The following is a 136,404-nucleotide window of genomic DNA, read 5'->3' as shown; positions in this document are numbered from 1 at the left end:
ATTCTAACCCACGACCTTAAGTGCGAGTCGAGTCCTCAACGTTTGGTGTTAATTAGGGCGCAGTTAATTAATGTGCAGTTAATTAAGTTATAGTAAATAAGGCACTCCAACCCATGACCTCTGATGGTAAAAAATAACTGGAAATAACACATTCGAATAAGAATGTCAAGTAATTTATTGAATGGCTCCGAGCCCGCAGGCTTTCGCCTTCATCATCTTTCGCGTCTGCTAAAGTTACTTGACTCAACTTTTTATTGTAATATCATCTGTCCTGGCAGCCGCGACGCCATAATCTAGGACGTTGTGTTTGGACACGTAGTGCTCAAGGTGACGTCACCAATCGCCTTTGGCCTTCCAGAGATACGCACCGTACTCTTTGTTAACGCACGTGCGACAGGGTGCCGAATTCTCCCTAATCGAGATCTCCCGATACAAATTCGTCCTTTCGAAGCTCGTTCCCTGGAGGTTGCTTGGACCAGGAATAGTTGTACATAAACGACTGACATTCATTGTAAATGTAAACAAATACGCGAACGCTTCAAGAAAGCTACCCGCTTGACTAAGGAAATGATACGGTTGAGGCGGTATTTTTTGCTGCAGTGAGGATATTAGGTACCGTTTGTTATTTCATAGCCAAGTTAAGTAGATAATAGAGCCCTTAAACAGCACATATGTGATTATAATCCCAGTCTTCATATGTATACATGTTGTCTCCAGCGGTGCGCACGCTGGCGTCGAAGGCGACTGCCCTCCTCCTCTACTGCCGGCCAAGCCCTCTCTCACAACCGCCGCAGGGGAAAGGGCGACGGGAGAACAGTAGCCTGTACTCCCCGACCGCTTCGCCCTAGCATCTAAACTATCTAAGCATTCACACTTCCAAACGTTCTCGCGCGACAGCATGCATTTCGCAAACTATGGCGTTCGCCGATCATCGCGTACCGCAACTTGACTGCATGGAAGCCCGTGCCCTTTGCAGGGGCGCCTGTGTATCGATTGTGAAAGTACGGCAAACAGCGGACCATCGCCGACCACCACGAAACGGGCGAGATAGCCGAAGAAAGCCATTGCTTTATTAAATCGGCTATGTCGAAAACTGCGAAGTACAAGAAAATTACTCATTTATCTATGCAGGCGTTGAGTGCCGGCCTTAGGTCGAGGAATCGAATATCGAATCCCGGCCCCGGCGGCCGCATTTCGATGGAGGCGAAATGAGAAAATGCCCTTGTGCTTGCGTTGTAGTGCACGTTAAAGAACGCCAGGTGGTCGCAATTATTCCGGAACCCTCCACTACGGCGTGCCTCATAATCAGAACTTCTTTTGGCACGTAAAACACCAGAAAGAAGAAAGAGGAGCGCTGGCCTTGTTGGTACGACATCTTTTCTAGTGTGTAGCGCGAAAACTTGAAAAAAAACAAAAAACGGACAGGAAACGAGACGCACACAAAAGCTTGTCTGTGTCCCGTATTCTGTCCATTTTTCTTAAGTTTCTACACAAACATTAGAAAATATTTCCAGTTATCATTCTTTCGCCTGTTATAGTAGAGCGCGCGTTTAGGCATTGACTATTAGTTTTTTTTTAGAAATAGATTAAGGAGAACAAACTTAAGAGAAATATAATTTTTGCTCCCCAAGCTTTACAGCAGTGGTGGATCAAACTAAATGCAGGAGTCACCAACACAATTTACGAATGAGACCTGTATTGAACTTTTTGTTAATGGCGGTATAGGGGGTATGTCACAACTGCATAATTAAGTTGGGCTCTTCTTCAGTGGCGTCACTATAGGGTAGGCGGCACACACGCCAGTGACCCGCCGCAACTTTTAGCGTATAGTGTGTGTTCTGAATAGCTAATGGCTAACTATATCTCTTTTTCAAATTTCGAAAGTAGCGATTGTACAACACAACTCCCGATTCAGCACGACAACACATCTAAAGCGCATATTTAGGTGTTTATTTTGCAATTAACTGGCAGAAAAACAGGACTGTGCAATTTTTATGTGTGTTTCAAAAAACACTTCTCAAGAAAAATAGACAGAGCGAATAGTTTTTGATTGGATCAATGAATGTCGAGATTAACATTATAAAAATAAACGCGCTCATAAAGCACAATAAATGCAAACATTGAGCGTGTAGAAAGACCTCTAGCGATATGTCCATTCCTGTGTACGCACAGTGTATGCACAGTGCATGCACAGCCGCATGCGGTGCACATTGCATGCGTAACAGTGTAAGCAGTCTGAATAGCAGCGTCACCTGCCAGCCTCAGCACACAGCCAGCCCCGAAGGCAAGCCTAGGCGTGAGAACTGTGCGCGAGGGTGCGGTGCGCGCGTTGGCTTTCGTCGCGTTTTTGGAGGCGCAGTCGACCCCGAACCATGCATGAAACATCGCCTCTCGCCCGCCTCGTGAAGTGACTCGCCAGTCAACGCTTCTTCCTTTGTGCAGCTTCTGCCGCCCGACGCAGCCTCTCGCCCGCTTCGTCCTAGCCATTTCGCGCCTTCGCCCTTTGTGTTTTGCCGACCGTCGTGTTGATGCTGACGCCTGCCCGTCCGATAAAGTAGCTTGCCTACAGTGCCCAAACGGTTCGCCCTACTCGCCCTATCGTTTCTCGTGACTCTTGTGCTGCTTTGTCAACCACCATGCCACTCGTGAATTGGAGTGAGGCGACGCCGGCGGATCTCGCTGGCTTTACAGCGGATTACCTCCGTGAAGAGTTGGCTCGCCGAAACCTCGACGCTACCGGGTCGAAGGAAGAAGTAATAAGTCGCCTTATCGCCGACATCGCCCAATACCGCCCAACGACGCCTCCTTTGCCTTCCCCAGACTCCGCCGCCCAGCGTTGTAACGTTACGCCGCTCCCGCCAAGCCTCGATGCAGCCCAAACTACCGAGTTGCTGACGGGTTTACTTCAGCAGCTCCTTCACGTGTCGCAACGCGCTGCAGCCCCAGTTTCAAGTCACTACTCTTCCAGACCTCTCCGCGTCGCTTCCTACATACAGTGGAGACGGCAGCGTTTCACCGTCCGAACTCGAAACATGGCTCGAAACGAAACGAACATGACTCGAAACGAACTCGAAACATGGCTTCGTGGGAACCTTCAACCCTACTCGCCGTCGCCCTGGGAAAACTTCGTGGAGCAGCCGCTGATTGGAAAGCCGTCTTCGGCCGTCAATGTACAACGTGGGAAACCTTCAGACAAGCTTTCCTAGATCAATTCCGTGCCAAGCAAACCTTGCTACAGTGGCAACAAGCAGTCACTTGTCGCGTGCAGGCGCACGGAGAAAACCTTGTCAGCTACACTCTGGCGAAGTTTAAGCTAATCTCTGGATGCCCAGTTACCCTCACCGATCACCAGCGCATAGAGTACGCCCTTCAGGGCATCGCCGATGCGAACCTGGCCACTACTATTGCAGCGCAGCGCCCAGAGACAGTCGCAGCGTATATGGACATCGTAACTCAGCTTGATCAAACATTAAGTCATTCGTCCTTTCGAGCCTCACGCACAGGGTATCACTATCCAAGCGGCAAATTAACAACGCCAAGCCCACAAGCACCTCAACGTAGCACAGAGTACACGAACCCCCAGGCTGTGTCAGACAAAACCGGCCGGCCACAGCGCATTTCAGCCCTACCACCAGACCAATAAGAGGTTCGATACCTCACTATCTTGGCTAGGAATGGGGCCTCTGCCTACCGTTCTGGCCAGAACTTGGCCGAAGCTGTGTGTTTTTAGTGCCATCAAAAGGGACATCTCGCATACAAGTGCCTGTCTAGATCTACGGCTCCAACGTCTACAACACATCTTTCGCCAGCTCTCCACAGCAGCCCTTCCGAGACCCTTGATGGATTCACTGGTTCAATGTGCGCTTGTCGACGCCAGCTGGGATTGGCCAAGTGGATGCATTTCCAGACAGTGGGTCTAAAGTGACACTTGTTTCACGTCGCCTGGTCAGCTCTTTGCCCCTCCTACCCTGGACTAGACCTCCTTTAGTCGTCGTAGGAGGAACATCAGTAACCCCAGCTGGCGCCATCTGTTTGAAGATTTCTGTTGGACCTATCACCGATTTAGTCGAAGGAGCCGCCCTCGATAACGATGATGTGCCACTTATATTGGGTGAAGACTGGTTTTCTTCAGACCAAGCACAGTTGGTGTTTCAGCCGCCCCTGCCAACTGAAATTCACCATTCTCCAACAGCCACAGGTGTGCCATGCCATGAACGACTGCTGCCACGGATGTCGAATGCTGTTTTGATCCAAGGGTCATCTTTCAGTCACTGTGTGCCTGGACCCCACAGCTCAGCAGGTCTAGAGCGGTCGCCACTGCCAGGACCACACGAGTCCCCGTGGTTGGCACTATCTTGTCACAATGATGTTTCAAACACCTACAGCCTGTCTTCTGCGTCCAACCCAGCTGCTTCCTCAACAATTGAGGCTCGCATTGACCCATCCCTGCCTGCTGCACAGCTAGGTAGCCACTTGCCAGTGCCTCAACAACAGGAACTTACGAGCATTTTGTCAAAACACGCTGAAGTATTCGCTCACGGAGATGATGACTTGGGCTTGTACGAAGGTGTCGAACATGCAACTGACCTTCTTCCTGACGCCGTGCCATACAGTCGATCTCCCTACCGGTACTCGGCTGCAGACTGTCGTTTTCTTGACGCCCAGACAAGCCCGCTCCTTTGCCAAGGCATCATTCTTCCAGCCTTAGGACCTTGGGCATTCCCCGCAGTAGTTGTTAGCAGAGGCAGTAAGAAGCGCCTTTGTGTCAACTATGTGCCCCTAAATAAGATGACTGCGAGTGTTGTGCAGCCACTTCCTCATGCAGATGACATCATGGATGATATTGCTGGTTCACGGTACTTTGCCTGCCTGGACGTAAAGGTTGCTTACTGGCAGGTTCGTGTGCGTGAAGAAGACCAAGCAAAAACTGCTTTCACTTTGCACCCACCACAGCTCAGCAGACCTACAGCGATCGCCACTCCCAGGACGTCCACCTGAGCGCTTAAAGGACTATTCTCACAGTGAAGACATCAAGCAGTGCCCTTTCCTAGACCAAAGGGGCTTGGTCAAACAAAGAGGGGCCGGATGTAAGCAGTCTGACTAGTAGCGCCACCTACCAGCCTCAGCACACAGCCAGCCCCGTGGCCAAGCCTAGGCGTGAGAAGTGCGCGCGAGGGTGCGGTGAGCGCGTTGGCTTTCGTCGCGTTTTTGGAAGCGCCATGCCTTTAATAAAGTTCGTTATTATTCGAGCTCGGGCCTTAATTACGTTTCGGCCAGCAGCCGGCCCTCGCCGCCCCTCACAACAGTGTACGTATATACAAGAATAGATTATATGCATTTTTAAGTGAAGTTATTTGAAAGAAGCACCTAGGAAACTTGCAATGAAAGGGAACTGAAGACGAGCCATAAATAGTAGTGGACTAGGCGAAGAAGAAGCTTAAGGAGTTTTCTTTAAATAAATAAAGCACAAATTTAGGCCAATATCACACTATCTGCAAGTGCAGTGGGCACCGATGGGGAAGCGTTTTTACAACAGCTACAACGAGCCCTGCGCGGTTGTATCTGCGAAACAATATTGTATGTACCATTCAGAGGTGACGTCTCAAACATGTACTTCATTTTAACTTCACGTTCTTTCAGTAAGCATTGGGCATCCTCCTACAGATATGCATTCTTTCTGAATTTCCGTAGCCAGAGCATAGTGCCATGGCCAAGCACCTTCTTGCTTCTTTGACAAATAATTATTTGCCATTTCACACATCCCGCCCCCCTTCCCTGCCCAGTTGCACCCCCTGAGCGCTGCACCGGATGCAGTTTGGGTATAGTTTCGTTCTTGAATTTTAGCAATGTCCAACAATTTCCAACAATATGTGCTAAGTACACGAGAGCACCATGCCATGGCGCAAGGAATCTGGTCACCAAAGGTGACGCGGACTCCGACCTAAGTGAACGCGCCAAAATTACGTCGATGTGACACGAACTGCAGTCGGTGGAAACTAAAGTATGCGCAATTAGTTCGCCCTAAATTGACGCGTTTCATTCCGTGAGCACCGTATACATATCTCTCGCTACGGTACGAAGCCGACAGCGCGTGCGCTATTAACGCAAGTGCTTAAAGGTAGCCGCCTGCGTAGCTAACCTGCTTCCTTCATGGCTGCCGCTGAACTTGCCCTCCTTTTCGCGGCGCTCGTCCAAGGGCCAGGACGGACTGCGGGTACTGGTGGCGTGGGTCAGCGAGACGTGGGTGCTGGACGGAGGGCAGGTGGAGCGAGTATTCCGGACTCATGCCGACTGAAACCACGGTGCAGAGTGCAGAGGAAAAAATAGGAACCGCTGTTCGCCGATCGCAACCGGGCAGCACCGCAAAACGTTTTCTTCTCCTCGATCGCGTGTCGCCCGGTGGAGCCTCGTCGCGAGCTCTAGATCGCGGAGTGATGATGATGATCATGGTGATGCGCCTTCAAAACATGGCACTTACCGATGCACTATGTGGAATGGGCCAAGAACTGAGTTACGCACAATGACTTCAGAAAGATGGTGTTTAAAAACTAAAACTGCGAATAAAAAAGCAGTGCAATATTGAGAAGTGAGACCACGCTGGCGAGCGATCTTCGTTCTTTTCCCGTGGCCGAGTTGACTTTTACAGACCAATATCGCGGGCAGTTGTGGTGCAGCTGAGCAACTGCAATGCGTTAGCATAAGGCATTGCCATCATTTGAAGGCTGAAATACGCATAAGCTTCTCTTCTATCCCTGGCTACCCGAGAACTTCTCGCCTCTCTCTGTCTCCATTGTCTATCTCTCGGATGAAGTTTCTCTATCTGTATCTCTGTTTCTTGCTATTTTTACTTATGACTATGTATCTATTTCGCTCTGTCCTGTCTGTTTTCAACGTCTTTTTCATGTGATGATATAATGTGTGTTGGTTCTATACCATGTCATTAGTCCGCCACTAAGAATAAAACATGACCATTGCCCACGGCGGCCGCATTTCGATGGGGGCGAAATGCGAAAACACCCGTGTACTTAGATTTAGGTGCACGTTAAAGAACCCCAGGTGGTCCAAATTTCCGGAGTCCCCCACTACGGCGTGCCTCATAATCAGATCGTGGTTTTGGCACGTAAAACCCCATAATTAATTTTTTTAAACATGACCATTGCGTTAGGCGCAGCCACTGCATAATTAAAGAGCCGCTTTCCTGGCTACTCGTGTGGTCGAACGTGCCTGACACCAGGCGCGTCGCGTTGATGAAGCTACTGTGATGCTTCGTGGTGCTGACTGCCTCTGCAATGGTGACTGTTCTTCGGTGCACGCTCCTCCTATCTCACGTGACTTCTGACGCTCCTATCTCACTCGTCCGCTGCTGCGGGCTCACATCAGCTCCCAGTCCAGGCTGCAACTCTCCCTCTCCAACAAGAAAAATGGGGGCTGTCCGTTACAGAGTTATCGAAATAAAAAGGAAAATGGGCAGTTTGGTCCGAAGGCGAAGCATTGAAAGCAATAGCTAGCTCTAGCGTTGCGTGGAAGGCGTCCCAGAAGGCTGGCGTGATGAGAAGCGCTGGCAACGGTGTTGGCACCTCGACAATGCACGAGCTTACACCGAATAACAACCATCGGCTTTGGACGCCATAGCGTTAAGGGCCCCGTGTCTGAGGAAATCTGGTGTCGGTGTCGGCGTCGTTGTTCGTTAGAGAAATATCATCCTGAATCACACAGGCCCACCGCGTGGCGCATAGGCGTTACTGAACCAATTGAATTTCGCAAAGTAAAATGCGTCAGAAAATTTGTAAAGTACGACTTACACACAACCTACAGGCATGATGGCATCCGATTCTCATTTGAATATACGAGAAAACATAATTCTCTTACGCGGAAACTCAAGCACAAACCCCTTTTTCAGCTGCCGTTTGAAGTCTGTCTTAGTGGGAGCGGCGCACCCCGCTCGGTGTCTCGCCACATCCAGATGGCGCTGCGCTCCGCGCCTCCACTCCAGATCCCGCCTTACGGGGGAAAGAAAAAAAAAGAACCATAAAGATCGTACACCACAGGTGGTCTTCGTACAAACATTGATCAATCCCTTAAATGTACGTATCTGGGAGGTGCCGCCTATTTGTGATGTGCGAGAGAACTTACAAATCATATATGATGACATCTATCCAAACAACGCAAAACTTCTCTCTTAATATATTAAACGGCCTATTACAAGACCATTTATTGAGTTTATAAGTACGGTCATTGCGACAGACGCCTCACAGTGTGAAGAAAAATCTGGAATTGGCATTTTCTCTCCTGCTCTAGACTGGTCATTCGCAATCAGGATTCCGGACTTCTTTTCCGTATTTCTGGCTTAATTTCTAGCTGTAGTTCTAGCCCTACGCAAACTAAATTCATCAATATCGGCGGTAGTAATAATAACAGATTCGTTATCTTTATGTTCCTCGCTCACAGCAAATAGTGTCACTAACCTTTTACGTACATTTCATTTTCTAGTGCCTGCCCACATAAATTTAATTAGATTGCTTTGGGTGCCTGGACATAAAGGATTAGACATGAACGAAATGGCTGACAGTCTCGCGAGAGCGGCCTTCAGTGGCCCTGTATTACCATTACTTCCTACAATAGCTTACCTAACGACTACTAGATTCAGGAGATATTCAATTATTCAAGACTTTTTGAACCCAGCTGTAGCTAATTTCTCAGAATACTGACACCTCCTACTCCCTTGGCCCAAAAATTCCTTTCACCCCAGAAAACTGAAGTCATCTTTACCCGATTGCGTTGTCGAGTACCAATATTAAACTTCTATCGTCACAGGGCTGGTCTGGTGCCCTCCCCTCTGTGCCCATTCTGTGGAGAAGATGAAACAATAGATCATTTTTTTCCTATTCTGCCGCCGTTTTTCTTCTTTAAGGAGAAATATTCTAGAATTAAGATTTACACAGCTTGGTTTAAGCTTTTCTATTCTAAATATCCTTTCTTTAGGAGCCTCCTCTCTTGGAAAGTGCCACAGGGATATTTGCTCAGCCGTGGAAGTATTTATAAGTGCTTCAAAGAGATTTTCTTGAAATCTTAAAAATTTTATTTTTGTTTATTTCTCCAGTTAGCTCTACCAATTTTAGTATTAACAAAGGTTGCCTAATTCCATCCAAATCTTGGCCAATCCCCCACAGTGGGTATGCTCCATCAGATAAGGCATACCATACCATATCATCGCCTTCGTGCATAGCGTTCGCCGCCAGCGTTTCCAGGTGAACATTACGGTCACATAAGCTGCAATTGCCGGAAAGCATGAAAAGCAGTCAGGGATCTTTGAATGCTATCGCGTTCCACTCTTAAAGGCGAAGCTGAAGCGTCCTCCGAGCGCGAAATGAAAGGATGACCGACTTGTCGTTTACTCTTCGTTCCGCTCAGGCCAGTGTATGCACCAGGCGTGGCATGCACAGAGCTGCTCGTCAGGAACGTTAATCTGTGTGCGAACAACACTAGTGCCGGCAGCGGAAGCGCCGATAGGGCGAAGAAGGTTGACGGTGCGTTCTCTTGGATTCGTCGCTTCTGCATTCAAACGCATTGCGCACCTAAGGAGGCCTTCTAACCCCCTACGCCTGGTTCCACATGCGCTGTCGATAATAGGGCAACACAATGGCGCCGACGGTCACGGCGCGAATTCGCCTCGGGAGTCCTTATCATCGCTATCTCAATAAAATTGCGGAGGACCACTCGCAGGATTGCCTTTAGACTCACACAAAAACGGCAATAGCTGGTCACGAGATGGATACATTCCGGTTCTCACCTTCAGTGAAGGCGGTCTACTGTAACGACTAAGACGTCTACAAGTCAAAGTACAGCTCGTTTCCACACCGGACGCCCGACAGCAAAATAAAGCTAGAAGCTGCTCTTTGTTGAGCCGCGACTTCCTCGCTGTAGTATTACCAGCTTCACACGAGCATTTCAAAGTCCTTCGAACGGCCACTTTATCCAGCCTATGGCGAATTAGGCTTACCCGCTGCGGTGGCTCAGTCAGCTAAGGCGTTGCGCTGCTGAGCACGAGATCGCGGGATCGAATCCCGGTCGCGGCGGCCGCATTTTGATGGCTGCGAAATGCAAAAACGCCCATGAGCTTGCGTTGTAGGGCACGTTAAAGAACTCCAGGTGGTCAAAATTAATACGGAGCCCTCCTCTACGGTGTGCCTCATAATCAGAACTGATTTTGGCACGTAAAACACCAGAAAGAAGAAGCGAAGTAGGCTCTGCTACACGATCAGCTTCAACGGTGGTCGAGTCAACAGTCTCTGGAGCCGTTAGCCTGCACAGGCTGTGCCACTGATATAGACTGGGCATATACTATGGAATCCTCTGGATTGCGCGGCCAACTTAACGTGGCCTATAATGGCCGTTCGGTAGACCGGCTACGGAAAGGGCGAACATGGGCATCGGGATGTCACGCAACAATAACGTGAGCTCATACAGGAGAAAATGAAGGCAAGCACAGTTTTACTTTGTTATAAGGGATAGCGTGGGGCAGGAAGAGAAACATGGCCAACGCCGAATAAACAACGCGTTCGAAGGAAGAGAATATCAAGAATATATGTCATCATCATCATCAGCCTATATTCATGTCGTCTGCATGACGAAGGCCTCTCCCTGCGATCTCCATTTATCCCTGTCGTGCGCTAACTGATTTCAACGTGCGCCTGCAAATTTCCTAACTTATCACCCCACCTAGTTTTCTGCCGTCCTCGACTGCGCGTCCCTTCTCTTGGTATCCATTCTGTAACTCTAATGGTCCACTGGTTATCCATCCTACGCGTGGCCTGCCCAGCAGCATTTTTTTCTCTTAATGTCATTTAGAATATTGGCTATCCCCGTTTGCACTCTGATCTACACCACTCTCTTCCTGTCTCTAAACGTTAGGCCTAACATGTTTCGTTCCATCGCTCTTTGTGTGGTCCTTAACTTTATCGAGCTTCTTTGTTAACCTCCAAGTTTCTGCCCCATATGTTAGCACAGGTAGAATGCAATGATTGTACACTTTTCTTTTCAGCGACAGTGCTAAGCTCCCAGTCAGGATTTAGCAATGCCTATAGTATGCACTCCAACCTAATTTTATTCTTCTGTAAATTTTCTTCGCATCATCATGGTCCCCTGTCAGTAATTGATCTAGATAAACGTACTCCTTTACAGACTCTGGAGGCTGACTGGAAATCCTGAATTTTTGTTCCCTTGCCAAGCTATTGGACATTATCTTTGTCATCTGGCATAATAATCTTCAACCCCAATCTTACAATTTCATCATTTTACAATCGTTTGTTGTAATTCGTCCATATTGTTGCTGAACAGGACAATGTCATCTGCAAACCGAAGGTTGATGAGATAGTCGCGGTTGATCCACACTCCTAAGCCTTCCCAGTCTAAGAGCTTGAATACTTCTACACATGCTGTGAGTAGCACTGGAGAGATTGTGTCTTCTTGCCTGACTCCTTTCTTGATAGGTAACTTTCTACTTTTCTTGTGGAGAACCACGCTAGCTGTGGAATCCTGGTAGATATTTGCCAAGATATTCACGTATGCCGTCCTGTACTCCTTGATTACGCAATGCCTCTATGACTGCTGGTATCTCTGCTGAATCGAATCCCTTTTCATAATCTATGGAGGCCATAAAGAGATGTTTATTGTACTCCGCTAATTTCTCGATTACCTCATTGATGACGTGGATGTGATCCATTCTAGAATATCCCTTTCTGAAGCCAGCCTGTTCTCTTGGTTGAGTGCAGTCAAGTGTTGCCCTGATTCTATCGGAAATTATCTTGGTGAATAGTTTATACAGGACTGAAAGCAAGCTAATTGGCCTATATTTTTTCAGTTCTCTAACGTCTCCCTTCTTATGGATTAGTATAATGTTAGGATTCTTCCAGTTCTCTGATGCACTTGAAGTCATGAGGCATTGCGTGTAAAGGGCCGCAATCTTTTCAAGCATTATATATTCTCCGTCTTTAATTAAATCGAGTGTTATTCTATCTTCTCCAGCAGCTTTTCCCCTCGTGATCTCTTGCAAGGCCCTTCTAACTTCATCGCTACGTTATAGAAGGAGCCTCTGTATCCTGTTCATCACTACGTCGAATGAAAGTAGTTCGGCTGCTTCTAGGCACTGTACAAGTCAGTATAGAATTCTTCCGCTGCTTTTACAATGTCATCGAAATTGCTGATGATATTACCATGCTTATCTTTCAGTGCATGCATCTTGCCTTGTCCTATGCCAAGCTTTCTTCTTACTGGTTTAATGCTGCGTTCATATTTTATGGCTTCCTGAATCTTTCCCTCGTATATTCAAATGACCTTTTTCTCAATGACCAAGCAGGAGCTTTTCTTTCTTTTTTGTAAGCGATGCTGTTCAATGCGACTACGAGCGCTCAACACGCTAGCGTTATTTGCCTGTTTTCACGGTTTTATGGGAAAAACTACATCACTGACGAAGTTTATATTATGAAGAAATGGGGGGAGGGGGTGTTATGGGCTATATGCAGGAAACATTAAGCATGCTTGCTAGTTAGGGATTAAATGAAAATATGCAGAACCTCATATTCGGTTTTATATAAAGCTCTTACAAACATTCCCAGCTTCATTGGGAGGAACAAGTATGGTAGAGGTTGTGTTAGTTCGTGGAAATAGGCTAAGTTCTATGGGTGAGGTGTACAGAATGTTTGAAGTGTGTAGTTTATTTGGTGCTTTGGAAATAGTTACTGAATACTCATCTGCTCCTAATTTTCATGTGTTATACTAGGCTTTTTTTTCGGTCTCCTCGGCGAACAATGAGAGGCACATTGTTTATATTTCATTCAAGTAGGAAGCATGCTGTGAGTGACGAATAATAAACGTTTAGTGATGGCAGCCTTAGAAAATGACTTATTCAAGCGTTCCTGTGTACCATACCACCATTATCCGCAATGTTTCCAAGAGTCCTGAAACAACAATAGAGGACACCAAGTTCAAATTCAAGGAAAATGGGGGCAATATTATGTGTACTGTGTGGCGAGACTTTCGAGTACCTGGATTAATCAATTTAGTCAACGTTCAATTTGTTTAATTAGTCAATTTGGTCAATCAGCCGGAAGCCACAGAAAAAGTTCAAAGTGTGTGGCCTAATTAAGGTCTTAGCAGTAAATTACGTATGCAAAGCGAGTCGGAGCATTATAAGTATGTTTTACGAACAACGAACAATTTATCCCACTCCCCTGGGAGAAGTATAAACGCATCCGAGATTAAATTTAGCAAAATTTGCTAGGGGGGAGGGGATTAGAGCCAAAGTTTTGGTGAAATAAAATGTGGTTGGATGATTTGTTGCCTGTTGTAAAATTCCTCAAAAAGTGCTGGAAAGCTCTAAATGCGGGCAAGACTTCAAATGGATCAGTCACAAACATGCAACGTATTAAAGTATGTGATTTAATTACAGGCAGATGAAATTCTTATTTCAACTTCAAGAAAGAAACAGCTTCGCTGGAAATTGGGTTGTGTTTCTGGAAGGTTGGATAAGTCTGCTGTCTCTTTTCTTCCTTTTTTTTTCGAGAGCAAAGTGGTGGCTTATCGCACACAGCGATCAATGTACAACTGGCAATGGCTCTGCCCAAGTTTATCATAGCGTTTTGGGAAGATAGCGGACAAAATGTAATCCACTCTATGAGCGAAGTGGTTTAGTGGTTTCGCACATTGCATGCGAGGTTTTCCTTTAATTATTTGCGTTAGATCTTCATGCAAACCAGGTGCCGCTGTCGTGCACTCATCTGTACTTCCTTATCGCTTTCTTTCCCTCCCCCTCCTTCACGTCCCTTTCCTTTCTTGGCTAAGTGCTTATGCACACCTCTACCAGTAATAAACGTTTCTTCTTGCTTGCCCCTTGCTGGAAGTATATGGTTGCTTCAGTTTGTGTGTCGTTACAAAGAAAATGATGCACACGGGCACAGTGGACGCAGTGCTCCTACCTATCTGTTATGCAAATCTACAAACTGTGGTCGCCCAGGAAATGACGTTTTGTAGCGAGTAATAAAGACGCCTCTGAAATGTACAATTAAAACTGACGTTTACAGATTGCCTACTAATATGCGGGCAGTAAGACCATGGCTAAATCAGAGAGGAATTTACGTACCATGCACTGCGTGCATCATAAGCTGATTGTGGTGCAAGTGGCCTAAGTCCTCTATTTTCGTCAACCGTTTGTTAGTTTCATTCCACTTTAAAAATATTGTTTGTTGTTCAGTTGTATGTCGAGTGAAACTATATTAAATGCATCAAAACGTCCACTGAATTACAACAAAAGTTATGTTACTTTTTTAGCTTCACGTTCATGGCACTAACTTAATAAATAATGAAGTTGTTCATTTGTCCGCCATATTTTTTGTTAAACAGCAGGCTTTTAATCAGATAATTAGAATACCTTCTCGCAAACTTAATATTGCAGTAAGTTATATGTCAAATAAAGAAAGAAAGCACGGCTCTTTTCATGCGAATTGGTATGAATGGAAGAAAAGAGCTACGAAAATGGTGAGAACGAGGTGGAGACTGCCATACGGAGATTTAATTCAATATTTTGAAACATCCAGTCAAACTATCGCCGGGAAGAGGATACATTACCTACTTCATAACTGAAAGCCACGCATTTTCGCAATTGTCGGGGAAAACTTGCCGTGTCAAAGTTTTTGTCATGATGCCCGTTCCTCTTCTATATTTCATGAAAGCCGGCGCTATCCATTGTTCGAAAGGTTCAAGTGAGGATTGGAACGCGAAATGTCAGAATATGACGAACATAAACTTACTTTACAATATACCATATGCTGTTTTAGTCAGGTAATTAGAATAACTTCTCGCAAACTTAATATTGCTGTAAGTTAAATCTCAAATAAAGAAAGAGAGCATGGTTATTTTCATGTGAATTCATTTGCAGGCGCAAGTTGGAATCAGCTAGCGCAAGACAGGGCTAATTGGAGATCGCAGGGAGAGGCCTTCGTCCTGCAATGGACATAAATGTAGGCTGATGATGATGACGACATATCACAGTCAATAATATACAAATGATGTAGAGCCCAAGTGAACAAAAATTGCATTATTCAACACGTGATAAACGTTGCCCGAGAACTAATCAATGTTCCGTTTCCTATTTTCGCTGTATTGCTGGCGCATTTACATCTCCATATCGGCCTGAGAAGAAATAGGTACTAGAATAGTAAGTAGGTTCAACGCAGCTAACAGTGTCATACGTCTCTCTGTATCAAAATATCGTCTAGACAGGTTGTCAGCAACCAGACGCAATAAAAAAAAAAAAGCCAGAAATATAAGAAGGACGAGCGATATTCGCACGGTCAAGCGTGCACTTACGTGAACTTTCCAGGAAGGTCATCGACTCTCGCCGTCCGTTCAAGCTCCCACAACAGAAATTCGAGGGCCGGTCACAGGGAATCAGTGGGCACACGCGTCCACAAAACGTGTGTTCTTCCGGGTCTAACAAAAAAAAAGAAAAGGAAACACTAACGCGGTCGCAAACAGACAACCACCAGCCCTCGCCACCTCGCCGTCAGAAAAAGAACACGGAAGGTGAAAATAATAAATGTTAGAATAAACCTAAACAGCGGAGCATGCGGAAGCCGCCCTCTTCGTCGACCATCAAACGACCTATCGACAGTGTGATAAACGGTTCGGAAGGTGCAGAGGGACTACAAAGAAAGGCACAACGAAGCAAAAAAAAAATTTTTTTTTCGATGCCGATGTGTGGTCCGGCATGGTCTCCGGTCAGACCACCGCCCGATCAGTGCGGTCACTGACCTCTTCGCGCAGCGCACGCAGCGGGCTCCCAAAACCCTAAACACGGGTTTGCCGTCGCCGAATTGTTCGGGCGTCTGCCCTGGGCGCCGCAACAAGTACCTATAAGTAAACACTCTCCGTCTACAGGAGAGGAGCAAGGCGGGAACTAGGAAGGTGGCGCGGAGCCATTGGCAAAGGGAAGGAAGGGAACGGAAAGGGGGCCAATCCCTTTGGGTCCCGCCTCCCCGCACGCGAGAACGGCGGCGCCCAGGAAGCGCTCGTCGGGCACCGGCGGGTCGGGTGACGACCTTGACTGTGCTGCCGGGGTCGATGAACGGTCGCCGGCCTTGTTCCCGCCTCTCTTGCTCCCGGCCCGCCCCTCGATCTCTGTTTGTATGAAGGTTCTTGGCGGGAGGCACAAGGGCTGGCCGCCTACGGAGGGGTTCATTCAAAAATCAAATATGACAAAAAATATTTCGTGGTTTCACCTTGCATTACAAGGAAAAGGGGGAAGAAGAAAAATGGTCAAGTACTGTGTTTGGCAGAAGGGGAAACTGACCGCTTAGTCGATGGGAAAAAAGAAAAAAAATGAAGGCAAGGAATGCGAGGGATTAGGTTTTAAAGAAAGGTCAGCCGAAGCGTCTGTCAGAAGGGGAAACGGAAGAGAGCTTGAAGGGGAAAAAATTGAGGCAAAGTTTTCAGCTCTCCATGTGGTCCGGCTTTCGGAAAGACCGGGATTGGCAAAGGCTGGCGAAAAAATAAATTACAAGCGGACCGTTTGAAGGGGACGTCGGGAAGGGAGACGTGAACCCGTTGTTCATGACCTGGCAGCAGGGAGGGTCAGAGGTCAGGACGCTTCGGGATGAGTAATGGTAGCGGCGGCAATGCGTGCCGAACCGGTAGAGATTTGCGCTTTGACTGCGTATTGCGCCCTGGCCCTGGTAGGAAGGGGAGCAGGCTGGCCACTTGCCGGCTATTCGGATCGCTGGGCAGACTGCCTCCGGTCAACGAACGGACGGGGCATGCATCCTCATACCGCGCCATTTCTCATGGGTGCCGAATGACACTCTCCTTTGTCGCGCCGACACGATCCTGCGAATGCTGGCAGGTGCCACAGGGCGTGCGGCCCCTGCATAACTCTAACACTTGTTGCAGTCACATATAGGGACAAGAGCTGACTCGGATAAGTGCGCTTGACACACCTACTCTGTCAGACGCTGATGACGATGATGTGACACCAAAGTCGAGTTGGGAAGTATGTGTTAGTTGGTTGTGTGCATCTTTAACTGGAAAAGCGTGAAAGTGGAACGGAACAAAACTAATTGGACTGGAGATAGCCTTTCGTCCCATTAATGCGCTCTTAGAGATAAAAAAACAACAATGAATATTTAGATTGTTACGAAGTCAGGCCTTTCATTTCGCAGTCCCTTCAGAGGGCTAATCACCACAGTCAGCAGTGTGTCTTAGCGCAATATACCCGCCAAAGGCCGCCAGCAACCGCAGCAGAAGATAAACGTTCACTTTGCCCAGCTGCCATGCTAATGCACCAAGCTCCAAGACCTTCTATCGAACGCCTTTTTTTTCCATTTAATTGACAACACCAGCTTCATCCGAAGCGTAGGTAGGGCTTCGTGCACGGGCCGAGAATGTGCCGCAGCTCCAAGCTCGAGTCGCTCTGCAAGTTCAGTGCCGCCTTCAAAGACTGCCTCGCTGACAAGTAGCGGTACCAGTCCCGCTGAACATGTTGCAAGTCCTCAGCAGTGAGGGTCATTTATATGTCGCCTACAGGTCATGAGCAGGCTATGCGTTCCCCGTAGTTATACGCCTGACGAACGCTACAGTGAGCGCCACTCCTATATAATTATGTATCAACGTTTATTACCATAATACGAAGTGAAGCCGTTTCTTTCGAGCAGTTCTATATTGTATTTATAATTAATTTCACGTAATAAAACCGCAAAGTTTAAAACTTTGCGCAAATATGACCCATAACATGTCCCCATTTCCCGGAAATTCCCGCCGTGTCACATTTGGTTCTCGCAGGATACCAGGAAAACAAGCGTATGACGCTTGTAAAATGCTTTCGAGCGGTGAAATAGCTTACTGAAAAGGACGTGAGTAACACGCACAGTTTAAACTTCGGGTGCACATGAGACATAACATGCCCTCTCATTTACTCCAAATATAAAGTCTGAGCCACTATCAATATTCTCAGGACAGGGAGCAAACATTCCATGCATGGTTAATAAAACTTACGTATAAAGCGTCAGAACGCTTTTATAAATAATGTACTTTACAGGTCGTATTGCCCCAGACACAGTAAGTTTCGTTTCTTTCCTCCACCGCTGGGTTCTTCTTTCTGGTTGTTTTAGTTTGTTGTTGTCGGCTCTTCTTGAGCCGCTTCCCTGTTCTTGCGCTTCGGTATTCCGGGACTCAAGATGGCGGATGCGAATAATTGCAACTGAATTTAATTGCACACAGACACTAGAGGTTACAATGAGTCAAGAGTCAACAAGGAAAGCGAGTGCACATGGTTAATGAAAGCGGCTGAGCAAGAACCTCGGGGAGCCGTCCATCCTTCCGATCGGGCACTTTGGAGATCGGTCTCTTGCCTCCGAAGTCTCAGACCGCACTGACCGCTCAACCGCGCACTCTCCCAGTCCCCGGGACCATGCATCCACGTGACTCACGACAGCGGGGGTGCCACTCGAACCACCCGAGCCACGTACGCCGCCTCGCCCCCGACCCAAACACTGCCCAAAAACTCCCGTCTCCACATGCAGCGAAAGCAGGCGTGCTGTGCGATTTATAGTGCTCGAAAGAACCCCCCTTTAAGCTTTAACCGACACCTTTAAATTCCGGCCTCTTATCACACTTAGAAGCCCGATCCTCCCTCCTTTTCTTTTTTTCCCAAATGTAAGCTGCAACAATAAAGTATAACATTTGTTGCTGAAGTGGCTTCCCCCAGAGAGAAGAGAAAACAACTTTATTTGACCCTTTTTTAAAAAAAATGGGGGGGGGGGGGGGGGGCGAAGACGTTCCTGCCCCCGTCACCTAGGAGACGGCTGAGATATCTTGTATCTCGGCAGGCTCTCTCGGCCAGTCGGAATTCCCCCAGACTTCATCCATGCGGTGAAGAGGCAGCCCAATGTCCCATGGTGGCATAGCGCCTGCAGAAGTCGGTGATAGACACTCTGAAAAGAGCATTAATTAAGCAAGGGCCATGTGCGGACCTAATGGACGACGAATGACGAATTCATCTTTAGGCGCTGTGCCATGAAGCCGTACAAGAAATTTTTGTTATAGTACCTCAACAATTGTGTAATGTCCGCGAAACGTTCATGCCGAGGTTGCCATAAAGTATAAAGCTCTCGGAAACATAAGCCTGAGCGCAAGATATGCCACTTTATGTTGCCTAATTTATTAATGGATGAGGCGACGTGAAATGGTGACAGCATTCGACACTGATGTCATCCGCCGTGGTTGCTCAGCGGCTATAGTGTTGGGCTGCTGAGCACGAGGTCGCGGGATCGAATCCCGGCCACGGCGGCCGCACTTCGATGGGGCTAAATGCGAAAACACCCGTGTACTTAGATTTAGGAGCACTTTAAAGAACGCCCAGGTGGTCCAAATTTCCGGAGTCCCCGGGGCACTACGGCGAGCCTCATAATCAGATCGTGGTTTTGGCACGTAAAACGCCATAATTAATTTTTTAAGACTGATGTTCGAAATCAGCTGCGTGGATGCCGTTGCGGCAGCGCAAATTTTTTGACGTACGTGCGTCCACTAGCCACTGCAATCTGCTGGTGCAGTCAGTATTGGTGCTAGAACTAGAGAAGAAAAAAAATTAATATAAGCAATGCGATGGCGAAGACAGTACGGTTCACGCAGACCGAATACCACAAAAACACTAACGCTTGCGTGGGCCCGCTGCTAGTATGCAAGGCACGGTGTAAAATCTACACTCTTTAGGTGAGGACACTCGCGAGACGCGAACGACCAGATAAAGTAACAAAGGCGTGCGCCGATCGGCCCGGTGACGGCAGCGGATGCCTATCGGCGGTACGACGCAACTTCCAACACAGAAAACTTTTTATTGGTTTAATCTCCCGTTGGTATAGCAACCGGCGCTTCGCGGGAAATCCGAAATGATTGAGTGATGCGCGAAAGTAGGTCACCGGGGAGAGGGGGGAACATGCGGGAGAGGGCATGCGCGCGTTCCTTGTCCGCGCAAGCTCTCGCCTGCGTTCAAACTGAAGTTGCGTCGTTCCGCCTATAGGTATCCGCTGCCGTCACCGGCCCGATAGACGGGCACCTTTGCGACTCTATCTGGTCTATCGCGTCTAGGAAGCAAGCCGAGAAGTGTCCCCACCTAAAGAGTATATATCTTATACCCCTGACACAGGGGCAAAAGTTAAGTCCTTTGCAGGAAACCCCTTTTGTTACTCCGAAGGACCCTTTGCAGAAAGGAGTTGCGCTGATGACGTACGGCATCGCACTAACTTCTTTAAGTGGTTCCTCAGATGAACGCGGGAAAAAAATAGCGTTGTTTGTTAAAGCGGCAAGAGGGAAACATTTACAAAAAGCTGCGCTTGTAGATTACATTAGTAATTGTAGAACCTAAAAACATTTCTTCTTTTTCGTTTTTGATGATAATGCGCATATTCGGAATTCAACATGGCGGTGCTAGCGACGTGGTGCGAACGTTTGCGTGTACGGCTTGAGTAAATCTTCACTGTTCGACAAATCGCAGTACCGCTAAAAAATTAAAATATTTTCTGAGGTAAAACAAATATTTACGGGGAACCGTACTTGTGTAACAGGTTTTCTTCTATTGATGAGTTGTGCACGCTGTATACGAGAGTACACCTTTCCGCTCGAAAAGTAGATGCCCGATCTTCTTTCCCGCAAAGGAACTTTGCCGGGAGGCAGATACTCTTTTGTCGTTTGTCACTGCGCTTGAACGCCTTTCCGGTAGATGTCCCCTTACCTAAAGGACTTTAGAGTGCCCGTGTGTCAGGGGTATTACACCGTGATGCAAGGCATATTCTACAGTCACTGTCATGGCCGTCATTGACACTGGCTAACACATCCAGGGCCAATTCCAGTACAGGCACAAAAATACCCAAGAAAATGGACGAGATGATGGCTTCGCGGTAGCTTCGTTGATAAAGAACCGCACGCGTAATGTCGAAGATGCGGATTCGAATACTACTTGCGGCAAGGTGTCTTTTCGTACACCACTCAGTTCCTTTTTTTTTTTTTCGTTATCATTTCTACACTTCAATGAAAGATATCGGGTAATTTCACCTGCGTTTTCGCCGGGTTTCATTGTCAATCTGCAACACAGGGGTGCAACTCATAAGTAGTCGAGCCCTCCGTTCCCCCCATTCTTCTCTCTCTCGCGAAGCGGCAACCGTTTTGTCAATCAAAACAACAAAAAAACTGATGTAGAAAAATTATCACGTACACAACTGATGCAATCTTTCTAGCAACTTCGAAACTGCTCGAGGCGAAAAAAAAAAGAAAGAACACGCGTGGAAGCTGATAGAAGCACAACTAACGACGACGCCCGTGCTCGTTAAAGAGGTCATTGCTCCCGGCCGCGCGCTAACGCGTGGTAAAGAAATGCGCGACACGGCGCCCGTGCTCGCGGCTATCGCGCGCTGATCTTGCGCAAGGACCGATATCTTCCTATCGCCCCCTCACTCCTCTACTGCCGAACAGCCGTGTCGAGACTAGTTGCAGCAGCAGCGCGCTACCAGCGCGAGAAATCTTAAACGGATCCGACGCCACTTGCCGCCCTTTGCGGCCCCCTGAACACGTTGTGCTACGCCGATTGCTCCAGGAGCGTCGGCCCACCACCTCGGTTGCAGGAGCTGTCGATAAGCGTAGTCTTGGCGCGCTCAATGGCAATACCTCCTAGTTGCGCACGCCTACAGCTCGAATAATTGAGCGGTGACTTCCCCGTCGTTTTTCTTTCTTTCACATTTGCGGGGGTATCAAGAGCGGACAAAGACGTGTCACAACCTTGCCGATAATGCACAAGTCTAAAAATGTAGTACGTTCTGACGTCCACAACCTGGCACGAATGGCTATGACAGACGCAGAAGTTGAAGGCTCCGGATTAATTTTAGCAACCCGTTGTTCTTTAACGTGACCCAAAAGCTCAGCACGCGAGTGTTCTTGCATACCACCCAAATTTGTTATCACCTCAAAGGTCCCAGTGTGGTCCCAGTACGGGACGTTACATGAGGCGTGGGCGTTGTTAAAGGAAAACTACATGTATGTGATGATGGTTGTTATACGTCAAGAAGGGACTTGAACGAGGCAAAGTCAGCAATCGTGGGGCCGATGGGTGCTGGAAGAGCATCTTCCGTTCTCGAGCAGTCTGCATGCGGAGCAAATACGTGGCAGTACGTGCCCGTGGCGGCTCGTACAGACTGAGGTCACGTGGCTGACTCTGGCTGTGCGGAGGTGGGGGGGGGGGGGGGGGGGGCGTGGCTGGTGCGATGGACGTGTTTTCAGGAGGCAAGGGATGATGATACGCAGCCACAGGGCATCCTACCTACACCACCTAGATAGCACAAGGCCTGTTCACTCCGATCCATGACGTCAGGCTACCGGGCCCGACTGCCATAGAATCTAATGGGGATGCTCACGAGTAAGCAACACTGGTTTTGACGTCATCGCTTTCGTCACGCCAGCCTTGGCAATGGAAATTTCAGGCAAGGTAGCGTGAAGTCATAGATCAGAGTGAACAGGCATTGTGCTATCGAGGTGGTGTTGATCCTACCCGCGACCTCATGCTGAGCAGGCGACGCCACAGCGACAAAGCTACCGCAGCGGGTGAAAAGTGCAAGCAATAGCCTGTTTCTCAGGACGCCTCTGTCGACTCACTCAACACCGCCTGGAGTTGCTTTGTAAAATGAACTCGGTGTTCGCCAAGACTGATCGCAGTAGTACAAGTGAAGGTTAGCATCTCAGTAATGATAATCTCTTCACTTTACGTTTTATAGTGTCCGTTGGAAATATGGTCTTAACCGGCCACGCCTGAATGTGAATGTGATACATTAAAAAATATCTAAATATTTTCCGGGCTTGCACATAAAATCGACTATACGTGCAGTGTACTTGAAAAACGTCGACCTATGTCAGAAATATGTCAGAAAGTAACGACGGAAACGAGCACGCTGCGTGACCTTGTACTGGGGCAGCCAGCAACCGCCACATTGTGTGTGTGTGTGTGTGCTTTGAACGTGGATGTTTTGAAGACGGCATAAGGCTACTGCGCGCCGTCGGCGTCGCCATCAATGGGATCAACAGCAATTTGTGACGTGCGTTTACTCTGGTCTCCCGCCCTGGTGCGCAGGTAATATATTTAGGAATTCAGGTAACTAACTAATATAGTTTTCACACATTGCCTCCGAAGTAGGGTATTTATACCCTCTGCGGCGGCCACTCGCAAATATAGAATGCTGCTGCAAAATTATTGCACCGGCCCCTTTCCTGAAACATGCGCACAATATTTTATTATAGTTAGAACGGCGGCACGTTTATATTTATTTATTTATTTATTTATTTATTTATTTATTTATTTATTTATTTATTTATTTATTTATTTATTTATTTATTTATTTATTTATTTATTTATTTATTTATTTATTTATATTATGTGGTGAGAACTCTCGTTCGCGTGCTCTTCAGAACTGTCAGAAGCACTCCAGTATTTATTTTTTGGGCGTCATAATGAACTTGTGTGGGAGGTTTTTTTGTGTGGGCAGAAGGGGGAATTCACAAGAAAAGATTGTAGAGGCTGATATTCAGCCATTTACTAGAAGGAATGGGTGTATTTTCTGTAGCATAAAAATTAAAAAGTAATCAAATCAGACACGCTGCGTCATTCATGATAGTAGAAGTATCTCTTGCGGTTCCGCAAATGCTCTAGCATATGTACCAGAGTGTTTCCGTAAGGCTACCTATTATGTCTGAGACAACAGCAACAAGGCGGCGTCCTTTCCCGCATAGACAGCCAAAAGTGTTGGTCACATTCATGTTATCAAGTTGGCAAAGCATCGACATTATGCGTCGTAAAAGAAAAACGTAATCTTGCAAAAGAAGGTTCTCACGGTTTTTTCAAGGTTCTCAGCTATTTGGTTATGCGGTGCCATTTAATCGTTTAATTGGCAAAGTGTTGATCTAGGCTGCTTGGTACATCTTGTCACACAGCAGGCTTTTTCTAACAGCGCGACACAGGACGAAGGAAAGAGGCACAGGGCAGAGCGCGGTCCTGTGCGTCTTTCGTTCGTCCTGGGTCGCTGTGTTCAAAAAATTTGATTAGGTCATCTGGACCCTAGAAACTCAGGCCAAGTTGACACTTGAGCAAGAGGAACAGAGCAATCAAGACGACGTGAGGCAGCGACGGACAATCGTCTGTCTCATCTTCGTGTACCATTGTGCAGTTCTTCCTGCTCCATTAAGTCATGAATCAACCAGATAAAATAAGCAAGCGACAGTACTTTCCCATCTAGGGTGAGACCTGTGCTAATAAACTTCTGCCGTGAAACGCCTGGTTCAAAACATTCTCGTTCACTTGGTGGATTCTGTACTGCTCCAAATCATTTGGTCATGTTCGTAACCGTCATTCTTGCTATGCTACAGCCTAATTTAGGGTCAAGTGGTTCACGTCCTGATGAGTTCCCCTTTGCAGCCGAGGTCAACTGAAAGTTCGTCCTGCCATACGCTCCACGAGTTTTAGGAGAAATCAATTCGAATAACTGCTGGTGCTGATGAGTTCTTAGAAAGGTTGGTGTTCGACAAGGCGAGTGTTCCTATAAACCTCATGCGACTACCCCCATGCTTTTTTTAATAGGGTGGTGGAACTCTTCGCTTCGTGTTTCTTTGCTACGCTACCAGCAACGAGTACGGCTTCGACAGCTTGTACGGCGAAACAAACGGAAGTTCACTATAGCGCTGGCCTCCTCACGCCAGTCAGTATCTGAGTATACGGGTGGTTATTTTTAAGCTTTAGGGACTTTTTTTAAGATCGCCTGCGGCAGATAGCGTAATTTGTGTCCTTGAGCTGTATTATTCGAAGAGGCGGACATTACTAGCCCAAGAAATCAAAACGCATCATCAACTAATTAACGAACATCCAATAATTAACTTCTTTGATTAACTACGTTATGACACATATTGCAAATGACGCTATCTATCCGGTGAGTTTGCAAGACGTAGCCACTTGAAATTAATTTTCAGGATGACACCAGTGTCCCAAGGTGTGGCACGAAATACAGTGGGCTTTCCAGCTACTTTTGTGCTTCAGTCCACGAAAAACAAAACGTCTCGTTAAAAAAGTAAGTGGAACAACAGTGCATTTATACAGCGAGCTTGATGGCGCATATCTCCAAACTGGTGCCATTCTGGAAATTATTCTAATTGGGTACGCCTTGCAAGCTCACCGGCTACAATCCGTAAATTGCAATATGTGCCGTAAAGTTATTACTTGAGAAGTGAATTAGTGCATTTTTGTTAATTATTTTAATATGTGTTTCGATTTCTCGTGCAAGTAATATCCGCCTCACTGAATAATCCAGCTTAAGGACTAGAATTATGTTAAGTGCAACAGGCGCCTTTTTTTAAATTCCATAAAACATAAAAATGATCCCCCTGTATATGCTAAATATATGTACACAGCAGGGGCATGCAAGATGATCGAGGACATAAGGCGATAAGGTACCACGCGCGCTGATTTAAAATTGTAATGAAATAAGGAAGCCCGCACAACATGAAGTGCAACTGCTGAGCACGACACATCGTGACTTCCTTGAAACGATTTCATTATTTGAAACGAGTTTCTCTGGCTGCAGTCATAACATTCACAAGATCAGATACGTGTGTGATTTAATTATTTCCTCAAACACTGCATGAGAACTACGTAACTCGAATACGAAAGCAAAAAACTGATCATTTTCAAAGTAGAATGCGCAAATTCTTCCGTTCGATTCATGGACTTCCGTGACATCTTAAAAATGTCTGACTGCACGAAAACGACACATTCTTTCGCCACGTGTCTCGCAAGGGCATGCAATGGATGACGAGCAAGTGTGCAATGAGGCTGCAAGAAAAAGAAAACTGCGGGGCCTAGCGACAGATATGTTCCACCTTTAGAGGCAAGAGAGATTGGAAACACTTATGCTGCATGGATTTTCATAGAGTGACCTAGATCTGCACGTGTCTGCTAGAGAGAGATAAGAATCGGATATTTGTTTCTCCTTGCCATCGCCGACGAGGTTCAGGCGTTCTTTCACTGGCTCAAATAGGTACGCTTTGTCGCACATACCTTACGAGGTGCGCTCCAAAGGGTGCCATTTGGAGGCACCTTAGTGGTTTTCCTATCTGATTTTGTGTTGGCCTTTTGGAAACGTCGAGAATATCCACAGCTTCATAAATATCTGTGTTCTGCACTGCAGAAGGCGCCTCGACAAAGAAATGAAGCTATCCAGAATGATAAACTTTTTAAAGCGCAAAAAAAGAGACAAGGCACAAAAGGAAGGTCAAACACAGGACAGGCGCTGCTTTCAACTTGATAAACTTTTTAAAGCGCAAAAGACAAGGCCCAAAAGAACACACAGTGCTTGATCTTCCTTTTGGGCCTTGTCACTTGTTTGCGCTTTAAAAAGTTTATCAAGTATGCGCCAACCAGGCCCACAGAAAGTTCTTCTATCTAGAATGCCTTCACTATTTTCCTGTCATCAAGATTTATTCAGGAACGGAGTTATCTCGCGGGGTTTAGAGCTGAAACGCATGCTAAGATCTACAAATCATGTAACGTTTAGTGCGCAAGTGTCAACGTAATGCCCCTTATTTGATGCTTCCCCAAAAATAAACTAGGGTTATAAAAATCAATGTATATTTCTAGGGGTTTTCTGCAGGGCTCATTATCGGCGCGTAATCGTCTAAGTTTATAACATAGATGTGCGAATACAGTGACGAGCACCCGTGCTGGTGTAGCGCTTGCGCTGGTGCGCGGACGCTTGTGGCGTGTTGGAGAGGTCCGCTGTATATGGAAGTAGAGACAGTTCAGCTAGGTTGCGTGGTAACATGATGAAACAGCGCCTAAGACGAACAAGATGGAAGGAATGAAAGAGACAGTGCGTTGCCTCAACTTAAGTTTATTGCAAGAAAGGCCACATATTCGTATGATGATGGCCACTGAATGACTTCTATTGTCATCCCCTTTTGAAACGGGGACGCGACAAATAATCGCCTAGCCTGCCCGATCTAATCAGGTTTTAATACACCTATCGGCTCTATCATTTTGCCAATCTGTCCTTGATATATAATTTCTTCAATAAAATCTCTATCTCTACGAGTATATTGGTTGCATACGCGTGCAACGACTCTATTCCCTGCTTTATTTCCATCTATGCTCTAAACATGTCTTGCTTATCTCGGCTACTGACCAGTTGATGCTCTCATCCGCTTGAATCCAAGCGCTTCTGGATGGTGAACGTTTCGTACGTGTCTTGCTGGGAGAATATCTTGGCATTCTATATGTTCTCAGTGGTTTCCAGACTTTTGCTCCAGCAGACACATGCCTCATTCTGTTGCGAATATTTGCTCCAGTGTGTTTTTGTTCTTAGGGAGTCAGTGCGGGCCTCAAATAGCAAGGCACTGCGCTTTGTGGTATTCTATATATTTTCCATCCTCATGTCTTTCTTGCCATATCTGCAAATCTTCATGGTTTTTTTTTCTTTTTTTATTTCCATCCTTTGTACCGAATTTACCGTCTTTGTTGCTATCGCTTCCTGTTTCATGACTCCTGGTTGATTATCTACACTCTAATTACTCCGTACTAGGTTGCCGACTTTCGCGACCATAGACCAGACAATCCAGTTTACCATGGAATGGGAAGAAGTTGATGACACCGTGCCTTTCCTGGATGCTTTTGTCCGGCGACATGATGAGCGGAGGCCGTTTTTTCGTGTACAGCAAGCCGACGCACACCGGTCGGTATTTGCAATTCAATTCCAACCACCCTGCAGCCCATAAAGACTCGGTGGTTTACACGCTTCATTCCTGTGAAAATACGATCTGCACATCAGAGGAGGAACGAATAAAGCACCGTAACCGCCGAGCCAAGGAGAAATGGGTACACAAAAGACTTTATCCGCCGGGTGGGGCACCGACAGGGTCGTCCGCCACCTCCCCCCCCCCCCCCTCCAGACAACCCTTTCGACGGCCACAAAGTCCTTTGTCGCCGATGCAACAGGTTGACTTTGACTCCTGCGACAAAGTCAGCCAGTCATGTCAGTATTCCATACGTTCCCGGAATTAGCACACTGCTTTCGAGGGTGATTGCGAAAGAAGGTGTCAAGGTTGCGTACAAGCCAGTATCAACGCTCGCCCAGTTACTCCCGCAACCGAATGACCGACCTTCTAAGGAGAAATCCCAGGATATTGTTTACGAAGTGTCGTGCTCCAAGTGCCCCGCCGCTTACATTGGTGAAACCAAGAGCTTCTCGGACAGAATCCGCCAGCACAGGAATCACATACAGAAACTCGAAGCCCAGCGCAGTGCTCTCGCTGAACGCTGCGAGAAGCACGATCATGCAATTGATTTCGACGGCACCTCCGTGATCGACACCGAGACCAAAACACCGAGACTGAAATGTGGACAACTTCTTAAATTTGGCTGGTGCAGTTTTCCCTTCTCATCTTTCCCACCCAGCCAGGAAGATTTCTGTCGAATATGTTTACTTTTATTACTCCATTCAGTGTAGCGCAATCGCTTTCCGGCGCCCTTAATGTTAGAAGTCATGTGCATGTCCTCGCTGACACTGACTGATTCATAATCCCCGGACACAGACTATCATCGCTCTGCATAAGGTGACCTCGCTGTATGAGGCAAAGCCGCTTGTCTTCCTCAACGGCACGCATTGTTGGCACTCCGAGCTTGTCCGTCCCCAGTTCAATCGCAAAGTCGCATTCCGGTCAGTATCCCGACTTACGCGGGGGCACCGCCATCCTCTCGAGTGGCACGTTGGGTTCCCTTTCAGTGAAGTCGTTCCTCTGACGAGTGCCGTCTTCGGGAGTAGCTCACCGGCACATGTTTCGTCTCGGTTGCCTTAACGTGACTATGTCACTCGACCTTGCTCTTAGAGACCCCAGAAGTGCTGCTTTTCAAAGTGAAGCTTCTCTTTCACATTGCATCCGCCTTCGACTATTTCACTGCTGCTGCTGCTATCTTGCACGCCGCGTCGGTCGGTGGTCGAGAACGCGTGTAGTGTCCATGGCAGGGGCGCGTGAGAGGTGTCCACGAGACATTTCCAAAGAGCTCAGGGGGCGTCGACAATGCCCTCTGAAGCTCCCTGGCCGTCGACAGAACGCCCTCTCAAAGGCTGTAATTACGCGTGAGGCACCCACAAAAGCATTGCTGAAGCTCAACGTGAAAGAAGGTCACACCAAACAAGAGAAGATTTTAGTGCGAGAAGGTCATCTTCTCTTGTGTATGCAGCCTTACCTCCTTTCACCATGAATCCATACCAACTAGCTCAAATATTTCCGACACCGGGAATCGAGCCCGGGTCTCCTGGGTGAGAGCCAGGTATCCTAGCCACTACACCATGCCGGAAGACGTGAAAGACAGATGAACCCCTCCCACTTAATCGAAAGCAAGCGCGAAAGAAATGAAAAAAAGTACAGTCGACGACAACAGCAATTCACAAATAATTCCGACACCGGGAATCGAACCCGCGCCTCCTGGGTGAGAGCCAGGCATCCTAGCCACTAGACCATGCCGGAAGGCGGGAACGACTGATGAACCCCTCTCTTTTTTTTCTTTATTACCGGTTTTTCAACAACACAAAACGTAGCACACATCACAAATGAGACGTCAAAACTAGGTTAAAAGAAATGTTGTTATCGTAATGCACATAATGCCGTCGGTCACGTGGTGACCGGCGATGTCATTTAAAATTCTTTTAGTGTAGCCAAGGGTTCCACGCTGGCAATCCAGGGGGAAACGCATTCTTTTGTTTTTTCCACTTCTATTAGACGAGCAATGCTCTCTCGAAAGTACAGCCTTTCCGGTCTTCTATCTGGTTCACAGTAGAAGCCAGCCATTCGTGAGCGCCATATACTGTGCAGGCCAGTCAACATAATCAGATCAAAAGGTACTCCTTCTTCGTTGTCTATTGCAAGGTACCTGATGCCGTGCGTATCTAGCGGGAATTCTTTTTTCATTGTCCGCTGCAACACATCCCAAAAAAAAGACCCCCTCCGAACAGTGAAGAAAAACGTGATCGATGGTTTCCGGTTGTTTGCAAATAAAACAGTGAGAACCCCAGGGCATATAAAATCCACGCTCCTCCAGGAAAGTTCTTACTGGAAGCGTCCCGGCATGCAGTTTGAAAAAGAAAGATTTCACGCTTGGCGCTGCTTGCATTCTTATAACTCTTTTCAGGACGTTCTGACCTTGGCTTGCACTGTATATGGCTCTGTACAAGGGAATCGGCAACACTATGTCACATATGTCTTTATACATTTTTCTCTTTGTAACAAAATACAAATAATCATTAGAAAAACGAACGCATAGAAATCGCACACTTGCTACTACTTCCTTAAGGTAACCTTGTACCGAACCACTCAAGACATGGGTGCTTATAACGTAGTCGGGTAACAGTCGCCCTAATCTTGACTGGCACATAGTTTGCAGGAATGGGTCCCTTACCTCGCGAAAAAAGAAAAACCTGTTCACTAACTGTTTGAGAAAGAGATGTGCCAGTCCAAGCCCCCCACACTTTACTCTCCTAAACAAATTTGTGCGACTGCACCTTTCCCAGGTAGATCCCCACACAAAGATCGCAAAAACCGTATGCAATTTCTGAACATTTACTCTAGAACAATACCTAACTTGCATCACATACCACAGTTTGGCCACAAAAAACGTGTTACAGACGGTAGCCCTCGCAAACATGGAGAGATAATTAGCCCTCCAAGCATTCGCCTTTTCACGTAAGAGATCTGCTTGTTGCTGCCAGTAGTCATTATTATTCTTGTAGGACTCAAGTGGCACACCGAGATGAACCCCTCTCACCTATTCGAAAGCAAGCGCGAAAGAAATGAAAAAGGTACAGTCGACGACAAAAGCAATTCCGACACCGGGAATCGAACCCGGGCCTCCTGGGTGAGAGCCAGGTATCCTAGCCACTAGACAATGCCGGAAGGCGGGAAGGACTGATGAACCCCTCTCACCTATTCGAAAGCAAGCGCGAAAGAAATGAAACAAAAAAGTACAGTCGACGACAACAGCAATTCGAAAATAATTCCGACACCGGGAATCGAACCCGGGCCTCCTGGGTGAGAGCCAGGTATCCTAGCCACTAGACAATGCCGGAAGGCGGGAAGGACTGATGAACCCCTCTCACCTATTCGAAAGCAAGCGCGAAAGAAATGAAACAAAAAAGTACAGTCGACGACAACAGCAATTCGAAAATAATTCCGACACCGGGAATCGAACCCGGGCCTCCTGGGTGAGAGCCAGGTATCCTAGCCACTAGACCATGCCGGAAGGCGGGAAGGACTGATGAACCTCTCTCACCTATTCGAAAGCAAGCGCGAAAGAAATGAAACAAAAAACTACAGTCGACGACAACAGCAATTCGAAAATAATTCCGACACCGGGAATCGAACCCGGGCCTCCTGGGTGAGAGCCAGGTATCCTAGCCACTAGACCATGCCGGAAGGCGGGAAGGACTGATGAACGTCTCTCACCTATTCGAAAGCAAGCGCGAAAGAAATGAAACAAAAAAGTACAGTCGACGACAACAGCAATTCGAAAATAATTCCGACACCGGAAATTGAACCCGGGCCTCCTGGGTGAGAGCCAGGTATCCTAGCCACTAGACCATGCCGGAAGGCGGGAAGGACTGATGAACCTCTCTCACCTATTCGAAAGCAAGCGCGAAAGAAATGAAACAAAAAAGTACAGTCGACGACAACAGCAATTCGAAAATAATTCCGACACCGGGAATCGAACCCGGGCCTCCTGGGTGAGAGCCAGGTATCCTAGCCACTAGACCATGCCGGAAGGCGGGAAGGACTGATGAACCTCTCTCACCTATTCGAAAGCAAGGGCGAAAGAAATGAAACAAAAAAGTACAGTCGACGACAACAGCAATTCGAAAATAATTCCGACACCGGGAATCGAACCCGGGCCTCCTGGGTGAGAGCCAGGTATCCTAGCCACTAGACCATGCCGGAAGGCGGGAAGGACTGATGAACCTCTCTCACCTATTCGAAAGCAAGCGCGAAAGAAATGAAACAAAAAACTACAGTCGACGACAACAGCAATTCGAAAATAATTCCGACACCGGGAATCGAACCCGGGCCTCCTGGGTGAGAGCCAGGTATCCTAGCCACTAGACCATGCCGGAAGGCGGGAAGGACTGATGAACGTCTCTCACCTATTCGAAAGCAAGCGCGAAAGAAATGAAACAAAAAAGTACAGTCGACGACAACAGCAATTCGAAAATAATTCCGACACCGGAAATTGAACCCGGGCCTCCTGGGTGAGAGCCAGGTATCCTAGCCACTAGACCATGCCGGAAGGCGGGAAGGACTGATGAACGTCTCTCACCTATTCGAAAGCAAGCGCGAAAGAAATGAAACAAAAAAGTACAGTCGACGACAACAGCAATTCGAAAATAATTCCGACACCGGAAATTGAACCCGGGCCTCCTGGGTGAGAGCCAGGTATCCTAGCCACTAGACCATGCCGGAAGGACTGATGAACCCCTCTCACCTATTCGAAAGCAAGCGCGAAAGAAATGAAACAAAAAAGTACAGTCGACGACAACAGCAATTCGAAAATAATTCCGACACCGGGAATCGAACCCGGGCCTCCTGGGTGAGAGCCAGGTATCCTAGCCACTAGACCATGCCGGAATTTTTTTTTTTTATTGCCGGTCTTTGACAATGTACAGAGCACAAACTACAGAACAATATCACAAAAATAACTACAAAACATAATGAAAAACATGAAAGCCAGCAGTCCAACATGGACTGGCGTTGTCGAACTAAAACTCTTAATGCCGTCAGAGTTGCTAGCCTCGACAGCCAATCGGGAACACAATCTTGTGTTTTCTTTATTTCAATAAAGCGAGACATACTGTCTCGAAAATAGATACGAGCCGGCCTAGCGTCTGGGTCGCAATGGTACCCAGCCATCCGTGCCCGCCATAAACAGTGGAGGCCATGGAGCATTATTAAGTCGTATGGAACTCCGTCCTCATTCTTTATCGCTAGATACCTGATCCCATGTGGATTCAACGGAAACTCCTTCTTGATTGTCCGTTTTAGGATGTCCCAGAAGTAGACACCTTCCCAGCAATGCAAGAACACATGATCTACGGTTTCAGATTGCTTGCAAATCAAGCAGTGTGAGCCCCATGGTACAAGGAAGCCACGTTTTCCATGAATGTTTTCACAGACAGTGTTCCTGCGTGTAGCTTAAAAAAGAATGTTTTTACCCCAGTAGGTACCTCCATTCCTTTCACCCGTTTAAGGACATCCTGTCCTGGTCCTCCACTGTATATCGCTCTGTACAATGGCACTGGAAATACAACATCGCATACATCTTTATATAATGTCTTTCTTTTCACGCCGGATAAATGATCGAAAGAAAAACGCACAGAAAGAAAGCGCACACTATCTACTACTTCTTTAAGATAGCCGCGAATCGCCCCTGGCATACTATTGGTACTAACAATGAGTGCCGGCAAGGCGTCTCTGAACCTGAGCTGTAATACCGTACGCAGAAAAGGATCACGCACATCTCGAAAAAACAAAAATCTACTGACAAGCTGTCGTACAAAAAGATGCGCCAAGCCCAGGCCCCCTTCCTTCACCCGCCTGAACAGATTTGTTCGGCTACATCTTTCCCAGTTAGAGTCCCAGATAAAAACGGCGAACACTCTGTGCAACCTTTGCACATTTGCCCTTGAACAAAATAACGTCTGCATGACGTACCACAATTTCGTAATGGAAAATAAATTACATACAGTTGCCCTTGCGAAAATGGACAGGTTGATGCCTTTCCACCTGTCTGCTTTTTCTCTTGTTTCTTTTAATTGGTTCGTCCAGTATTCCTCGCTCTGTTTGTAGCTGTCCAAGGGAACACCGAGATACTTGGTAAGGGTTTTCACCCAGCTCACATTCGCAAAGTTGTCCGGGGCCGAGGACCACTCTCCGTGCCACAAACCGAGGGACTTATCCCAGTTCACTTTACTGCCCGTTACATCACAAAACTGTTTCACCACGCGTATTGTTTCCGTTACGCTTTCTCTGTTTGTACAACACACGGCGATATCATCGGCATATGCTAGGAGCTTGACTTCTGTGGCTGCCAAGCTGTAACCGCGTATTTGATGATTCTCAGTTATCGTCAAACACATCGTTTCAATGTAAACTGCAAACAAAAGAGGACTGAGGGGGCAGCCTTGACGCACAGAACGCATGACGTTAATGGGGGCCCCCAATGATTTATTCACAATTAAGCGTGTTGTGCAGTTCTGATACGCCAATGCCATTCCCTCAGTGATGATGGCACCTACATTAACGTGATCCAGAATGGCAAACAAAATATCATGAGACACACAGTCAAACGCTTTCTCTAGGTCAAGCTGGAGCACTGCGACGCCATCGTAAGTGATGTCACAGCACTCGAGCACGCACCGCATCGTGTGAATATTCGTAAAAATTGACCTCCCTTTGATCCCACACGTTTGGTGGTCTGCGACTATTTCTTTGATGACGCTTTGAAGTCTGGCTGCCAAAACCTTCATGAAAATCTTATAGTCGACATTGGTTAAAGATATCGGCCTATAAGATGTCACGAGCCTAAGTTTCTCCGCTTTGTCACTCTTAGGTATAAAGATGGTATGCGCTTTACCAAAAGAAGGCGGCAAAGCTTTGTTCACATACGCTGCGTTAAACAGGTCTGTTAGCAGGGGCGACAGTTCTTTCTTGAAGGCTTTATAAAAACACGCGCTCAGACCGTCAGGTCCGGGTGATTTGCCATTGTTCAAATCATTTATTGCTTTTTCGACTTCGTGTTCTCTTATATTGCCTTCTAATAGGTCCTTCGTGTCGTCACTCAATCGCGGCATGCGACTGAGAAAGACCCTTTTGAACTCATCTACATTGGCTTCTTGATATGCAAACAGTGACTGGTAATACTCTAAAAACGCTCGGCCTATGCTCTTATTATCGTCGACGAGTGTGCCATTCCACGAGATTTTATCGACATGATTACGTCGACCATGAGCTTTTTCAAGTCCAAGCGCTCTTTTGGTGGGCGTCTCCCCCGCTACTAATGCGTTTGCTCTTGCGCGCACAATCGCACCTTGATAGCGTTCTTTGTCCAACTGTTCGATTTTTTCTTTGATGGTTCGCATATCTTCCTTATACGCCCCTGGCTCTTCCCACTCCAGCGCTGTCAGCTGATTAAGTATCTTTCGTAAGTCTCGTTCTTTCATTTCCCTCTCACACTTTAAGCAGCTCGATCTTTCTATTGCTTTCATTTTTACCTTCTGTTTGAACCATTCCCATTTCTCTGCTATTGTTTCAATACATTCATCGCTTAATTCCATAACGGCCTCATGAATTGCGTCTAGAAATAGCGCGTCTTTTAGTAGTAAGGCATTCATTTTCCATAGGTCCCAGTTGAAAGATTGACTCTTCTTCTTCATTCCTATGGTACACATCACCAAGCTGTGATCGGAGAACGACACAGGTGCAACATAATAACTGTGGCACTTTGGAATCATGTCCTGTGACATGTACAGGCGCTCTCAGAATAATTCGGAACGCCGGACACGCAGCAGCGCGCCGGCGGAGTATGCGCGCAGAAAAGTAGTACCATGGTCTGCGCGTGCGCGGTCTCCCTAGCAAGCAAACGTTGCTCCGTATTGCACCTAGATTCGCGTTGTGTTGCTACAAAACGGTGCCCTATGTGTCCCTTAGCGTTTTGATAAGGGGCGCTGGGTGGGTGGTGTCTGTGACAAGCCGCGTGTGCGGATGCACGTTCGTTGGAGCAGAAGCCGTCGTGCGTGCGTGTTCGTGTGCTTGGATGACTTTATTCTTTTGCTACTTTGCTTCCTATTTATCATATGATCAGATTATTTCCGGTAGGCGACTGTGACTAACGCTCGCAAAGGACGGTGGTTTCATCTGACGAAACCGTGAGCATATCGGTGGCCAGATTGATAAAGAGATACGAATATATTTGAACCATGCCAGTGACACGAAGTTCACCTTTTTCCTATCGAGGCAGCATGCCGAAAAGAGTACCGATCGATGTGCGGAGAAGAATAATTGAGCTCTGGTTACAAGAGAAATCTCAGCGCGAGATATGCCACCTCACAGGGAAGTCTTTAAGCGCGGTCAACCGCATTATACAGGCATACAGGGATGAAGACGGCCGACTATCAGATGCACCACGATCCGGAAGACACAGATGCACGTCGGAAGAATGCGACCTTCTCATTGTTGCTGCAGCAGTCGCCGATCCTTTTCAGAGCGCCGGCCAGATTAAGGCAGCACTGAACCTGCAAGCCAGTGAGGAGACAATCAGAAGGCGCATGCGAGAAGCTGGTCTTCGTGGATTTGTCGCGGCGCAAAAGCCACACCTGACAGATCGACAAAAAGCCCAACGCCTCCAATTTGCCAGGGCATATGAGCACTGGACTAGAGAAGAATGGACGCAAGTGATATTCTCGGATGAATCGACATTTACGTCGCGGTGGGATCAAGAGCGCCGCGTATGGAGACCATACAACTGCAGGTATTTTATTTTCTTTTTTATCTTTGCCACACCAAATCTTCCGGCGCGCAAAACGGTTTCATGTAGAAAGACCAATATTAATTTTTTCTCATTGTGTAGGTACGAACCCGGGTATGTTTCTGAGACCTACAGTAGCGGCCGCTGTGCTGTCAACGTGTGGGGAGCAATCAGCAAAGAGGGCCTCGGTCTGCTAGTCCGGCTGTCGCCATCGTTCACCGCTGACGCCTACTGTGAAATTCTGGACTACCACCTGGTGCCATACGCTCTGGACGGGCCATTTAAAGATGGCTGCTACTTCTTCCAGCATGACCGGAGCCCGGTGCACACCGCCAGAGCTGTGCAAAATCTGCTTCAAGAGCGTGCCGTTTGTGTCCTTGACTGGCCTCCGAAAGGTGCAGACTTGAATCCGATAGAGAATGTGTGGGGCGCAATGAAGGAAAGTTTGTCCCGCATGAATCTGGGAAGTGCCAGTGCTGACGAGCTCTGGCTCGCCATAACCCGAGAGTGGAAGCGCCTTAGTGAGAAGAAGGACTTCGTAGAAGCGCTCTACGAGTCCATGCCACGCCGGCTACAAGCTGCAGTTCGCGTGGACGGCGCATTCACGCGATATTAAAGCTGAGAATAACAATCGATTCTTTTGTTTTTTATGGGAAAATAAACCCAACGTTCTTCCTGATATTTAATTCTGTTTATTTTACATTCCACTCGCACAGCCTCTCTTTCTTAGTGTTGTAGTCTACCGCCGAGCAAATTGTAGTCTACCGCCGAGCAAAAGAAAATAGCTGTCTGCGCCAACAAATAAAGACATGGGATCAAAATGTAAGAATACTCGCTACCAAACAGCCAGATTCCGTAATTGATTGGTGCACAAATATGCGCAGACGTCCTAATGTGATGCGCAAATCAAAGATAGTGGTGTCGTGTAGAGCTTAAGGTAGCATCTTTTCGATGGAGGCGAAAATGCCCGAGGGCCGTGTGCTTAGATTTAGGTGCACGTCAATGAGCCCAGGTGGTCCAAATTTCCGTAGCCCTTCACTACGGCATCTCTCAATTTCGTGGTTTTGGGGCGTTAATCCCGAACAATTACGATTATAGTACTCATGCAGTCACTTCGTCTGCATGAAATTGGACTTGACGAACATGGCGCGTTATTTAATTTCGTGAACTGTTTTATTACCGCCATCACCGACACACCTGTAAGGGAGCGGTCGTGTAATAGTCCAAATTGAACTCTTATTACCGAGCTAGTAGTACCATGGATTGAAAGATAACTAAGTTGGAACTAATACTTCGTAGAACAGACAGACATGGTTGAAAAGAAGGCAGGGATGACCTTGTGCCCTTGCCGCTTCAACCTCAAGTAATATCCCAGAATGAATGCAGATAATGACGAGAACACGCCGCAAGGAATCGAATTGAGGTGCGCAGTACGATACAGGGCCTGGTCCGTCCAGCCCATCTTGTCATAATGCTAAAGGGCACCTAGCGCTACCCATTTGGTGCAAGACAACGCCAATCGAGATGCACTAGGGAGCGAAACTAGCTCGCTAGGGAGGCCGCGCATGCGCACACCTTGCGTGCATTTATCCGCCGGTGCGCTCCGCCGGCGAGCGGCTGCGTGCTCGTTGTTCCGAATTATTCTGGGAGCGCCTGTACAAGCGGTCTAACCGCGCATGGCTACTGCCTTGAAATCGCGTATACATCACTTCCCGCTCCCCCTCCAGACCATCACATACATCGTCTAGTTCACTTTCACTAATCAGCCTAGACAATATATGACTGCTTTTATCGCGGATACCAGCATTATTCGATCTATCCCGAGCACTCAAAATACAGTTGAAATCCCCCAACAAAAGCATGCACTTTTCACTGCTAATATACTGAAAAAGATTCGAAAAAAATAATGCACGTTCTTCTACACCATTCGGCGCATATATGCATATAACTCGGAATTCAACTTCACAATAAACAAAATCGCAAATAATAATCCTTCCTGACTGACATGAAAACACACTTTGAACAACCAGGTCTCGTAACTTCTTAACCAACAGGACACATCCAGCGGACGTCCCTACCGCGTGGCTCACGACCGCATAATATCTAGACGTGTAACGCCGCACCATGTTCCCGGTCTCCTCCTCCCCGTCTACCTTGGTCTCCTGGACAGCTAAAACGTCTATGTCATGCTCAGTGACCAACCGTAGGACTTGACTTTGCCTACGGCTAGCCGCCAAGCCTCACACGTTTAGTGTGGCAATACTGAGAGACGGGTCATGTGCCATGCTGTACTAAAGAATGAGGTAGGCCCGGAGCATGGTGCTTGGCCCGGAGCATGGAGCATGGCCCGGAGGCGGCTAGCCGAGGGCTAGTCGCCTCCGGGACCTTCCGGCTTGCCGGCGTTGTTCGTGGGAGGCGCTTTGTCGCCAGGCATTCTCTCCGGCGGGATGTTGGGCTTTGGCTTGAAGCCTAATCGCCTCCCAAGAGGCGTCTTTGTCGGCGGCCCCTCGCTGGAACTCGTTGCACCCTCCTCTCGGTCCTTTGTCTCGTCGTGGGGTCGCTTGACTGGAGCGGGAGTCGTAGTCCGGTCACCGTCGTTGACGCCCTCGTCTTGTTCCATTGCCGCCGTGTCGTCAAAGGGTGCGTCTTCACTAACGCCCCCCGTCGTCTGCTCCTCTGCATTCGCGACTTGTGCCGACGTACTCGGCTTCGCAGCGGCCTTAGCCACCCTGATGTCTGCATTTACGTCCAACGCAGCACTGCCTGTCGGTAATGGTACCGGGTCTCCGGCTCCTTTCGCAGCGTCCTCCGCCTCCATCACGTCCATGACGTGCTCTGCCGCAACGTCAGTCGCAGCAGGGCCCGTCACGGTGGCGTATGACTTCACGCAGTCAGCGTCCACGTGGCCGAAACGTCTGCACCGTGAACAGAGGGGACTTTACATTCACGGCGGACGTGTCCCGTGCCCTGGCAACGCAAGCACTGCATGGGCCGGCCGGGAACAACCACCAAGGCCAACTCTCCGCCGACGCGGACCTGATGTGGAAGGTCCTCCACTTTAACGCCGCTCTTCAGCTTGAGCAGCACGGTACTGGTGGTTGACGTCTTGTCCCCTATGCCTTGGACGCGCCACCTCTCCCGGCTTACCTCCTCCACCTTGCCGAAAGCCGCGAACGCCGTCCGGATGTCCTCGTCGGCCACGCCGTACAGAAGCCAGTGAAGCCTAAGCTTCACCTGCTGGTCCTGTGGGTCGACGATGACGCACCGTCGTCCCTTCACCTGGAGTTCCTTATGGGCCGCCAGTCGTTTTGTGGCGGTCGCATCCTTGAGGGTCACCGCCCAGACGTGGTTAATCTGGTACGCCCCTATGCATAGCACCTCAGGCAGAAAGCCTGTCGGCAGCCGGGCGTCCCTGAAATCCTCGACCTTGTAGGGTCTGGCACGCACATCACCGTGCAAAAACACGGTATTAATCGCCACTCGTCCTTGGGGCAGTTCAGGCAGAATAAACGGATATTCATTGTCATCGTCGTTGGTCCTGTTACCGCGGCCAAAAGTGACCGCTGTCGCTGCCCTTGAAGAGGCCATGATCCTACGAACCGTCACGCTCGGTGGCCGGAAGCAGAATGACCATGCCGGAAAGCGGGAAGGACTGATGAACCCCACCCACCTATTCGAAAGCAAGCGCGAAAGAAATGAAAAAAGTACAGTCGACGACAACAGCAATTCAAAAATAATTCCGACACCGGGAATCGAACCCGGGCCTCCTGGGTGAGAGCCAGGTATCCTAGCCACTAGACCATGCCGGAAGGCGGGAAGGACTGATGAACCCCACCCACCTATTCGAAAGCAAGCGCGAAAGAAATCAAACAAAAAAGTACAGTCGACGACAACAGCAATTCGAAAATAATTCCGACACCGGGAATCGAACCCGGGCCTCCTGGGTGAGAGCCAGGTATCCTAGCCACTAGACCATGCCGGAAGGCGGGAAAGACTGATGAACCCCACCCACCTATTCGAAAGCAAGCGCGAAAGAAATGAAACAAAAAAGTACAGTCGACAACAACAGCAATTCAAAAATAATTCCGACACCGGGAATCGAACCCGGGCCTCCTGGGTGAGAGCCAGGTATCCTAGCCACTAGACCATGCCGGAATTTTTTTTTCTTTATTGCCTGCTTTGACACTAGCAAAAAAAAATACAAATGCATATATACAGTGCACCGACATCACATCAGGCGGGATTGTCTTATTAAAATATCTTGAGGCACACCAGCTCATCAAGAATGCTAACCCAGTCTGCGGGTTCACTCTGTGCACGATACACTTCTCGTATAAAAGAAACACTTTCAATGAAGTTCTCTCGCGTAGAGCGTATATTGGCGTCAGCATGACGAACACCCATTCTCATCTTCCACAAACTGTGGAGGCCCAGGACCATGAACATATCAAAAGGTATTCCTTGATCACTTTCAACTGGCAGGAATCGAATTCCATACGGGGTTATGGGGAGTTCTTTTTGAGAGTGCGCTGCAAGACATCCCAATGAAATACTGCGTCCCGACAATCAATGAAGGCATGTTCAATTGTTTCGGGCTTTCTACACAGCAAGCAGTTTGTTGTCCACGGTACGAATATTCCTTTCTGTTCAAGCCATATTTTAACGGGGAGGGTGTTTGTGTGTAGCTGGAAAAAAAAAGTTTTCGCAACAGGTCTTACAGGCATCCTTTTGACTCGTTTCAGCACATCTTTTCCTGGGCCTCCGCAGTGAACCATCCTATACAGTGGGGTAGGTAGCATGCTGTCAACCAAATCGACGTACAGTTTTTTCTTTCTCACTGAGCACAAATACTCCAACGAAAACCGTGCACAGAGTATTCGAAAAGACGCAACTACTTCACGATAATAACCAGTCGCTCTTCTACTGATAACACTGGATGTAGTTAAAACAAATTCCGGCAGTTCTGTTGCCATTCGCGCCTGAATGACAGTGCGGAGAAAAGCATTTCTTTCATCGCGCAGGAAAAAGAACCGCGATACAATCTGTCTAATGAACAAGTGTGAGAGCCCAAGGCCTCCACTGCGAACACTGCGAAAAAGGTTTGTACGGCTAGTTCGCTCCCAAGTGCAGTTCCATATAAAGGTGGCAAAAACTCGGTGCACTTTTTGAACATTGACGCGAGACATGAACATTACTTGCAGTATATACCACACTTTGGCAATCAAAAAAACATTGCAAGCTGAGGCACGCGCAAACACTGATAATCCCCGGCCTTGCCATCCCTTTATCTTTTCTTTCATCAATTCTGTTTGTCCGCTCCATAACTGCGTCGAGTCTTGATAGTGCTCAAGGGGCACACCTAGATAGGGTGCAGGCACAGTAGTCCATTGCATTCCGGCGAAATTAGTGGGCATCGCGTCCCACTTTCCATGCCATATCCCAACACTTTTTTCGAAGTTTATCTGGGCGCCCGTGTACTTGCAGAAAGATCTTGCCAGGCGGACAGCCTCGATAACGCTTTCCTTGTCTTCACAAAAGACGGCGACGTCATCTGCATAGGCTAGCATTTTAACTTCAGCGGCCTGCAGCCTAAAACCACGTATGTTTACATCATGGATGACTGCTATACAAAAAGGTTCGAGGTATACGGCAAAAATCAATGGAGACAAAGGACAGCCTTGTACAGACGAGCGGACTGGCACCTTTGAACTAAGGCATTTATTAATTACAATCTGCGTTGAACACTCTTCATAAGCCATTTTAACGCCCTCTAAAATGATGTTCCCAACATTGCAGTGCTTCAATATAGAGAAAAGCACCTCATGTGACACCCGGTCGAAGGCCTTCGCAAGGTCGAGTTGCAACATCGCCACCCGACCCCCAATGTCATCACAACATTCTAGCACATTCCTTGCAATGTGGGTGTTGGTGAAAATTGTGCGGCCTTTAATGCCACACGTCTGGTGTGGCCCTACAAGCTCCTTAATCACGCTTTGAAATCGTCCAGCCAGTACTTTCATAAAGATTTTGTCATCTGTGTTGGTCAGACTTATCGGTCTGTATGAACCTACTAAAAGAAGCTTTTCCCGGTCATCGGTTTTAGGAATCAACACTACGTGTGACATGCGAAATGAGGGTGGCACTTTTTTAAATTCATACGCTTCTGAGAGTAGTCTGTGCAAGATACAGGAAAACTCTTGACTGAATGACTTGTAAAACTTGGCGCCTAGGCCATCTGGCCCTGGCGACTTTCCTGACGGCAACTCCTCTATCGCCCTTTCAATCTCTGGTACACTTATTGGCGTTTCAAGGCTTTCTCTAACACCGTCTTCCAACCTTGGCATTTCGCTCATGAATTCGCTGTCGAAGCCTAGTCCAGAGCGAGCCCCATTGCCGTACAATTCCCGATAATGCTCAACGAAGGCTCTCTCGATTAAGGCAGCTTCTGACGTCACCTCGTTTTGAAAACGTATCTGCTTAATCTCGCTTCTTGACGCATGCCGCTTTTCATCGCTCATTGCCCGTTTGTTTGGCATCTCACCCATCCATAACCGTTCGCTCCGAGCACGTATAACTGCAGCTTTGTATCGCTCTGCGTCAATAACTTCCAGCTCATGTCTTACTTTCTTTACATTTTCCGCTACCTGATCATGAACCGTATTTTGTACGCTCAAAAGAAATTCTAGTTGTCTTTGCAGCTCTCTTTGTTTCTGCAGTTCTTCATGCTGGCGACTGCTTCCTCTTTCGATCGCAATGAACTTAACTTGGGCCTTAAATTCTTCCCATGCAGCCATAAATTTGTCATGCTTGTTTGTCATCAACTCTAATATCTTTTCCTTTACTCTGCGCACAAATGGCTCATCATCAAGCAACTTTTCGCTGAATTTCCACATGTTCCAGTTGAATCGTGTTCTTCTAACTGTTTCCCCCATCGCGAAGCTCACTAAGCTATGATCCGTAAACGATAGCGGTGTGACATTATAACTGTTACAAAGGGGGATCAAATCTAGTGAAACATACACTCTGTCCAGCCTTGCTCGGCTGTTTCCTTGAATGTGCGTGTACTGCGGAATCGTACCGTCAGTGAAAATTTGACCCACATCTTCTAAGTTGTGGTCGTCAATTAGTGAGCTCAAAAAGAGAGCACTTTTGTCACGAACATGTTCCCCTCTGATTCGATCTTCCGCAGAACACACACAATTAAAATCACCAAGAAATATGATGTAGCGGTCACACTTTAGATACTGCTCTATATACTCAAAATACAACAATCGGTCGTTCACAATGTTCGGCGCATAAACGCATATGAGCCGCCACGACGCTCCAGAAAAAGAAAAATCGACAATGAGCATGCGGCCAGTTTGACATACAGTTACACTTTCTTCAATAATGCCAGCACTCTTCCGTATAAACAACGCGCACCCGCCTGATGTACCATTAGCATGGCATACGCACACATTGTAATGCGCCGTGAGAGGCGTCACCATGCGATCGGTCTGCTCTTGAGTTTCGACCTTAGTTTCTTGTAAAGCGACAACATCGAGTTCCTTCTCCATACACAAGCGACTGAGTTGATACTGTCTCCTTCGCGCTCCGAGGCCACGAACATTTAAAGTGGCCACTCTCAATGCTGTCTCTAATTTCACCGCCATTAGTCTGTATATGCAAGCCGATCGCAAGGTGCCGCTGGAAAACAAACCATCACAACACTTTGTAAAAAACTTTCCATAAACAAATGCTCAACGAAAAGCCGCTCTAACCACACGCGTACCTTTACGGTGTAAGAGTAGGCAAATTCTGAAGTGGCACCCATCTCTTGACGTCGCTAGTCCGGGCGCCCAAGTAGGCGCCGGGTCCTAGGTAGGTGGTTCTGCCGCCGTCCGTCTGTCCGGCGGGATGTTCGGTTTCGGGCGAATGGACGCCCGACGACTCGCCTGGGTTTTCTGCGGCGGTTCATCTTGGGTCTCGTTGTCCAAGTCATCCTCCTGGGTGCTCGTTACGTCCCTTGCTCTCTTCGTAGCCGCACAGTTGGCACTCGGGTCTGCGACGTCCATCATTGCAGTTGCTGGCCCGTGCTCTGCTGTACTCGCCCCGGGAGTGGCGAGTTCTATGGCCGTTTCTTCTTTGCCTTTTCCGTCACTTGTCTGCACTGCAGTTTTCTGATCAGTAACCACAGTTGCCACCTTCGAGGCTATGTAAGCCTGCTCAGTGGGCCTGGCAATTGTGTCGGCCGGCAGAGATTGCGCGCGGAAAGACTCATCCACGTCAGCTTCATCCATTAACAGATCGGCCACGTCCTCCCGAAGCGCCGGTCCCGTTACGGACGCGTAGGTCTTAACACACTCCGCCTCGTCATGGCCGTAGCGACGGCAAACTGCACATCTCGGGACGCGACAGTCACGTCGAACATGACCGGTGTTTCGGCATTTCAGGCAAAGTGGCGCTCTGCCTGGTACAACAACTAAGGCCTGCTCACCAGCGACACGAAGTTGATGAGGCAGGTCTTCCACGGTCATACCCGTCTTCAAAACCAACGACACCGAACGCGTTGACGATGCTTTATCTTGCACTCCGTGGACACGCCATTTCTCCCGGAAGACGTCCGTGACCTTCCCGAACGGTGAAAGTGCCGTGCGTATGTCCTCGTCCGTCACGTTGTGCAACATCCAATGCAGCTTCAGCCGCACGGCCTGGTTGGCTGGATCAACCACGATGCACCGATGTTCATTCACTTTTACTTCCTTGGCGCTTGCAAGCCTTTTCACACCGTCATCGCTCTTGAAAGTCACTGCCCAAACGTGGCTCATTTGATACGCCCCTAGGGCGATAACATCCGGCAGTAGGCCTAAGCTAGCCAGTGCGTCGCGGAAATGCTCCACCCGATACGGCCTGGCACGCACATCGGCATGTAAAAACAATGTATTTAAAACAATCCGACCTGTAGGTAGTTGAGGCAGCAAAACTTGATAGTCCGGGTCTTCTGAACCAAAATTCCTGTTACCGCGGCCCTGCTGGGCCGCTTAAGCCGCTCCTATGGAGCTAATGTTCGACACGTCCGCTCGCTAGCGCGGCAGAAAACCGAATACCACTAGACCATGGCGGAAGGCGGGAAAGACTGATGAACCCCACCCACCTATTCGAAAGCAAGCGCGAAAGAAATGAAAAAGAAGTACAGTCGACGACAAAAGCAATTCAAATATAATTCCGACACCGGGAATCGAACCCGGGCCTCCTGGGTGAGAGCCAGGTATCCTAGCCACTAGACAATGCCGGAAGGGGGAAGGACTGATGAACCCCACCCACCTATTCGAAAGCAAGCGTGAAAGAAATGAAAAAGAAGTACAGTCGACGACAACAGCAATTCAAAAATAATTCCGACACCGGGAATCGAACCCGGGCCTCCTGGGTGAGAGCCAGGTATCCTAGCCACTAGACCATGCCGGAAGGCGGGAAGGACTGATGAACCCCACCCACCTATTCGAAAGCAAGCGCGAAAGAAATGAAAAAGAAGTACAGTCGACGACAAAAGAAACTCAAAAGTAATTCCGACACCGGGAATCGAACCCGGGCCTCCTGGGTGAGAGCCAGGTATCCTAGCCACTAGACCATGCCGGAAGGCGGGAAGGACTAACCCCACCCACCTATTCGAAAGCAAGCGCGAAAGAAATGAAAAAGAAAGTACAGTCGACGACAACAGCGATTCAAAAATAATTCCGACACCGGGAATCGAACCCGGGCCTCCTGGGTGAGAGCCAGGTATCCTAGCCACTAGACCATGCCGGAAGGCGGGTAGGACTGATGAACCCCACCCACCTATTCGAAAGCAAGCGCGAAAGAAATGAAACAAAAAAGTACAGTCGACGACAACAGCAATTCAAAAATAATTCCGACACCGGGAATCGAACCCGGGCCTCCTGGGTGAGAGCCAGGTATCCTAGCCACTAGACCATGCCGGAAGGCGGGGAGGACTGATGAACCCCACCCACCTATTCGAAAGCAAGCGCGAAAGAAATGAAAAAAAAGTACAGTCGACGACAACAGCAATTCAAAAATAATTCCGACACCGGGAATCGAACCCGGGGCTCCTGGGTGAGAGCCAGGTATCCTAGCCACTAGACCATGCCGGCTTTTTTTTTCTTTATTGCCGAAATAACACGTTACAGGGAATAAAACGTGGCACCCAGACTTTCGCTACCGCGGCATTAAAATCTTTTCATACATGCCAACACATCAAATACAGGGATCCAGTCTGGTGGATCGGCTAGAGCACGATACACATCTCGCACACGCACAACACTTTCGATAAAATGTTCCCTAACAGGGCGTACATTTTCATCAGCATGCCCCGATATTCCATTCTCGTTTTCCACAAGGCGTGGAGTCCCAGGACCATGAGTAAATCGTACGGAATATCCTCGGATACGTCTACCGGCAAGAAACGAATGCCATATGGGTCAAGGGGTAATGTTTCTTTATTGTGCGCTGAAGCACATCCCAGTGAAAGATTGGGTCCCAACAATCTAGAAATGCGTGCTCGATCGTTTCTGGTTTCTTGCATAAGGAGCAGTCAGTAGTCCAGGGTACAAAGATGCCTTTATCTTTAAGCCAGGTTTTAACAGCGAGTGTGTTCGTGTGCAACTGAAAGAAGAAGGTTTTAACTGATGGTTGTATAGGCATTTTTTTTACTCGTTTGAGCACATCCTGTCCTGGGCCTCCGCTATGTGGGATACGGTACAAGGGCTCTGGGAGCATGTTTTGCACTAGGTCCTTATATAGTTTTTCCTTCCTAACATTAAATAAATACTCTAAAGAAAATCGTGCGTTCAGCAACCTGAACGAGAGAACCACTTCGCGTAGGTACCCGGTTACAGAACCGTTAATCATTTCACGCGACGACACTATAAGTTCCGGGAGTAGTCGCCGCAGCCTCATTTGCATGACAGTACGGAGGAACTGGTGATTTTGATCCCGTAAATACACAAATCGTGACACAACCTGTCTCAAAAACAAATGAACAAGACCAAGCCCTCCTTTCTTAACAGGGCGAAACAAATTCGTTCGGCTAGTTCGCTCCCAGGTGGACGCCCAAATAAAAACAGCAAAAACACGGTGGAGTTTTTGTATGGTAATTCGGGATGCACATAACACATTCATCACAAACCAGATTTTCGAAATTAGAAAAATGTTGCAGACAGTAGCCCGTGAAAAAATAGACAATTGCCTGCCTTGCCACGCAGTAGACTTTTCTTTCGCGCATTGCGCCTGGTCAGACCAGTACGCTTCTGGCTCACGATAAGATTCAAGTGGCACGCCTAGGTAACGCGTTGGAATTGTCGACCAACGTAACCGAGAAGTGCTCTGGCGTGACATTCCAGTCGCCATGCCAAAACCCGTAACTCTTATCCCAGTTTATTTGGGCACCGGTGCAGTCACAAAAGTCACAAACGATATTAGTAGCTTGTTTGATGCTCTCACTGTCCGAACAGAATAAGGCAACATCATCTGCGTAAGCCAAAATCTTGACGTGTGCTGTCTGCAGCCTGAAGCCCGTAATAGCTTCACTGTGGTCAATGGCCAAACAGAGCGGTTCGAGATAAAGTGCGAACAGCAAAGGTGACAAAGCTAGGGCATCCTTGCCTCACTGAGGAGCGAACATTCACGCTCTCCGTAAGGTCACCGTTGACTATAATACGCGTGGTGCAGTCCGTGTAAGCCATTCTTACGCCTTCTAGCCTTCTAGTATTACATGGCCAGCATTTGAGTGTTCTAGAATGCCGAAGAAAACCGCGTGCGAGACACGGTCAAAAGCTTTTGCCAGGCCGAGCTGCATCATTGCCACGCGTTCGCCTAAGGCGTCACAACATTCAAGCACACTTCGTGCTACGTGTATGTTTGTCGCAATGCTGCGGCCTTTAATACCACAAGTCTGATGTGGCCCTACCAGCTTTGTAATAACCCCCTGGAGTCTTTTGGCTAATACCTTCATAAGTATTTTATAGTCAACGTTAGTGAGGCTGATCGGACGATAAGAACCCACAGAGAGACGTTTTTCCGGGTCATCACTTTCGGGTATCAGCACAACGTGTGATCTTCTGAAAGACAGCGGAACTCGCTTGCTGTCATAAGCTTCAGCGAAAACATTAAGCAACAAGGGAGCAACCCTACATTTAAAAGCTTTGTAGAAGGCGGCCCCAAGGCCATCTGGCCCGGGCGCTTTGCCCAGCGTCAAGTCGTCGATTGCCTCCTCGACTTCCCGTAGGGTAATCTGCTGTTCCAAACGTACTTTAACGTCGTCGTCTAGCTTCGGCATAAACAGTAAAAATCTCTCCCAGAACCCTTCAAAATTGTTCCTTTGTTGTCCAAGCAGCTCAGAAAAATGATCAGCTATCACGCGCATGATCACCTTCCTATCCGACGTCATATCGTTGCCACTAGCTATTTGACTGATTTCTTTCTGGCACGCATATCTCTTTTCATCAGACAACGCTCGCTTCGTTGGTCTTTCGCCTACCCATAATTTTTCCGCTCTTGTCCGTATTATCGCAACCTTATACTTCTCGGCGTCAGTTTGCTCCAGTTGGCTCTTCACGTCTCTCATTTCCTTCTTAAAAACACCAGGCTGGATGTTTTCCATGCAAGTAAAATATTCAAGCTGCTCGTGAAGCTCTCGTTCACTTTGGTTCTGCTTATACTTAAGGACGGTACATCTTTCGATGGCAGCTATTTTAACTCTTTGCTTAAATTCCTCCCATTCGGCAGCTAGATTTGTTGACTGCACAGCACGTAGCTTGTCCAGTTCATCCGTCACTACTATAACGAACTTTTCGTCCTGCAGGAGCTTCACATAAAATTTCCAGAGGTTCCAATTTAAACGTTTTTTCGCCTGCCCTCTGCCAAACCCGGCAATAACCAAACAGTGGTCGCTAAAAGAAATTGGTTTCACGTCGTACGTGGTGCACAACGCAACTAGTTCAGCTGAGACACAGATCATATCCAGCCTTGCATGGCTATCTCGCTGAAAGTGGGTATAAATCGGACGAGTACCATTGGAAAAAACGTTGCCCACGTCATCTAAACCGTGATCATGTACTATCTCCGATAACAACTCGGCGCTCTTATCATGGATACGGCTCTTTTTCGATCGATCTTCAGCTGCACAAACACAGTTGAAGTCGCCTAGGAGTAATAGCACTTTATGACAGTTTAGGTACGTTTGAAAAATCTCAAATAAAATGTGCGATCTCTTTCAACATTCGGTGCATAAGCGCAAACAACACGGTAACTCACACCCGAAAGACTAAAATCTACCACTAAAAGGCGGCCAGATTGCCATGACTCGACCGTTTGTACGCAACTACAAAAGTCGTTACGTATGAAAACGGCACAACCACCAGAACTGCCAACAGCATGACAAAAATGTACATTGAAATGAGGACGAAAAACGGACACCATTCGGTCGGCTACTTCCGGGTTCTCTATTTTAGTCTCCTGAACTGCGACCAAGTCCAAATCGTTTTCGAGCAGTAAGCGGCTTAATTGGCACTGTCGTCTTCTAGCGCTTAGCCCTCGTACATTCAGGGTTGCTACGCGCAAGGTCGCTTCAGTTAACAAGGCCATGACTGCAAATTAGGTTGCCCTTCCGAATGGTGTCCGTTGCGAAGAACAAACCAGAGATGAAACTTATTGCCATATTTTCCTCACAGGATGACACCGCGAAACTAAGCCCGGCCAGCGGCCGTAAAGCTGTCTTGTCTGGAGAGCAGCGCAAGAAAAATGATGCACATTGCACTTTTTGACAATTTTTGACCCACCCCAACCCCACCCCCCATTTACTCGCCATAAGGAACATCTACGGAGGCGGATTCACCGCCCGCAGTGGTTCGCCCGGAATGTTAGGTCGCGGTCTAAAAGGGGAGCGCCTCACACCTGGCGTTTTTGTCGGCGGCTCGCCGCCTCCACCGTCGTCCCGCTGTTGCTCACTGTCCACCGTCCTCTCATGCGCCCGCTTTCCGGCCATCGAGCTAGCTCCGTCGCGCGAAACATCCATGCACTCCTCCACGGATTCAGTCACGCTCACCGGAGGCTGCATATCTGGTGGCGCATCCCGTCCAGTCGATGCAGAGTCAACACCTTTGGCGGGCTCGTGCCGGTCTTTGGAAGTTACGGCGACTTGCTGCTTGTTACGCTCGCCCTCCGGACAAGAGGACGGTGTAGACGGCTGTGCTTCACGGGAGTTTGCCTGAGGCGTCGCCTCTTCCAAGTCTGCCTCGTCCATGAGCAGGTCGGCGGTGTCCTCGCTGCCCCCAGGCCCCGTCACGCTGGCGTACGTTCGCTCACACTGGCCATCTTCGTGACCGAAGCGCCGACAAACACCACATCGCGGGATGCGGCACTCGCGACGGATATGGCCCGTTCCCCGGCAGCGAAGGCAGAGCGGAGCCCTGCCCGGTACAACGACGAGGGCGAGCTCACCGGACACACTTAGCTGGTGTGGCAAGTCGTCAATTTTGACTCCGGCGTTCAGCTTCAGAGTCACAAGCCTCGTTGTAGACCCTTTGTCAGTCAATCCCTCGGCCCGCCAACGCTCCCTGACAATGTCGGCGACTTTACCGAAAGGCATGAAGGCAAGGCGCACGTCCTCGTCAGGCACACTGTGGAGCAACCAGTGTACCTTCATTCGGACGTCCCTGTTGGCCGGGTCGATGACGATACAGCGCTTGGTTTTAACTTGCAGTTCACCGATGCTGACCAACTTTCTGACCGCTTCAGCGTCCTTGAAGGTGACCGCCCACACATGGCTCATACGGTACGCCCCCAAGGCGACTACCTCGGGGAGCACCGAATACTGAGCCAGAGCGTCGCGGAAGTCTTCTACCCTGTAGGGGCGAGCCTTGACGTCCGCGTGCAAAAACATGGTATTTAAAACAAACCGACCTGTAGGCAAACTAGGCAGAACAACCTGGTATTCGCTTTCCATTGCCGATAACCTGTTACCGCGTCCGAGCTTGGCCGCTATCGCCGCTCCGTCGGAGCTCATGAAAAAAAAAACACGTCCGTTCGCTAGCGCGGCCGGAAGTTCCACTAGACCATGCCGGAAGGCGGGAAGGACTGATGAACCCCACCCACCTATTCGAAAGCAAGCGAGAAAGAAATGAAAAAGTACAGTCGACGACAACAGCAATTCATAAATAATTCCGACACCGGGAATCGAACCCGGGCCTCCTGGGTGAGAGCCAGGTATCCTAGCCACTAGACCATGCCGGAAGGCGGGACAGACTGATGAACCCCACCCACCTATTCGAAAGCAAGCGCGAAAGAAATGAAAAAGAAGTACAGTCGACGACAAAAGCCATTCAAAGTAATTCCGACACCGGGAATCGAACCCGGGCCTCCTGGGTGAGAGCCAGGTATCCTAGCCACTAGACCATGCCGGAAGGGGGGAAGGACTGATGAACCCCACCCACCTATTCGAAAGCAAGCGCGAAAGAAATGAAAAAGAAGTACAGTCGACGACAACAGCAATTCAAAAATAATTCCGACACCGGGAATCGAACCCGGTCCTCCTGGGTGAGAGCCAGGTATCCTAGCCACTAGACCATGCTTTTTTTTTTCTTTATTGCCGTCTTCGACGTACAAACTTATAGGTTACAAAGGATAAAACGTGCCAGCCACACTTTGGCTAGCACAGCACTAAAATCTTTTCAGTGACACCAGTTCATCCAGTACAGACATCCATTGTGGTGGATCAGGCAGTGATTTGTAAGCGTCTCTCACGTAAACAACACTCTCAATGAAGTGTTCTCGCACCGGTATTACAACCAAGTCTGCATGTTCAAATTGCATGCGAGTTTTCCACATAGCGTGGAGGCCCAGGACCATAATGAGGTCGTACGGTACTTGCTCTGAGGTATCTATTGGCAAAAAGCGTATCCCATACGGGTCCAGGGGTAACTGCTTCTTCAGCGTTCTCTGCAGAACGTCCCAGTGAAAGATCGGGTCCCAGCAATCTAGGAAAACATGTTCTATTGTTTCTGTTTTTTACATAAAAAGCAGTTGGTGTTCCAGGGGATGAAAATATCCTTGCTATGAAGCCAGGTCTTAACGGGAAGTGTGTTTGAATGTAATTGGAAGAAGAAGGACTTAGTCGATGGCCGTACTGGCATTTTCTTAACTCTTTTTAGCACGTCCTGTCCGGGGCCTCCACGGTGTGGCGAGCGGTACAAAGGTACGGGCAGCATCGTGTCCACAAGATCTCTGTACAATTTTTTCTTCGTAACGGTGGACAGATACTGCTGTGAGAAACGCACATTTAACATCCTATATGACATCACCACTTCACGCAGGTATCCTTTCACAGTTCCCGGCATGTTCTGAGCCGACGAAACAACGAATCCTGGAAGAAGTCTGCCCAGCCGTACTTGTACTATTGTTCGAAGAAAGAGATCATTTTGATCCCGCAGAAACACAAAGCGTGACACAATTTGTCGCAAAAACAAGTGAACCAGACCCAGCCCACCTTTCTTGACCGGGAGAAACAAGTTTGTTCGACTCGTCCTCTCCCAGGTAGAGGCCCAAATGAAAGTAGCGAAAATGCGGTGAATTTTTTGTACGCTTACCCGCGCAGCACACAACACATTCATAACATACCATATCTTTGAAACTAAAAAGAGGTTGCAAACAGTGGCTCTAGAAAACATTGACAATTGCTTTCCTCTCCAACCGTCACCCTTTTCCTTTGCTCTCGAAGCTTGGTCGAGCCAGTACGGTTCGGCCTCACGGTAACTTCCGAGAGGCACCCCCAGGTACTGTGTAGGTAACTTTGACCAATTCAATCGAGAAAAGGTCTCGGGTGTGTCTTCCCAACTCCCATGCCAGAAGCCATAACTTTTATCCCAATTTATCTGGGCTCCAGCTGAATCGCAAAATTTTTCGACTACAGTAGTTGCCTCTTTAATGCTGGCTTTATTTGTGCAGAGAATCGCGATGTCGTCTGCATACGCCAATATTTTAACGTGTGCTGCCTGTAGTCGATAGCCTGCTATGCGGTCGTTGTTCTTAATGGCCAAACAGAGTGGCTCGAGATAAGCAGCAAACAGAAGGGGCGAAAGCGGGCATCCTTGACGCACCGACGAGAGCACACGAAAGCTATCGGTGAGCTCCCCATTAACAATGATTCGCGTTGAGCAGTCTTTGTACGCCATCGTTACGCCTTCCGTTATGACACTGCCAACGTTCGTATGTTCGAGTAAGCATAGTAGAGCCTTGTGCGAGACGAGGTCGAAGGCTTTCGCCAAATCTATCTGCATCATCGCGACGTAATCGCCAATCGCGTCGCAACACTCTAACACACTTCGAACCACGTGTACATTTGTTGTAATACTGCGGCCTTTAATGCCACAAGTCTGGTGAGGCCCTACCAATGTTTTGATGACACTTTGCAGTCGTTTCGCTAAAACTTTCGTGAATACCTTATAGTCAACGTTGGCTAGAGTTATCGGGCGATATGAGCCTGGCAACAAACGTTTCTTTTCGTCATCACTCTTCGGGATTAGCACGATATGCGAGGTTGTGAAAGACAAGGGCAATCTTTTTCGGTCATACGCTTCGCTGATAACTAGATGGAGGACATGAGCCAGCGCTGACTTAAACGTTTTATAGAAAGTAGCCCCTAAGCCGTCAGGCCCAGGCGCTTTACCGGGCGCCAACTCGTCTATTGCGCACTCTATCTCACTCAGGGTAATGGGATGTTCTAGCCGTGCCTTAACTTCTTCATCGAGCTTTGGCATCAGTGAAAGGAATTCCGTCTGGTAGCCATCTTTAGGTTCGCGTGGCTGACCCAAGAAGGCTTTGAAGTGATCGACGATCCCTTGTTTGATGTCGTTTTTGTCGGACGTGATGTCATTGCCTTTAGCTAGCTGGCGGATTTCCTTCCGACATGCGTACCTTTTCTCGTCTGAGAGAGCTCGTTTTGTTGGCGCTTCTCCCGCCCACAGCTTCTCAGACCTTGATCGCACAACGGCGGCTTTGTATTTCTCAGAGTCTATCCTTTCGAGTTCGGCTTTCACTTCCTTTATTTCGTTAACATACACACCAGGCTGGACATTTTCCATGCTGATGAAAAATTGCAGTTGCTGGCGAAGGTTCGTTTCTGCCTGTTTCAGGTTATGCCGAAGGACACTGCTTCTTTCAATAGCCATTGTTTTTACTTTCTGTTTAAATTCTTCCCATTTAATGGCGAAGCTTGCTAATTCGACTGAAATCAGGCTTTCAAGTTCTTTCGCAACAGCATCAACGAAGGCATCGTCATCCAGCAACTGCGCGTTCAACTTCCAGAGGTCCCAGTTAAAGGTGTGTTTGATCTGTCTTTTCCCAAAGGTGGCAGTTACCAAGCAGTGATCGCTATATGCAATGGGTTGCACATCATATTCACTACACAAGGGCACCAATTCGGCTGACACATATAATCTATCTAGCCGAGCGTGGCTATCACGCTGGAAGTGAGTGAACTGCGGGTGAGTACCGCTGGCAAAGACACTACCGATATCTTCCAAGTCGTAATCGTGCACCACTGCATTTAGCAATTCAGCACTCCTATCGCGTACGTGTGAAAATTTTGCGCGGTCGTCAGCAGTGCATACGCAGTTAAAATCGCCCAGCAGTATTACCACCTTGTCACAGTTTACGTACTCTTCAAGACGCTCAAAGAAGGATCGCCGGTCTGTTTGAATATTCGGTGCGTAGACACAAATGACACGGAAATCCTTATCGCAAAAACAAAAATCAGCCACTAAAAGGCGCCCACTTTCACACGAAAACACTGACTGCACACAAATGCCAAAGTTTCTTCGAATGAATACAGCGCAACCACCTGATCCACCAACAGCGTGAGAAACACACACGTCAAAGTGCGCACGAAAATTGGACACCATTCTGTCGGTTAGCTCTTGGCTCTCTATTTTCGTTTCTTGGATTCCCACAAGATGCAAGTCATTATCTAAGAGTAGGCGACTTAGCTGACATTGCCGCCTTCTTGCACCGAGCCCTCGTACATTTAACGTGGCTACACGTAGCGCTCCTTCGATATTAGCTGCCATGACTACACGGTAGAATGGTGCCCGTCACAGTTACGCAGGGACGAGTGTTGATATGACGCCCCGATAACCGCGTTGAGTGCCACAAAAGGGAACACAACCCGACCTCTCGAAAACAACACTGACATGCAACTCGGGCCCTCGTTCCTGACACATATCCAAGAGAATAGCGCTCAGGGTGACGGCCATTGCACTCACGAACCCCCCAACCCGCCTCAAGCAAAACACAGTACAGAACTACGGAGGCGGTTTACCCGCCTGCCGTGGATCGGCCGTAATGTTCGGCCGCAGCTTCAAGGTTGGTCTCCTCATACCTGGCGCTTTGGGCGGTGGCTCGTCTCCGCCGCTGCTGTCCTGCGTCGTAGCCAGGCTATTGGTCTGGTCGCGCGGACGTTTCCCCGCCTGCAAGTTGGCAAGCCCGGTATGGGTGTCCATGTCTTCATGTTCAGGGGGGGTGGAGGCCGCTCCCGGGTCAGGTGGGCTCTCTTCCTCACGGTTCGGCATGGCTACAGTGCCCTCCACTTGCTCTTGCTGTTCAGTGTCGACGGCTTCATCGACATGTTGCCCCTGTTTCTGAGGTCGTGCCTCCGACTCTGCCACCTCGCCAGCTGCTTTCTTAGCCGTGGTCGATGTGTCTTCCATATCCGCCTCGTCCATGAGTAGGGCGGAGTTGTCGTCGTTGCTCACGGGTCCGGTCACGCTAGCGTACCTCCGCTCGCACTGACTCTCTTCGTGACCGAAGCGTCGGCAGGCACCACACCGCGGAATACGGCAGTCGCGACGAATATGGCCCGTCCCGCGGCAGCGTAGGCAGAGAGGGGCCCTGCCCGGCACAACCACAAGAGCCAGCTCGCCGGAGACGCTCACCTGGTGTGGCAGGTCGTCAAGCATTACGCCCGGCTTCAACTTCAGCGTAACCAGTCTTGTGGTAGAGTTCTTGTCAGCCACGCCATGCACCCGCCACCGGTCGCGGGCGACGTCCGTGACCTTTCCAAACGGCGCGAAGGCAAGACGCACGTCCTCGTCAGGAACGGTGTGCAGCAGCCAATGCACATTTAAGCGTACATCCTGGTTGGCGGGGTCAATGACGAGGCATCGGCCCTTCTTGACCTGTAACTCACCAACACTGACGATCTTCTTCACAGCTTCGTTGTCTTTGAAGGTCACGGCCCAAACATGGCTCATACGGTAGGCCCCGAGAGCCACCACTTCCGGCAGGAGCGATAACGGGGCGAGCGCATCGCGGAAATCTTCCACCCGGTATGGGCGGGCCCTGATATCACAATGTAAAAAAACTGTGTTCACAACAAAACGCCCTGTTGGCAAACTCGGCAAAACAACTTGGTACTCGTTGTCCGCAACGACACTCCTGTTACCGCGGCCGCTCTGGGCCGCTGAAGCCGCTCCTACGGAGCCCGTCATCATGCGTCCGTCACGCTCGGTGGCCGGAAGCAGACACTAGACCATGCCGGAAGGCGGGAAGCACTGATGAACCCCACCCACCTATTCGAAAGCAAGCGCGAAAGAAATGAAAAAGAAGTACAGTCGACGACAAAAGCAATTCAAAAGTAATTCCGACACCGGGAATCGAACCCGGGCCTCCTGGGTGAGAGCCAGGTATCCTAGCCACTAGACCATGCCGGAAGGGGGGAAGGACTGATGAACCCCACCCACCTATTCGAAAGCAAGCGCGAAAGAAATGAAAAAGAAGTACAGTCGACGACAACAGCAATTCAAAAATAATTCCGACACCGGGAATCGAACCCGGGCCTCCTGGGTGAGAGCCAGGTATCCTAGCCACTAGACCATGCCGGAAGGCGGGAAGGACTGATGAACCCCACCCACCTATTCGAAAGCAAGCGCGAAAGAAATGAAAAAGAAGTACAGTCGACGACAACAGCAATTCAAAAATAATTCCGACACCGGGAATCGAACCCGGGCCTCCTGGGTGAGAGCCAGGTATCCTAGCCACTAGACCATGCCGGAAGGCGGGAAGGACTGATGAACCCCACCCACCTATTCGAAAGCAAGCGCGAAAGAAATGAAAAAGAAGTACAGTCGACGACAAGAGAAACTCAGAAGTAATTCCGACACCGGGAATCGACCCCGGGCCTCCTGGGTGAGAGCCAGGTATCCTAGCCACTAGACCATGCCGGAAGGCGGGAAGGACTGGTGAACCCCACCCACCTATTCGAAAGCAAGCGCGAAAGAAATGAAAAAAAAGGTACAGTCGACGACAACAGCAATTCAAAAATAATTCCGATACCGGGAATCGAACCCGGGCCTCCTGGGTGAGAGCCAGGTATCCTAGCCACTAGACCATGCCGGAAGGCGGATAGGACTGATGAACCCCACCCACCTATTCGAAAGCAAGCACGAAAGAAATGAAAAAAAAAGTACAGTCGACGACAACAGCAATTCAAAAATAATTCCGACACCGGGAATCGAACCCGGGCCTCCTGGGTGAGAGCCAGGTATCCTAGCCACTAGACCATGCCGGAAGGCGGGAAGGACTGATGAACCCCACCCACCTATTCGAAAGCAAGCGCGAAAGAAATGAAAAAAAGTACAGTCGACGACAACAGCAATTCAAAAATAATTCCGACACCGGGAATCGAACCCGGGCCTCCTGGGTGAGAGCCAGGTATCCTAGCCACTAGACCATGCCGGAAGGCGGGAAGGACTGATGAACCCCACCCACCTATTCGAAAGCAAGCGCGAAAGAAATGAAAAAAAAGTACAGTCGACGACAACAGCGATTCAAAAATAATTCCGACACCGGGAATCGAACCCGGGCCTCCTGGGTGAGAGCCAGGTATCCTAGCCACTAGACCATGCCTTTTTTTTCTTTATTGCCTGTTTACATGATACAGAAGAGAACAAGACAGAGGGTTTCAAAACTTTTTGAAAGCGATCAACTCATCAAGCAGTCCCACCCAATCAGGTGGCTGTGGCTGTGCACGGCAGATCTCTCGCATATACACTACATGTTCAATAAAAATTTCCCTTACAGTGTGAGGGTCAACGTCGGCATGTCTTACTGCCATTCTAGTTTTCCATATACTATGGAGGCTCAGGACCATTATCATGTCGTAAGGAATGTCACCATCATTCTCAACTGGTAAATAACGGATTCCATGTGGCGTAATCGGCAGTTCCTTTTTAATAGTTCGCTGAAGGATGTCCCAATGAAATATTGGATCCCAGCAATCGATAAATACATGTTCCATAGTTTCTGGTTTTTTGCATAATATGCAGTTGACTGTCCACGGTACGAAGATTCCTTTGTCGTGTAGCCACGTTTTTACCGGTAAAGTGTTTGTATGTAGCTTGAAAAAGAATGATTTTACATGGGGTTTTATCGGCATTCCTTTCACTCGTTTTAAGACGTCTTGTCCAGAACCTCCAGTGTATATGCTTCTGTACAAGGGAACAGGCAACATAACATCCAATAAATCCCTGTACAGATTTTTCCTTTTCACTGTACTTAAATATTCAAACGAAAAACGCACCTTAAGTATGCGAAAAGCAGCAACAACTTCGTGCCAGTAACCTCTTATACCGCGTAACGCGGTCTTATTTGTACAAACAATGAATTCAGGTAGTGCATTGTGCAGGCGAACTTGTATCACCGTGCGCAAAAATGGGTCACTCTGATCCCTTAAAAACATAAAACGTGACACAATTTGTCTGATAAAGAGGTGCGACAGACCAAGCCCACCTTTCTTCACGGACAAAAACAGATTAGTGCGACTAGTTCTTTCCCAACTCCCTCCCCAAATAAACACTGCAAAAACTCTGTGAATTTTTTGTAGGTTAGCCCGGGACATGAACAACACTTGCAACACATACCATAACTTGGCAACTAAAAACAGATTACAAGTAGTCGCACGTGCAAACATTGACAGATTCCGACCCTGCCATCCCAGTATCTTATCTTTCACCCGCTCTGTTTCTTCTTTCCAATATTGTTCGGGATCGTCATAACATTGTAGAGGGGCACCTAAGTACGTTGTTGGCATTGCCGTCCATTGTACGCCAGCGAATAATTCAGGTTTTTCGCTCCACTCGCCATGCCAAAACCCTATGGTCTTCTCCCAATTAATCTTGCATCCGGCTTCCTTACAATAGTTACCAGTCAGCCTAACCACCTCTTTGATGCTTTCCTGGTCTTGACAAAAGACAGCAATGTCATCAGCGTATGCGAGTACTTTGACTTCTGTCGCTTCAAGCATAAAACCGCGAACTTTTTGGCTATTAATTAGGCTCAAGCAGAAAGGTTCCAAGTAGATATCAAAAAGTAATGATGAGATTGCACATCCTTGCCGAACACTGGAGAGAAGTTGGATTGGTTCACTTAACTTTTTGTTTATAATGATCCGCGTGCTGCACTCTGAGTAGGCCATTTTAACTCCATTTAATATCACTCTGCCGACATTAACGTATTCTAATAATGAAAAGAGTACTTCATGGGATACATTGCCAAACGCTTTCTCCAAGTCCAGTTGCAGCACTGCAACCCGACAGGAGAGGGCATCGCAGCACTCAAGCACACACCGAGCTACATGCGTATTTGTGGTAATTGTTCGGCCCTTGATGCCACATGTTTGATGTGGACCCACTAGCTGTGTTACGACACTTTGAAGTCCTTTCGCTTGCACTTTTGTAAATATTTTGTAGTCGCAGTTTGTAAGGCTTATTGGCCTGTATGATTTTACAGACAACAGTTTAACCGGGTCTTCGCACTTAGGGATTAGCACAATATGAGATGTTCGGAAAGATGGTGGCGTTCGCTGTGTTGTATACATTTCCTCGAAAACACAATGTAGTAATTGGCTAAGCTGATGTTTGAAAGCCTTGTAGAAGGCCGCTCCTAAGCCATCTGGCCCGGGAGCTTTTCCTGCACCTAGTCCATCGATGGCATCTTCAATCTCTCGTAATGTAATTGGTAATTCAAGGTTTGCTTTAATGTCTTCTTCTAAACGTGGCATGAGATTAAGGAAGTCTCGCTCAAATCCATCTTCTAGTTTTTTCTTGCTTCCAAGCAGTTCGCGATAATGAGCTACGAATGCTCGTTCTATCATGGTAGGTTCGGAAGTTTCCTCGTTTTGATATATTATTGCTTCTATTTCTTTTTTTGTTGCGTATCTCTTTTCGTCACTTAACGCCCGTTTAGTGGGCGTTTCCCCATTCCACAATCGTTCCGCCCGCGCTCGTACCATAGCTCCTTTATATCGTTCTTGGTCGATAAGTTCGAGCTTACTTTTTATTTCTTTTATCTGCTTCATGCAAGATCCAGCATTTTCACACTCTGTACACATGAAGAATTCTAGTTGGCTAATTAATCCTTTTTCTTCTTGTTTTTCCTTGTGACGCAATACAGTTGCCCTTTCTATCGCTTTCATTTTAACATTTGTTTTGAGAATTTCCCAGCTTTCAATGCAGTCATTGGTCTGCGCTATCGTTGAGGAACAAATAATTTCTCTTATATCATTCACAAAGCATTCATCATCAAGCAGTTTCGCATTAAATTTCCAAAGATCCCAGTTAAAATTCGTTTCTTTTCGTTTTTCCCCTAAATTAAACATTACTAGACTATGGTCAGAAAATGATACGTGTTTAATTTCGTAACTCTGACACAGTGGCACAAGCTGCAATGCAACGTACGCTCGGTCTAATCGCGCATGACTTTCACCTTGATAGTGTGTATAAACGGATGTTTTCCCCGCCGATAAAATTCTACCGACATCTTCCAAATCATAATTGTTTACAAGTACATGTAAAAACTGCGCGCTCGTATCTTTACGTTGTTGTTTTTTTGCGCGATCTTGTGGTCTGCACACACAATTAAAATCTCTCATCAAAATTACGTATCGCTCACACTTCAGGTACTCTTCTAGCTGTTCAAAAAACGCTCTACGTGCACATTCATCATTTGGAGCATACACACACAATACGCGCCACTTAACGGCGGCAAAAGAAAAATCAAGTATAACAAATCGGCCAGTTCCACATATAGTCACTTGTTCTTCTACAATACCAACACTATTACGAGTAAAGAGAGCACAGCCTCCCGAAGTGCCAAGCGCATGACACACGCACACGTTGTACTGCGCTCTAAATGGCTGCACCTTGCGGCCCGTCTGTTCCTGGCCTTCCACCTTTGTCTCTTGCACTGCTACTATACCTAAATTATTTTCTTGGAAAAGCCGGCTTACTTGGTATTGGCGTTTCCGGCTTGCCAAACCACGAACGTTTAAAGTGCCTAGACGAGGGGGCTTCGTAAGGTTAAGTGCCATGGTTAAACCGAAACAGGTGGACCGCATGGAATTTACCTCGATATTTTGTGCTGGTATTCGGTTGACTCGTTGCTGCGATGGGCAACGTCGCGTCCAGCAAGCAGTTCGCCGGTCTACAGCGCTGTGGTTCAGTTGCTAAGTGCCTTGAAGCCATGGTGGGTGCTTGGAAATCCTAACTGGGCAATTCGCTGGGCTATGCGTTGTCCCTCGTTACGAGGGCATGATTCCCTCCATTTTCCGGTCAGGAGGGACGGTGGGCTTCGGCTTGAAGCTCATTCGTCGTCCGGTTTGAAGGCCGGCCTTCATGACTGTTTTGGTGGGCGGTTCGTCACCGCTGCTTGCAATGGGCTTTTCCACTTCGTTGCCTGCTTCGTCGCGTGGTCTCTTGGCAGAAGCACCCGATTCAACTTCCATGACTTGCGCGTCGGCTTGCGTTTCCACAGCCATCACTGCTTCCACCATCTTGTCTTTGTCTTTCTCCTGCGTTTCCCCGGTCAAAGAGACTTCGCTTGTCTGGGGTGTGGTGTTGTCAGCAAAAACACCCTTCCACGCGTCGGTAGAGACGGCCTCGTGATTCGCTTCTTTCGCGTCTGTCTGCTTTCGCGCGTCACTAGCGGCTTCCTCGGCGTCGGCCTCATCGATTATGAGCTCCGTCTCAACGTCTTTACTTGCTTTTCCTGTGATGCTTGCATACGTGGTCACGCATTCCGCGTCGGTGTGACCGAAGCGCCTACACTGCGAACAGCGAGGCACACGACAGTCACGTCGGATGTGACCGGTGGTGTTGCAACGGAGGCATAATGGTGCTCGGTTGGGCACAACAACCAGAGCGAGTTCATTTCCTACTCGCAACTGGTGAGGTAGGTCATCGATAGTGACACCGGATTTGAGTTTCATGGCGACTTGGCGGGTTGTAGATGCACTGTCTCTAATGCCGCGTACACGCCATTTTTCCTTTGTGACTTCTGTAACTTTTCCATACGGTGCCAAGGCCGCACGCACTTGGTCATCGCTGACTCCATAAAGAAGCCAGTGCAGCTTCAGTCGCAATCCTTGGTCGTTTGGGTTAACTACAATGCATCGGCGATTCTTGACTTGAATGTCTCCGGCAGACAACATTTTCTTCGTTGCTTCAGCGTTCTTGAATGTCACGGCCCAAACGTGGTTCATCCGGTACGCCCCCAAAGCGATAACGTCGGGTAGCGCACCAAGCTGGTCCAAGGCATCACGAAAGTCTTCTACGCGGTATGGCCGCACCCGCAAATCCGCATGAAGAAAGATGGTGTTCATCACAACCTGACCTGATGGAAGTTGAGGCAGAATAACTTGGTAGTCCTGGTCGACTGAAGCAAAAGACCTGTTACCGCGGCTTGAATGGGCCGCTGAATCCGCTCCTTCGGAGCCCATGTTACCCACGACCGTACACAACGGTGGCCGGAAGTGGAAATCGACACTAGACCATGCCGGAAGGCGGGAAAGACTGATGAACCCCACCCACCTATTCGAAAGCAAGCGCGAAAGAAATGAAAAAGAAGTACAGTCGACGACAAAAGAAACTCAAAAGTAATTCCGACACCGGGAATCGAACCCGGGCCTCCTGGGTGAGAGCCAGGTATCCTAGCCACTAGACCATGCCGGAAGGCGGGAAGGACTGGTGAACCCCGCCCACCTATTCGAAAGCAAGCGCGAAAGAAATGAAAAAAAAGTACAGTCGACGACAACAGCGATTCAAAAATAATTCCGACATCGCGAATCGAACCCGGGCCTCCTGGGTGAGAGCCAGGTATCCTAGCCACTAGACCATGCCGGAAGGCTGGAAGGACTGATGAACCCCACCCACCTATTCGAAAGCAAGCGCAAAATAAAGAAAAAAAATGGCCGCGTATCTGCGTGCTTCGCTGCAAATGTCGTCGAAAGACGATAGTCTTCTGCCGGCCGTACTACATGAGTGCTGGTCTGATCCGCGGCCACCCGTGATGCTGTTCTCGTACCATTTCCGTCCTGGCATGATAAATGCAATGGAGGTTTGTTTGAACAGATTTCATTTTACCGCATTATCACTGCTGGCATGCCATGTGTTCGTACCTCCACGATATGTCAGCAATGTTTCGGTCGCGTGTGGTATACTGTATAGCATGATAGTTTGCAAAGAAGAACCATTTGTGAGACATGAATGTATTTTATTGCGTGGAAGGGTCAATGGCTGTGCGCATGTACTACTGGTGCGCCGAAGTAGACGCCCTCCCGTCTCCGGTGACGCCAGGGTGTGAGGCACGATCACGTTCCACAGTGGCACTGGTACCACTGGCACACTGAGTGTCACCATGACATCCCTCGTCGTCAGACGCATTGGCAACCAAGCAGAGCAGAGGTCTGTGTACGCTGAAGTAGGAGGCGTACTTCAGTACTTCCACGTTCTTTAGCCCGCGTTGGAAGACGTGGTCGAGAGCCGTTCCAAACCGGGTTGTAGGCACTTCGCTTTCGCTTGCCAAGCTCATGCCGAAGAGGTCACGCATGAAGTTTGGTAGCCATTGGTTTTGGCCATTACGCAAGTTGACATTGAAATCGCCAGTGATTATCATCGGCATGTCCGCAAGCGTGCGGTGGGTGCCCTCGAAATGTTGTTTATTAGCAGGCAGCTTCGAATGGGCCCAAAGGCGCTTTCGGAGGAACGCCTTGACGGCCTCGTGAGTGTGGCCGGGCGACACATACACAGCTACCACTAGCAGTGGCGTGCACTCTAGGCGCATGTCAACTGCGCAGATGTCACCTATATGGCGAGCATCAACACTAGGATCCATAGAGTTGTCAAAGATTAGGTCGGCGCGCGTCGTGCAGAGGGCAATGTGTCCCATTTCTTGGATGTAGATGGCGACGCCTGCGGCACGCTGAGCTCCCCGCTTCTCGTGCGCCACGCACCTATAGCCCGGTATGGCGACTGTGCGCGCAGTCCAAGTTTCGCACAAGTTACGCTCGCTTAGCCTCTCGGTCGCTGACGATTCGCGCGTCGCGCTCCTGGTCTGTGTCCTGTTGCCTCGGGGTGCGCCTCGACTCACGATCTTGCGCTAGCCGCTCGGCTCGTTGCTCGGACGTTTCCTGGGCACGCTTGAGACGACGAGCGTCGGCACGCCGGCGCTTCTCCGCTGCAATTTGGTCGTCGGTCTTTTCCCTGCGTTGTCTGGGCATGTCTTGTAGAGTGGGTTGTATTTCATCAAGCGGTCATTTATGTTTTGCCCTGCCTCAGACAGCGCTTCCTTTATGTTGAATCGGCCGCATCTGGCTGGCATTGATAAAATTGAGGAGGCGGAATCGGCCGCATCTGGCTGGCATTGATAAAATTGAGGAGGCACTGCGTGAGACATGGACGCCATCTGGCAATACATCGGGAAACATGAGCTTGTGCAGAGGGTGTCCTTCCTCCATGGCAGACGTCCTTCGTCGGCGCGCATAGCATGGCATTTTCAGCGCAGCTTAAGAAACTAGGGTCTTTAGAGTTACGTATCTATGTATTTTTTATTAAAGGAACACACCTCCTAATACTTACCTAGTGATGTTGCGCCTCAGATATGCGTAATATTTACTTTTTGATCGATAACGTTCACAAGTATGAACAGCCGTACCAGTTTAAGTAGTGTGGGCGGTAAGCAAGTGGTCCAACTTTGGCCGGGTGGCTGAATCGGTTGACAGACAGACAAACGGAAAGACAGACAGACAGACAGACCAAATTTTCAGCGTTTAAGTTCCCGAAGAAAGACTATCGTCTTTAAAAAAGACAGTCGACGACAACAGCAATTCAAAAATAATTCCGACACCGGGAATCGAACCCGGGCCTCCTGGGTGAGAGCCAGGTATCCTAGCCACTAGACCATGCCGGAAGGGGGGAAGGACTGATGAACCCCACCCACCTATTCGAAAGCAAGCGCGAAAGAAATAAGAAAAAAAGGACAGTCGACGACAACAGCAATTCGAAAATAATTCCGACACCGGGAATCGAACCCGGGCCTCCTGGGTGAGAGCCAGGTATCCTAGCCACTAGACCATGCCGGATTTTTTTTCCTTTATTGCCGAAATAACACGTTACAGGGAATAAAACGTGGCACCCAGACTTTCGCTACCGCGGCATTAAAATCTTTTCATACATGCCAACACATCAAATACAGGGATCCAGTCTGGTGGATCGGCTAGAGCACGATACACATCTCGCACACGCACAACACTTTCGATAAAATGTTCGCTAACAGGGCGTACATATTCATCAGCATGCCCCGATATTCCATTCTCGTTTTCCACAAGGCGTGGAGTCCCAGGACCATGAGTAAATCGTACGGAATATCCTCGGATACGTCTACCGGCAAGAAAAGAATGCCATATGGGTCAAGGGGTAATTGTTTCTTTATTGTGCGCTGAAGCACATCCCAGTGAAAGATTGGGTCCCAACAATCTAGAAATGCGTGCTCGATCGTTTCTGGTTTCTTGCATAAGGAGCAGTCAGTAGTCCAGGGTACAAAGATGCCTTTATCTTTAAGCCAGGTTTTAACAGCGAGTGTGTTCGTGCTCAACTGAAAGAAGAAGGTTTTAACTGATGGTTGTATAGGCATTTTTTTTACTCGTTTGAGCACATCCTGTCCTGGGCCTCCGCTATGTGGGATACGGTACAAGGGCTCTGGGAGCATGTTTTCCACTAGGTCCTTATATAGTTTTTCCTTCCTAACATTAAATAAATACTCTAAAGAAAATCGTGCGTTCAGCAACCTGAACGAGAGAACCACTTCGCGTAGGTACCCGGTTACAGAACCGTTAATCATTTCACGCGACGACACTATAAGTTCCGGGAGTAGTCGCCGCAGCCTCATTTGCATGACAGTACGGAGGAACTGGTGATTTTGATCCCGTAAATACACAAATCGTGACACAACCTGTCTCAAAAACAAATGAACAAGACCAAGCCCTCCTTTCTTAACAGGGCGAAACAAATTCGTTCGGCTAGTTCGCTCCCAGGTGGACGCCCAAATAAAAACAGCAAAAACACGGTGGAGTTTTTGTATGCTAATTCGGGATGCACATAACACATTCATCACATACCAGATTTTCGAAATTAGAAAAATGTTGCAGACAGTAGCCCGTGAAAAAATAGACAATTGCCTGCCTTGCCACGCAGTAGACTTTTCTTTCGCGCATTGCGCCTGGTCAGACCAGTACGCTTCTGGCTCACGATAAGATTCAAGTGGCACGCCTAGGTAACGCGTTGGAATTGTCGACCAACGTAACCGAGAGAAGTGCTCTGGCGTGACATTCCAGTCGCCATGCCAAAACCCGTAACTCTTATCCCAGTTTATTTGGGCACCGGTGCAGTCACAAAAGTCACAAACGATATTAGTGGCTTGTTTGATGCTCTCACTGTCCGAGCAGAATACGGCAACATCATCTGCGTAAGCCAAAATCTTGACGTGTGCTGTCTGCAGCCTGAAGCCCGTAATAGCTTCACTGTGGTCAATGGCCAAACAGAGCGGTTCGAGATAAAGTGCGAACAGCAAAGGTGACAAAGGGCATCCTTGCCTCACTGAGGAGCGAACATTCACGCTCTCCGTAAGGTCACCGTTGACTATAATACGCATGGTGCAGTCCGTGTACGCCATTCTTACGCCTTCTAGTATTACATGGCCAACATTTGAGTGTTCTAGAAGGCCGAATAAAACCGCGTGCGAGACACGGTCAAAAGCTTTTGCCAGGCCGAGCTGCATCATTGCCACGCGTTCGCCTAAAACATCACAACATTCAAGCACACTTCGTGCTACGCGTATGTTTGTCGCTATACTGCGGCCTTTAATACCGTAAGTCTGATGTGGCCCTACCAGTTTTGCAATAACCGCCTGGAGTCTTCTGGCTAATACCTTCATAAGTATTTTATAGTCAACGTTAGTGAGGCTGATCGGACGATAAGAACCCACAGAGAAACGTTTTTCCGGGTCATCACTTTTGGGTATCAGCACAACGTGTGACCTTCTGAAAGACAGCGGAACTCGCTTGCTGTCATAAGCTTCAGCATTAAGCAACAAGGGAGCGAACCTACCTTTAAAGGCTTTGTAGAAGGCGGCCCCAAGGCCACGGGCCCGGGCGCTTTGCCCGGCGTGAAGTCGCCGATTGCATCCTCGACTTCCCGCAGAGTAATCTGTTCTTCCAAACATGCTTTAACGTCATCGTCCCAGCTTCGGCATAAACAGTAAAAATCTCTCCCAGAACCCTTCCATAATGTTCCTTTGTTGTCCAAGCAGCTCAGAAAAATGATCAGCTATCACGCGCATGATCACCTTCCTATCCGACGTCATATCGTTGCCACTAGCTATTTGACTGATTTCTTTCTGGCACGCATATCTCTTTTCATCAGACAACGCCCGCTTCGTTGGTCTTTCACCTACCCACAATTTTTCTGCTCTTGTCCGTATTATATGCTTATATTATATGCTTATATGCGGCTTTATACTTCTCAGCGTCAATTTGCTCCAGTTGGCTCTTCACGTCTCTCATTTCCTTCTTAAAAACACCAGGCTGGATGTTTTCCATGCAAGTAAAATATTCAAGCTGCTCGCGAAGCTCTCGTTCACTTTGGTTCTGCTTATACTTGAGGGCACTACCTCTTTCGATGGCAGCTATTTTAACTCTTTGCTTAAATTCCTCCCATTCGGCAGCTAGATTTGTTGACTGCGCAGCGCGTAGCTTGTCCAGTTCATCCGTCACTACTATAACGAACTTTTCGTCCTCCAGGAGCTTCACATTAAATTTCCAGAGGTTCCAATTTAAACGTGTTTTCGCCTGCCCTCTGCCAAACCCGGCAATAACCAAACAATGGTCGCTAAAAGAAATCGGTTTCACATCGTACGCGGTGCACAACGCAACTAGTTCAGCTGAGACAGATTCTATCCAGCCTTGCATGGCTATCTCGCTGAAAGTGGGTATAAATCGGGCGAGTACCATTGGAAAAAACGTTGCCCACGTCATCTAAACCGTGATCGTGTACTATCTCCGATAACAACTCGGCGCTCTTATCACGGATACGGCTCTTTTTGGATCGATCTTCAGCTGCACAAACACAGTTGAAGTCGCCTAGGAGTAATAGCACTTTATCACAGTTTAGGTACGTTTGAAACCTCTCAAAAAAATGTGCGATCTCTTTCAACATTCGGTGCATAAGCGCACAAAACGCGGTAACTCACACCCGAAAGACTAAAATCCACCACTAAAAGGCGGCCAGATTGGCATGACTCAACCGTTTGTACGCAACTACAAAAGTCGTTGCGTATGAAAACGGCACAACCACCAGAACTGCCAACAGCATGACAAAAATGTACATTGAAATGAGGACGAAAAACGGACACCATTCGGTCGCCTACTTCCGGGTTCTCTATTTTAGTCTCCTGAACTGCGACCAAGTCCAAATCGTTTTCGAGCAGTAAGCGGCTTAATTGGCACTGTCGCCTTCTAGCGCTTAGCCCTCGTACATTCAGGGTTCCTACGCGCAAGGTCGCTTCAGTTAACAAGGCCATGACTGCAAATTAGGTTGCCCTTCCGAATGGTGTCCGTTGCGAAGAACCAACCAGAGATGAAACTTATTGCCATATTTTCCTCACAGGATGACACCGCGAAACTAAACCCGGCCAGCGGCCGTAAAGCTGTCGCGTCTGGAGAGCAGCGCAAGAAAAGTGATGCACATTGCACTTTTTGAGAATTTTTGAGCCACCCCAACCCCACCCCCCATTTACTCGCCGTAAGGAACATCTCCTACGGAGGCGGATTCACCGCCCGCAGTGGTTCGCCCGGAATGTTAGGTCGCGGTCTATAGACCTTTTCATCGGGCGAGGAGGAAAGGGCGCGCGACGAGCCTCTCCTCATCTCTGGCTTGTGCGAGTCGGCGCGGCGCGGCTTGAATGTGTTGCCGGTCGCTCGCTGCGGAACGATTTGGAGGTGTTTTAGCTAGTTCTGAGTGCAAATTACGGGATGTCAGTTCTTACGAGGTCGTCGAACAACCACTGTGTAGCCTTTAGGTGCAGCAGTAGCTACAGTATCTGTAAATTTCTCTTGGATGTGCAAAAATGCGACGCGCATCATCAGCCGCGGTGTTTGTGTGTGTTGTGAACTATGGTGGATGTATCGGTTTTCACTCGACGAAGACTTGTAAAACATTTGCATTAGCCACCGGCAGCGTTCTCACGCATTTTAAGTCTAGTAGCTTTCAAATCACTATATCTACGTTAGCCTTCTGCGAGAGGCCGAAGGCTTTGCTCAACACAGCGAGCACTGCGGTTGGCAAACCAACATGATACAAGCTACAAGCTTCGTGCTTCGATCGGCATTGCCTTTTTGCCCTGTGAGGCGCAATATACAAAGGAGATCGCATAAATAGAATCCAACAGCTACTTGTAAGGACTCAATTTCCGTAAGATGGGTGAATGCGTCGTAAATGACTGAACTTACGAGACTGAAAAAAAAAACAGTTCATATGTCCTCCTTTTGCGGCAAAATAAAACAGAACACGGGATAACGACGCAATAAGACTTCGCATATTGGTCGTGCCGCATGCTTGGACCACTTGGACCATGCGCTATATAGAACAAACAGATCTATAACATAGTACTGCCTCGGACGCTCGCGCAGTCTGCATGCATCTGGTCGTTCGACCACTCGAAATGTGTGATTCACACTGCACGGTAAGCGGTTATTAATAACCAAACTATTTTATTTGTGGGCGGAAACCTTGCCCAACAAACAAGGCAGTCTCCCAATGCATCTACAGATAACAACTTGAACGCTTGTCAAAGTAAACAGCACAACTTATTCGCCCGCGGAGCTGTACCCACGTTGTTAGGATCGTCAGATGTTTCGTAACTACTCGTTGCAGCTAAACCAGAGCTTAGAATTACAGTGCTGAGAATGCTGCAGTAAGGTAAGATTTGTGAAACTAATTTTCAGAAATACCTAACTGATATTCGAGGCTGATTGTAAGCTCAAACAAACGCGCACACCTCGCGTTGGGTGTCTCCGTCCGCCCTAACGCCAGCAGACACTCCAGCCGCTTAATTACTTCAGACTTAAATTCCTTCACTAGGCCTCACAGGACCATTCCCCACATAGAAGACGCCATTGCATGCTAAATAAACCGCGGGAAAGTGAATAAATCCACCAGAAACTGCCGCCGAGCGTATGCCACAGCATACAACACGGGCGTTCGCCCAAGCCAGCATGCCAACTGCCTACCCAATGGCGGCGCCCATGAAAAAACGGTCTATAAGGGGAGCGCCTCACACCTGGCGTTTTTGTCGGCGGCTCGCCGCCTCCACCGTCGTCCCGCAGTTGCTCACCGTCCTCTCATGCGCCCGCTTCCCGGCCATCGAGCTAGCTCCTTCGCGCGAAACATCCATGCACTCCTCCACGGATTCAGTCACGCTCACCGGAGGCTGCATATCTGGTGGCGTATCCCGCCCAGTCGGTGCAGAGTCAACACCTTTGGCGGGCTCGTGCTGGTCCTTGGAAGTTACGGCGTCTTGCTGCTTGTTACGCTCGCCCTCCGGACAAGAGGACGGTGGCGACGGATATGGCCCGTTCCCCGGCAGCGAAGGCAGAGCGGAGCCCTTCCCGGTACAACGACGAGGGCTAGCTCACCGGACACACTTAGCTGGTGTGGCAAGTCGTCAATTTTGACACCGGCGTTCAGCTTCAGAGTCACAAGCCTCGTTGTAGACCCTTTGTCAGTCAATCCCTCGGCCCGCCCACGCCCCCTGACAATGTCGGCGACTTTACCGAAAGGCATGAAGGCAAGGCGCACGTCCTCGTCAGGCACACTGTGGAGTAACCAGTGTACCTTCATTCGGACGTCCCTGTTGGTCGGGTCAATGACGATACAGCGCTTGCTTTTAACTTGCAGTTCACCGATGCTGACCAACTTCCTGACCGCTTCAGCGTCCTTGAAGGTGACCGCCCACACATGGCTCATACGGTACGCCCGCAAGGCGACTACCTCGGGGAGCACCGAATACTGAGCCAGAGCGTCGCGGAAGTCTTGTACCCTGTAGGGGCGAGCCTTGACGTCCGCGTGCAAAAACACGGTATTTAAAACGAACCGACCTGTAGGCAAACTGGGCAGAACAACCTGGTATTCGCTTTCCATTGCCGATGACCTGTTACCACGGCCGAGCTTGGCCGCTATCGCCACTCCGTCGGAGCTCATGAAAAAACACGTCCGTTCGCTAGCGCGGCGGGAAGTGGAATCACTGGACCATGCCGGAAGGCGGGAAGGCGGGAAGGACTGATTAACCCCCCCCCCCCACCTATTCGAAAGCAAGCGCGAAAGAAATGAAGAAAAAAAAGTACAGTCGACGACAACAGCAATTCAAAAATAATTCCGACACCGGGAATCGAACCCGGGCCTCCTGGGTGAGAGCCAGGTATCCTAGCCACTAGACCATGCCGGAAGGCGGGATGGACTGATGAACCCCACCCACCTATTCAAAAGCAAGCGCGAAAGAAATGAAAAAAAAGTACAGTCGACAACAGCAATTCAAAAATAATTCCGACACCGGGAATCGAACCCGGGCCTCCTGGGTGAGAGCCAGGTATCCTAGCCACTAGACCATGCCGGAAGGCGCGAAGGACTAATGAACCCCACCCACCTATTCGAAAGCAAGCGCGAAAGAAATGAAAAAAAAGTACAGTCGACGACAACAGCAATTCAAAAATAATTCCGACACCGGGAATCGAACCCGGGCCTCCTGGGTGAGAGCCAGGTATCCTAGCCACTAGACCATGCCGGAAGGCGGGATGGACTGATGAACCCCACCCACCTATTCAAAAGCAAGCGCGAAAGAAATGAAAAAAAAGTACAGTCGACAACAGCAATTCAAAAATAATTCCGACACCGGGAATCGAACCCGGGCCTCCTGGGTGAGAGCCAGGTATCCTAGCCACTAGACCATGCCGGAAGGCGCGAAGGACTAATGAACCCCACCCACCTATTCGAAAGCAAGCGCGAAAGAAATGAAAAAAAAGTACAGTCGACGACAACAGCAATTCAAAAATAATTCCGACACCGGGAATCGAACCCGGGCCTCCTGGGCGAGAGCCAGGTATCCTAGCCACTAGACCATACCGGAAGGCTTTTTTTTTCTTTATTGCCGGTTTTTCAACTGCACAACACGTAGCAAACATCACAAACGAGACGTCAAAACAAGGTTACAATAAAGGTTGTTATTGTTGTGCACATAATGCCGTCAGTCACGTGGGGACCCTGGCGATGTCATTTAAAATTCTTTTAGTGTAACCAAGGGTTCCACGCTGGCAATCCAGGGGGAAACACATTCTTTTGTTTTTTTCTACTTCTATTAAACGAGCCATGCTCTCTCGAAAGTACAGCCTTGCCGGTCTTCTATCTGGTTCACAGTAGAAGCCATCCATTCGTGAGCGCCATATACTGTGCAGGCCGGTCAACATAATCAGATCAAAAGGTACTCCTTCTTCGTTGTCTATTGCAAGGTACCTTATGCCGTGCGTATCTAGCGGGAATTCTTTTTTCATTGTCCGCTGCAACACGTCCCAAAAAAAGACCCCCTCCCAACAGTGAAGAAAAACGTGATCGATGGTTTCCGGTTGTTTGCAAATAAAACAGTGAGAACCCCAGGGCATATAAAACCCACGCTCCTCAAGGAAAGTTCTCACAGGCAGCGTCCCGGTATGCAGTTTGAAAAAGAAGGATTTCACGCTTGACGCTACTTGCATTCTTTTAACTCTTTTCAGGACGTTCTGACCTTGGCCTGCACTGTATATGGCTCTGTACAAGGGAATCGGCAACACTATGTCACATATGTCTTTATACATTTTTCTCTTTGTAACAGAATACAAATAATCATTAGAAAAACGAACGCATAGAAATCGCACACTTGCTACTACTTCCTTAAGGTAACCTTGTACCGAACCACTCAAGACATGGGTGCTTATAACATAGTCGGGTAACAGTCGCCCTAATCTTGACTGGCACATAGTTTGCAGGAATGGGTCCCTTACCTCGCGAAAAAAGAAAAACCTGTTCACTAACTGTTTCAGAAAGAGATGTGCCAGACCAAGCCCCCCACACTTTACTCTCCTGAACAAATTTGTGCGACTGCACCTTTCCCAGGTAGATCCCCACACAAAGATCGCAAAATCCCTGTGCAATTTCTGAACATTTGCCCTAGAACAGTACATAACTTGCATCACATACCATAATTTAGCCACAAAAAACATGTTACACACGGTAGCCCTCGCAAACATGGAGAGATAATTAGCCCTCCAAGCATTCGCCTTTTCACGTAAGAGGTCTGCTTGTTGCTGCCAGTAGTCATTATTATTTTTGTAGTACTGAAGTGGCACACCGAGGTACTTCACAGGCATCCTCTGCCACACGACGTTGGCAAAAATGTCCGGCGTCGACGGCCACATTCCGTGCCAAAAGCCCAGGCACTTTCCCCAGTTTACCCGACTTCCTGTAACCTCGCTGAAAACTTTGACAGCTCTAATGGACTCTTCGATACTTTCATAATCGATACAACACACTGCAACATCATCTGCATATGCGAGCAATTTCACCTTTGACGATTGTAAACGAAAACCGTTAATAGCATTATTTTCAAGTACTGACAGACATAACGTTTCAATGTAAATGCAGAACAAAAGTGGACTGATGGGGCAGCCCTGGCGAACGGAACGCTGGATTTTGATGGGGGCCCCCAATGCCTTGTTAATAATTAGTCTGGTAGAGCAATTCCGATACGCCAGAGCTACACCGTCCATGATGATGGACCCGACAATAATGTGTTCTAATATGGCAAACAAAATAACATGCGCTACACAATCAAATGCCTTCTCCAGATCCAACTGGAGTACGGCCACACTAGCTTCAAGGGAATCACAACACTCAAGAACGGACCGCATCTTATGAACATTTGTAGCTATAGTGCGACCCTTAATTCCACACGTTTGGTGAGGACCAACTATGTCTTTAATTACTGACTGAAGCCTAGCCGTTAGAACTTTCATTAAAACCTTGTAGTCCACATTTGTGAGTGCTATTGGTCTATATGATGTTACTTGCTTCAGCTTGTCCTCGTCCTCTGTCTTCGGAATCAGCACCGTGTGGGATTCACTGAACGACAGTGGTAAAACTTTACCATCGTACGCTTCGTTAAAAACTGCAAACGAGTACTTCTGACAATTATTTTTTAAACCGCTTGTACCACGCAGCGCAAAGCCCATCAGGGCCAGGCGACTTGCCAAATTATCAATCGTGCGTTCCACTTCAAAAACAGTTATCGGCGCTTCTAATGCAGCTTTCGTTTCATCACTCAGTTGAGGCATGTGTGCTAAAAACTTCGTTTTAAAGCGTTCCAGGTCTACCTGCCTATGTGCAAATAGATTCTCATAGTGCTGAAAGAACACACGTGCTATGCTATCAGTGCCTGTAACTTCGTGACCGCTTGCTTCGATCACGTCAATCTGATTGCATCGTGCATGCGCCTTTTCCAGTCCAAGCGCCCTTTTTGTGGGTGTGTCCCCCACAGCAAAGGACTCGGCTCTAGCACGAACAATCGCGCCGCGATAACGTTCCTCGTCATGCAGTTCAAGTTGGTGTTTGATATTCCTTATATCACTTTTGAATGCTCCCGGCTCTTCGCACTCCAGTTCTGTCAACTTTTCCAAGGTTGTTCTTAGTTCTTTTTCTTTCTTTTTTGCTTCATAATTTAGTGTGACAGTACGATCGATGGCTTTTATTTTAATCCGTTGTTTAAACTCTTCCCATCGTTCTGCAAATTTACCTTCTCCGTTCAGAAGAGTTTCTGCGATGCACTCCAACACCTCTGCTACGAAACTTTCGTCAGTCGTTAGTTTCGAATTCATTTTCCACAGTTCCCAAGAGAAGCTGCAACCTTTTGTCTTTCTTCCTATGTCACATTTAACTAGACAATCATCAGTGAATGAAATAGGACAGACATTGTAACTGTTGCACATCGGTATTGCTGCAAGCGACACGTAAATGCGATCTAAACGCGCATGGCTGTTTCCCTGAAAGTGCGTGAAACGCACATCTCGCGTCCACATCATGCAGTCAGCCACGTCCTCCAATTCCCATTCAGTAATTATCTCGGCCACAATGTCCCGACCTTTATCGCTCTTTAGGCCTCGATTTGACCTATCTCTGGCATTGAGAACACAATTAAAATCACCTAACAGTACCATATGCTTATCAGAAGACATGTGCTCCTTTAACTTTGAAAAAAAGAGCGACCGATCTTCTGGCACATTTGGCGCATAAATACACACCACACGCTATTCAAGTCCACTCAATACAAAATCGCACGAAACTAACCGGCCGGATGAACATGAAAAAATACCTTGCACCGCGAGACCCGATAATTTCTTAACAAACAATACGCAGCCCGCCGACGCCCCTATGGCGTGGCTCACTATCGCGTAATACCGCGACGTAAACCGCTGCCCCATGCTCCGTGTCTCCTCGTCACCATCCACTTTTGTCTCTTGCACTGCTAACACGTCAAGGTCATGGTCCACCAGGAGCCTGAACACTTGGCTCTGCTTTCGCTTGGCGGCCAGAGTTCGAACGTTTAGCGTCGCCAATCTAAGCGTCGGGTTGGTAGCCATGGCTGTCTAGTAAAATGAGATTGGGCCCGGAGCATGGTGCTTACCTTTAGCGTCTAGCGCTCCGCTAGACGCCCCCAGGCCCACCCGGTGGACCGGTGCCACTGGAGAGCGGTGGTGGCTTGTTGTCAGTCTTTTTTTCCGCCGTATCAATGTTGGGACGTGGCTTGTAGCTGCTGCGCCTGCCCACAGATGTCTTCGAAGGCGGCCCGTCCTCGCTACTTCCTTGGTTCGCTGCGTTGCTGCCTGCAAGCTGTTCAAGAGGACGTTTGACAGAGGCTCCGACGTTGCTGCCCGTTGCGTCGTTCTTTTCCGACGGGTTGTCACCTTTACTTGGGAGTGCGGAGAGTTGCGAGCATGCGCTACTCTCGATGGAGGAGAGACACGACCGGCGGCACAGCAAACGAGGATTTAATATGTACAGGGGCGGTGAACACACGCGACACACAACACTGAAACCGAAACTCAAAACTAACGGTACGAAAAACTAAAGACATCACTCCACGAAAAAGCGTACTTAATAGAGAATTCAAAACTAAATACAGCACTACTGGAAAAACAACTATCTCATTTCCGGAGCCTAGCTCCGCCTTCACGTCTCTAGGTCAGTCCTAGTCTTTGCCCTTAAAAGTCTGACCACCTTGGCCCCGGCCTAACTGCGTCGATATCAAAATGTGGGCTCTTACGGTCCGCCGACTTGACGTTCCTCACGTCGGGTCCAAGTAGTTCGGGTGTCGTTACTGCCGTAGGTGCCGACGACTCACGTTGTCTCTTTTCCGGCGGTGAGCTCGTCGGTTCGTCGGTGACAGGCTCGTCAGCTCGCCAGCGATGGCGCTCAGCGCTGCTTAGGCCCACCTGCCTAGGCCTAGCGTCGGGATGCGTCGCAACTTCTTCAGAAGTGCCGACGTGGCGTCCCGAGGAGAATCAAACGTGCCGGTCTGCCGCAGAAGGGGGAGCCTCTCTGGGGTGCCTGGTCCTGCCGTGAGAAGCTGCAGCCCGTGCAGGAGCCTCGCCCGAACTTGCCGAGGTCGACGGCCACACCTTGGACGGCCAGCGTCGCGGACTCAACCAGACCCCCAAGTCTCCCGTCGCCAGAACATAGCTGGAGATGCGATCTTCCTGACCCGGTGCCACGTTGAAACTCCCCGGACAGCGCCGTTCATCCCTCGACTATGCCTCGGTTCGTGCGCCTCGCGCGCTCGCGCCGTTCGGAACACCAGGCATCGCGTGCTCCTCTTCTTTTTCGCGCCACCGGCGGCCTCTTACATGTGACATAGGCCCCCTCTTCAAGAGTTTTTTCTCAAAAAACTGCTCACTCTTGGCGTTCAGGTGATGACTCTGACTCCTCGTAGTGACATTGGTGCTGGTTCATTGAAGACTCGATGCACTACACAACACCACACTGTTGCGCACAATTCACCAGACGCACTGTTCACCGCGTTTAAGAGTTCACTTTATGCACTTTTCACCACCTAATGCACTTCACTCAGCTGTTCACAATGTCCACTACTTCAATGTTTCGAAACACTCTACATGAATAAACTTTGCATCACAGCATGTTTTACAATACTCTACCTACTCTATATCTACATAGGTACTGTTTCACTTCTTTCCTCTCTATACACATTTACAAGTTCTGCAATCTTCCGCGTGCCAGTCCTACATGGTTTTCCTTTTCGTTCTTGCCATTGCACCTGCCCTATTTCATTTCCATCTTCCGCGCTTGCGCGTTACACGTTTAGGGCGATTTGGGTATCTATCTCCTTCGCCCTTTTTCTCGGAGTCCCAATGTTCCATCGTGTCTGGTGCATGATGCTCCCTGGACTCAACTGCACCTATCAACTTCCTATCTTTCTGAGGTGGAACTACTTCTTTCTTTACTCTCTTCTGCTCTTCGGGTAAATGGACCTCCATCGGGATGTTGTCCATCCTCTTATCCCGGTTAACCGGAATCAAGGGCTCTCTAGTCGTGAGCTTCTTTACGGTGTCACGGGCATTATCTAGTATGTCGGTGTCCTTCCCTTCAGCAATCATCATGCAAACACTAGTCTTCTTCTCGTTTTTCCCCTTAGCCATTGTCTTTTGACATACAACGCATGCCCTGACGTATCTCCTCACGTCGCTCTGTACCCCGATCCAAAGGAAATCTTCTGTTATTTTTTCCAAAGAGTCTTTTATTCCCTGGTGGCCTGCCATTGCATTATCGTGCCCTAACTTCAGTACTTTCTCTCTCAGTTCCTTGGGACCATCAACTGCTGAACCTCTCTTCCCGAATTGAACACACACCTCCGGTATAATAAGTCGTTCTTCTTGAAAAACTCCACCACGTTTCGACTTCTTTTCCTTCGTACTACTTCTCCTATCTTCTGTACGCACTTCTGCAACGACTCGTCTTTCTCCTGTAATTCCTTTAATTCAGCCGCCGTTATGCTCAACCCCTTAATGTTCGTGACCGGTAATGGTGTTAAGGGTTTAGTACTCTTATTCATAGCTCGCGTTTGTACTTCCGCCGCTACCTCTACTTCAGGTGTCTCCTCTTCTGGCGCTTCTGGCTTATTCTTCTCCTCTAAATCCTCTGTCCTCCTCCAGTTAGGGTCTGGGTCTTCGGCCCTTCTCACCCCTGGTACATTTCCCAAAATCAAGTCAAACAGAGGATCTTCTACACACCTAGCTGTGACCAATCCCGTAAAAAATGGTGTTGATACTTGAACTCGCGCCTCTGGTAAATACTTAACAGACCTGTCCGCCAACATGACTGGTTTGAAATAGCCGGTCATGTTCTCTGATGGTACCAGACTTTCCCTAACCAATACTGTGTTCGCCCCCGTGTCTCTCAATACCGTGGCCCTGCGTCCTTGAACTTCTCCCTCCACCACGGGCATGTTCTTTTCTCTCGGCCCATCCTCTTTACCTTTCATCATACATGCAGCTTTGTCCACGTATCCTGATCTGCATTCGAGCGCCCCATGACCTCTCCTTTGACACAGCTGGCAAACCACTGGTGGACCACGTCGACTATCCTTCACCCGACAGTTCATTGCTATATGTCCCAGCCGGTTACAAAGAAAACATCTTTGGGGCGTCCCTTGCCTGTTCATTGGACCCCGATTCCTCGTCTCCCCTGCAGCTGCCATCGGCGCGTCCTTGCCACTCTTTCCTAAATTCCTTAATCCCTGCGCCTCTACAAACTGATCTGAGTGCGCTGCCATTTCCTCTACAGTTTTTAATTTCCTCTCCTTGAGGAATATCGCCAGACTGTCGCTGCACCTGGCGAGAAATTGTTCTCCTACAACCTTGACTCGCACCCCTTCATATGTCTTGTTGGCCTCCGATAACTCCATCCATCTCTCAAAGTAGTTTGTTAATCTACATGCAAACTGTTTTCCAGTTTCCGCGTCTTCCGGCTTGCATGACCTGAACTTTTCGCGGAAACCCTCAGCGGTTAGCCGAAGTCTTTGCAATAAAGTGTTTTTTACTTTGTCGTAGTCTAGGCTCTCTTCGGCGGGCATCCGTCCGAATACACTCAAAGCCTCACCAACTAGACACAGGCTTAAGGCGCTAGCCCACTCGTTCCTTGCCCAGCCTTGCCCGACCGCTATTCTTTCGAAGCGATGCAAGTACGCATCTAAATCGTCCCTACGCTCATCAAATGGAGCCATTAACTTCCTGGGGCAAATCTGCTTTGGCCTGGGCGAAGTAGAGTTGGATGACGCTGACCCCGGCGAACTCGCGCCGTCACGAGAGCCCGCGCCCATCTCCGCTAGTTTTAACTTAAGTTCCAAAATTTCTTTTTCGCTTTTCTGCTGCTTTTCCTTCTCTTGTTGCGTGTATTCGAAAAACGCCATCGTCTCCTCCTTCGACATATTTAAATCCTTCGCTACCGCCGCCAAACGTTCCCACTCCATCTTTACCACTCCCCAGTATCGGTGACTGGGCCGTATCTATCCTGGCAGGCTCGCCAATATTTGTCACCTTTACTTGGGAGTGCGGAGAGTTGCGAGCATGCGCTACTCTCGATGGAGGAGAGACACGACCGGCGGCACAGCAAACGAGGATTTAATATGTACAGGGGCGGTGAACACACGCGACACACAACACTGAAACCGAAACTCAAAACTAACGGTACGAAAAACTAAAGACATCACTCCACGAAAAAGCGTACTTAATAGAGAATTCAAAACTAAATACAGCACTACTGGAAAAACAACTATCTCATTTCCGGAGCCTAGCTCCGCCTTAACGTCTCTAGGTCAGTCCTAGTTTTTGCCCTTAAAAGTCTGACCACCTTGGCCCCAGCCTAACTGCGTCGATATCAAAATGTGGGCTCTTACGGTCCGCCGACTTGACGTTCCTCACGTCGGGTCCAAGTAGTTCGGGTGTCGTTACTGCCGTAGGTGCCGACGACTCACGTTGTCTATTTTCCGGCGGTGAGCTCGTCGGTTCGTCGGTGATAGGCTCGTCAGCTCGCCAGCGATGGCGCTCAGCGCTGCTTAGGCCGTCGCAACTTCTTCAGAAGTGCCGACGTGGCGTCCCGAGGAGAATCAAACGTGCCGGTCTGCCGCAGAAGGGGGAGCCTCTCTGGGGTGCCTGGTCCTGCCGTGAGAAGCTGCAGCCCGTCCAGGAGCCTCGCCCGAACTTGCCGAGGTCGACGGCCACACCTTGGACGGCCAGCGTCGCGGACTCAACCAGACCCCCAAGTCTCCCGTCGCCAGAACATAGCTGGAGATGCGACCTTCCTGACCCGGTGCCACGTTGAAACTCCCCGGACAGCGCCGTTCATCCCTCGACTATGCCTCGGTTCGTGCGCCTCGCGCGCTCGCGCCGTTCGGAACACCAGGCATCGCGTGCGCCTCTTCTTTTTCGCGCCACCGGCGGCCTCTTACATGTGACACGGGTCTTCCCCTGTCTGCATTGGCACACATGCATCCACTGAGTTGCTTGTGCTTTCTTCCTTAGTCCTTGCCTGCTGTATCTTCTGCCCCTCCCTCGGTAGCTTTGTTTTCCACTGGTGCCACCGCCTCGACAGCCGGTGCAAGCGAACCGTCTGCCGCACTTGGGATTGCCTGGTCTCCTGCCCCTTTTGCCGCGTCCTCGGCCTCGGCCACATCCATCATCAACTGCGCGGCGTCGTCACCCTCGGCCGGCCCGGTCGCAGAAGCGTACGTGCGTATGCACTGGTCTTCCGAGTGACCAAACCTGCGGCATTGCGAGCACCGAGGGACCTTGCACTCCCGACGTACATGACCAGAGCCATGGCAGCGTAAGCACTGCATTGGGCGGCCAGGCACGACAACAAGGGCCAGTTCACCTGCGACCCTGATTTGGTGTGGGATGTCTTCCAGCTTCACGCCGCTCTTGAGCTTGAGCAACACGGAGCGGGTAGTCGTCCCCTTGTCGCTGATTCCTTGTACCCGCCATCGCTCTCGGGTGACCTGAACGACCTTTCCAAAGGCCGCCAGCGCCGTTCTCACATCTTCATCAGCCACACCATGTATTAGCCAATGAAGACGCAGCCGTACCTGCTGGTCTTGGGGGTCAACCACGATGCAGCGCCGCCCCTTTACCTTGAGCTCCTTGACGTCCAGCAGCCGTTTCGTGGCGTCGGCGTTGTTCATGGTCACCGCCCAGACGTGGTTGATCTGGTAAGCCCCAAGGGCAAGCACGTCCGGCAGCAGTCCTGTTGGGCCGAGAGCGTCCCGAAAATCCTCAGCTCTGTAGGGTCTGGCTCGCACGTCACCGTGCCAAAACACGGTGTTCAGCACCACGCGTCCTTTTGGCAGGGGAGGCAAAATAATCTGATAGCCTGTGTCGTCTTCGCAGTTCACCCTGTTTCCGCGGCCAACTAGGGCCGCTGTCGCCGCTCCATTGGAGCCCATGACTCTGCTGACCGCTCAGCTCGGCTGCCGGAAGCAGAATGACCATGCCGGAAGGCGGGAAGGACTGATGAACCCCACCCACCTATTCGAAAGCAAGCGCGAAAGAAATGAAAAAAAAGTACAGTCGACGACAACAGCAATTCAAAAATAATTCCGACACCGGGAATCGAACCCGGGCCTCCTGGGTGAGAGCCAGGTATCCTAGCCACTAGACCATGCCGGAATTTTTTTTCTTTCATGGTATTTAATACATTAACATGTCATCCAATAAAACATTCACTAATTGTGCATAGTCATAGAAAGGTGGGTACAATGAGTCACACACAGAAAAAAAAATGTGGTTGATCCCTCTTATATAGGAATCGGTATAGAACACGAAAGTGAAACGTGTCTTCACAGAAGTAGTGTAATGTTTATTGCACATTGATATATAATGTCTATTGGTGTTTTGTGGCTAAAGCGCCCATAGGCGTTGATGCACCCACGCTGACGCCTGGTGGCACGTCTCCTCCATCACGACTACCAACGTCGATGACCATGAGCAACCGTCGTGCATATGGAAGCTGCACTACGCTGCACACGCTAGCACAACGCGAAAGACGAAGCACGTAACTGACACACTAATACAGCGCGCAAGACAAAGCACGTAACTGAATCGTCACCGAGTCAAATCAGCGCGTACAGCGCGTCGTAATTGCAGCCTCCGCGATCAACTTCAGAAACATTTTCAGAGCTAATTGCGGAGGCCACGCTCCGCTGTGCTGAGTACGGTGAACGCCACCTAGGTGGCGTTGGTAGTGCTTCTTGATGCCAGCGTCCCTTCGAATGCTGGCATCGAGGCGTCGTAGTGCTGAGACCACCGAAGCGTTCGCTGTCGGTGCGCGTTAGTGTCATAATGCAGTACTTCTCTTTTCTGCTCGTAGGCGGCGGCACCGCCCCGAGCAGGAGCGCGGGTACACGGAGGAGTGTTAGATATATAAGGCGCGTCTGTGTAGCTCTCTGCAAATGCGTTTGTGGCGCAATGGGTTAAACGCTCGGCGATCTATCGTCGCGGACCGAGAGGTCGTGGGTTCGATTTCCAAATTTTGCATGTTTGTGGAACTTTTTCTTCTGGTTTCTTTCTTTGTATTATGTTCGTGTACATTGTAAGCTGACGTATTTCCGTGACGGAAATACGTCAGTGAAGTCTTGGTGGACCCCGGCATAAAACACTTTCGTGTTAAAACAGAAGAAGCACAGTTCCGCTTTAAAAGGGTGGTAAGGCTAAGCACCTCACCAAGATGGGATACCAGTCCGGTTGAACATCAAGTCAATCATAAACATTCTTTAGGTGCACAGTCATCTGGATGAAATTTACTCTTGTGGGTACAACCGGTTTGGCGTTGCGGTCCATCATTCGCGTCTTCCACAGACTGTGCATTCCCATGAGAAAGAACACGTCGAAAGGTACACTGTCGTCATTGGTCGGCAGCAGATATCGCACTGTATGGGGGTTGATTTCAAGGTCTTTCTTTAGAGTCCGTTGGAGGATGTCCCAAAATAGAATGGCATCTTTGCAGCCAATGAAACAGTGTTCAATTGTCTCTGGCACATCACAAAGACGACAATTAACAGAAGTCACAAATATACCCTTTTTCTGTAGCCATGTTTTTACCGGTAAAGTTTCACTATGAAGTTTGTAAAAGAATGTTTTGCAGCATGAGGATATATACATTTTACGAACTCGCTTTAGTACATCGTGGCCTGGCCATTCAATGTATAGTGATCGGTAAAATGGAGGCGGAAAAAGCATGGACAGTAAATCTTTGTATAACTTTTTACGCGACACGGAGTAAAAGTATTCAGTAGAAAACCGAACTGTCAGGAAACGAACTGCCAAATAAACCTCCTGCATGAACCCCAACAAGCATAAAGGCGAAGAAAAATTTGATGAAACAACTAAATCAGGTAAAGCATCAACAAGTGTGACTTGCATGAATGACCGAATTATAGGATGTGAACGATCGCGAAAAAAGAAGAAACGGGACACTATTCGCCGCACGTAATGATGCACTAAGCCGAGCCCACCCTCACTAATTGGTCTAAAAACATTGTCTCTCCTCATGGGCTCGAAAGTGGAAGACCATATGAAAGTTGCAAAAATTCGGTGAAAGCGTTGGATGTATAGCCTGGTACAGTGAATAACTTGCAATACGTAGTAAATTTTAGTTGCTAAAAACTTATGGCAGGCTTCAGCCCTTGCGAAAATAGAAAGTCGGTATGGAACGAATGTCTGAGCGTAACTTTGCAAGGCTGAAACCCGTTCTTTCCAATAGTGCGCGCTTAATTTATATGCGTCTAGCGGCACGCCAAGATACGTTGGCGGAACATGAGTCCACTTAATGCCTGCAAAGTGTTCTGGCTTATAACACCAGGAGCCGAATCATAAGCCTAAGCTTTTCGAGGAGTTCATTTGTGCTCCTGATACGCTGCCAAATTTCTCTATTGTAGCTACAACCTTTTCAACACTAGGCTTATCTGTGCAGAAAAACGCTAGATCATCTGCGTAAGCTAACACTTTAACCTCTTTACCCAGTATGTTGAAGCCATGGATGGAACTTGACTGAATTACGCTTAAGCATAGTGGTTCCAGGTAAAGGGCGAAGAGTAGTAGGGACATCGGGCATCCTTGTTTTACCGGAGAGCAGGTAGCAACGGGTTTGGAGAGATGTCCATTAATAACTAAACGAGTAGAACAATGGGTGTAGCAAAGCCTAACTCCTTTAAGCACAATGGAGCCAACATTGGCGTGTTCCAGAAGAGAAAATAAATAGGAATGACTGACTCGATCAAAAGCTTTAGCAAGGTCTACTTGGAGCATTGCAAGCTGCTCAGTGGAACCGTAACAGTACTCAAGAAGTGTACGGGCGATATGTATGTTGGCCTGAATTGATCAACCTCTAATTCCGCACGTCTGATGGGAACCAATGAGAATCGACATCGCAAATTGTAATCTATTAGATAAAGCTTTTGCAAAGATTTTATAATCAAGGTCTGACAGCGTGATTGGTCTGTAGCTTTCAACAGAACGCAGTTTTTCCTTATCTGAGCTTTTTGGGATTAAAACTGTGTGGTTTTTGCAAAAAGATTGTGGAAGGGCGTCCACCTCTAAACTTGTAATAAATATATCCAATAATATGGAACTGATAATCCCTTTGAACGCTTTGTAAAATTCGCTTGAAAGTCCATCAGGGCCGGGGGTTCTCGATAAAGGCAGCTGATCAATAGCTTGCTCAATTTCTTGAATGGTAACAGTACCACTGATGAATGCACACTCCTCATTCTGTAAAGGTTTTACTACAGACACAAAACTCTCTAAGACTTTTGCATCATGACCTTCGGGAGGTGCACTGAACAAAGCATTGTAACTTTCGAATTGTGAAATTATGCCATTCGTATTTGTTACAAGACTACCTTTGGAGTAGATTTCCGAAATTACTTTTGAAGTACCGTGACGTCGCTCATCAAGTAAAGCTTGACGTGTTGGCTGTTCAGAGTGCAAAGCACGGCTGTTTCGAGATCGAACTCGCGCACCTCGGTAACGCAGTGCGTCATACTTTTGTAACTCACATTTAATATTTTCCATATCTTCTATGTAAGTGCCTGGCATTTCGCATTCCATCTCGTAAATGCTACTTAGGCTCTTGAGAAGCATTTCTTCTTCATTCTTTCTATAAAATGATTTCGCCGACCCAATTTCTATTGCCACTGTGCGAACCTCTTGCTTAAAGAGTTCCCAAGCAGCAAATAATGGCAAGTCTGTAGAAAAACAAGTTGTTAGGGCCATACGCACACGATTGATAAATTCCTGATCATTTAGGAGCTCAGAGTCAAGTTTCCAGAGTGCCCACTGTGGTCGGAAATTGGTTACAGATTTCTCACCAATTTTTGCGATAACCATACAATGATCAGAGAACGAAACTGCGATAGTACTACAAGACAGTCCTCGGGAGAGGAGTGATGAAGAGACATAAATTCGATCAAGGCGGGCGTAAGAGTGACCTTTAATTCGTGTATAAGAGCAAGAACCTTGTCCCGACGCTCCTATATCTATGAGCCCTGCATTCTCTATCACGTTAGACAAAACTTCACCACTCCTGTCTCGCTGAATGTTAATCCCACTTCGATCACTCGGATCACATACACAATTGAAATCTCCCATTAACACAATGCAGCGTTCACAGTCCAGTAGATTAGACACAGTATGAAATAAAAGAATTTGTTTGGCAGCGTCATTATAGCGTAGAGGTTAACTATTCGCCATGGCACACCCTGCAACACAAAATCGCAGTATATGTATCGGCCTTCAGCGTCCACATGGTAACTAAATGCTGAACAAAGTAGGCTCTTTTTCAGAAACAGGAAGCAGCCCGCGAATAAACCAAGGGCGTGTGAAACGCAGACATTATATTCAGACAGAAAAGGTCGCAAGGCCCTTTCTGTTTCGTCATCACTCTCAATCTTCGTCTCCTGCACGGTGACGAAGTCGAGGCGATGCCTAGATAAAAGCCGGCGAAGCTGTGCCTGTTTCTGCAAAGACCTAAGGCCCCGTACATTCAAAGTTGCGAAGAGAAGTTGCTGTGTCAGCGCCATGGTGACTAACCACTATACGGACCTAATTATCTATGTGGTCGGCCCTTGAGGGCAACGGTGAGGCTCCCTCCGAACCCCCACCAGGCCTCCTGGACCGTGATCGTCGGCACTTTCCTGAGTGTTTCGATGTCTTGCGGCGACGTGCTTTTCTTGTGGTACTGGTCGTGTCGCTGTCCGTGCTTGTTTCTGATGTGTTTGTCGCGCGGCGCTTCGGAATTGATGCATCCGCGTTACTTCGTCTGTCCTCTACCGGCACAGGGCACGTGTCGAGAAGCTTGGGTGAAGCAGATGATTCATTTTCGGCTGCCTCTTTAGCTTGCTGGGCAGGAACTGGCTGTGTGATTACGGGCGCCTCATTGCACTGTTGCTTGCACTGATCAGCTGTCGCTTTGCTACCGTCCTTGTCCTTGGGCGGTTGTGCGATGACATTGTCTTTTACATCTAGACGAGACTTGCCGGCACAACTGGTCTCCGCGGCAGAAGGGACATCTCCGGTCGCGTCGAGAACCTCTGTGGCGTCCATTATGTGTTCTTGCACGCATTCATCAGGAGGTCGTGTCCTATGTCGTAACTTGTAGGCGTATGTTACCACACATTCTTCAGCTGTGTGGCCAAAGCGCCGGCAGTCTTCACAACGTGGAGTTCTGCAGTTTCGACGAATGTGGCCAACCTTGTTACAGCGGAGACAAAGCGGGGGTCTGCCTGGAATCAGTACAAGGCTCTGCACTCCCCAGACAGGTGGAGATGTGGAACGTCACTCACACATACTCCGTCAGCAAGAGACAACACCACATCACGATTTAGAGTACGCATTTCTTCCATCTCCGATACTCTCCAGCTTTCTCCTGATATAGATTTCACTTTCCCGTATGCCTGGAGTGAATCCCGAATGTAGGCGTCTTCCAAACGCTCAGGTAGCCATAAAAGCTTCATTTTTACTTCTGTGGGCTCAGGGTCCATGACGATGCAGCGTCTTCCTTTCACTGATAAATCCCCGCACGTGACTAGATTTCATGTTGCCATTGGTGACTTGCACGTCACCATCCACACGTGCGACATCTGAAATTGGCCAATGGAACTTATTTCCTTTAGGTCAATAACATTCCGAAGGGCGTCTCTGAAGTCTTGGGTTCTGTACGGTCGACCAGCTAAGTCAGCATGCAGGTAAACAGAGTCCACAACCAGCTTACCGGTAGGAAGACGAGGTATCACAATACGGTAGTCATTGCTGCTGGCTGACGCCTGAACAGCAGCTCGGCCAGGGGCCGATAAATCCTTTGGAGCGGAGAACATGAAAAACGCGACCGTTCGGAACACCGTCTTCTTCTTTCTCCCTGCCACTAGACCGTGCCGGAAGGCGGGAACGACTGATGAACCCCCCCCCCCCCCCCCCAGCTATTCGAAAGCAAGCGCGAAAGAAATTAAAAAAAAAGTACAGTCGACGACAACAGCAATTCAAAAATAATTCCGACACCGGGAATCGAACCCGGGCCTCCTGGGTGAGAGCCAGGTATCCTAGCCACTAGACCATGCCGGAAGGCGGGATGGACTGATGAACCCCACCCACCTATTCGAAAGCAAGCTCGAAAGAAATGAAAAAAAAGTACAGTCGACGACAACAGCAATTCAAAAATAATTCCGACACCGGGAATCGAACCCGGGCCTCCTGGGTGAGAGCCAGGTATCCTAGCCACTAGACCATGCCGGAAGGCGGGAAGGACTGATGAACCCCACCCGCCTATTCGAAAGCAAGCGCGAAAGAAATGAAAAAGTACAGTCGACGACAACAGCAGTTCAAAAATAATTCCGACACCGGGAATCGAACCCGGGCCTCCTGGGTGAGAGCCAGGTATCCTAGCCACTAGACCATGCCGGAAGGCGGGAAGGACTGATGAACCCCACCCACCTATTCGAAAGCAAGCGTGAAAGAAATTAAAAAAAAAGTACAGTCGACGACAACAGCAATTCAAAAATAATTCCGACACCGGGAATCGAACCCGGGCCTCCTGGGTGAGAGCCAGGTATCCTAGCCACTAGACCATGCCGGAAGGCGGGAAGGACAGATGAACCCCACCCACCTATTCGAAAGCAAGCGCGAAAGAAATGAAAAAAAAGTACAGTCGACGACAACAGCAATTCAAAAGTAATTCCGACACCGGGAATCGAACCCGGGCCTCCTGGGTGAGAGCCAGGTATCCTAGCCACTAGACCATGCCGGAAGGCGGGAAGGACTGATGAACCCCACCCACCTATTGGAAAGCAAGCGCGAAAGAAATGAAAAAGTACAGTCGACGACAACACCAATTCAAAAATAATTCCGACACCGGGAATCGAACCCGGGCCTCCTGGGTGAGAGCCAGGTATCCTAGCCACTAGACCATGCCGGAAGGCGGGATAGACTGATGAACCCCACCCACCTATTCGAAAGCAAGCTCGAAAGAAATGAAAAAAAAGTACAGTCGACGACAACAGCAATTCAAAAATAATTCCGACACCGGGAATCGAACCCGGGCCTCCTGGGTGAGAGCCAGGTATCCTAGCCACTAGACCATGCCGGCAGGCGGGAAGGACTGATGAACCCCACCCGCCTATTCGAAAGCAAGCGCGAAAGAAATGAAAAAGTACAGTCGACGACAACAGCAATTCAAAAATAATTACGACACCGGGAATCGAACCCGGGCCTCCTGGGTGAGAGCCAGGTATCCTAGCCACTAGACCATGCCGGAAGGCGGGAAGGACTGATGAACCCCACCCACCTATTCGAAAGCAAGCGCGAAAGAAATTTAAAAAAAAGTCCAGTCGACGACAACAGCAGCAATTCAAAAATAATTCCGACACCGGGAATCGAACCCGGGCCTCCTGGGTGAGAGCCAGGTATCCTAGCCACTAGACCATGCCGGAAGGCGGGAAGGACTGATGAACCCCACCCACCTATTCGAAAGCAAGCGCGAAAGAAATGAAAAAAAAGTACAGTCGACGACAACAGCAATTCAAAAGTAATTCCGACACCGGGAATCGAACCCGGGCCTCCTGGGTGAGAGCCAGGTATCCTAGCCACTAGACCATGCCGGACTTTTTTTTTTCTTTATTACCGGTAAGCAGCGGTACATAAGAATACCAACATAACTAAGATATGTACAAACACAGATGGACTTCTCATCTGTTAAGTATAAATAATAAGCACATGCAGCCTGTCATATTGTAACAGGCTTTGTTCAGAATTCCTTAAGATTGGCCAGGGGTTCCATCCTGGCCATCCAAGGTGGGGGACACTCTTGTGTTGCAACCACATCAAGAAAACGTCTTATTTGTTCCCGAAAATACACACGGGCTGGTCTTCTATCGGGATCGCAATAGAAGCCTGCCATGCGGGAGCGCCATATACAGTAGAGGCCAGTCAGCATAATCTGATCAAACGGTGTTCCGTCATCGTCGTCTATCGGCAAAAATCTGATCCCATGTGGGTCAAGAGGAAATTCTTTCTTTATTGTGCGCTGTAAAACATCCCATAAGTATACTCCTTCCCAGCAGTGTAAAAAAACATGGTCTATGGTTTCAGGTTGTTTGCAAATTATACATTGTGAGCCCCATGGCATGTAAAAGCCTCTTTCTTCTAGGAACGTTGCCACTGAAAGTGTACCTGTGTGTAGTTTGAAAAAGAAACTTTTCATACCTGGCGGTACCTGCATTCGTTTGACGCGTTTAAAAACATTCTGGCCTGGGCCTCGACTGTATATGGCTCTGTACAGAGGCGGGGGAAAAAGGCTGTCCATTATATCGTTGCGCAGCTTTTTCCTTGAGACATTAAACAAATATTCTTTCGAATACCGTACAGCAAGGAAACGAACACTGAATACAATTTCCCTGTAAAAACCAAACACTGCCGCCGGCACACCTTGGGAGCATACAATCAACTCTGGCAACAAGTGCGCGAGTCTAACTCTACAGACTGTTTGCAAAAAAGGATCATCGTTGTTCCGAAAGAAAATAAAACGTCCAACAAGTTGCCTAACAAACAGGTGGGCCAGCCCTAATCCTCCATCTTTCACCCGTCTGAACAAATTATTGCGACAACATCTCTCCCATCCGGAACCCCACACAAACACGGCAAAAACTCTGTGGAATTTCTGCACATTGACCCTGTTACAGAAAATGAATTGCATGACATACCATAGCTTAGCGACGAAAAACAAGTTGCATACAGTAGCCCTGGCAAATACTGAAAGGTATTTGGCCTTCCACGCCTCAGCCTTCTCTTTAGCACTTTTAAGCTGGTCCTGCCAGTATTCGTCACTCTGTTTGTAAGCTTCGAGTGGTGCGCCTAAGTACCTTACTGGCGTTGTTGACCACTTGACATTCGCATATAAAGCAGGAGCCTCAGGCCACTCTCCATGCCAAATACCGAGGCACTTGCTCCAGTTTACTCTACTACCTGTGATTTCACCGAAGTTTTTCACAACATTTATCGTCTGTAAGATGCTCTCCTTGTCTTTGCAACACACGGCTACGTCGTCAGCATAGGCCAGGAGTTTGACTTCTGACGCTTGCATCGTAAACCCATGAATACATTTGTTCTCAATGACTGCCAAACACAAACTCTCCAGATAAATACAGAACAAAAGTGGGCTGGCTGGGCAGCCTTGACGCACGGAACGTTGAATGCTGATGGGGGCCCCCAATGTCTTGTTAATTATAAGCTTAGTAGTGCCGTTCCGGTACGCCATGGCTACCCCGTCAGTAATTATGGACCCGACATTTATATGCTTAAGAATGGCAAATAAAATACTGTGAGCAACACAGTCAAAAGCTTTCTCCAAGTCAAGTTGAAGAATCGCAACTCGTGCCCTTAAGGCGTCACAACATTCCAAAATCGATCTCATTATGTGTACGTTCGTGTTAATGCTTCGTCCTTTGATTCCGCATGTTTGGTGCCGACCTACTATGGTTTCCATTACTGTTTGTAACCTGTCTGCGATTATCTTCATGAATATTTTGTAATCACTGTTGGTAAGTGATATTGGTCTGTACGACGTTACATGTTTCAGTTTCGCAGGCTGGTCAGTCTTAGGCATTAGTACAGTGTGCGCTTGCCCGAAAGAAAGTGGCAATGCGTTTACTTCATACGCTTCGTTAAACACGTCAGCGAGTAGAGGCGATAGATCTGATTTAAACAGTTTATAAAAATCGGCACAAAGGCCATCCGGACCGGGTGATTTTCCGGCTTTTAAATCTTCAATTGCTTGTTCAACTTCATGAGTTGATATCGGTGCCTCGAGCCTGTTCTTCGTCTCGTCGCTCAGTTGCGGCATACGCCCCAAAAACGCAGCTGTAAAGGCGTCTACGTCAACAGTTCTCGATGCAAAAAGTTCTTGGAAGTGCTTGAAAAACGCTTGTGCTATCTCCTCACCGTCAGTTATTTCATTACTATCTACTTCAATAGTATGTATGTGATTGCGCCGCGCATGCGTTTTCTCCAGACCTAGCGCGCGTTTAGTTGGCGTTTCATCTGCTGTCAATGCCTCTGCCCTTGCGCGTATAATCGCTCCTCGATATCGCTCTTCATCGCATAGCTCCAATTTCGCTTTGATGCTGCGTAAATCGTCCTTGTATGCGCCCGGCTGGCTGCACTCTAAGGCCGTTAATTTTTCCAACACTGCCCTTAGTTCTTTCTCTTTAGCTCTTTCTTCGTACTTTATTTTACAGGATCGGTCGATGGCGGTTAACTTAATTCGTTGTTTAAAAATTTCCCATTTTTCAGTGATTTGCGCCACTTTGTTGTTTTCTACTTCCTTCAAGTGTTCTTGTACGTCGCATAGAAAAAGCTCGTCCTTTAACAATTTGGAATTCATTTTCCACATTTCCCACGTGAAAGTGTTGCCTTTCCCTTTGCGTCCAACACATGTCTTGACCAAACAGTGGTCGGTGAAAGATATAGGTATGACATCGTAGCTGCGACATATGGGTATAACATCTAGTGTCACGTATATCCTGTCAAGACGAGCATGACTATTGCCTTGGAAGTGCGTGTATTGAACCTGGCGTGTTCCGACTAGGCAATCAGCCACATCGTCCAAGTCACACTCGGCTAATAGTTCACTGAGGACATGACAGCTTTTATCATTTCTTCTCTTGCCTGTTCTATCTCGATCGCTGAGTACACAATTAAAATCTCCCATAATAATGACTTTTCTATGCGCGCATATGTGCGCCTTTAACGCGGAAAAAAACATCTTGCGTTCATCGCATATATTGGGTGCATATATACATATCACCCGCCAAGAATCATTACCAACAGCAAAGTCGCAATACACTAGTCTGCCAGAAGGACACGAAAAATAATTTTTGATCAATAGCCCGGGCAGCTTCTTAATAAATAAAATAACACCTACCGACGCTCCTTTGGCATGGCTCACTACCGCGTAATACGAAGGCATAAACCTTAGCACCATGCCTCGGGTCTCTTCCTCCCCTTCGACTTTTGTCTCCTGCACGGCTAGAACGTCGAGGTCTTGGTCCACCATCATCCGGTACACTTGGCTTTGTTTACGCTTGGCGGCCAGACCTCTCACGTTTAGCGTGCCCAAGCTAAGCGTCGGGTTGGATGCCATTGCTACTACGGGAAAGAGAGAAAGGCCCGAGGCATCGTGCTCACCGCAACGTCTAGCCAGCGGCTAGACGCCCCCGGGACCGTCCGGTGGTCTGGCATAGACCATGCCGGACGGCGGGAAGGACTGATGAACCCCACCCACCTATTCGAAAGCAAGCGCGAAAGAAATGAAAAAGTACAGTCGACGACAGCAGCAATTCAAAAATAATTCCGACACCGGGAATCGAACCCGGGCCTCCTGGGTGAGAGCCAGGTATCCTAGCCACTAGACCATGCCGGAAGGCGGGAAGGACTGATGAACCCCACCCGCCTATTCGAAAGCAAGCGCGAAAGAAATGAAAAAGAAGTACAGTCGACGACAACAGCAATTCAAAAATAATTCCGACACCGGGAATCGAACCCGGGCCTCCTGGGTGAGAGCCAGGTATCCTAGCCATTAGACCATGCCGGAAGGCGGGAAGGACTGATGAACCCCACCCACCTATTCGAAAGCAAGCGCGAAAGAAATGAAAAAAAGTACAGTCGACGACAACAGCAATTCAAAAATAATTCCGACACCGGGAATCGAACCCGGGCCTCCTGGGTGAGAGCCAGGTATCCTAGCCACTAGACCATGCCGGAAGGCGGTAAGGACTGATGAACCCCACCCACCTATTCAAAAGCAAGCGCGAAAGAAATGAAAAAAAAGTACAGTCGACGACAACAGCAATTCAAAAATAATTCCGACACCGGGAATCGAACCCGGGCCTCCTGGGTGAGAGCCAGGTATCCTAGCCACTAGACCATGCCGGAAGGCGGGAAGGACTGATGAACCCCACCCGCCTATTCGAAAGCAAGCGCGAAAGAAATGAAAAAGAAGTACAGTCGACGACAACAGCAATTCAAAAATAATTCCGACACCGGGAATCGAACCCGGGCCTCCTGGGTGAGAGCCAGGTATCCATGCACTAGACCATGCCGGAATTTTTTTTTCTTTATTTCCATAACAACATACAACACGGAACCCAACATAAAAAATGCTAAAAGCGCCAACCAATAGCTTGTTGACGCGGCACGACTAAAAGGGCTTTAATGACACTAGGTCATTAAGTACGGGAAACCATGTTGGCTGTTCATCTTTTGATTGGTACACATCACGCATATAGGCAATACTTTCAATGAAGTTTTCCCTTACCGTTCTTACAACAGGTTCTGCATGTTTGAATGCCATTCTGGTTTTCCAGATACTATGCAGGCTTAATACCATGAACATGTCATATGGTACGCCCTCATCATTGTTTACTGGAAGAAAATGAATCCCATATGGTGTGAGGGGCAAATCCTTTTTCAGCGTTCTCTGGAGAATGTCCCAATGAAATATAGAATCATAACAGTCCAGGAATATATGGATTACTGTTTCAGGCTTCCGGCATAAAAGGCAATCAGCTGACCATGGAACAAAAAAAACCCTTTTCCTGCAGCCAAGGTTTGACTGGGAGCGTACCACTATGAAGTAGAAAAAAGAAAGTTTTCACAGACGGTCGAACCGGCATTCTTTTAACTCTTTTTAAAACGTCCTTACCCGCACTGACAAAAAACATGTTTCGATAAAGAGGCACTGGAAGCATGACGTCACGTAGATCTTTATACAGTTGTTTCTTTGATACGAAGGTGAGATAATCTAACGAGAAACGTACTTTAAGAATTTTGAAAGCGCTTACAACTTCGCGTAGATACCCGCACAAACTACTTCCTGTAACCCTACACGAAGACACAATAAACTCAGGAATGGCGCTGTGCAATCTCACTTGAAGCACTGCACGCAAAAAAGGGTCGTGCTGGTCCCGCAAGAATATAAACCTTGAGACAATCTGCCTCAGAAAAAGATGGGCTAAGCCAAGCCCTCCCCTTTTCAGGGAGTGAAACAAGTTTAGTCGGCTCGTGCGCTCCCATGTTGAATTCCATACAAATACTGCAAGGATCCTGTGAAATTTTTGCACACTAGCTCGTGACATAGCAATCACCTGCAACACATACCAAATTCGTGCAACAAGGAACGTATTGCAAATCGTTGACCTAGTAAATATGGATAAATTTTTTTCCTCCCAATTTGGTGGTTTTCGTGCGCACCCGTTCAATCTCTTCTTTCCAATATTCTGAAGGATCATCATACCAGTTTAAAGGTGCTCCTAGATATTTTTGGGGCGAGACTGTCCACTGTAGGTTTTCAAAGACGTTGGGCTTCTCATCCCAGCTTCCATGCCAGAAACCTTTACACTTCTCCCAGTTAACAACGCTTCCAGACATTTTGCAAAACGTTCGAGCTTGTTGAACAGTTTCGCTAACACTTTCCTTGTCCCCACAAAAGACGGCAACATCATCTGCATACGAGAGAATTTTCACTTCACTCGTCATTAAGCGGAATCCCCTTATTTTGTCACTGTGTATCACTTTTAAGCAAAAAGGCTCCAAGTAAATTGCGAAGAGAAGTGACGAAGCCGGACATCCTTGCTTTATACTTCTACAAATTTTAATTTCCCCAGAGAGCTGTTTGTTTACTATCAAGTTCGTGCTACACTCTTCATAACATAGTTTCAATCCTTCTAGTATAATGTTGCCAACATTCACATGCTCTAGAATAGAGAAAAGCACACTGTGTACAACACGATCGAAAGCCATCTCCAAGTCAAGTTGCATCATTGCCACTCTGCCTTCCCATGCATCGCAACACTCAAGAATACTTCTTGCCACATGCATATTATTCAGTATCGACCGGCCTCTTATGCCACATGTTTGATGTGGGCCTACTACTGATGTCATCACTGACTGCAACCTTCTTGCTAACACTTTCATAAATATTTTGTAGTCGACATTTAACAAACTTATGGGGCGGTACGATCTTACTGAGAGAAGCTTTAAAGGGTCGTTGGTTTTCGGAATCAGGACGGTATGGGTTTTCCGGAAAGATGGTGGCATATATTTTACTTAAAAAGCCTCCGCTAGAACATGGTGTAAAACGACTGCTAGTTCATGCTTAAATACCTTATAGAAAGCCGCGCCTAGGCCATCAGGTCCTGGCGCTTTTCCAGGTTTCAATTCATCAATTGCTCTTTCGATGTCACTGAAGGTAATGGGTTCCTCAAGAACGGTTTTAACGTCCTCATCTAGCCTCGGCATTAAAGCCAGATATTCCATGTCAAAACCAGCTTCCACTAGTCCTTTGCAGCTCAACAACTCTCGGTAGTGTTCGGTGAAGGCACGCTGTATTGTATCACTATCGACTAGACCATGCCGGAAGGCGGGAAGGACTGATGAACCCCACCCACCTATTCGAAAGCAAGCGCGAAAGAAATGAAAAAGAAGTACAGTCGACGACAACAGCAATTCAAAAATAATTCCGACACCGGGAATCGAACCCGGGCCTCCTGGGTGAGAGCCAGGTATCCTAGCCACTAGACCATGCCGGAAGGCGGGAAGGCGGGAAGGACTGATGAACCCCACCCACCTATTCGAAAGCAAGCGCGAAAGAAATGAAAAAAAAGTACAGTCGACGACAACAGCAATTCAAAAATAATTCTGACACCGGGAATCGAACCCGGGCCTCCTGGGTGAGAGCCAGGTATCCTAGCCACTAGACCATGCCGGAAGGCGGGAAGGACTGCTGAACCCCACCCACCTATTCGAAAGCAAGCGCGAAAGAAATGAAAAAAAAGGACAGTCGACGACAACAGCAATTCAAAAATAATTCCGACACCGGGAATCGAACCCGGGCCTCCTGGGTGAGAGCCAGGTATCCTAGCCACTAGACCATGCCGGAAGGCGGGAAGGACTGATGAACCCCACCCACCTATTCGAAAGCAAGCGCGAAAGAAATGAAAAAAAAAGTACAGTCGACGACAACAGCAATTCAAAAATAATTCCGACACCGGGAATCGAACCCGGGCCTCCTGGGCGAGAGCGCGAGAGCGCGAGAGCCAGCTATCCTAGCCACTAGACCATGCCGGGTTGTTTTTTTTATTTTTTTATTTTTTTTTATTTTTATTGCCGTCGTCGACGTTCATACTCAAGGGTTACAAAGGATAAAACGTGCCAGCCACACTTCGGCTAGCACAGCACTAAAATATTTTCAGTGACACCAGTTCATCGAGTACAGACATCCATTGTGGTGGATCAGGCAGTACTCTGTACGCGTCTCTCACGTAAACAACACTTTCAATGAAGTGTTCTCGCACCGGTTTCACAACGATGCCTGCATGTTCAAATTGCATGCGAGTTTTCCACATCGCGTGGAGGCCCAGGACCATAATGAGGTCATACGGTACTTCCTCTGAGGTATCTATTGGCAAGAAGCGTATTCCATACGGGTCCAGAAGTAACTGTTTCTTCAGCGTTCTCTGCAGAACGTCCCAGTGAAAGATCGGGTCCCAGCAATCTAGGAAAACATGTTCTATTGTTTCTCGTTTTTTACATAAAAAGCAGTCGGTTGTCCAGGGGATGAAAATACCCTTGCTATGAAGCCAGGTCTTAACGGGAAGTGTGTTTGTATGTAATTTGCAAAAGAAAGACTTAGTTGATGGCCTTACTGGCATTTTCTTGACTCTTTTTAGAACGTCCTGTCCGGGGCCTCCACGGTGTGGTGAACGGTACAAAGGTACACGTAGCATCGTGTCCACAAGATCTCTGTACAATTTTTTTTTTTGTAACGGTGGACAGATACTGCAGCGAAAAACGCACATTCAACATCCTATGCGCCAGCACCACTTCACGCAGGTACCCAGTCACGGTTCCCGGCATGTTCTGAGCCGACGAAACAACAAATCCCGGAAGAAGTCTACTCAGCCGTACTTGAATTAGTGTTCGAAGAAAGGGATCATTTTGATCCCGCAGAAACACAAAGCGTGACACAATTTGTCGCAAAAACAAGTGAACCAGACCAAGCCCACCTTTCTTGACCGGGAGAAACAAGTTTGTCCTCTCCCAGGTAGAGGCCCAAATGAAAGTGGCGAAAATGCGGTGAATTTTTTGTACGCTTACCCGCGCAGCACACAACACATTCATAACATACCATATCTTGGAAACTAAAAAAAAGGTTGCAAACAGTGGCTCTAGAAAACATTGACAATTGCTTGCCTCTCCAACCGTCAGCCTTTTCCTTTGCTGTCGAAACTTGGTCGAGCCAGTACGGTTCAGGCTCACGGTAACTTCCGAGAGGCACCCCCAGGTACTGTGTAGGTAACCTTGACCAATTCAATCGAGAAAAGGTCTCCGGCTTGTCTTCCCAACTCCCATGCCAGAAGCCATAACTTTTATCCCAGTTTATCTGGGCTCCAGTTGAATTGCAAAACTTTTCGACTACAGCAGTTGCCTCTATTATGCTCGCTTTATCTGTGCAGAAAATCGCGATGTCGTCTGCATACGCCAATATTTTAACATGTGCCGCCTGTAGTCGATAGCCTGCTATGCGTTCGTTGTTTTTAATGGCCAAACAGAGTGGCTCGAGATAAGCGGCAAAAAGAAGGGGCGAAAGCGGGCATCCTTGACGCACCGACGAGAGCACACGAAAGCTATCGGTGAGCTCCCCATTAACAATAATTCGCGTTGAGCAGTTCTTGTACGCCATCGTGACACCTTCCGTTATCACACTGCCAACATTCGTGTGTTCAAGTATGCATACAAGAGCCTTGTGCGAGACGAGGTCGAAGGCTTTTGCCAAATCTATCTGCATCATTGCGACGTAATCGCCAATCGCATCGCAACACTCTAGCACACTTCGAGCCACGTGTACATTTGTTGTAATACTGCGGCCTTTAATGCCACAAGTCTGGTGCGGCCCTACCAATGTTTTGATGACACTTTGCAGTCGTTTTGCTAAAACTTTCGTGAATATCTTATAGTCAACGTTGGCTAGAGTTATCGGGCGATATGAGCCAGGCAACAAGCCTTCCTTTTCATCATCACTCTTCGGGATTAGTACGATATGCGATGTTGTGAAAGACAAGGGCAATCTTTTTCGGTCGTACGCTTCGCTAATAACTAGTTGGAGGACATGAGCCAGCGCAGACTTAAAAGTTTTATAGAAAGTGGCCCCTAAGCCATCAGGCCCGGGTGCTTTACCGGGGGCCAACTCGTCTATTGCGCATTCTATCTCACTCAGGGTAATGGGATGTTCAAGCCGTGTCTTAACTTCTTCATCTAGCTTTGGCATCAATGAAAGGAATTCCATCTGGTAGCCATCTTTAGGTTCACGTGGTTGACTCAAGATGGCTTTGAAGTGATCGGCGATCCCTTGCTTGATGTCGTTTAGGTCGGACGTGATATCATTGCCTTTAGCTAGCTGGCGGATTTCCTTCCGACACGCGTACCTTTTCTCGTCTGCGAGGGCTCGTCTTGATCGCACAACGGCCGCTTTGTACTTCTCTGAGTCTATCCTTTCGAGTTCGGTTTTTACTTCCTTTATTTCCTTAGTATACACACCAGGCTGGGCACTTTCCATGCTGATGAAAAATTGCAGTTGGTGGCGGAGGTTTGTTTCTGCCTGTTTCAGGTTATGCCGAAGTACACTGCTTCTTTCAATAGCCATAGTTTTAACTTTCTGTTTAAGTTCTTCCCATTTAATGGCGAAGCTTTCTAGTTGGACTGAACACAGGCTTTCTAGTTCGTTCGCAACAGCATCAACGAAACCATCGTCACCCAACAACTGCGCGTTCAATTTCCAGAGGTCCCAGTTAAAGGTGTGTTTGATCTGTCTTTTCCCAAAGGTGGCAGTTACCAAGCAGTGATCGCTATAGGCAATGGGTTGCACATCATATTCACTACACAAAGGCACCAATTCGTCTGACACATATAATCTATCTACCCGAGCGTGGCTATCACGCTGGAAGTGGGTAAACTGCGGGTGAGTACCGCTGGCGAAGACACTACCGACATCTTCCAAGTCATAATCGTGCACCATCGCATTTAGCAATTCAGCGCTCTTGTCGCGAACGTGTGAACATTTTGCGCGATCGTCAGCAGTGCATACACAGTTAAAATCGCCCAGCAGTATTACCACCTTCTGACAGTTTACGTACGTTTCAAGACGCTCAAAGAAGGATCGCCGGTCCGTTTCGATATTTGGTGCGTAGACACAAATGACACGGAAATCCTTATCGCAAAAACAAAAATCAGCCACTAAAAGGCGCCCACTATCACACGAAAACACTGACTGCACACAACTGCCAAAATTTCTTCGAATGAATATAGCGCAACCACCTGATCCACCAACAGCGTGCGAAACACACACATCAAAGTGAGTACGAAAATTGGACACCATTCTGTCGGTTAGCTCTTGGCTCTCTATTTTGGTTTCTTGGATTCCCACAAGATGCAAGTCATTATCTAAGAGTAGACGACTTAGCTGGCATTGCCGCCTTCTTGCGCTGAGCCCTCGTACATTTAACGTGGCTACACGTAGCGCTCCTTCAATATTGGCCGCCATGACTAAACGGCAGAAGGGTGCCCATCAGTTACCCAAGGACGCGTGTTCATATTGACGCACCGATAACCGCGTCGAGAGCCACAAAAGCAAACACAACTCGGCCTCTCTAAGAAACACTCAAATGCAACTTGAGCCCCCGTTCCTGACACGTATCTAAAAAGGATGGGGCTCATGATGACGGCCATTGCACTCACCAACCCCCCTACCCGCCTAAGCTACAGACAGTACAAAATTACGGAGGCGGTTTACCCGCCTGCCGTGGATCGTCCGTAATGTTCGGCCGCAGCTTCAGGGTTGGTCTCCTCATACCTGGCGTTTTGGGCGGTGGCTCGTCTCCGCCATTGCTGTCTTGTAGCGTAGCCAGGCTATTGGCCTGGTCGTGCGGTCGTTTCCCCGCCAGCAAGTTGGCAAGCCCGGTATGGGTGTCCATGTCTTCATGTTCAGGAGGGGTGGAGGCCGCTCCCGGGTCAGGTGGGCTCTCTTCCTCACGGTTCGGCATGGCTACAGTGCCCTCCACTTGCTCTTGCTGTTCAGTGGCGACGGCTTCACCGACATGTTGCCCCTGTTTCTGAGGTCGTGCCTCCGACTCTGCCACCTCGCCAGCTGCTTCCTTAGCCGTGGTCGATGTGTCTTCCATATCCGCCTCGTCCATGAGTAGGGCGGAGTTGTCGTCGTTGCTCACGGGTCCGGTCACGCTTGCGTACGTCCGCTCGCACTGACTCTCTTCGTGACCGAAGCGTCGGCACGCACCACACCGCGGAATGCGGCAGTCGCGACGAATATGGCCCGTTCCGCGGCAGCGCAGGCAGAGAGGGGCCCTGCCCGGCACAACCACGAGGGCCAGCTCACCGGCGACGCTCACCTGGTGCGGGAGGTCGTCAAGCATTACGCCCGGCTTCAACTTGAGCGTAACCAGTCTTGTAGTAGAGTTCTTGTCAGCCACGCCATGCACCCGCCACCGGTCGCGGGCGACGTCCGTGACCTTTCCAAACGGCGCGAAGGCAAGACGCACGTCCTCGTCAGGAATGGTGTGCAGCAGCCAATGCACTTTTAAGCGTACATCCTGCTTGGCGGGGTCAATGACGAGGCATCGGCCCTTCTTGACCTGTAGCTCACCAACACTGACGATCTTCTTCACAGCTTCGTTGTCTTTGAAGGTCACGGCCCAAACATGGCTCATACGGTAGGCCCCGAGAGCCACCACTTCCGGCAGGAGCGATAACGGGGCGAGCGCATCGCGGGAATCTTCCACCCGGTATGGGCGGGCCCTGATATCACAATGTAAAAAAACTGTGTTCACAACAAAACGCCCTGTTGGCAAACTCGGCAAAACAACTTGGTACTCGTTGTCCGCAACGACACTCCTGTTACCGCGGCCGCTCTGGGCCGCTGAAGCCGCTCCTACGGCGCCCGTCATCGTACGTCCGTCACGCTCGGTGGCCGGAAGCAGAATCCCACTAGACCATGCCGGAAACGGGAAGGACTGATGAACCCCTCTCACCTATTCGAAAGCAAGCGCGAAAGAAATGAAAAAAAGTACAGTCGACGACAACAGCAATTCAAAAATAATTCCGACATCGGGAATCGAACCCGGGCCTCCTGGGTGAGAGCCAGGTATCCTAGCCACTAGACCATGCCGGAAGGCGGGAAGGACTGATGAACCCCACCCGCCTATTCGAAAGCAAGCGCGAAAGAAATGAAAAAGAAGTACAGTCGACGACAACAGCAATTCAAAAATAATTCCGACACCGGGAATCGAACCCGGGCCTCCTGGGTGAGAGCCAGGTATCCTAGCCATTAGACCATGCCGGAAGGCGGGAAGGACTGATGAACCCCACCCACCTATTCGAAAGCAAGCGCGAAAGAAATGAAAAAAAGTACAGTCGACGACAACAGCAATTCAAAAATAATTCCGACACCGGGAATCGAACCCGGGCCTCCTGGGTGAGAGCCAGGTATCCTAGCCACTAGACCATGCCGGAAGGCGGTAAGGACTGATGAACCCCACCCACCTATTCAAAAGCAAGCGCGAAAGAAATGAAAAAAAAGTACAGTCGACGACAACAGCAATTCAAAAATAATTCCGACACCGGGAATCGAACCCGGGCCTCCTGGGTGAGAGCCAGGTATCCTAGCCACTAGACCATGCCGGAAGGCGGGAAGGACTGATGAACCCCACCCGCCTATTCGAAAGCAAGCGCGAAAGAAATGAAAAAGAAGTACAGTCGACGACAACAGCAATTCAAAAATAATTCCGACACCGGGAATCGAACCCGGGCCTCCTGGGTGAGAGCCAGGTATCCATGCACTAGACCATGCCGGAATTTTTTTTCTTTATTTCCATAACAACATACAACACGGAACCCAACATAAAAAATGCTAAAAGCGCCAACCAATAGCTTGTTGACGCGGCACGACTAAAAGGGCTTTAATGACACTAGGTCATTAAGTACGGGAAACCATGTTGGCTGTTCATCTTTTGATTGGTACACATCACGCATATAGGCAATACTTTCAATGAAGTTTTCCCTTACCGTTCTTACAACAGGTTCTGCATGTTTGAATGCCATTCTGGTTTTCCAGATACTATGCAGGCTTAATACCATGAACATGTCATATGGTACGCCCTCATCATTGTTTACTGGAAGAAAATGAATCCCATATGGTGTGAGGGGCAAATCCTTTTTCAGCGTTCTCTGGAGAATGTCCCAATGAAATATAGAATCATAACAGTCCAGGAATATATGGATTACTGTTTCAGGCTTCCGGCATAAAAGGCAATCAGCTGACCATGGAACAAAAAAAACCCTTTTCCTGCAGCCAAGGTTTGACTGGGAGCGTACCACTATGAAGTAGAAAAAAGAAAGTTTTCACAGACGGTCGAACCGGCATTCTTTTAACTCTTTTTAAAACGTCCTTACCCGCACTGACAAAAAACATGTTTCGATAAAGAGGCACTGGAAGCATGACGTCACGTAGATCTTTATACAGTTGTTTCTTTGATACGAAGGTGAGATAATCTAACGAGAAACGTACTTTAAGAATTTTGAAAGCGCTTACAACTTCGCGTAGATACCCGCACAAACTACTTCCTGTAACCCTACACGAAGACACAATAAACTCAGGAATGGCGCTGTGCAATCTCACTTGAAGCACTGCACGCAAAAAAGGGTCGTGCTGGTCCCGCAAGAATATAAACCTTGAGACAATCTGCCTCAGAAAAAGATGGGCTAAGCCAAGCCCTCCCCTTTTCAGGGAGTGAAACAAGTTTAGTCGGCTCGTGCGCTCCCATGTTGAATTCCATACAAATACTGCAAGGATCCTGTGAAATTTTTGCACACTAGCTCGTGACATAGCAATCACCTGCAACACATACCAAATTCGTGCAACAAGGAACGTATTGCAAATCGTTGACCTAGTAAATATGGATAAATTTTTTTCCTCCCAATTTGGTGGTTTTCGTGCGCACCCGTTCAATCTCTTCTTTCCAATATTCTGAAGGATCATCATACCAGTTTAAAGGTGCTCCTAGATATTTTTGGGGCGAGACTGTCCACTGTAGGTTTTCAAAGACGTTGGGCTTCTCATCCCAGCTTCCATGCCAGAAACCTTTACACTTCTCCCAGTTAACAACGCTTCCAGACATTTTGCAAAACGTTCGAGCTTGTTGAACAGTTTCGCTAACACTTTCCTTGTCCCCACAAAAGACGGCAACATCATCTGCATACGAGAGAATTTTCACTTCACTCGTCATTAAGCGGAATCCCCTTATTTTGTCACTGTGTATCACTTTTAAGCAAAAAGGCTCCAAGTAAATTGCGAAGAGAAGTGACGAAGCCGGACATCCTTGCTTTATACTTCTACAAATTTTAATTTCCCCAGAGAGCTGTTTGTTTACTATCAAGTTCGTGCTACACTCTTCATAACATAGTTTCAATCCTTCTAGTATAATGTTGCCAACATTCACATGCTCTAGAATAGAGAAAAGCACACTGTGTACAACACGATCGAAAGCCATCTCCAAGTCAAGTTGCATCATTGCCACTCTGCCTTCCCATGCATCGCAACACTCAAGAATACTTCTTGCCACATGCATATTATTCAGTATCGACCGGCCTCTTATGCCACATGTTTGATGTGGGCCTACTACTGATGTCATCACTGACTGCAACCTTCTTGCTAACACTTTCATAAATATTTTGTAGTCGACATTTAACAAACTTATGGGGCGGTACGATCTTACTGAGAGAAGCTTTAAAGGGTCGTTGGTTTTCGGAATCAGGACGGTATGGGTTTTCCGGAAAGATGGTGGCATATATTTTACTTAAAAAGCCTCCGCTAGAACATGGTGTAAAACGACTGCTAGTTCATGCTTAAATACCTTATAGAAAGCCGCGCCTAGGCCATCAGGTCCTGGCGCTTTTCCAGGTTTCAATTCATCAATTGCTCTTTCGATGTCACTGAAGGTAATGGGTTCCTCAAGAACGGTTTTAACGTCCTCATCTAGCCTCGGCATTAAAGCCAGATATTCCATGTCAAAACCAGCTTCCACTAGTCCTTTGCAGCTCAACAACTCTCGGTAGTGTTCGGTGAAGGCACGCTGTATTGTATCACTATCGACTAGACCATGCCGGAAGGCGGGAAGGACTGATGAACCCCACCCACCTATTCGAAAGCAAGCGCGAAAGAAATGAAAAAGAAGTACAGTCGACGACAACAGCAATTCAAAAATAATTCCGACACCGGGAATCGAACCCGGGCCTCCTGGGTGAGAGCCAGGTATCCTAGCCACTAGACCATGCCGGAAGGCGGGAAGGACTGATGAACCCCACCCACCTATTCGAAAGCAAGCGCGAAAGAAATGAAAAAAAAGTACAGTCGACGACAACAGCAATTCAAAATAATTCTGACACCGGGAATCGAACCCGGGCCTCCTGGGTGAGAGCCAGGTATCCTAGCCACTAGACCATGCCGGAAGGCGGGAAGGACTGCTGAACCCCACCCACCTATTCGAAAGCAAGCGCGAAAGAAATGAAAAAAAAGGACAGTCGACGACAACAGCAATTCAAAAATAATTCCGACACCGGGAATCGAACCCGGGCCTCCTGGGTGAGAGCCAGGTATCCTAGCCACTAGACCATGCCGGAAGGCGGGAAGGACTGATGAACCCCACCCACCTATTCGAAAGCAAGCGCGAAAGAAATGAAAAAAAAAAAGTACAGTCGACGACAACAGCAATTCAAAAATAATTCCGACACCGGGAATCGAACCCGGGCCTCCTGGGCGAGAGCGCGAGAGCGCGAGAGCCAGCTATCCTAGCCACTAGACCATGCCGGGTTGTTTTTTTTTTATTTTTTTATTTTTTTTTATTTTTATTGCCGTCGTCGACGTTCATACTCAAGGGTTACAAAGGATAAAACGTGCCAGCCACACTTCGGCTAGCACAGCACTAAAATATTTTCAGTGACACCAGTTCATCGAGTACAGACATCCATTGTGGTGGATCAGGCAGTACTCTGTACGCGTCTCTCACGTAAACAACACTTTCAATGAAGTGTTCTCGCACCGGTTTCACAACGATGCCTGCATGTTCAAATTGCATGCGAGTTTTCCACATCGCGTGGAGGCCCAGGACCATAATGAGGTCATACGGTACTTCCTCTGAGGTATCTATTGGCAAGAAGCGTATTCCATACGGGTCCAGAAGTAACTGTTTCTTCAGCGTTCTCTGCAGAACGTCCCAGTGAAAGATCGGGTCCCAGCAATCTAGGAAAACATGTTCTATTGTTTCTCGTTTTTTACATAAAAAGCAGTCGGTTGTCCAGGGGATGAAAATACCCTTGCTATGAAGCCAGGTCTTAACGGGAAGTGTGTTTGTATGTAATTTGCAAAAGAAAGACTTAGTTGATGGCCTTACTGGCATTTTCTTGACTCTTTTTAGAACGTCCTGTCCGGGGCCTCCACGGTGTGGTGAACGGTACAAAGGTACACGTAGCATCGTGTCCACAAGATCTCTGTACAATTTTTTTTTTGTAACGGTGGACAGATACTGCAGCGAAAAACGCACATTCAACATCCTATGCGCCAGCACCACTTCACGCAGGTACCCAGTCACGGTTCCCGGCATGTTCTGAGCCGACGAAACAACAAATCCCGGAAGAAGTCTACTCAGCCGTACTTGAATTAGTGTTCGAAGAAAGGGATCATTTTGATCCCGCAGAAACACAAAGCGTGACACAATTTGTCGCAAAAACAAGTGAACCAGACCAAGCCCACCTTTCTTGACCGGGAGAAACAAGTTTGTCCTCTCCCAGGTAGAGGCCCAAATGAAAGTGGCGAAAATGCGGTGAATTTTTTGTACGCTATATCATACAAAATACAAGATATGTATACAAAATACAAGATATGTATACCATATCTTGGAAACTAAAAAAAAGGTTGCAAACAGTGGCTCTAGAAAACATTGACAATTGCTTGCCTCTCCAACCGTCAGCCTTTACCTTTGCTGTCGAAACTTGGTCGAGCCAGTACGGTTCAGGCTCACGGTAACTTCCGAGAGGCACCCCCAGGTACTGTGTAGGTAACCTTGACCAATTCAATCGAGAAAAGGTCTCCGGCTTGTCTTCCCAACTCCCATGCCAGAAGCCATAACTTTTATCCCAGTTTATCTGGGCTCCAGTTGAATTGCAAAACTTTTCGACTACAGCAGTTGCCTCTATTATGCTCGCTTTATCTGTGCAGAAAATCGCGATGTCGTCTGCATACGCCAATATTTTAACATGTGCCGCCTGTAGTCGATAGCCTGCTATGCGTTCGTTGTTTTTAATGGCCAAACAGAGTGGCTCGAGATAAGCGGCAAAAAGAAGGGGCGAAAGCGGGCATCCTTGACGCACCGACGAGAGCACACGAAAGCTATCGGTGAGCTCCCCATTAACAATAATTCGCGTTGAGCAGTTCTTGTACGCCATCGTGACACCTTCCGTTATCACACTGCCAACATTCGTGTGTTCAAGTATGCATACAAGAGCCTTGTGCGAGACGAGGTCGAAGGCTTTTGCCAAATCTATCTGCATCATTGCGACGTAATCGCCAATCGCATCGCAACACTCTAGCACACTTCGAGCCACGTGTACATTTGTTGTAATACTGCGGCCTTTAATGCCACAAGTCTGGTGCGGCCCTACCAATGTTTTGATGACACTTTGCAGTCGTTTTGCTAAAACTTTCGTGAATATCTTATAGTCAACGTTGGCTAGAGTTATCGGGCGATATGAGCCAGGCAACAAGCCTTCCTTTTCATCATCACTCTTCGGGATTAGTACGATATGCGATGTTGTGAAAGACAAGGGCAATCTTTTTCGGTCGTACGCTTCGCTAATAACTAGTTGGAGGACATGAGCCAGCGCAGACTTAAAAGTTTTATAGAAAGTGGCCCCTAAGCCATCAGGCCCGGGTGCTTTACCGGGGGCCAACTCGTCTATTGCGCATTCTATCTCACTCAGGGTAATGGGATGTTCAAGCCGTGTCTTAACTTCTTCATCTAGCTTTGGCATCAATGAAAGGAATTCCATCTGGTAGCCATCTTTAGGTTCACGTGGTTGACTCAAGATGGCTTTGAAGTGATCGGCGATCCCTTGCTTGATGTCGTTTAGGTCGGACGTGATATCATTGCCTTTAGCTAGCTGGCGGATTTCCTTCCGACACGCGTACCTTTTCTCGTCTGCGAGGGCTCGTCTTGATCGCACAACGGCCGCTTTGTACTTCTCTGAGTCTATCCTTTCGAGTTCGGTTTTTACTTCCTTTATTTCCTTAGTATACACACCAGGCTGGGCACTTTCCATGCTGATGAAAAATTGCAGTTGGTGGCGGAGGTTTGTTTCTGCCTGTTTCAGGTTATGCCGAAGTACACTGCTTCTTTCAATAGCCATAGTTTTAACTTTCTGTTTAAGTTCTTCCCATTTAATGGCGAAGCTTTCTAGTTGGACTGAACACAGGCTTTCTAGTTCGTTCGCAACAGCATCAACGAAACCATCGTCACCCAACAACTGCGCGTTCAATTTCCAGAGGTCCCAGTTAAAGGTGTGTTTGATCTGTCTTTTCCCAAAGGTGGCAGTTACCAAGCAGTGATCGCTATAGGCAATGGGTTGCACATCATATTCACTACACAAAGGCACCAATTCGTCTGACACATATAATCTATCTACCCGAGCGTGGCTATCACGCTGGAAGTGGGTAAACTGCGGGTGAGTACCGCTGGCGAAGACACTACCGACATCTTCCAAGTCATAATCGTGCACCATCGCATTTAGCAATTCAGCGCTCTTGTCGCGAACGTGTGAACATTTTGCGCGATCGTCAGCAGTGCATACACAGTTAAAATCGCCCAGCAGTATTACCACCTTCTGACAGTTTACGTACGTTTCAAGACGCTCAAAGAAGGATCGCCGGTCCGTTTCGATATTTGGTGCGTAGACACAAATGACACGGAAATCCTTATCGCAAAAACAAAAATCAGCCACTAAAAGGCGCCCACTATCACACGAAAACACTGACTGCACACAACTGCCAAAATTTCTTCGAATGAATATAGCGCAACCACCTGATCCACCAACAGCGTGCGAAACACACACATCAAAGTGAGTACGAAAATTGGACACCATTCTGTCGGTTAGCTCTTGGCTCTCTATTTTGGTTTCTTGGATTCCCACAAGATGCAAGTCATTATCTAAGAGTAGACGACTTAGCTGGCATTGCCGCCTTCTTGCGCTGAGCCCTCGTACATTTAACGTGGCTACACGTAGCGCTCCTTCAATATTGGCCGCCATGACTAAACGGCAGAAGGGTGCCCATCAGTTACCCAAGGACGCGTGTTCATATTGACGCACCGATAACCGCGTCGAGAGCCACAAAAGCAAACACAACTCGGCCTCTCTAAGAAACACTCAAATGCAACTTGAGCCCCCGTTCCTGACACGTATCTAAAAAGGATGGGGCTCATGATGACGGCCATTGCACTCACCAACCCCCCTACCCACCTAAGCTACAGACAGTACAAAATTACGGAGGCGGTTTACCCGCCTGCCGTGGATCGTCCGTAATGTTCGGCCGCAGCTTCAGGGTTGGTCTCCTCATACCTGGCGTTTTGGGCGGTGGCTCGTCTCCGCCATTGCTGTCTTGTAGCGTAGCCAGGCTATTGGCCTGGTCGTGCGGTCGTTTCCCCGCCAGCAAGTTGGCAAGCCCGGTATGGGTGTCCATGTCTTCATGTTCAGGAGGGGTGGAGGCCGCTCCCGGGTCAGGTGGGCTCTCTTCCTCACGGTTCGGCATGGCTACAGTGCCCTCCACTTGCTCTTGCTGTTCAGTGGCGACGGCTTCACCGACATGTTGCCCCTGTTTCTGAGGTCGTGCCTCCGACTCTGCCACCTCGCCAGCTGCTTCCTTAGCCGTGGTCGATGTGTCTTCCATATCCGCCTCGTCCATGAGTAGGGCGGAGTTGTCGTCGTTGCTCACGGGTCCGGTCACGCTTGCGTACGTCCGCTCGCACTGACTCTCTTCGTGACCGAAGCGTCGGCACGCACCACACCGCGGAATGCGGCAGTCGCGACGAATATGGCCCGTTCCGCGGCAGCGCAGGCAGAGAGGGGCCCTGCCCGGCACAACCACGAGGGCCAGCTCACCGGCGACGCTCACCTGGTGCGGGAGGTCGTCAAGCATTACGCCCGGCTTCAACTTGAGCGTAACCAGTCTTGTAGTAGAGTTCTTGTCAGCCACGCCATGCACCCGCCACCGGTCGCGGGCGACGTCCGTGACCTTTCCAAACGGCGCGAAGGCAAGACGCACGTCCTCGTCAGGAATGGTGTGCAGCAGCCAATGCACTTTTAAGCGTACATCCTGCTTGGCGGGGTCAATGACGAGGCATGGGCCCTTCTTGACCTGTAGCTCACCAACACTGACGATCTTCTTCACAGCTTCGTTGTCTTTGAAGGTCACGGCCCAAACATGGCTCATACGGTAGGCCCCGAGAGCCACCACTTCCGGCAGGAGCGATAACGGGGCGAGCGCATCGCGGGAATCTTCCACCCGGTATGGGCGGGCCCTGATATCACAATGTAAAAAAACTGTGTTCACAACAAAACGCCCTGTTGGCAAACTCGGCAAAACAACTTGGTACTCGTTGTCCGCAACGACACTCCTGTTACCGCGGCCGCTCTGGGCCGCTGAAGCCGCTCCTACGGCGCCCGTCATCGTACGTCCGTCACGCTCGGTGGCCGGAAGCAGAATCCCACTAGACCATGCCGGAAACGGGAAGGACTGATGAACCCCTCTCACCTATTCGAAAGCAAGCGCGAAAGAAATGAAAAAAAGTACAGTCGACGACAACAGCAATTCAAAAATAATTCCGACATCGGGAATCGAACCCGGGCCTCCTGGGTGAGAGCCAGGTATCCTAGCCACTAGACCATGCCGGAAGGCGGGAAGGACTGATGAACCCCACCCGCCTATTCGAAAGCAAGCGCGAAAGAAATGAAAAAAAAGGACAGTCGACGACAACAGCAATTCAAAAATAATTCCGACACCGGGAATCGAACCCGGGCCTCCTGGGTGAGAGCCAGGTATCCTAGCCACTAGACCATGCCGGAAGGCGGGAAGGACTGATGAACCCCACCCACCTATTCGAAAGCAAGCGCGAAAGAAATGAAAAAAAGTACAGTCGACGACAACAGCAATTCAAAAATAATTCCGACACCGGGAATCGAACCCGGGCCTCCTGGGTGAGAGCCAGGTATCCTAGCCACTAGACCATGCCGGAAGGCGGGAAGGACTGATGAACCCCACCCACCTATTCAAAAGCAAGCGCGAAAGAAATGAAAAAAAAAGTACAGTCGACGACAACAGCAATTCAAAAATACTTCCGACACCGGGAATCGAACCCGGGCCTCCAGGGTGAGAGCCAGGTATCCTAGCCACTAGACCATGCCGGAAGGCGGGAAGGACTGATGAACCCCACCCGCCTATTCGAAAGCAAGCGCGAAAGAAATGAAAAAGAAGTACAGTCGACGACAACAGCAATTCAAAAATAATTCCGACACCGGGAATCGAACCCGGGCCTCCTGGGTGAGAGCCAGGTATCCTAGCCACTAGACCATGCCGGAATTTTTTTTTCTTTATTTCCATAACAACATACAACACGGAACCCAACATAAAAAATGCTAAAAGCGCCAACCAATAGCTTGTTGACGCGGCACGACTAAAAGGGCTTTAATGACACTAGGTCATTAAGTACGGGAAACCATGTTGGCTGTTCATCTTTTGATTGGTACACATCACGCATATAGGCAATACTTTCAATGAAGTTTTCCCTTACCGTTCTTACAACAGGTTCTGCATGTTTGAATGCCATTCTGGTTTTCCAGATACTATGCAGGCTTAATACCATGAACATGTCATATGGTACGCCCTCATCATTGTTTACTGGAAGAAAATGAATCCCATATGGTGTGAGGGGCAAATCCTTTTTCAGCGTTCTCTGGAGAATGTCCCAATGAAATATAGAATCATAACAGTCCAGGAATATATGGATTACTGTTTCAGGCTTCCGGCATAAAAGGCAATCAGCTGACCATGGAACAAAAAAAACCCTTTTCCTGCAGCCAAGGTTTGACTGGGAGCGTACCACTATGAAGTAGAAAAAAGAAAGTTTTCACAGACGGTCGAACCGGCATTCTTTTAACTCTTTTTAAAACGTCCTTACCCGCACTGACAAAAAACATGTTTCGATAAAGAGGCACTGGAAGCATGACGTCACGTAGATCTTTATACAGTTGTTTCTTTGATACGAAGGTGAGATAATCTAACGAGAAACGTACTTTAAGAATTTTGAAAGCGCTTACAACTTCGCGTAGATACCCGCACAAACTACTTCCTGTAACCCTACACGAAGACACAATAAACTCAGGAATGGCGCTGTGCAATCTCACTTGAACCACTGCACGCAAAAAAGGGTCGTGCTGGTCCCGCAAGAATATAAACCTTGAGACAATCTGCCTCAGAAAAAGATGGGCTAAGCCAAGCCCTCCCCTTTTCAGGGAGGGAAACAAGTTTAGTCGGCTCGTGCGCTCCCATGTTGAATTCCATACAAATACTGCAAGGATCCTGTGAAATTTTTGCACACTAGCTCGTGACATAGCAATCACCTGCAACACATACCAAATTCGTGCAACAAGGAACGTATTGCAAATCGTTGACCTAGTAAGTATGGATAAATTTTTTTCCTCCCAATTTGGTGGTTTTCGTGCGCACCCGTTCAATCTCTTCTTTCCAATATTCTGAAGGATCATCATACCAGTTTAAAGGTGCTCCTAGATATTTTTGGGGCGAGACTGTCCACTGTAGGTTTTCAAAGACGTTGGGCTTCTCATCCCAGCTTCCATGCCAGAAACCTTTACACTTCTCCCAGTTAACAACGCTTCCAGACATTTTGCAAAACGTTCGAGCTTGTTGAACAGTTTCGCTAACACTTTCCTTGTCCCCACAAAAGACGGCAACATCATCTGCATACGAGAGAATTTTCACTTCACTCGTCATTAAGCGGAATCCCCTTATTTTGTCACTGTGTATCACTTTTAAGCAAAAAGGCTCCAAGTAAATTGCGAAGAGAAGTGACGAAGCCGGACATCCTTGCTTTATACTTCTACAAGTTTTAATTTCCCCAGAGAGCTGTTTGTTTACTATCAAGTTCGTGCTACACTCTTCATAACATAGTTTCAATCCTTCTAGTATAATGTTGCCAACATTCACATGCTCTAGAATAGAGAAAAGCACACTGTGTACAACACGATCGACAGCCATCTCCAAGTCAAGTTGCATCATTGCCACTCTGCCTTCCCATGCATCGCAACACTCAAGAATACTTCTTGCCACATGCATATTATTCAGTATCGACCGGCCTCTTATGCCACATGTTTGATGTGGGCCTACTATTGATGTCATCACTGACTGCAACCTTCTTGCTAGCACTTTCATAAATATTTTGTAGTCGACATTTAACAAACTTATGGGGCGGTACGATCTTACTGAGAGAAGCTTTAAAGGGTCGTTGGTTTTCGGAATCAGGACGGTATGGGTTTTCCGGAAAGTTGGTGGCATATATTTTACTTAAAAAGCCTCCGCTAGAACATGGTGTAAAACGACTGCTAGTTCATGCTTAAATACCTTATAGAAAGCCGCGCCTAGGCCATCAGGTCCTGGCGCTTTTCCAGGTTTCAATTCATCAATTGCTCTTTCGATGTCACTGAAGGTAATGGGTTCCTCAAGAACGGTTTTAACGTCCTCATCTAGCCTCGGCATTAAAGCCAGATATTCCATGTCAAAACCAGCTTCCACTAGTCCTTTGCAGCTCAACAACTCTCGGTAGTGTTCGGTGAAGGCACGCTGTATTGTATCACTATCGACTAGACCATGCCGGAAGGCGGGAAGGACTGATGAACCCCACCCACCTATTCGAAAGCAAGCGCGAAAGAAATGAAAAAAAAGTACAGTCGACGACAACAGCAATTCAAAAATAATTCTGACACCGGGAATCGAACCCGGGCCTCCTGGGTGAGAGCCAGGTATCCTAGCCACTAGACCATGCCGGAAGGCGGGAAGGACTGCTGAACCCCACCCACCTATTCGAAAGCAAGCGCGAAAGAAATGAAAAAAAAGGACAGTCGACGACAACAGCAATTCAAAAATAATTCCGACACCGGGAATCGAACCCGGGCCTCCTGGGTGAGAGCCAGGTATCCTAGCCACTAGACCATGCCGGAAGGCGGGAAGGACTGCTGAACCCCACCCACCTATTCGAAAGCAAGCGCGAAAGAAATGAAAAAAAAGGACAGTCGACGACAACAGCAATTCAAAAATAATTCTGACACCGGGAATCGAACCCGGGCCTCCTGGGTGAGAGCCAGGTATCCTAGCCACTAGACCATGCCGGAAGGCGGGAAGGACTGCTGAACCCCACCCACCTATTCGAAAGCAAGCGCGAAAGAAATGAAAAAAAAGGACAGTCGACGACAACAGCAATTCAAAAATAATTCCGACACCGGGAATCGAACCCGGGCCTCCTGGGTGAGAGCCAGGTATCCTAGCCACTAGACCATGCCGGAAGGCGGGAAGGACTGCTGAACCCCACCCACCTATTCGAAAGCAAGCGCGAAAGAAATGAAAAAAAAGGACAGTCGACGACAACAGCAATTCAAAAATAATTCCGACACCGGGAATCGAACCCGGGCCTCCTGGGTGAGAGCCAGGTATCCTAGCCACTAGACCATGCCGGAAGGCGGGAAGGACTGATGAACCCCACCCACCTATTCGAAAGCAAGCGTTAAAGAAATGAAAAAAAAAGTACAGTCGACGACAACAGCAATTCAAAAATAATTCCGACACCGGGAATCGAACCCGGGCCTCCTGGGCGAGAGCGCGAGAGCCAGCTATCCTAGCCACTAGACCATGCCGGGTTGTTTTTTTTTTTTTATTTGTTTATTTTTTTTTTTATTTTTATTGCCGTCGTCGACGTTCATACTCAAGGGTTACAAAGGATAAAACGTGCCAGCCACACTTCGGCTAGCACAGCACTAAAATATTTTCAGTGACACCAGTTCATCGAGTACAGACATCCATTGTGGTGGATCAGGCAGTACTCTGTACGCGTCTCTCACGTAAACAACACTTTCAATGAAGTGTTCTCGCACCGGTTTCACAACGATGCCTGCATGTTCAAATTGCATGCGAGTTTTCCACATCGCGTGGAGGCCCAGGACCATAATGAGGTCATACGGTACTTCCTCTGAGGTATCTATTGGCAAGAAGCGTATTCCATACGGGTCCAGAAGTAACTGTTTCTTCAGCGTTCTCTGCAGAACGTCCCAGTGAAAGATCGGGTCCCAGCAATCTAGGAAAACATGTTCTATTGTTTCTCGTTTTTTACATAAAAAGCAGTCGGTTGTCCAGGGGATGAAAATACCCTTGCTATGAAGCCAGGTCTTAACGGGAAGTGTGTTTGTATGTAATTTGCAAAAGAAAGACTTAGTTGATGGCCTTACTGGCATTTTCTTGACTCTTTTTAGAACGTCCTGTCCGGGGCCTCCACGGTGTGGTGAACGGTACAAAGGTACACGTAGCATCGTGTCCACAAGATCTCTGTACAATTTTTTTTTTGTAACGGTGGACAGATACTGCAGCGAAAAACGCACATTCAACATCCTATGCGCCAGCACCACTTCACGCAGGTACCCAGTCACGGTTCCCGGCATGTTCTGAGCCGACGAAACAACAAATCCCGGAAGAAGTCTACTCAGCCGTACTTGAATTAGTGTTCGAAGAAAGGGATCATTTTGATCCCGCAGAAACACAAAGCGTGACACAATTTGTCGCAAAAACAAGTGAACCAGACCAAGCCCACCTTTCTTGACCGGGAGAAACAAGTTTGTCCTCTCCCAGGTAGAGGCCCAAATGAAAGTGGCGAAAATGCGGTGAATTTTTTGTACGCTTACCCGCGCAGCACACAACACATTCATAACATACCATATCTTGGAAACTAAAAAAAGGTTGCAAACAGTGGCTCTAGAAAACATTGACAATTGCTTGCCTCTCCAACCGTCAGCCTTTTCCTTTGCTGTCGAAACTTGGTCGAGCCAGTACGGTTCAGGCTCACGGTAACTTCCGAGAGGCACCCCCAGGTACTGTGTAGGTAACCTTGACCAATTCAATCGAGAAAAGGTCTCCGGCTTGTCTTCCCAACTCCCATGCCAGAAGCCATAACTTTTATCCCAGTTTATCTGGGCTCCAGTTGAATTGCAAAACTTTTCGACTACAGCAGTTGCCTCTATTATGCTCGCTTTATCTGTGCAGAAAATCGCGATGTCGTCTGCATACGCCAATATTTTAACATGTGCCGCCTGTAGTCGATAGCCTGCTATGCGTTCGTTGTTTTTAATGGCCAAACAGAGTGGCTCGAGATAAGCGGCAAAAAGAAGGGGCGAAAGCGGGCATCCTTGACGCACCGACGAGAGCACACGAAAGCTATCGGTGAGCTCCCCATTAACAATAATTCGCGTTGAGCAGTTCTTGTACGCCATCGTGACACCTTCCGTTATCACACTGCCAACATTCGTGTGTTCAAGTATGCATACAAGAGCCTTGTGCGAGACGAGGTCGAAGGCTTTTGCCAAATCTATCTGCATCATTGCGACGTAATCGCCAATCGCATCGCAACACTCTAGCACACTTCGAGCCACGTGTACATTTGTTGTAATACTGCGGCCTTTAATGCCACAAGTCTGGTGCGGCCCTACCAATGTTTTGATGACACTTTGCAGTCGTTTTGCTAAAACTTTCGTGAATATCTTATAGTCAACGTTGGCTAGAGTTATCGGGCGATATGAGCCAGGCAACAAGCCTTCCTTTTCATCATCACTCTTCGGGATTAGTACGATATGCGATGTTGTGAAAGACAAGGGCAATCTTTTTCGGTCGTACGCTTCGCTAATAACTAGTTGGAGGACATGAGCCAGCGCAGACTTAAAAGTTTTATAGAAAGTGGCCCCTAAGCCATCAGGCCCGGGTGCTTTACCGGGGGCCAACTCGTCTATTGCGCATTCTATCTCACTCAGGGTAATGGGATGTTCAAGCCGTGTCTTAACTTCTTCATCTAGCTTTGGCATCAATGAAAGGAATTCCATCTGGTAGCCATCTTTAGGTTCACGTGGTTGACTCAAGATGGCTTTGAAGTGATCGGCGATCCCTTGCTTGATGTCGTTTAGGTCGGACGTGATATCATTGCCTTTAGCTAGCTGGCGGATTTCCTTCCGACACGCGTACCTTTTCTCGTCTGCGAGGGCTCGTTTTGTTGGCGCTTCTCCCGCCCACAGCTTCTCAGACCTTGATCTCACAACGGCCGCTTTGTACTTCTCTGAGTCTATCCTTTCGAGTTCGGTTTTTACTTCCTTTATTTCCTTAGTATACACACCAGGCTGGGCACTTTCCATGCTGATGAAAAATTGCAGTTGGTGGCGGAGGTTTGTTTCTGCCTGTTTCAGGTTATGCCGAAGTACACTGCTTCTTTCAATAGCCATAGTTTTAACTTTCTGTTTAAGTTCTTCCCATTTAATGGCGAAGCTTTCTAGTTGGACTGAACACAGGCTTTCTAGTTCGTTCGCAACAGCATCAACGAAACCATCCTCACCCAACTGCGCGTTCAATTTCCAGAGGTCCCAGTTAAAGGTGTGTTTGATCGGTCTTTTCCCAAAGGTGGCAGTTACCAAGCAGTGATCGCTATAGGCAATGGGTTGCACATCATATTCACTACACAAAGGCACCAATTCGGCTGACACATATAATCTATCTACCCGAGCGTGGATATCACGCTGGAAGTGGGTAAACTGCGGGTGAGTACCGCTGGCGAAGACACTACCGACATCTTCCAAGTCATAATCGTGCACCATCGCATTTAGCAATTCAGCACTCTTGTCGCGAACGTGTGAACATATTGCGCGATCGTCAGCAGTGCATACACAGTTAAAATCGCCCAGCAGTATTACCACCTTCTGACAGTTTACGTACGTTTCAAGACGCTCAAAGAAGGATCGCCGGTCCGTTTCGATATTTGGTGCGTAGACACAAATGACACGGAAATCCTTATCGCAAAAACAAAAATCAGCCACTAAAAGGCGCCCACTATCACACGAAAACACTGACTGCACACAAATGCCAAAGTTTCTTCGAATGAATATAGCGCAACCACCCGATCCACCAACAGCGTGAGAAACACACACATCAAAGTGAGTACGAAAATTGGACACCATTCTGTCGGTTAGCTCTTGGCTCTCTATTTTGGTTTCTTGGATTCCCACAAGATGCAAGTCATTATCTAAGAGTAGACGACTTAGCTGGCATTGCCGCCTTCTTGCGCTGAGCCCTCGTACATTTAACGTGGCTACACGTAGCGCTCCTTCAATATTGGCCGCCATGACTAAACGGCAGAAGGGTGCCCATCAGTTACCCAAGGACGCGTGTTCATAATGACGCGCCGATAACCGCGTCGAGAGCCACAAAAGCCAACACAACTCGAACTCTCTAAGAAACACTCAAATGCAACTTGAGCCCCCGTTCCTGACACGTATCTAAAAAGGATAGTGCTCAGGATGACGGCCATTGCACTCACCAACCCCTCTACCCGCCTAAGCTACAGACTGTACAAAATTACGGAGGCGGTTTACCCGCCTGCCGTGGATCGTCCGTAATGTTCGGCCGCAGCTTCAGGGTTGGTCTCCTCATACCTGGCGTTTTGGGCGGTGGCTCGTCTCCGCCATTGCTGTCTTGTAGCGTAGCCAGGCTATTGGCCTGGTCGTGCGGTCGTTTCCCCGCCAGCAAGTTGGCAAGCCCGGTATGGGTGTCCATGTCTTCATGTTCAGGAGGGGTGGAGGCCGCTCCCGGGTCAGGTGGGCTCTCTTCCTCACGGTTCGGCATGGCTACAGTGCCCTCCACTTGCTCTTGCTGTTCAGTGGCGACGGCTTCATCGACATGTTGCCCCTGTTTCTGAGGTCGTGCCTCCGACTCTGCCACCTCGCCAGCTGCTTCCTTAGCCGTGGTCGATGTGTCTTCCATATCCGCCTCGTCCATGAGTAGGGCGGAGTTGTCGTCGTTGCTCACGGGTCCGGTCACGCTTGCGTACGTCCGCTCGCACTGACTCTCTTCGTGACCGAAGCGTCGGCACGCACCACACCGCGGAATGCGGCAGTCGCGACGAATATGGCCCGTTCCGCGGCAGCGCAGGCAGAGAGGGGCCCTGCCCGGCACAACCACGAGGGCCAGCTCACCGGCGACGCTCACCTGGTGTGGGAGGTCGTCAAGCATTACGCCCGGCTTCAACTTGAGCGTAACCAGTCTTGTAGTAGAGTTCTTGTCAGCCACGCCATGCACCCGCCACCGGTCGCGGGCGACGTCCGTGACCTTTCCAAACGGCGCGAAGGCAAGACGCACGTCCTCGTCAGGAATGGTGTGCAGCAGCCAATGCACTTTTAAGCGTACATCCTGCTTGGCGGGGTCAATGACGAGGCATCGGCCCTTCTTGACCTGTAGCTCACCAACACTGACGATCTTCTTCACAGCTTCGTTGTCTTTGAAGGTCACGGCCCAAACATGGCTCATACGGTAGGCCCCGAGAGCCACCACTTCCGGCAGGAGCGATAACGGGGCGAGCGCATCGCGGAAATCTTCCACCCGGTATGGGCGGGCCCTGATATCACAATGTAAAAAAACTGTGTTCACAACAAAACGCCCTGTTGGCAAACTCGGCAAAACAACTTGGTACTCGTTGTCCGCAACGACACTCCTGTTACCGCGGCCGCTCTGGGCCGCTGAAGCCGCTCCTACGGCGCCCGTCATCGTACGTCCGTCACGCTCGGTGGCCGGAAGCAGAATCCCACTAGACCATGCCGGAAACGGGAAGGACTGATGAACCCCTCTCACCTATTCGAAAGCAAGCGCGAAAGAAATGAAAAAATGTGGTTGATCCCTCTTATATAGGAATCGGTATAGAACACGAAAGTGAAACGTGTCTTCACAGAAGTAGTGTAATGTTTATTGCACATTGATATATAATGTCTATTGGTGTTTTGTGGCTAAAGCGCCCTTAGGCGTTGATGCACCCACGCTGACGCCTGGTGGCACGTCTCCTCCATCACGACTACCAACGTCGATGACCATGAACAACCGTCGTGCATATGGAAGCTGCACTACGCTGCACACGCTAGCACAACGCGAAAGACGAAGCACGTAACTGACACACTAATACAACGCGCAAGACAAAGCACGTAACTGAATCGTCACCGAGTCAAATCAGCGCGTACAGCGCGTCGTAATTGCAGCCTCCGCGATCAACTTCAGAAACATTTTCAGAGCTAATTGCGGAGGCCACGCTCCGCTGTGCTGAGTACGGTGAACGCCACTATCAACGCCACCTAGGTGGCGTTGGTAGTGCTTCTTGATGCCAGCGTTCCTTCGAATGCTGGCATCGAGGCGTCGTAGTGCTGAGACCACCGAAGCGTTCACTGTCGGTGCGCGTTAGTGTCATAATGCAGTACTTCTCTTTTCTGCTCGTAGGCGGCGGCACCGCCCCGAACAAGAGCGCGGGTACACGGAGGAGTGTTAGATATATAAGGCGCGTCTGTGTAGCTCTCTGCAAATGCGTTTGTGGCGCAATGGGTTAAACGCTCGGCGATCTATCGTCGCAGACCGAGAGGTCGTGGGTTCGATTTCGAAATTTTGCATGTTTGTGGAACTTTTTCTTCTGGTTTCTTTCTTTGTATTATGTCAGTGAAGTCTTGGTGGACCCCGGCATAAAACACTTTCGTGTTAAAAAAGTACAGTCGACGACAACAGCAATTCAAAAATAATTCCGACACCGGGAATCGAACCCGGGCCTCCTGGGTGAGAGCCAGGTATCCTAGCCACTAGACCATGCCGGAAGGCGGGAAGGACTGATGAACCCCACCCGCCTATTCGAAAGCAAGCGCGAAAGAAATGAAAAAGAAAGTACAGTCGACGACAACAGCAATTCAAAAATAATTCCGACACCGGGAATCGAACCCGGGCCTCCTGTGTGAGAGCCAGGTATCCTAGCCACTAGACCATGCCGGAAGGCGGGAAGGACTGATGAACCCCACCCGCCTATTCGAAAGCAAGCGCGAAAGAAATGAAAAAAAAAAGTACAGTCGACGACAACAGCAATTCAAAAATAATTCCGACACCGGGAATCGAACCCGGGCCTCCTGGGTGAGAGCCAGGTATCCTAGCCACTAGACCATGCCGGAAGGCGGGAAGGACTGATGAACCCCACCCGCCTATTCGAAAGCAAGCGCGAAAGAAATGAAAAAGAAGTACAGTCGACGACAACAGCAATTCAAAAATACTTCCGACACCGGGAATCGAACCCGGGCCTCCTGGGTGAGAGCCAGGTATCCTAGCCACTAGACCATGCCGGAAGGCGGGAAGGACTGATGAACCCCTCCCGCCTATTCGAAAGCAAGCACGAAAGAAATGAAAAAAGTACAGTCGACGACAACAGCAATTCAAAAATAATTCCGACACCGGGAATCGAACCCGGGCCTCCTGGGTGAGAGCCAGGTATCCTAGCCACTAGACCATGCCGGAAGGCGGGAAGGACTGATGAACCCCACCCGCCTATTCGAAAGCAAGCGCGAAAGAAATGAAAAAAAAGTACAGTCGACGACAACAGCAATTCAAAAATAATTCCTACACCGGGAATCGAACCCGGGCCTCCTGGGTGAGAGAGCCAGGTATCCTAGCCACTAGACCATGCCGGAATTTTTTTTCTTTATTGCCCGCTTTGACACCAAATGAACACACATATACATATATATACAAGCAAATCACTCACACTAAAAATACATGGTCATATTAAAAATGCTTAAAGTTTACGAGTTCATCTAGAATAGCCACCCACTCAGGAGGGTCGGCTTGCGCACGATACTGTGCTCTTAGATTTGCAATGCTTGCAATAAAATTTTCCCGCACCGAACAAACTTTCACATCGACATGGCGTACTGCCATCCTTGTTTTCCATAAGCTGTGGAGGCTCAGGAGCATGAACATATCGCAAGGTGTTCCATCACTATTATCTGTGGGCAGAAACCGTATACCAATTGGTGTAATTGGAAGTTCTTTTTTAAGTGTTCTCTGTAAAATGTCCCAATGGAATACAGCGTCCCAACAATCTATGAATGTGTGATCGATAGTCTCCGGTTTTTTACAGAGTGAGCAGTCAACACTCCATGGCACGTAAATACCTTTTTCGTGTAACCACGTTTTAACTGGCAAACAATTGGTATGTAGCTTAAAGAAGAAAGATTTTACTGTGGAATTAACGGGCATCCTTCTCACACGCTTCAAAACGTCATTTCCTGGACCTCCACAGTTAACAGCTCTGTATATTGGTGTAGGCAACATTACATCGATTAAGTCTTTGTACAGTTTCCTCTTTGTAATGTTAGACAAATATTCCAAAGAAAACCGTGCACGTAATAACCGAAACGACATAATCACCTCACGCATATACCCAGTCACACCTTGCCCACTGTATTCACTGCACGTTATGACGAATTCTGGTAGGGCACTTGCCAGTCGAACCTGTATCACCGTGCGTAAGAACTCGTCACTTTGCTCTCGTAAAAAAAAGAAACGCGACACAAGCTGCCTGATATACAGGTGAGCAAGCCCCAGTCCGCCACTGCGGACTGACCGAAATAAACTGGTGCGACTGACGCGTTCAAAAGTTGAACCCCATATAAACACAGCGAAAACCCTATGAATCTTTTGCACACACATCCTAGTCATGTACATAATTTGCAAAACATACCATACTCTGGCAACTAAAAACAAATTACATGCACTGGCACGTCCGAACATTGACAGGCCTCGGCCAGTCCAGCTGCTTGTTTTTTCCTTCATCTTGTCAGTTTCTTCAAGCCAATAATCTTTAGTATCTCTGTAGTGCTGTAGCGGCACTCCCAGGTACTTCACAGGTGTAGTCGTCCACCGTGTCGAAGCGAAGTGTTCTGGCGTTACGTCCCAGTTGCCGTGCCATATACCAACGCTTTTATCCCAGTTGATCTCCGATCCTGATTGCTTGCAGTATGCCTTTGTGACTCGAACAACTTCCTGGACGCTTTTTTGGTCATCACAAAAAACAGCGATATCGTCCGCGTAGGCCAGCACCTTCACTTCAGTCATCTGTAGTCTAAACCCTCTAATATTTTCGTTACTGATTACAGCCAAACAGAAAGGCTCAAGGTATAATGCAAAAAGTAAAGGGCTTAGTGGACACCCTTGCCGAACACTTGATTTGACAGGTATTCTTTGACTAAGGCTTTTGTTAATTATAACCTGTGTAGTACAGTCCTGATATGCCATTTTAACTCCCTGCATAATAACATCACCTACCTTTACATGGTTAAGTATCAAAAAAAGTACTTCGTGCGACACTCTATCGAAGGCTTTTGCTAAGTCGAGCTGTAACATAGCAACTCGGCCAGCAAAAGCGTCAACACATTCAAAGACACTGCGAGCTACATGAGTGTTCGTACAGATAGTACGTCCTTTTATACCACATGTTTGATGTGGTCCCACCAAGTCTTTTATCACAGTTTGTAACCTGTTCCCAAGAATCTTCATTAGCACTTTGTAATCACAGTTGGTTAGACTTATTGGCCTATATGAGCTTACTGACAGTAGCTCCTCACGGTCATCTGTTTTCGGAATTAAAACCATGTGGGCACTTCGAAAAGACGGCGGTAGTTGTTTTTTGTCGTACGCCTCCGCGAAGACATGATACAATATCTGTGATAACGCAGGCGCAAAAGCCTTATAGAATTCGGCACCCAGGCCATCCGGCGCCGGCGCTTTTCCTACAGCCATATGTTCTATCGCGTGTTCAATTTCTCGCTTGCTGATCGTCTCTTCTAATCTTTCTGTTACCTCTTTATCCAGTCGTGGCATGGCCTTCAAAAAGTTTGTTTGAAAGCCCAAGTCAACCGATCTCTTGTAACCAAATATTTTGCGGTAATGTTCTTCAAAAGCACGTTTGATCATTTCACACTCTGAAGTTATCTGATCATCGTACACTATTTGTTTGATTTCCTTTTTAAGGGCGTATCGCTTTTCGTCTGCCAGCGCGCGTTTATTTGGCTGCTCATCGACCCAAAATCTTTCGGCTCTTGCCCGGACTGTAGCAGCCCGATATTTTTCATCGTCAATAGCTTATAGTTCTTTCTTCACTTTACTGATATGTCCTGTAAACATTCCTGGTTCGGCACTCTCCATTTCAAGCAGCAGTTCAAGTTGTCGTTGTAGCTCTTTTTCTTTCATTTTTTCATTGTGGCTCTTCACGCTACCCCTTTCTATCGCTATCATTTTAACCTTGATCTTTAGGTCCTCCCACGCTTCCGCATAGTGCGCTGGCTCCTTAGCTAGCATTTTTTCAATTTCCTCTTGTACTTTTTTAACGAAGCGCTCATCTTCAAGAAGCTTCCTATTAAATTTCCATAGGTACCAGTTGAATTTACGTTCTTTTGGTCGGGACCCAATTTCAAAGTGTACCATACTGTGATCACTGAAGGAGACTGACTTCACACCATAGTTGCTGCATATTGGTACTATAGCAAGCGATACATACACTCTATCCAACCTCGCATGAGTGTCACGTTGAAAATGCGCGTATTTTGGTTGTGTGGCGCTCATTAATAAGCGGCCAACATCTTCCATGTCATATTTCTGGACCAGGGTATTTAGCAAAAGAGCACTTTTATCGCGCACGAAGGTTCGCTTAGCGCGATCATCGGTATAGCATACACAGTTGAAATCTCCCAACAATATAACATATCTTTCACACTTGAGATACTGTTCAAGCTCTGCGAAAAAGGCACTTCTCTCCTGCATATCGTTCGGCACATACACACAAATCAGTCTCCATTGATAACCACTAAAAGAAAAATCATACACGATAAGCCGTCCAGTTTCATTAACCTTGAGAAATTGCTCTGTAATATCCAAACTTTTCCGCACCAAAAGAAGACAGCCACCGGACGTACCCACGGAATGGCATACGCATGCGTTGTAGTATGTTCTAAAAGGTGCCACCATGCGATCAGTTTGTTCTTCGCTTTCAACCTTTGTTTCCTGTATTGCTACTAGATCCAATTGATTCTCAGCACATAGGCGATTAACTTGGTACTGCTTTCGTCTTGCGGCAAGACCTCGAACGTTAACGGTTGCAACACGCAGTCCTCTAACCAAATCCCCTACCATAATAATTTCGAGCAAACTAATCGCACGGTTCCACACACCCCTCGCGCGCTAAACCTAGGCAAACAAACAACACTGCACTTTTCAATTGTGGTTTGGATGCGTACCTCAGATACGCAGTACATCCGCCTCCTCGTCTTCGTATCCATTGTGCGTGGTTCATCGCCCATTCGCCATGAAAGGCATGGGCTGGCGTCCTACACGAGTCTCGTGACCGCCGGTTTTCTATCCGGCGGAATATTCGGCTTTGGTCGGAAAGTTGGCCGCCTTGTAACCACAGCCTTTGGCGGTGGTTCCTCGCTTGTAGGGTCTCCTGTGTGGTCTTGTTCACCAGTCGCTTGGTCACGACTCCTCTTCGTCACACTTCCACTGGTGGAAGCTACGTCCATTTCTTCATACTGTGGCCCTTCGCTGTCTTGATCCCCGGAGCTCTGTGCCTTTTGCGAGCCGCTGCCTTCCTTCACTTTCTCTTGCCTATCGCCCGCTCGCGAGTCAGGTTGCTCAGGGGGCGTCAGTTCAGGGGGCGTCTCCTGTACTTTCACATTCTGCGCGTCACCAGAGCATACTTCCTCGACTTCGGCTTCGTCCATAAGGAGTTCCGCCACTTCTTCCTTCTCTGCAGGGCCCGTCACACTCGCGTACGTTCTAACGCATTGTGACTCATCGTGTCCATAACGCCGGCAGAGCGCGCAGCGTGGAACGCGACATTCACGCCGTATATGCCCTGTGTTCCGGCACCGAAGGCAGAGCGCAGCTCGGCCTGGCGCGACAACCAATGCCTCCTCGCCTGCGACACGCAGCAAATGTGGCACGTCGTCCACGGTTAGGCCTTTCCGCAGTACCAAGGTGACAAGCCGTGTGGAAGAACTCTTGCCTTGCAGACCATGAACGCGCCACCGCTCCCGCGTAATCTCCTTAACAACGCCGTAAGGTTCCAAGGCCTCGCACACATCCTCATCTAGCAGGTTGTGGAGCAGCCAGTGAACCTTCAGGCGTATGGCTTGATTTCCAGGGTCGATAATCAGACAGCGACGCCCCTTCACCTTGACTTCTTTTTCTCGTAGCATTTCTTTCACCGCATCAGCATTCTTGAAAGTCACGGCCCACACGTGACTCATTTTATAAGCCCCTAACGCAACTACGTCAGAGAGCACCTTCAAGTTTTCCAGCATGTCCCTGAAGTGTTCCACACGATACGGCCTTGCACTCACATCGGCATGTAAAAACAAAGTATTGGAAACAACTCGCCCAGTAGGTAATTGTGGCAGAAGTACAGGCGCTCTCAGAATAATTCGGAACGCCGGACACGCAGCAGCGCGCCGGCGGAGTATGCGCGCAGAAAAGTAGTACCATGGTCTGCGCGTGCGCGGTCTCCCTAGCAAGCAAACGTTGCTCCGTATTGCACCTAGATTCGCGTTGTGTTGCTACAAAACGGTGCCCTATGTGTCCCTTAGCGCTTTGATAAGGGGCGCTGGGTGGGTGGTGTCTGTGACAAGCCGCGTGTGCGGATGCACGTTCGTTGGAGCAGAAGCCGTCGTGCGTGCGTGTTCGTGTGCTTGGATGACTTTATTCTTTTGCTACTTTGCTTCCTATTTATCATATGATCAGATTATTTCCGGTAGGCGACTGTGACTAACGCTCGCAAAGGACGGTGGTTTCATCTGACGAAACCGTGAGCATATCGGTGGCCAGATTGATAAAGAGATACGAATATATTTGAACCATGCCAGTGACACGAAGTTCACCTTTTTCCTATCGAGGCAGCATGCCGAAAAGAGTACCGATCGATGTGCGGAGAAGAATAATTGAGCTCTGGTTACAAGAGAAATCTCAGCGCGAGATATGCCACCTCACAGGGAAGTCTTTAAGCGCGGTCAACCGCATTATCCAGGCATACAGGGATGAAGACGGCCGACTATCAGATGCACCATGATCCGGAAGACACAGATGCACGTCGGAAGAATGCGACCTTCTCATTGTTGCTGCAGCAGTCACCGATCCTTTTCAGAGCGCCGGCCAGATTAAGGCAGCACTGAACCTGCAAGCCAGTGAGGAGACAATCAGAAGGCGCATGCGAGAAGCTGGTCTTCGTGGATTTGTCGCGGCGCAAAAGCCACACCTGACAGATCGACAAAAAGCCCAACGCCTCCAATTTGCCAGGGCATATGAGCACTGGACTAGAGAAGAATGGACGCAAGCGATATTCTCGGATGAATCGACATTTACGTCGCGGTGGGATCAAGAGCGCCGCGTATGGAGACCATACAACTGCAGGTATTTTATTTTATTTTTGATCTTTGCCACACCAAATCTTCCGGCGCGCAAAACGGTTTCATGTAGAAAGACCAATATTTATTTTTTCTCATTGTGTAGGTACGAACCCGGGTATGTTTCTGAGACCTACAGTAGCGGCCGCTGTGCTGTCAACGTGTGGGGAGCAATCAGCAAAGAGGGCCTCGGTCCGCTAGTCCGGCTGTCGCCATCGTTCACAGCTGACGCCTACTGTGAAATTCTGGACTACCACCTGGTGCCATACGCTCTGGACGGGCCATTTAAAGATGGCTGCTACTTCTTCCAGCATGACCGGAGCCCGGTGCACACCGCCAGAGCTGTGCAAAATCTGCTTCAAGAGCGTGCCGTTTGTGTCCTTGACTGGCCTCCGAAAGGTGCAGACTTGAATCCGATAGAGAATGTGTGGGGCGCAATGAAGGAAAGTTTGTCCCGCATGAATCTTGGAAGTGCCAGTGCTGACGAGCTCTGGCTCGCCATAACCCGAGAGTGGAAGCGCCTTAGTGAGAAGAAGGACTTCGTAGAAGCGCTCTACGAGTCCATGCCACGCCGGCTACAAGCTGCAGTTCGCGTGGACGGCGCATTCACGCGATATTAAAGCTGAGAATAACAATCGATTCTTTTGTTTTTTATGGGAAAATAAACCCAACGTTCTTCCTGATATTTAATTCTGTTTATTTTACATTCCACTCGCACAGCCTCTCTTTCTTAGTGTTGTAGTCTACCGCCGAGCAAAAGAAAATAGCTGTCTGCGCCAACAAATAAAGACATGGGATCAAAATGTAAGAATACTCGCTACCAAACAGCCAGATTCCGTAATTTATTGGTGCACAAATATGCGCAGACGTCCTAATGTGATGCGCAAATCAAAGATAGTGGTGTCGTGTAGAGCTTAAGATAGCATCTTTTCGATGGAGGCGAAAATGCCCGAGGGCCGTGTGCTTAGATTTAGGTGCACGTCAATGAGCCCAGGTGGTCCAAATTTCCGTAGCCCTTCACTACGGCATCTCTCAATTTCGTGGTTTTGGGGCGTTAATCCCGAACAATTACGATTATAGTACTCATGCAGTCACTTCGTCTGCATGAAATTGGACTTGACGAACATGGCGCGTTATTTAATTTCGTGAACTGTTTTATTACCGCCATCACCGACACACCTGTAAGGGAGCGGTCGTGTAATAGTCCAAATTGAACTCTTATTACCGAGCTAGTAGTACCATGGATTGAAAGATAACTAAGTTGGAACTAATACTTCGTAGAACAGACAGACATGGTTGAAAAGAAGGCAGGGATGACCTTGTGCCCTTGCCGCTTCAACCTCAAGTAGTATCCCAGAATGAATGCAGATAATGACGAGAACACGCCGCAAGGAATCGAATTGAGGTGCGCAGTACGATACAGGGCCTGGTCCGTCCAGCCCATCTTGTCATAATGCTAAAGGGCACCTAGCGCTACCCATTTGGTGCAAGACAACGCCAATCGAGATGCACTAGGGAGCGAAACTAGCTCGCTGGGAGGCCGCGCATGCGCACACCTTGCGTGCATTTATCCGCCGGTGCGCTCCGCCGGCGAGCGGCTGCGTGCTCGTTGTTCCGAATTATTCTGGGAGCGCCTGTACTTGATATTCCGTGGAATCCTTGACAGTTGTCCTGGTACCGCGGCCCTGTTGGGCCGCTGAAGCCGCCCCGTTGTTAACGGAGCACATGTCACCCACGTCCGTTCACTACGGTGGCCGGAAGTGGAATTCTAGACCATGCCGGAAGGCGGGAAGGACTGATGAACCCCACCCACCTATTCGAAAGCAAGCGCGAAAGAAATGAAAAAAAAAAGTACAGTCGACGACAACAGCAATTCAAAAATAATTCCGACACCGGGAATCGAACCCGGGCCTCCTGGGTGAGAGCCAGGTATCCTAGCCACTAGAGCATGCCGGAAGGCGGGAAGGACTGATGAACCCCACCCACCTATTCGAAAGCAAGCGCGAAAGAAATGAAAAAAAAGTACAGTCGACGACAACAGCAATTCAAAAATAATTCCGACACCTGGAATCGAGCCCGGGCCTCCTGAGTGAGAGCCAGGTATCCTAGCCACTAGACCATGCCGGATTTTTTTTCTCTCTTTATTGCCTGTTTCATAACAACATATATACAACGCACAGGAATTCTCCGCCTCGAATTCAAAACAGAAAAAGACAGTACAGTTCTAGGTGCAAGTGTACTTTGTCAGTAAATGTTTGTTTAAAACAGCCTAATGGCTGCCAGCTGTTCAAAGGTTGGTAACCCCTCCTCAGGTGGTTCACTGAGTACTTTATAGACTTCGCGAATAAACAAGATGTTTTCTGTAAAATATTCTCTCGCCCGTTTTGCGTGAGCATTTTCATTTCACACCGCCATTCGTGTTTTCCACACGCTGTGCATGCAGAGTAACATCCCCATGTCACATGGCACGCCTTCTGTCTCCTCAAAAGGTAAAAACCGGATTCCAAAAGGTGTTAATGAGAATTATTTCTTAATGGTCCTTTGTAGAATGTTCCAAAGGAAGACTGAGTCCCATCACTCCAGAAAAGTGTGCTCAATTGTTTCCGGTTTCTTACAGATGTGGCAATTAACACTCCAGGGTACAAAGATCCCTTTCTCCTGCAGCCATGGCTTGACAGGAAGCGTGCCAGTGTGTAGCATGAAGAAAAAGGTTTTAGTTGTTGCTCTCACTGGCATTCCTTTAACACGCTTCAACAGGTTCTGCTCTCGCCCCAGTGCATATATTGCACGGTATATTGGCACAGGACACATGATATTTAATGAATCTTGTATAATCGATTTCTTGCGACAGTACTAAGGTACTCCATAGAAAAGTGTGCTTTTACAAGACGGAAAGCACTTATTCCAACAAAAAACCTTGGACAACTGCTTTCGGTCTAGCACATGACGTCACTGCATATTCTGACAGTGCGTCACCTAATCGCGTCTGGATAACGCACCACAAAAAACGATCGCTTTCGTCCCGCAAGAATATGAATCGCGACACTATCTGTTTCAAAAACAGATGCGACAACCCCAAACCTCCTTTCTGCACAGAATGAAACAGATTCAGACGACTTGTGCGCTCCCATCCGGCCCCCCACACGAACATAGCAAACACCCTGTGCAACTTCTGTACACACACTTGCGACAAACATAAAACTTGTAACATGTAAAACACTTTGGCGACAAGAAACACATTGCACACCATGGCTCTCGCGAATATTGACAGATTCTTGCCACCCCACATCGTTGTTTGTGCTTTAAGCAGCTCGGTTTGCTCGGTCCATTGCGTGGTCATATCGCGATAGTATTCTAAAGGAACACCAAGATAACTGGCTGGCGTATCAGTGAACAGTATCGTTTCGACCATTGCTGGCCGGCTATCCCATTCACCGTGCCAGAAGCCTAAGCTTTTTTGCCAACTAATGGCACTCCCAGTGAGAGTGCTAAACCTTCTTGCATCCTTGACTGCCTTTTTTGGCCAATGCTCTTTTGGTCAATGCAAAAAAGAGTGAAGTCATCTGCGTAAGCTAATATTTTTACCTCTTGCGTTAAAAGACGGTAGCCGCGAATATTTTCGTTTTCCCGTACCTTCAAACAAAAAGGTTCAAGAAAAATTGCAAAAAGTAAAGGCGACAAAGGGCACCCCTGGCGCATACTGGATAACACTGGTATATTTTCACTAATTCTTTTGTTGATTACCAGGTGAGCAGAACAATTCTCATGGGTCATGGCTACTCCATCCTGAATCCATTTTCCTACATTAATGTGTTCTAACACTGCAAGGAGTATGCTGTGAGCAACCCTGTGAAAAGCTTTTTCGAGGTCTAATTGAACCATTGCTACGCAGTCGAGGTTTGCGTCGCAACACTCCAATATACTCCTAGCGACGTGAATATTCGACATTATTGTTCTTTTTCTGATACCATATGTTTGGCGAGGACCTACTATTAACTTGATAACTGTCTGTAGCCTTTTTCCGAGCACTTTCATGTAGATCTTATAGTCCACGTTCGTGAGGCTTATAGGCCTGTATCCATTAACGAATTGCAGCTTTACCGCTTCATTGGATTTCGGTATAAGTACGACATGACTTTTCCTGAATGATGGCGGCAAGTGCTTAGTTTCATGAGCTTCCGCAACAACATAGTAAAGTATCTCGGCTATTTCGGCCTTGAAAGTTCTATAGAATGACGCTCCTATGCCGTCAGGTCCAGGCGATTTTCCTTTACTCAAGTCTTCAATGACTTCTTTAATTTCTTTGGCCGTGATTGGCCTCTCGAGTCCCTCTTTAATTTCCTCTTCTACTTTCGGCAGAAGGGTTAGAAAGGTGTTTACAAACTCTGCCGTAACGGGCACCTGCCTACCCAGCAAAGCTCGGTAGTGTTCAACAAAAGCTTTTTCAATGACTTCTGGATCTTTGGACATTGCGTCGTTAAACCAGATTTCTTTAATCATGTTCTTGGAAGCATAACTTTTTTCGTCACTGAGCGCGCGCTTAGTTGGCGTTTCGCCGAGCCACAATCGCCCGGCTCGTGCTCTTATCGCAGCCCCTTGATAAGTTTCAGCGTCCACCGTTTCAAGTTCGCATTTAATTTCTCTTATCTGCTTAGAAAAAAATCCCGGCACTGTGCACTCCACGTTTAGGAAGTACTCCAGCATGCTTTGTAGTTCTTTCTCTCTTTGTTTAGATTTATGACGTATCACGCCAGCCCTCTCGATCGCACTCATTTTCACCTCAATTTTGAACTGCTCCCATAGCTCAGCATAGCTTGATGTGACATCCATTTGCATTCTGTCAATTTTTTTTTCCTTTACAGCTTTTACGAACCATTCATCACTTAAGATTGTGTCGTTCATTTTCTAAAGTTCCCAGTTAAAGTTAGACGCAAGGTTGATCCACATAGGTCGCGAAGCTTGGGGCGAAAAGCGGTTCAGATCCAATTGTCACCAACATCAGCAAGGGTGGTTATGGGAGCAGCGATTGAAGCGCGACTATGTTTGGAGGGAATAAACAATGGGAAAGAAAAACGCGTTTTTTTTAAATTAAAGCGAGACGCAGTTAGATTCATTCAACGAAAATAAAACTCCTAATCCGTTTTTATACACATGGCGAGAAAAAAAAAGAAGATACAACTCTATTTTACTTGATCATTATCAATAAATACCTTTTTTCAGCGCCCACCGTGAGAGCGCCCATCGATAGCGGTGGGCGTTAACGGCGCTATCACTTGCCATGCAATGCAGCTCTTGGAGTGCGTGGAAAGGCGCATGCGTAAAGTTCACCTATTACAATACGCCCCCCTTACATGTTGTGTTGCTTTGCATGTTGACGTTTGTCTGAATTAGGTGACGCGGGTAGTTTTATTGTTTCTTAACCTGTGCAGTCAAAAGTAGTGAGTTGCGACCGTCAGATACTTGTTTAGTTGTTTTCGTGCGACAGCGCTGGCCGACAGGCTTGGCGTCCGACGAAAGGACGATCACTCTACGTAATCTACGCCCAAAGCGTTCGTCGGCCTCCAAATAAAGTATCTTCTGTGCAGCGATGCGATTTCGTCACCCGTACGGCTGACCTTTTCCTGCATCGCTTTCCGCGCAGTAAGCTCGGAAAGCGATGCATTTTATTTCCGGATTTCTTTATTTCCGGATTTCTCCACGTACAGGACAGGAATTCGTCTTGGAATTCAACATACATACACTTCATTTAGTGTTCTAAAAACGAGACGGATACTTCGCCTCGTGTTGTTCGGTTAGTAAAGCCCTTGTGTTAGCAGCTGATCAAACATAGGTCACCACTCTGGGGCATCGGTCAGGGTCCTGTAGGCATCGCGTACGTACATATTACTGGCCCTGAAGTACACTTTTGACGGTTGTGGTTTGACATGTTCGTGTCTTACATCCATCCGCGTTTTCCATACACTGTACATTGTCAACAACATCAGGAGATCACATGGCACTTCCCCTGTTTGATCAAAGGGCATGAATGGAATCCCGTAAGGCGTAAGCGGAAATTGCTTTTTGACTGTCCTCTGTAAGATGTCCTACAGGAAGACAGAGTCGGAGCAATCTAAGAAAATATGTTCGATGGTTTCGGGCTTATTACATATTATACAATTAGTGTCCCAAGGAACAAAAATAGATTTTTCTTTCAGCCAGGGCTTCACAGCGAGTGTGCCGGTGTGGAGAAGGAAGAAAAACGTCTTGGTAGATGTTCTAACAGGCATCTTCTTAACGCGCTTCAGAATATCACGTTCTGGTCCTAATACATATATGGAGCGATAGACAGGCACAGGACACATTACATCAAGCAAGTCTCTGTACAATTTCTTCTTCGTAACACCCGAAAGATATTCAATTGAAAAGTGGCTTTTCAGTAAACGAAACGCATCAACTACTTCTTTCACAGGAATCCTTTCACCGGAACATGGTTGGCAGAACACGATGACACTATGTACTCGGGTAACGCCTTGCTCAGAAACACTTGACAAATACTCTGCAGGAACGCATCGTTTTGATGCCTCAAGAAAAAGAACCGCGTGACAACTTGACTAAGAAACAAATGCGACAGCTTCAAACTGAAACGCGCACACAAGAAACGAGGACAATAAGGCGAAGGTGACAGACAGACCTTCGCCTTATTGTCCTCATTTCTTGTGTGCGCGCTGCAGTTTCAAGATGAATAGCTACCAACTCGCCCAACTTTCAGTACTTTTACAAATGCGACAGCCCCAGCCCTCCATTATTAACCATATGAAATACGTTTAGACGACGAGTACGCTACCCATTCGATCCCCAAATAAAACAGCAAAGAGTCTGCGTAACTATTGCAAGGACACTCTTGCCATGCAAAGCAATTGCATCATGTAGAAAACGTTTGTTACGATGAACATATTAGACACAGTTGCACGTGTAAAGACGGAAAGATCACGTCCTCCCCATTTTGTTGTTTGAGATCTAACACGCTCTACTTCACCTGTCCATTGTTCTTTGTGTTTGCGATAGTGTTCCAACGGAACGCCAAGGTATCTGCCTGGCGTATCTGTAAACTTTATGCCTTCAAACTGTGTCGGCCGCCCGTCCCATTCACCGTGCCAAAATCCTCGGCATTTCTGCCAACTAATGGCGCTTCCAGTTAAGCTGCAAAAAGTTTTGGCTTCCTTAATGGCACTTTCGACGCTTTTTTGAGTCTGGCAGAAGATTGCGATGTCATCTGCGTATGACAGGTTTTTAATTTCGTGCGTTAAGAAGCGATGGCCGCATATCATTTTGCTGTTCAGAATTTTAAAACAGAACGGTTCAAGGTATATTGCAAATTCAAGGTATATTGCGGCTTGAGGCCGGGCATCCTTGGCGTACACTAGACCTTACTGGGATTTCTTCGCCAAGCTTCTTCTTAATAATAAGTTCAACAGGTACATATACGCCATTTTCACGCCTTCACTTATCACACTGCCTACGTTGACTTGTTCTAACAGTGCGAACAGAATACCGTGTGAGACTTTGTCGAAAGCTTTCTATAAATCTAGTTGTAACATTGCTATCTTCCCGGAATACACATCACAACTTTATGGTATGCTTCTACGGTATGTATGTTTGTGAAAACGCTCCTACCTTTGATACCGCATATTTGATGAGGACCAACTAGTTTTAATTTCCGACTGGAGTCTGCTTGCTACAACTTTCATATATATCTTATAATCTACGCTCATCAAACTTGTGGGCCGATAAGACTCTACAGACTGCAATTTGGAAGGTTCATTCGTTTTAGGGATTAGTACTACGTGACTAATTTTGAACGATGAATGCATTTGCTTCGTATCGTAGGCTTCTGCTATAACATGGTAAAGAATTTCTGCTACTTCATTCTTAAAAACTTTTTTAGAACGCTGACCCAACGCCATTCGGCCCAGGCGCCTTGCCTTTGCTCGAATCTTCAATTGCTTGTTTAATTTCATCTTCAGTAATT

At 48.3% G+C, this 136,404-nt stretch overlaps 76 non-coding genes across 76 annotated transcripts; all 76 read right to left on the bottom strand.

Annotated features, from left to right (window-relative positions):
* Positions 1–29,520: 29,520 nt before the first annotated feature.
* Positions 29,521–29,592, bottom strand: Trnae-cuc (transfer RNA glutamic acid (anticodon CUC)). The gene has a single exon. It is a non-coding gene; the product is annotated as a tRNA-Glu (tRNA).
* Positions 29,593–30,942: 1,350 nt separating this feature from the next.
* On the bottom strand, positions 30,943–31,014 carry Trnae-cuc (transfer RNA glutamic acid (anticodon CUC)). The gene has a single exon. It is a non-coding gene; the product is annotated as a tRNA-Glu (tRNA).
* A 101-nt stretch (positions 31,015–31,115) lies between these two features.
* On the bottom strand, positions 31,116–31,187 carry Trnae-cuc (transfer RNA glutamic acid (anticodon CUC)). The gene has a single exon. It is a non-coding gene; the product is annotated as a tRNA-Glu (tRNA).
* A 101-nt stretch (positions 31,188–31,288) lies between these two features.
* On the bottom strand, positions 31,289–31,360 carry Trnae-cuc (transfer RNA glutamic acid (anticodon CUC)). Its single transcript has one exon. It is a non-coding gene; the product is annotated as a tRNA-Glu (tRNA).
* Positions 31,361–31,461: 101 nt separating this feature from the next.
* Positions 31,462–31,533, bottom strand: Trnae-cuc (transfer RNA glutamic acid (anticodon CUC)). The gene has a single exon. It is a non-coding gene; the product is annotated as a tRNA-Glu (tRNA).
* A 101-nt stretch (positions 31,534–31,634) lies between these two features.
* Trnae-cuc (transfer RNA glutamic acid (anticodon CUC)) lies at positions 31,635–31,706 on the bottom strand. The gene has a single exon. It is a non-coding gene; the product is annotated as a tRNA-Glu (tRNA).
* Positions 31,707–31,807: 101 nt separating this feature from the next.
* Trnae-cuc (transfer RNA glutamic acid (anticodon CUC)) lies at positions 31,808–31,879 on the bottom strand. The gene has a single exon. It is a non-coding gene; the product is annotated as a tRNA-Glu (tRNA).
* A 101-nt stretch (positions 31,880–31,980) lies between these two features.
* Positions 31,981–32,052, bottom strand: Trnae-cuc (transfer RNA glutamic acid (anticodon CUC)). Its single transcript has one exon. It is a non-coding gene; the product is annotated as a tRNA-Glu (tRNA).
* A 101-nt stretch (positions 32,053–32,153) lies between these two features.
* Trnae-cuc (transfer RNA glutamic acid (anticodon CUC)) lies at positions 32,154–32,225 on the bottom strand. The gene has a single exon. It is a non-coding gene; the product is annotated as a tRNA-Glu (tRNA).
* Positions 32,226–32,326: 101 nt separating this feature from the next.
* On the bottom strand, positions 32,327–32,398 carry Trnae-cuc (transfer RNA glutamic acid (anticodon CUC)). The gene has a single exon. It is a non-coding gene; the product is annotated as a tRNA-Glu (tRNA).
* Positions 32,399–32,499: 101 nt separating this feature from the next.
* On the bottom strand, positions 32,500–32,571 carry Trnae-cuc (transfer RNA glutamic acid (anticodon CUC)). Its single transcript has one exon. It is a non-coding gene; the product is annotated as a tRNA-Glu (tRNA).
* Positions 32,572–32,664: 93 nt separating this feature from the next.
* Positions 32,665–32,736, bottom strand: Trnae-cuc (transfer RNA glutamic acid (anticodon CUC)). Its single transcript has one exon. It is a non-coding gene; the product is annotated as a tRNA-Glu (tRNA).
* A 7,632-nt stretch (positions 32,737–40,368) lies between these two features.
* Positions 40,369–40,440, bottom strand: Trnae-cuc (transfer RNA glutamic acid (anticodon CUC)). The gene has a single exon. It is a non-coding gene; the product is annotated as a tRNA-Glu (tRNA).
* Positions 40,441–40,541: 101 nt separating this feature from the next.
* Positions 40,542–40,613, bottom strand: Trnae-cuc (transfer RNA glutamic acid (anticodon CUC)). The gene has a single exon. It is a non-coding gene; the product is annotated as a tRNA-Glu (tRNA).
* Positions 40,614–40,714: 101 nt separating this feature from the next.
* Trnae-cuc (transfer RNA glutamic acid (anticodon CUC)) lies at positions 40,715–40,786 on the bottom strand. The gene has a single exon. It is a non-coding gene; the product is annotated as a tRNA-Glu (tRNA).
* Positions 40,787–45,833: 5,047 nt separating this feature from the next.
* Positions 45,834–45,905, bottom strand: Trnae-cuc (transfer RNA glutamic acid (anticodon CUC)). Its single transcript has one exon. It is a non-coding gene; the product is annotated as a tRNA-Glu (tRNA).
* Positions 45,906–46,003: 98 nt separating this feature from the next.
* Trnae-cuc (transfer RNA glutamic acid (anticodon CUC)) lies at positions 46,004–46,075 on the bottom strand. Its single transcript has one exon. It is a non-coding gene; the product is annotated as a tRNA-Glu (tRNA).
* Positions 46,076–46,174: 99 nt separating this feature from the next.
* Positions 46,175–46,246, bottom strand: Trnae-cuc (transfer RNA glutamic acid (anticodon CUC)). The gene has a single exon. It is a non-coding gene; the product is annotated as a tRNA-Glu (tRNA).
* Positions 46,247–46,342: 96 nt separating this feature from the next.
* On the bottom strand, positions 46,343–46,414 carry Trnae-cuc (transfer RNA glutamic acid (anticodon CUC)). Its single transcript has one exon. It is a non-coding gene; the product is annotated as a tRNA-Glu (tRNA).
* A 101-nt stretch (positions 46,415–46,515) lies between these two features.
* Trnae-cuc (transfer RNA glutamic acid (anticodon CUC)) lies at positions 46,516–46,587 on the bottom strand. Its single transcript has one exon. It is a non-coding gene; the product is annotated as a tRNA-Glu (tRNA).
* Positions 46,588–46,686: 99 nt separating this feature from the next.
* Positions 46,687–46,758, bottom strand: Trnae-cuc (transfer RNA glutamic acid (anticodon CUC)). Its single transcript has one exon. It is a non-coding gene; the product is annotated as a tRNA-Glu (tRNA).
* Positions 46,759–51,823: 5,065 nt separating this feature from the next.
* Trnae-cuc (transfer RNA glutamic acid (anticodon CUC)) lies at positions 51,824–51,895 on the bottom strand. Its single transcript has one exon. It is a non-coding gene; the product is annotated as a tRNA-Glu (tRNA).
* A 98-nt stretch (positions 51,896–51,993) lies between these two features.
* Positions 51,994–52,065, bottom strand: Trnae-cuc (transfer RNA glutamic acid (anticodon CUC)). The gene has a single exon. It is a non-coding gene; the product is annotated as a tRNA-Glu (tRNA).
* A 5,229-nt stretch (positions 52,066–57,294) lies between these two features.
* Trnae-cuc (transfer RNA glutamic acid (anticodon CUC)) lies at positions 57,295–57,366 on the bottom strand. Its single transcript has one exon. It is a non-coding gene; the product is annotated as a tRNA-Glu (tRNA).
* Positions 57,367–57,465: 99 nt separating this feature from the next.
* On the bottom strand, positions 57,466–57,537 carry Trnae-cuc (transfer RNA glutamic acid (anticodon CUC)). The gene has a single exon. It is a non-coding gene; the product is annotated as a tRNA-Glu (tRNA).
* Positions 57,538–57,636: 99 nt separating this feature from the next.
* On the bottom strand, positions 57,637–57,708 carry Trnae-cuc (transfer RNA glutamic acid (anticodon CUC)). Its single transcript has one exon. It is a non-coding gene; the product is annotated as a tRNA-Glu (tRNA).
* A 271-nt stretch (positions 57,709–57,979) lies between these two features.
* Trnae-cuc (transfer RNA glutamic acid (anticodon CUC)) lies at positions 57,980–58,051 on the bottom strand. Its single transcript has one exon. It is a non-coding gene; the product is annotated as a tRNA-Glu (tRNA).
* A 100-nt stretch (positions 58,052–58,151) lies between these two features.
* Trnae-cuc (transfer RNA glutamic acid (anticodon CUC)) lies at positions 58,152–58,223 on the bottom strand. The gene has a single exon. It is a non-coding gene; the product is annotated as a tRNA-Glu (tRNA).
* Positions 58,224–58,321: 98 nt separating this feature from the next.
* On the bottom strand, positions 58,322–58,393 carry Trnae-cuc (transfer RNA glutamic acid (anticodon CUC)). Its single transcript has one exon. It is a non-coding gene; the product is annotated as a tRNA-Glu (tRNA).
* Positions 58,394–63,588: 5,195 nt separating this feature from the next.
* On the bottom strand, positions 63,589–63,660 carry Trnae-cuc (transfer RNA glutamic acid (anticodon CUC)). Its single transcript has one exon. It is a non-coding gene; the product is annotated as a tRNA-Glu (tRNA).
* Positions 63,661–65,824: 2,164 nt separating this feature from the next.
* Trnae-cuc (transfer RNA glutamic acid (anticodon CUC)) lies at positions 65,825–65,896 on the bottom strand. The gene has a single exon. It is a non-coding gene; the product is annotated as a tRNA-Glu (tRNA).
* A 100-nt stretch (positions 65,897–65,996) lies between these two features.
* Positions 65,997–66,068, bottom strand: Trnae-cuc (transfer RNA glutamic acid (anticodon CUC)). Its single transcript has one exon. It is a non-coding gene; the product is annotated as a tRNA-Glu (tRNA).
* A 6,344-nt stretch (positions 66,069–72,412) lies between these two features.
* On the bottom strand, positions 72,413–72,484 carry Trnae-cuc (transfer RNA glutamic acid (anticodon CUC)). The gene has a single exon. It is a non-coding gene; the product is annotated as a tRNA-Glu (tRNA).
* A 96-nt stretch (positions 72,485–72,580) lies between these two features.
* Trnae-cuc (transfer RNA glutamic acid (anticodon CUC)) lies at positions 72,581–72,652 on the bottom strand. Its single transcript has one exon. It is a non-coding gene; the product is annotated as a tRNA-Glu (tRNA).
* Positions 72,653–72,751: 99 nt separating this feature from the next.
* On the bottom strand, positions 72,752–72,823 carry Trnae-cuc (transfer RNA glutamic acid (anticodon CUC)). Its single transcript has one exon. It is a non-coding gene; the product is annotated as a tRNA-Glu (tRNA).
* A 96-nt stretch (positions 72,824–72,919) lies between these two features.
* Positions 72,920–72,991, bottom strand: Trnae-cuc (transfer RNA glutamic acid (anticodon CUC)). Its single transcript has one exon. It is a non-coding gene; the product is annotated as a tRNA-Glu (tRNA).
* Positions 72,992–73,090: 99 nt separating this feature from the next.
* Trnae-cuc (transfer RNA glutamic acid (anticodon CUC)) lies at positions 73,091–73,162 on the bottom strand. The gene has a single exon. It is a non-coding gene; the product is annotated as a tRNA-Glu (tRNA).
* A 9,562-nt stretch (positions 73,163–82,724) lies between these two features.
* On the bottom strand, positions 82,725–82,796 carry Trnae-cuc (transfer RNA glutamic acid (anticodon CUC)). The gene has a single exon. It is a non-coding gene; the product is annotated as a tRNA-Glu (tRNA).
* Positions 82,797–88,670: 5,874 nt separating this feature from the next.
* On the bottom strand, positions 88,671–88,742 carry Trnae-cuc (transfer RNA glutamic acid (anticodon CUC)). Its single transcript has one exon. It is a non-coding gene; the product is annotated as a tRNA-Glu (tRNA).
* Positions 88,743–88,841: 99 nt separating this feature from the next.
* Trnae-cuc (transfer RNA glutamic acid (anticodon CUC)) lies at positions 88,842–88,913 on the bottom strand. Its single transcript has one exon. It is a non-coding gene; the product is annotated as a tRNA-Glu (tRNA).
* A 96-nt stretch (positions 88,914–89,009) lies between these two features.
* Trnae-cuc (transfer RNA glutamic acid (anticodon CUC)) lies at positions 89,010–89,081 on the bottom strand. The gene has a single exon. It is a non-coding gene; the product is annotated as a tRNA-Glu (tRNA).
* Positions 89,082–89,181: 100 nt separating this feature from the next.
* On the bottom strand, positions 89,182–89,253 carry Trnae-cuc (transfer RNA glutamic acid (anticodon CUC)). Its single transcript has one exon. It is a non-coding gene; the product is annotated as a tRNA-Glu (tRNA).
* Positions 89,254–89,352: 99 nt separating this feature from the next.
* Positions 89,353–89,424, bottom strand: Trnae-cuc (transfer RNA glutamic acid (anticodon CUC)). The gene has a single exon. It is a non-coding gene; the product is annotated as a tRNA-Glu (tRNA).
* A 96-nt stretch (positions 89,425–89,520) lies between these two features.
* Trnae-cuc (transfer RNA glutamic acid (anticodon CUC)) lies at positions 89,521–89,592 on the bottom strand. The gene has a single exon. It is a non-coding gene; the product is annotated as a tRNA-Glu (tRNA).
* Positions 89,593–89,691: 99 nt separating this feature from the next.
* On the bottom strand, positions 89,692–89,763 carry Trnae-cuc (transfer RNA glutamic acid (anticodon CUC)). Its single transcript has one exon. It is a non-coding gene; the product is annotated as a tRNA-Glu (tRNA).
* A 271-nt stretch (positions 89,764–90,034) lies between these two features.
* Trnae-cuc (transfer RNA glutamic acid (anticodon CUC)) lies at positions 90,035–90,106 on the bottom strand. The gene has a single exon. It is a non-coding gene; the product is annotated as a tRNA-Glu (tRNA).
* Positions 90,107–90,205: 99 nt separating this feature from the next.
* Positions 90,206–90,277, bottom strand: Trnae-cuc (transfer RNA glutamic acid (anticodon CUC)). The gene has a single exon. It is a non-coding gene; the product is annotated as a tRNA-Glu (tRNA).
* Positions 90,278–94,020: 3,743 nt separating this feature from the next.
* Positions 94,021–94,092, bottom strand: Trnae-cuc (transfer RNA glutamic acid (anticodon CUC)). The gene has a single exon. It is a non-coding gene; the product is annotated as a tRNA-Glu (tRNA).
* Positions 94,093–94,191: 99 nt separating this feature from the next.
* Positions 94,192–94,263, bottom strand: Trnae-cuc (transfer RNA glutamic acid (anticodon CUC)). Its single transcript has one exon. It is a non-coding gene; the product is annotated as a tRNA-Glu (tRNA).
* A 98-nt stretch (positions 94,264–94,361) lies between these two features.
* Trnae-cuc (transfer RNA glutamic acid (anticodon CUC)) lies at positions 94,362–94,433 on the bottom strand. Its single transcript has one exon. It is a non-coding gene; the product is annotated as a tRNA-Glu (tRNA).
* A 99-nt stretch (positions 94,434–94,532) lies between these two features.
* Trnae-cuc (transfer RNA glutamic acid (anticodon CUC)) lies at positions 94,533–94,604 on the bottom strand. Its single transcript has one exon. It is a non-coding gene; the product is annotated as a tRNA-Glu (tRNA).
* A 2,582-nt stretch (positions 94,605–97,186) lies between these two features.
* On the bottom strand, positions 97,187–97,258 carry Trnae-cuc (transfer RNA glutamic acid (anticodon CUC)). The gene has a single exon. It is a non-coding gene; the product is annotated as a tRNA-Glu (tRNA).
* Positions 97,259–97,365: 107 nt separating this feature from the next.
* On the bottom strand, positions 97,366–97,437 carry Trnae-cuc (transfer RNA glutamic acid (anticodon CUC)). Its single transcript has one exon. It is a non-coding gene; the product is annotated as a tRNA-Glu (tRNA).
* Positions 97,438–97,536: 99 nt separating this feature from the next.
* On the bottom strand, positions 97,537–97,608 carry Trnae-cuc (transfer RNA glutamic acid (anticodon CUC)). Its single transcript has one exon. It is a non-coding gene; the product is annotated as a tRNA-Glu (tRNA).
* Positions 97,609–102,837: 5,229 nt separating this feature from the next.
* Trnae-cuc (transfer RNA glutamic acid (anticodon CUC)) lies at positions 102,838–102,909 on the bottom strand. Its single transcript has one exon. It is a non-coding gene; the product is annotated as a tRNA-Glu (tRNA).
* A 99-nt stretch (positions 102,910–103,008) lies between these two features.
* Trnae-cuc (transfer RNA glutamic acid (anticodon CUC)) lies at positions 103,009–103,080 on the bottom strand. Its single transcript has one exon. It is a non-coding gene; the product is annotated as a tRNA-Glu (tRNA).
* Positions 103,081–103,178: 98 nt separating this feature from the next.
* On the bottom strand, positions 103,179–103,250 carry Trnae-cuc (transfer RNA glutamic acid (anticodon CUC)). The gene has a single exon. It is a non-coding gene; the product is annotated as a tRNA-Glu (tRNA).
* Positions 103,251–103,349: 99 nt separating this feature from the next.
* Positions 103,350–103,421, bottom strand: Trnae-cuc (transfer RNA glutamic acid (anticodon CUC)). Its single transcript has one exon. It is a non-coding gene; the product is annotated as a tRNA-Glu (tRNA).
* Positions 103,422–106,002: 2,581 nt separating this feature from the next.
* Trnae-cuc (transfer RNA glutamic acid (anticodon CUC)) lies at positions 106,003–106,074 on the bottom strand. The gene has a single exon. It is a non-coding gene; the product is annotated as a tRNA-Glu (tRNA).
* Positions 106,075–106,172: 98 nt separating this feature from the next.
* Positions 106,173–106,244, bottom strand: Trnae-cuc (transfer RNA glutamic acid (anticodon CUC)). Its single transcript has one exon. It is a non-coding gene; the product is annotated as a tRNA-Glu (tRNA).
* Positions 106,245–106,343: 99 nt separating this feature from the next.
* Positions 106,344–106,415, bottom strand: Trnae-cuc (transfer RNA glutamic acid (anticodon CUC)). The gene has a single exon. It is a non-coding gene; the product is annotated as a tRNA-Glu (tRNA).
* Positions 106,416–111,662: 5,247 nt separating this feature from the next.
* Trnae-cuc (transfer RNA glutamic acid (anticodon CUC)) lies at positions 111,663–111,734 on the bottom strand. Its single transcript has one exon. It is a non-coding gene; the product is annotated as a tRNA-Glu (tRNA).
* Positions 111,735–111,833: 99 nt separating this feature from the next.
* Positions 111,834–111,905, bottom strand: Trnae-cuc (transfer RNA glutamic acid (anticodon CUC)). Its single transcript has one exon. It is a non-coding gene; the product is annotated as a tRNA-Glu (tRNA).
* A 98-nt stretch (positions 111,906–112,003) lies between these two features.
* Positions 112,004–112,075, bottom strand: Trnae-cuc (transfer RNA glutamic acid (anticodon CUC)). The gene has a single exon. It is a non-coding gene; the product is annotated as a tRNA-Glu (tRNA).
* A 100-nt stretch (positions 112,076–112,175) lies between these two features.
* Positions 112,176–112,247, bottom strand: Trnae-cuc (transfer RNA glutamic acid (anticodon CUC)). The gene has a single exon. It is a non-coding gene; the product is annotated as a tRNA-Glu (tRNA).
* Positions 112,248–112,346: 99 nt separating this feature from the next.
* On the bottom strand, positions 112,347–112,418 carry Trnae-cuc (transfer RNA glutamic acid (anticodon CUC)). The gene has a single exon. It is a non-coding gene; the product is annotated as a tRNA-Glu (tRNA).
* Positions 112,419–114,830: 2,412 nt separating this feature from the next.
* On the bottom strand, positions 114,831–114,902 carry Trnae-cuc (transfer RNA glutamic acid (anticodon CUC)). The gene has a single exon. It is a non-coding gene; the product is annotated as a tRNA-Glu (tRNA).
* Positions 114,903–115,001: 99 nt separating this feature from the next.
* Trnae-cuc (transfer RNA glutamic acid (anticodon CUC)) lies at positions 115,002–115,073 on the bottom strand. The gene has a single exon. It is a non-coding gene; the product is annotated as a tRNA-Glu (tRNA).
* A 99-nt stretch (positions 115,074–115,172) lies between these two features.
* Positions 115,173–115,244, bottom strand: Trnae-cuc (transfer RNA glutamic acid (anticodon CUC)). The gene has a single exon. It is a non-coding gene; the product is annotated as a tRNA-Glu (tRNA).
* Positions 115,245–115,343: 99 nt separating this feature from the next.
* Positions 115,344–115,415, bottom strand: Trnae-cuc (transfer RNA glutamic acid (anticodon CUC)). Its single transcript has one exon. It is a non-coding gene; the product is annotated as a tRNA-Glu (tRNA).
* A 99-nt stretch (positions 115,416–115,514) lies between these two features.
* On the bottom strand, positions 115,515–115,586 carry Trnae-cuc (transfer RNA glutamic acid (anticodon CUC)). Its single transcript has one exon. It is a non-coding gene; the product is annotated as a tRNA-Glu (tRNA).
* Positions 115,587–121,703: 6,117 nt separating this feature from the next.
* On the bottom strand, positions 121,704–121,775 carry Trnae-cuc (transfer RNA glutamic acid (anticodon CUC)). Its single transcript has one exon. It is a non-coding gene; the product is annotated as a tRNA-Glu (tRNA).
* Positions 121,776–122,048: 273 nt separating this feature from the next.
* Trnae-cuc (transfer RNA glutamic acid (anticodon CUC)) lies at positions 122,049–122,120 on the bottom strand. Its single transcript has one exon. It is a non-coding gene; the product is annotated as a tRNA-Glu (tRNA).
* Positions 122,121–122,219: 99 nt separating this feature from the next.
* Trnae-cuc (transfer RNA glutamic acid (anticodon CUC)) lies at positions 122,220–122,291 on the bottom strand. Its single transcript has one exon. It is a non-coding gene; the product is annotated as a tRNA-Glu (tRNA).
* A 97-nt stretch (positions 122,292–122,388) lies between these two features.
* Trnae-cuc (transfer RNA glutamic acid (anticodon CUC)) lies at positions 122,389–122,460 on the bottom strand. The gene has a single exon. It is a non-coding gene; the product is annotated as a tRNA-Glu (tRNA).
* Positions 122,461–130,280: 7,820 nt separating this feature from the next.
* On the bottom strand, positions 130,281–130,352 carry Trnae-cuc (transfer RNA glutamic acid (anticodon CUC)). Its single transcript has one exon. It is a non-coding gene; the product is annotated as a tRNA-Glu (tRNA).
* Positions 130,353–136,404: the final 6,052 nt, after the last annotated feature.

Source organism: Dermacentor silvarum, chromosome 3, assembly GCF_013339745.2.
Source record: "Dermacentor silvarum isolate Dsil-2018 chromosome 3, BIME_Dsil_1.4, whole genome shotgun sequence".
In the NCBI taxonomy this organism is placed as follows: Eukaryota; Metazoa; Arthropoda; class Arachnida; order Ixodida; family Ixodidae; genus Dermacentor; species Dermacentor silvarum.
Note: the sequence above shows the minus strand (reverse complement) of the source record. Positions and strands in the feature narration are given on the sequence as shown.